Source organism: Malus sylvestris, chromosome 16, assembly GCF_916048215.2.
Source record: "Malus sylvestris chromosome 16, drMalSylv7.2, whole genome shotgun sequence".
In the NCBI taxonomy this organism is placed as follows: domain Eukaryota; kingdom Viridiplantae; phylum Streptophyta; class Magnoliopsida; order Rosales; family Rosaceae; genus Malus; species Malus sylvestris.
In genome coordinates this window covers 16,066,278-16,210,456 of record NC_062275.1, presented here as the reverse complement: position 1 = coordinate 16,210,456, position 144,179 = coordinate 16,066,278, and the positions used below count along the sequence as shown (strand labels likewise).

At 35.9% G+C, this 144,179-nt stretch overlaps 8 protein-coding genes and 2 long non-coding RNA genes across 23 annotated transcripts in view; 5 read left to right on the top strand and 5 right to left on the bottom strand.

Moving 5' to 3' along the window:
• The window catches only part of LOC126607837 (uncharacterized), a 3,793-nt gene extending 1,031 nt beyond the window's left edge, over nucleotides 1-2,762 (top strand). Inside the window, exons 3-7 of the mRNA XM_050275549.1 lie at nucleotides 1-4; nucleotides 101-147; nucleotides 273-361; nucleotides 851-984; nucleotides 1,830-2,762. The exon at nucleotides 1-4 is cut by the window's left edge and continues 85 nt beyond it. Coding sequence (XP_050131506.1) covers nucleotides 1-4; nucleotides 101-147; nucleotides 273-361; nucleotides 851-984; nucleotides 1,830-2,540 — 985 coding nt within the window. The 3' untranslated portion in view covers nucleotides 2,541-2,762. The remainder of the gene's footprint in view (nucleotides 5-100; nucleotides 148-272; nucleotides 362-850; nucleotides 985-1,829) is intronic.
• Nucleotides 2,763-19,441: 16,679 nt separating this feature from the next.
• LOC126607836 (heat shock 70 kDa protein 8-like) lies at nucleotides 19,442-22,345 on the bottom strand. Its single transcript, XM_050275548.1, has 2 exons — nucleotides 22,169-22,345; nucleotides 19,442-21,331 (listed from the first exon to the last, which is right to left on the bottom strand). Exon 2 carries the CDS (start codon nucleotides 21,327-21,329, stop codon nucleotides 19,620-19,622), a length of 1,710 nt encoding a protein of 569 aa, XP_050131505.1. The 5' UTR covers nucleotides 21,330-21,331; nucleotides 22,169-22,345; the 3' UTR covers nucleotides 19,442-19,619.
• Nucleotides 22,346-53,784: 31,439 nt separating this feature from the next.
• On the bottom strand, nucleotides 53,785-63,182 carry LOC126607835 (amine oxidase [copper-containing] alpha 2, peroxisomal-like). Its single transcript, XM_050275547.1, has 6 exons — nucleotides 62,027-63,182; nucleotides 60,969-61,101; nucleotides 55,264-55,648; nucleotides 55,055-55,168; nucleotides 54,242-54,780; nucleotides 53,785-54,122 (listed from the first exon to the last, which is right to left on the bottom strand). Exons 1-6 carry the CDS (start codon nucleotides 62,670-62,672, stop codon nucleotides 53,915-53,917), a joined length of 2,025 nt encoding a protein of 674 aa, XP_050131504.1. The 5' UTR covers nucleotides 62,673-63,182; the 3' UTR covers nucleotides 53,785-53,914.
• Nucleotides 63,183-64,966: 1,784 nt separating this feature from the next.
• On the bottom strand, nucleotides 64,967-74,070 carry LOC126607834 (uncharacterized). Of its 2 annotated transcripts, XR_007617715.1 has the most exons (3): nucleotides 73,715-73,969; nucleotides 73,361-73,426; nucleotides 64,967-65,347 (listed from the first exon to the last, which is right to left on the bottom strand). It is a non-coding gene; the product is annotated as an uncharacterized LOC126607834 (long non-coding RNA). The 2 variants fall into 2 exon arrangements; XR_007617714.1 differs by lacking the exon at nucleotides 64,967-65,347 and having other exon boundaries at nucleotides 73,224-73,426; nucleotides 73,715-74,070.
• A 1,264-nt stretch (nucleotides 74,071-75,334) lies between these two features.
• Nucleotides 75,335-89,364, bottom strand: LOC126606287 (amine oxidase [copper-containing] alpha 2, peroxisomal-like). Its single transcript, XM_050273655.1, has 5 exons — nucleotides 88,484-89,364; nucleotides 85,549-85,933; nucleotides 83,935-84,048; nucleotides 83,180-83,718; nucleotides 75,335-75,693 (listed from the first exon to the last, which is right to left on the bottom strand). Exons 1-5 carry the CDS (start codon nucleotides 89,263-89,265, stop codon nucleotides 75,492-75,494), a joined length of 2,022 nt encoding a protein of 673 aa, XP_050129612.1. The 5' UTR covers nucleotides 89,266-89,364; the 3' UTR covers nucleotides 75,335-75,491.
• LOC126606288 (uncharacterized) lies at nucleotides 76,376-82,509 on the top strand. 5 transcript variants are annotated; one of them, XM_050273659.1, is made up of 4 exons: nucleotides 76,376-77,289; nucleotides 78,140-78,575; nucleotides 78,714-78,798; nucleotides 79,887-82,509. In XM_050273659.1, the coding sequence occupies exons 1-3, from the start codon at nucleotides 77,283-77,285 to the stop codon at nucleotides 78,748-78,750; spliced, it is 480 nt and encodes a 159-aa protein (XP_050129616.1). In that variant the 5' UTR covers nucleotides 76,376-77,282; the 3' UTR covers nucleotides 78,751-78,798; nucleotides 79,887-82,509. The 5 variants fall into 5 exon arrangements, 4 of the variants coding, with proteins under 4 accessions (XP_050129616.1, XP_050129615.1, XP_050129614.1 ...); XM_050273658.1 differs by having other exon boundaries at nucleotides 79,876-82,509; XM_050273657.1 differs by having other exon boundaries at nucleotides 79,094-82,509.
• A 4,590-nt stretch (nucleotides 89,365-93,954) lies between the features above and the next one.
• Nucleotides 93,955-97,839, top strand: LOC126606728 (uncharacterized). Its single transcript, XR_007617346.1, has 5 exons — nucleotides 93,955-94,312; nucleotides 94,887-95,045; nucleotides 95,947-96,014; nucleotides 96,866-97,495; nucleotides 97,672-97,839. It is a non-coding gene; the product is annotated as an uncharacterized LOC126606728 (long non-coding RNA).
• Nucleotides 97,840-101,975: 4,136 nt separating this feature from the next.
• LOC126606362 (exosome complex component RRP41 homolog) lies at nucleotides 101,976-105,857 on the bottom strand. Of its 9 annotated transcripts, none has more exons than XM_050273730.1 (15): nucleotides 105,708-105,824; nucleotides 104,947-105,259; nucleotides 104,801-104,855; nucleotides 104,610-104,672; nucleotides 104,469-104,515; nucleotides 104,324-104,384; nucleotides 104,158-104,196; nucleotides 103,968-104,035; nucleotides 103,756-103,834; nucleotides 103,637-103,673; nucleotides 103,006-103,122; nucleotides 102,818-102,903; nucleotides 102,598-102,687; nucleotides 102,460-102,519; nucleotides 101,976-102,345 (listed from the first exon to the last, which is right to left on the bottom strand). In XM_050273730.1, exons 4-14 carry the CDS (start codon nucleotides 104,661-104,663, stop codon nucleotides 102,472-102,474), a joined length of 726 nt encoding a protein of 241 aa, XP_050129687.1. In that variant the 5' UTR covers nucleotides 104,664-104,672; nucleotides 104,801-104,855; nucleotides 104,947-105,259; nucleotides 105,708-105,824; the 3' UTR covers nucleotides 101,976-102,345; nucleotides 102,460-102,471. The 9 variants fall into 9 exon arrangements, with proteins under 9 accessions (XP_050129687.1, XP_050129692.1, XP_050129691.1 ...); XM_050273735.1 differs by having other exon boundaries at nucleotides 104,610-104,663; XM_050273734.1 differs by having other exon boundaries at nucleotides 104,801-104,845.
• A 16,376-nt stretch (nucleotides 105,858-122,233) lies between these two features.
• LOC126606683 (thermospermine synthase ACAULIS5-like) lies at nucleotides 122,234-125,212 on the top strand. Its single transcript, XM_050274055.1, has 10 exons — nucleotides 122,234-122,608; nucleotides 123,094-123,160; nucleotides 123,259-123,353; nucleotides 123,475-123,577; nucleotides 123,810-123,898; nucleotides 124,038-124,194; nucleotides 124,347-124,422; nucleotides 124,530-124,588; nucleotides 124,704-124,840; nucleotides 124,932-125,212. The coding sequence occupies exons 1-10, from the start codon at nucleotides 122,445-122,447 to the stop codon at nucleotides 125,017-125,019; spliced, it is 1,035 nt and encodes a 344-aa protein (XP_050130012.1). The 5' UTR covers nucleotides 122,234-122,444; the 3' UTR covers nucleotides 125,020-125,212.
• A 14,879-nt stretch (nucleotides 125,213-140,091) lies between these two features.
• On the top strand, nucleotides 140,092-143,592 carry LOC126609069 (uncharacterized protein C24B11.05-like). Its single transcript, XM_050277089.1, has 7 exons — nucleotides 140,092-140,294; nucleotides 140,389-140,454; nucleotides 140,544-140,641; nucleotides 140,726-140,851; nucleotides 141,067-141,276; nucleotides 141,394-141,459; nucleotides 142,973-143,592. Exons 1-7 carry the CDS (start codon nucleotides 140,249-140,251, stop codon nucleotides 143,159-143,161), a joined length of 801 nt encoding a protein of 266 aa, XP_050133046.1. The 5' UTR covers nucleotides 140,092-140,248; the 3' UTR covers nucleotides 143,162-143,592.
• The last annotated feature ends 587 nt before the right edge of the window (nucleotides 143,593-144,179 follow it).

Here is a 144,179-nt window from a genome sequence, read left to right as displayed (position 1 = left end):
TGTGGTACTTGCCATTTCACTCCTCTCTTTTTTTCCTTTTTAATTTTTTGGTTTTGGTGTTTTATTGAACCTAACATTTTTTTTCTTAATTTTTTCACAGATTTTCCGGATTAAACAAGATTACCAGAAGTTCCATTCACAAAAACTGTGAGCAAACAAAACCCAGAAATCCTTTAAATCAATATTTCCATCTTCTATTTTCCTCCAAATTATTAATTTTCAAGCATGTTTTTATTTCTAAAATTAAATTTCCATTTTTGTAAATTTTTAAGGTTCACTCGCTTGTTGGTATTCACGCTGGAGGTGGCGATTGAGTCCATGCTCAAAAACGTCGAGCAGTTCGTCCTCCTTTTCGACGCAAGTAAGCCCCCTACTCCAAAATCCCAATCTTAACCCTCACAAGCCCAACAAACGCACCCTCACCCATAAGGTTAATTTAGTCAATCAACACCGGTGTACTTAGAAACTGCACGATATAGTTGAAACAGCTTAGTTAATGAGAGACCAGGCACGCAGCTATGTCGGAGAAGCTGCACCGTGTTTCTTTCTGGGGACTGAGATATCACCAGAAATTGTCCGGAGTGCCCCTCATGTGTCACGGTCAATCCCTCATTAGTGGTCCAGGAATGTAGGGGCATTATGGGGAATTGGAGTCCTCCCTTGAATTGGTCAATTCTCAATTCCAACACAGCTCTCTTCCTTAAATATTTTTGATCCTGTGGCAGAAGTTCCCAGGATTCTACTTTTCTGCCTTGCCAGACACTAATCAAGTTTTATTCATCTAACCACTAATTAAAATACATAATTTTGAAATTAATTAAATATTTAATGGGATATATATAATTTGCAGGCTTTTTCAGGTCAGCTTCTGCTTTTATGAACTTGTTGGTGGCAGCACTGAAAATTGTGGCAGAGTACTACCCAGGACGGCTCTTCAAGGCGTTTGTAATTGACCCCCCTACGATGTTCTCGTATCTTTGGAAGGTAAAAATTTAATTAAATTTTTAAAATTATCCATCTCGTTGGGTTGGAACTTGGTGGTGAAAAAGTCCAAGGTTACTGTTGAGCTTGCTGGTGCTGGGTGTGTGTTATTGGTGTTACTGTATTTGTTTTGACCACTTATGCATTATGTGTGGTGCTTTTGGGTACAAAACCAAAAACCCACCTATATTTCTTACTTTTCAAGCTTAAGTCACATCCTTGTGCTGGGTTTCCCAGAGTTCAAAATAGCAGGTCAATATTTGGTGGGGATCATGAGCTCTTGATTGGTTGCTTGGGTTCAAATTATGCCACAATTATTGCTTGTTTCGATATAAGATAGCTATCAACAATTAAAAGGCACTCATCTTATTCAATACCTACATTCTTTCCATATCGATATATATTTATTTGTCGAAAATATTTTTTCTCAGGGCGGGCAGATCTTTTCATTGGGTCATCCTTGATCTAATGGCTTAAACTGAGGGAACGTTGAAATCTGTGGAACCATTAAGTGTTCATAGATACTAAAAATGATTTATTTAAACATTGTTACTATGACAAAAGGATCAAACTTTGGGTAAAAAAATATCACCTTAACACACATACACTTTAATATGTAGCTTCAAGAACTAGATATCTCACATTTGACTTCTAAGTTTTTCCTTGCGTTAACATGCGTAACATTGTTTCCTCTTTGGAGTTTATTTATAAAAAATAAAAAATAAAAAATTCCCCAAAGTGTGTATTTAAATTTTTACTGGTTAATTTATGTGACAACAAGGAAGAAGTAAAAACACTCAATGTGTTGAGTGCGACAGGATTGTGTTTAATTGGTTTGTACTTTGTAGGGTGTTCGACCGTTCGTTGAGCTTTCAACGGCTACGATGATGGTATCGTCGCTAGACTTTGAGGAGTCGTTGGATTTCAGTGCCTTCTCAAACTACCCGCGAGCCTCGTCCCTTCGATTCGACCCCTCCTCAATCAAATCAACGGCCAATATCGGCTCCTGCTCATCCTCCCGCTTCTCCTTCACTGTCGCTCAGCATCAGTTCGACTCTCTCAAGCCTTGGTACCTCAGCCTCACAGACACGTCAGCATCCAAAGTAGGCCCCACCACACCCTCCCCGCTGGGACCCGCGCTCATCTCTCCTCTAAACGCCCGGTCCTTCTCCTTCGCATCCCCCGCCGCCAGAACGCCACGTGGAACAATCCACGGCTACGGCAACTCCGCTTCCACGAGAAAGAGCCTGTTCCCGTCGACGCCACTCCCCCAACGGTGCTCAGGCATAGAGGCCAGCAGAACCCCTCATCACCGCCAGCTTCCGCGGACCCCACGTCCCTCGTTCCTCCAATCGCCGGCCACGTTCTTCCGCAGGGAGAGCCACGTTAGCAGGACGGAGAAGTCCCGGGAGTCCTTCGCGCCCTTCTTGAAGTTCTACAGGAGGCCGTACGACGAGATGATCTACAGGTCAAAGATGCGGCCCCCACTGGGCGGACTCATCTCCATCGTCTCTCCCCAACTCAGACGCCGCCACGTGTCGGTATCGCAACGGTTCTGAACCCAGAAAAAGAAAAAGAGAAGTACATAGATTTTGTTAAATTGACAAATGAGTCCTTTGACGAGAGCAGTAATAATTGATTAATTATTTTGCATAGTCCAACTCTCCTCGTGCATTAAATTACTGAGACGACGACGTACTAGGCAAGGTGTGAGAGGCTGTGCACCATTGTCTAATTTTGAAATGTGTAGGGTTTTAATTTTAATTTTAATTTTTCACAAAGTCTAAGTTTTTAGGGTTTCGAAGAGCAACAAAGCTTGGGAAAAAGATACCGTGGTCGACACGGTGAAAATTGCATTGGAACTCATATGCTGTAAAACAAGGAAGGAAAAAAAAGAAGCAGCCATGAAGTGATTAGGGAAAAAAAAAGCACCTTTGTTAATTTCAATTCAACTTTCATATATATATATATATATATATTAATATACATTTATATATTTTATTTAGAGAAATCATATCATAGATGCATGTGACATTCTTGTTTTATATTAGAGAAAAAATCATAACATAGATAATAAGAAACGTGCATTAGCGGAGAAAACCATACCATAGATGCATGTCACATGCGTCTATGCTATGATTTTTGTATTAGTAAAAAAAAAAAACCTTTGTTAATTTTAGTTTAAACTTTGATATATATATATATATGTGTGTGTGTGTGTGTGTGTGTATGTGTGTATTTTCGTGCTGTGGAATCTTTTGAAGGTTGAATTTTGTTGATAATAAAAAGGACCATGGTTTGAAAGCTTGTATTAATTTTGGAGTCTTGTTCTTGTATGATTTGGGTCTAAATATTTATATGCGCTTTGTTTTTGGGGTCTCAACTCTTTGAAAGCTTGTATTAATTTTGGAGTCTTGTTCTTGTATGATTTGGGTCTTAATATTTATATGTTTTTTGTTTTTGGGGTCTCAACTCTTTATATTTAACGTGAGCAGAAATGGTAGGAATATGCGTCGGGTTTTGTGGTTTAAGAAGTCAAAGTGTGGGTACATACCAACATTTGTTTTTTATTTTTGTTCAAGCAAAGTCGTACCCTTTTTTCATCATATATGTTTGTATGCAAGTGGTGATGTGAGTGCAAAGTGAGTGAAGTTTTGAAGAAATTCTTGGATGTATTGGAAATTTCACGTGATTTGTGCATTATACCATTCAAAAAATGTCATATGTGTTGTAGGCCTATTTAATTGAGCGATCTAAGGTTTAAAGAGAGAGGGAGGCCGGCCACTTTAGAGAGAAGAGAGATTGATTTAATTGTGAGGTGCGTTTGATTCATCCCATTGTGCTTTTATTTATAGTAATTGGAAGGGTAAATACCTTTCCCTTTATGATTACAACATTTAATAGGTAATCTAATCTTAATAGGAATATATAATATTTTCCCATATTCTCTAGGATTTACACAATCACATTCCTATTCTAAATAGAACTGCAACACTCCCCCTTGAGTGTGTAAATACTCAACAAACCATCGCATCAGATCTTCAACAGAGAAGGTAGAATAGTTGATGAAGTCATTGGCATAACGGGTCATCGCGAGTCTCAAATTTAATTTGAAGTATGCATTTGTAAAAACTCACAAAACCTCGCTATGGTAAAACCCAAGGAATGGGGAAAACCCATAGACTAAGGAGAAAAGTAAGAAAATATGCATAATGTCTAAAACAATTGTCAAACTGGACGAATGTAGTGAACTCAACGGAGTATGATAATCCCAGAATGGGTGCCTCGTTAAAACCTAGTTAGGTAGCAAAAACCCAGTGGGAAAAATGCTCCTAATCGTAGGGAAAAAGAGTACATTAAGATCATGTGAGTATGCTTCTAGATACTCCCCCTGAGTTAGACATAACTTCTTAAATAAGAGAACTACAAGCGATTTAATTCTGATAATTTACGCATACCGATTCCTTGGATGAGCTTCTGAAATGTAGACTTGGGCAATGACTTGGTGAAGAGATCGGCCAGGTTGTCCTGGAAACGGATTTGCTTGACTTCAATGTTCTGATGCTGCTGCTGCTAGTGTGAGTAAAGGAACTTTGGCGCTATGTGCTTGGTGTTATCTCCCTTGATGTATCCCTTCTTTAACTACTCGATACATGCTGCATTGTCTTCAAAGATTGTCGTAGTAAGGTCAACGACTGATGTAAGACCACTAGTGCTTCGAATGTGTCCCATCACTTCTCTCAGCCAAAAGCATTCACGCGATGCTTCATGTAGGGCGAGAGTCTCAGCATGGTTAGACGAAGTGGCAACTAGCGTTTGCTTGGTAGACCTCCAAGAAATAGCGGTGTTTCCAACAGTAAAGACATAACCCGTTTGAGAACGTGCTCTATGTAGGTCAGACAGATATCCAGCATCTGCGTAACCAACAAGGCAAGAATCAATCCTAGATCCATAGGGGGCGGCAACACTAGGAGATTTGTGGGTATAGAACAAGCCCAAATCCGTAGTACCTTTGAGGTAGCGGAAAATGTCTTTGACATCATTCCAGTGCCTACGTGTAGGCGCATTGCTGTAACTAGCCAATAGATTCACAGTGAATGAGATGTCGGGTCTAGTGCACTGAGCCAAGTACAATAAAGCACCAATTGCACTTAGGTAAGGAACTTCGGGTTCCAAAATCTCTTCCTCATCCTCCTTTGGACGGAAGGGATCTCGTTTAGCATCTAGAGTCCGAATGATCATGGGTGTGCTCGAAGGCTTAGCTTTATCCTCATTAAAGCGACGTAACACCTTTTGGGTGTAGTTCGATTGATGTACTAAGATTCCATCTGAACAATGCTCGATCTCCAGGCCGAGGCAATATCGAGTTTTCCCAAGATCCTTCATCTCAAATTCTGATTTCAAGTGTGCAACAATTTCCTCAAGCTCTTCGGGAGTACCAATGGGGTTCATGTCATCGACATAAACTGCAACAATTACAAATCTGGAATGTGACTTCTTTATGAACACGCATAGGCATAGTTCGTTGTTCACATAGCCTGACTTGTCAAATATTCACTTAAACGGTTATACCACATCCGCCCGGATTGTTTCAATCCGTAAAGTGACCTCCTCAACCTAATTGAGAGAGTGTTCCGTGGTCTAGAACTATTTGAGCCATTCAATGGAAGTCATTCTGGAACTTTCATGTATATTTCCGTATCTAGATCCCCATAGAGATACGTGGTTACCACGTCTATAAGCTGCATATTCAATTTTTCAGAAACTACCAAACTCATAAGGTAACGGAACGTTATAACGTCCATTACGGGGGAATATGTCTCCTCGTAATCAATTCTAGGGTGTTGGGAGAAGCCTTGCGCTACGAGGCATGCTTTGTATCGCACTATTTCATTCTTTTCATTACGCTTCCTCATGAAAACCCACTTGTAGCCAACAGGCTTCACGCGTGGTGGTGTAAGGACGACAGGTCCAAACACTTTACGTTTCGCGAGCGAATCAAGTTCAACTTGGATTGCTTGTTTCCAGTTTGACCAATCGGTTTTACGTCGGCATTCATCGACGGAACGTGGTTTAATGTCATCGCTAAGCATGATGTTAGTAGCTACTGAGTACGAGAATGCGTCGTCGACGATCATCTCATTCCTATTCCAAACCTCATCCAATACTGTGTAATGGACCGAAATCTCACGATTCTTGGGAGGCCGGCATGTTTCATCTGAAGCATCACCGTAATCTAGAATAACCTCATGCGTTCGAACGGATGAGTCAATGATGGTCATATTCAAACTAGGGTCACTAGTTGGTGCCATTTTCCTCTTCCGGGGTTGTGAATCCTTTGAACCAGGGGGTCTGCCACGCTTCAGGGTCGGAGAAGATGATTGGCTAGCCGCCAATGTACCATGCCGTGTGAAGGGTGCGGCCTCCCCACCTTCGGGGACAGCTCGGCCTTCCCAGACGGGCTGTTGATGTACACGGGGTACATCTATCATTGCAGGTGTGTTTGCAGCGGGTATTTGTGATCTTGTCACCTTTGCTAGATCATTAAAAGCATCCGGCATGCTTTGAGTAATGCTCTGAAGATCTATAATTCGTCGCACCTCAGTTTCAGAATGGGCAGTGCGGGGATCTAAATGAGACATAGTGGGAGCATACCACGACAATTCGCGGTGTTCTACAGGAACGTTAGCATGCTTATCTCCCCCCCAACGACGGGAAGACTGTCTCATCAAAGTGACAATCCGTAAAATGTGTGGTAAAGAGATCTCCTATCAAGGATTCTAAGTATCGAACAATTGATGGCGAATCATAACTGACATAGATTCCCATTTTGCTCTGAGGACCCATTTTGGTACGTAGCGGCGGTGCTATTGGCACATAAATGGCGCACCCAAACACCCCTAAATGCGAGACGTCAGGCTCGTATCCAGTGACCAACTGTAACGGTGAATGTGGTTGGGTAACGATGGGCCTCAGGTGGACCAACATAGTTGCGTGCAATATTGCATAACCCCAGGCAGATACCGGCAGTTTGGTTATCATAACCAAAGGCCGAGCTATCAATTGAAGGCGCTTTATGAAAGCTTTTGCCAGGCCGTTCTGGGTGTGAACATGGGGCACAAGATGTTCCACATTAATCCCTACTGACATGCAATAATCGTCAAAATTCTGTGACGTAAACTCTCCAACATTATCCAGTTGAATCGACTTAATCGGATAATTAGGGTGGTGAGCCTTTAGCTTAATAATTTGAGCTAGGAGTTTAGCAAACGCGGTATTGCGTGTGGACAACAAGCAAACATGTGACCATCTTGTCGATGCATCAACCAACACCATAAAGTATCTAAATGGTCCACAGGTTGGTTGGATAGGTCCACAAATGTCCCCTTGAATCCTTTGAAGAAATTTAGGAGGGTCTTGATTAATCTTTGTATGAGAGGGTTGAGTATTCAACTTCCCTAAAGAACACGCTATGCATGGCGGGACTCCAACGTGTGGATGTAACTTATGCCCGTGTGAATATTTGAGATACGTCGCATCATGTCACGTCCAGGATGTCCCAAACGGTCATGCCAAAGCAAAAAACTGTCCTGGAACTCAGGCATAGAGCCGGCCACACTGTGGGCCTCTACGCTGCGAATGGTTATGATGTACAACCCACTCGGCAGACGTTCCAACTTCTCGTGAATATGCTTCTAGCCATATTCGTATGAAGTGATACAAAGAAATTCAGAACCATGATCTTCAGTGGTTTCAAGATGATATTTATTATCTCGAATATCTCTAAAACTCAACAACGTTCTTCCGGAACGTGGAGAATAGAGTGCCTCTTTAATGGTCAAGATTGTACCATTAGACAACATGATACGTGCCTTTCCGTATCCTTCAATCAGGTTGGATGAGCCTGAGAGAGTTGTCAAAGGAGCTTTCTTGGGTATGAAGTTAGTAAAATAGTGTCGTTCACGCAAAATGGTGTGCGTAGTTGCACTATCTGCTAGACAACTAACTTCCCCACTAGACATACCTAGAAATAAATTGATTGAATTGGTCACATGCATAAATATAAGTCCATTCATTCAATTAAGCAATTCGAGAAAATAATATCCATTCCAATTATCCATAATTCAAAACAAACCAAAACCAAACAAATGATTCCAAATACATAGAAAAATTGTTCAAAATTAAACCATAAACCTAGCAAAATAGGGGGTAGGGGCCGGCCACTCCTAGTGGGTTTGGCCACTAAGGGCTAATGCCCTAAAACATGTCTAATTTAGTCTTCCATAGGTGCTGATGCCTCCTGGAAGTCTGATATCTCAATTGATATGGTTGCATCGTCCAGATGATCCACATGTGCAAAGTTAGACTCACGACGGGAAAAAAATGATTAGTCATATGGTAAGCCATAGACATATATCGTAGAACATACAAGTTCTATAGACATGTATTAGTTTAATTTATGCATGAAAACTTCAGGTTTCATGTGTTATGTTTTGAATGAAAACTTCAGGTTTCAAATGCACTAATTTTGAAACTACAGGTTCAAATTAGTTTTATGAACGATTAGTTCATAATGAGAGGTTCCTGCAAGAAACACAGAATGCAAGATACTAACTAAGTGTAGTGGATTTGAGTTGGCTTCGGGAACTCAAGTGTGAGAGCTTCGGTACTACGAAAGTATATGACGGTTCAAAGTATAAAAATAAATTATTGAATCGTTAATGTCCAAAAGTGATCTTCAGGTCAATAATTTTGGATTCATTATCATATTAGTGGACTCCAGGTCACTTTTAATTACTTCAATAAATCGGGCCATACATGGTCGATTGTAGAAGCAAATAATATTAACATACTGGTTAAATTATTTAAAATGCTAAAATAATAGCTTGTGGGTGGAAAAATGCCCCAAAATAATTTGGGCATGGGTGCCGTGGGTAAGGGAAGGCACGGGGTGCCTTGAGTAAAAACGGCAGGGCCTAGGGTATGGCTGCAGGCCACGGGAGGGACAAAACCCCCAGCCGTAGCTGGTTTAGGTGTTTTGGTCCAAGGGGTCACGGGGGCAAGCCCAAGGCTTGCAGGTTGGTTACGCAGGGAGCCCAGCGAAGCTGGGGCCTTGATTTTGTGGCGCAAGAGGCCCAACCCGAGGGCTGGCTTTGTGTGCCTTGTGTGCATAAGGCGCCTAACCGAGGGTTGGCAGGTTTTTGATGCAGGCCGAGAGAGGCCATGGGCTGCAGGCCCAGCAAAGAAACCAAAATCAGGCCGAAGCCTGTTTTCCTTTTTGGCATAGGGATGGTGCGATGCACCAAATCCCATTCCCCCCCTTCTTTTTTCCAATTCCCTTTAGGTTTTAGGAAAAACCTAATATGCTTCTAATTTAATTTTATACATTGACTCACAAATTCCACATAACAATTTAATTGTGCGATGCATGAAACAAATATATATAGTGACAAGTATATGAACATGTACAATATATATATATATATATATATATATATATATATCGGAAGGAAAATATAAACATAGGGGGTTCATGCATCATGGGGAATATTTTCATGCTTCATGGGTCGTTTCAAATATCTTCCTTTATTTTAAGCGTACCTGAGCAGTAGAAAACGAATAAGCCTTTGAATGTGGTGGATGATGGCCTCCTCCTACGATGCTTCAATTCCTCAGCTTCTGGCAAGAGCGTGCTGATAACATGTTGTAGGCCTATTTAATTGAGCGATCTAAGGTTTAGAGAGAGAGAGAGAGAGGCCGGCCACTTTAGAGAGAAGAGAGATTGATTTAATTGTGAGGTGTGTTTGATTCACCCCATTGTGCCTTTATTTATAATAGGTGGAAGGGTAAATACCTTTCTCTTTATAATTACAACATTTAATAGGTAATCTATTCCTAATAGGAATATATAATACTTTCCCATATTCTCTAGGATTTACACAATTACATTCCTATTCTAACTAGAACTGCTACAATATGTCAATTTTAGCTTGAATTTAGGGTGTTTTTAAATAAATATGAAATGAACTATAAAAAATGCTAAATTGTAGCAAAGGCTCCTGATCTATGCCACGAGTTTAGTTTCATCACTAAACTCCATTAATTGTTTCTCTTGTCCTCGAATTATGTCATTTGTTGCATCAGTAGTCAGTTTGCTAACTCCGTCAACTTTTCCGTTAAGTTGAGAGACGTCCAAAACATAAGAATATGAATCTAAAGAGAAATACTTGGCTCCTAAGGATTGAGGAGGAACTCTTTCTTAAAATACCTCTTGACCTATCCACAGAACTTCACACTTATGATCGAAATTCCTTAAGGATTGACTAGAATGGCCTCATTTAGGGTAAATAACATTTGTTTTTTACAAAGAAGCAAATCGTGTAGAGATCTGAAAGTTTAGGATAGTAAAGTGTTAAGTTTAAAATAGGGACTAAGTTGTTACTAACTCCATACTAGAGAGAGGTGCAAATTCTTAACACATGATATGCCTCTTGTTAAGAGGATATATTTTTTTCTACTAATTTTTCGGTTACAATAAAAGGAATTATTGTAGTAAATAACAAAATGAAAAAGTAGGGAGTGGGGAGAGAAAATGAGATAAAATTAAGAGTAAACTTGATGTAAGTTCAACTTTGTATGTGGGTTTAGTCAATTTTATTGGGTTAGGTCTATTCACTGAATATTCACATCGTTTTTTTTTTTTTCAATTTTTATTAAGTTGTGATTAAATTTTTTTTTTCTCATAGATACCTCTATCCTAGGTTAGATGTATTTTATCAACCTATGGTATAAGTATCATATATGATGATATATAAATTTTCTTTTATCTATTTTCCATAAAAGTGGTTAGATTTTCATATTTAAATATTCAAATTGAACTAAAAAATAATATTCAAAATAAAAAATTTGAGTAACGATGCATAAATGTAGAAATGTAATTAAAGGAAACAATAGGAACACTAGATTGAATCCAACAACTCAAATTTTTGAATCTGGATGAAAATACCCCTAAAATTAAAGTAACGTTACTATATTAGCCATGACTTTTGAAACAAATATTAAAATCATTTAGTATTTAAACACTATAATCAGTATTTTTTTTATTTTAAACTTCAGCAGCACTAGAAAATTTTATTAATATGATAAAAAAAAGTTACACCTGGTTTGATTTGTATGTTTGGTTTGGGGGTGCGGTTTTGTCGCGTACCAATTGTCTGGAGGGTGTACCGGGTTCAGTTCCGCAGGAGCTGACGTACAGAGTCGGAGTCCATCTGTTTGGAACTTGTGGCTTTTTCCAGTTCTCTCTGATCCGTGCTCTGTACTTACTTTTGCTGAGATCGGTTTCCCACGATTGAGATTTGCTGGTTTATTCACACTTGATTTCATATGGATTTACTTCTATAGCTACAAGTACAACATGTGAATAATATAAACTAAAGGGGTTGGGTTTTGAATGAGGATCTTGATCTTCTTTGTGAGGAACCAGATGATCTTTTAATTGCATCCGTTTATCGTAAATCGTGCGATGAATTTTCATCAAGTACTATTTATGTTTAATTTTAAATAAAAACTTTAAAATGATTTCTGACTGCATGTACTATAAATGAACATAATTAAAGGATTCTAGTAATCCTCACAAAGAGTATCTGCAGAGGATCTTCATTCAGTTTTTTGGTGAATTATTTTCTTACATTTTTTAGGAGTTTGACATCTGGCAATCATTGTTTTATATTTGAATTTATTATGCGAAGACAAATTGGTACTGCTACTTGAAGGTTTGGAGTTTATTCTATGCAGTTTTTTTGGAGTTTGAGTTTGTCCCTTTCATTTGTTTTTGTGAGAATTTTGGATGAATGTGGCCATACTCGTCATGTGCAGTTTGTCACACTCACCTTCTTTAGGGCAATTTGAGTTTAGATGTTAAGTGCTGGCATTATTTGATCCAAGCGATAACCTACTATTAATTAGCTTGAATTACGAGGAGATGGAATCGAAGCTAGGTGCAGACGGGAGGGCGCAATGCTATCTAATTTGGTTAAATCCATCGAAGTTGTTTTTAACGAAGGTGTGACTTGATCTAAAATGTTTGTGACCTAAATAAAACCATCGGTAGGACCAGGTAGTTTAAGTGAAAAGGAAAAATCATATTGGCTTATGATTGATGTACTGTCCCCATCCACACAAGTTCAATTTCTTTTTCTGCAATTTATATTAGTTATTAATTCATAATATTCCTTGCTTACAAAAAACAATTGATCGCGTGAAAGTGAAGGAAGTGACAGAACGTGAGTAGACGCTCATTTCCATCCATATTCAATCCCCTTGCCATTTCGCAAAATGCTGCTTGTTCTTTGTTTTTTTTCTTGCTACTTAGTATGACGGTCTAAATATTTTCGTTTTCATTTGTAATTGAGAGGTCTCAGGTTCGATTCTTGACAAAGGTGAATTTAAACCACATTATTGTACGCCTATTGTGAGACTTAGGTATGGTTTAGGGTTGAGGTGATTTTAAAAAAAAACTGGTATAAAAAAAAGCTAGGGGCATTTTTGTGTTTGGTAAACTTCCAACTTCAGTTTTTTTTCACAGTTTTTTGTGAAAAAAAGCCAAAGAACAAAAACAGCAAAAGACAGCTTTGAAAAACTGGCTTTTCAGCTTCTGTGCAAACCTCTAAAACACAGGTGAACAGTGACCCTTTAATGAAAGTTTTTGGCAATCCTACCCTCCCTTCATCTCTTCATCCCCTTTCTACTCTTCCCAGCTTCATCTCTACCAAAGATCTTTGAAGATTTATGTCACCCTCACTGTGAATCTACCTTGTCCTTCCCCGTGAAGATCCAAATCGTCACCACCAGAGACCCACAAGGGTCGGCAGGAGGAGAGCCCTAGACTGCTATCATCACAAATTAACGAAAGTTGTTATACTTAAATGTGCTTGAAACTAAATCAGAATTAGCAGAGGAAGCTTGCGTGTTCTGAGAAACCACGAATTCGCAGAGGAAGATTGCGGAGGGGAGGTCTTTCCTACAACCTTGCAGTGAGTGAGGGAGGAGAGGAATCGGGTTTCTGGGTTGCGGGGAGCAGAGTGAGGGAAGAGTGGAATCGGGTTTCTGGGTTTTCTTCTTCCTGATCTTCTTTAGGGTCCCATGGATAAGCTTGGTTTTGGGGAACAAAGAAAAGAAATATGATAGAGAAGCAGCAGAGGAAACGAAGAGGGAAAGGAAGACACGGGGATAAGGGAAAGTGCAGAGAGAGAGAGAGAGAGAGAGCTGAGTGTGGGGTTGTCTCGATGGAGAAGAGAGTGCAACGAGAGAGATAGGTGAGAGTTTTCGAGATAGTTTTGCAGTGTAGGCCCCACGGCCACACAAAATCCTCACATAAAAATAGTAATATTAAATAAAATATCATAATAATAATATAGTATTATACATTTTTTGGTCATTTCACACAGTCACAGCCGTTTTACATAAAAATTTACCAAACACTATCAAACTACTTTTTTTTTCCAAAATCACTTTTACAAAAAAGTTTACCAAACACTCTGTTGCTTTATTTTACAGCTGCTTATTCTCACAGCACGGCAGAAACAACTTTTTTTTCAAAGCACAACAATTCCAAACCAAGCCTTAGCCTACTCCCCCATCCCCTAAGTGTAGATAATATCGTTTGGTGAAAAAAAAAAAACTGTTTTCTCTTTTTCAATTGATTTTGTAAAAACATTAATTGTTTTAAATAATGTGGCAAACATATAAGCAGGCAAGTGGACCCAATAATGCCATGTCAAAGTGCTTAACTGATTTATAAACGAAGATTGGATCCCAAAGAGTAAAGCGCAATTCGAGTCTTAGAAGACAAAGTGAAATTATAATAGAGTTTCAAGGGACTTAGCAAAGTATTAGCTGAAACAAAACTGTAGATTTATTGGGCGTGCTTTGTTGGTTGTGTATGAGTCATTGTACAACTTCGACCCAGTACACCTGAATGTTGGGCCAATAAATGTGAAACGTCGGCATGACAAGAAGCCCAATTTCTAAGTTGATGGGCCAAGCAAATTGCTGGATGAAACCCTAGGGGCTAGCCTTCATTCACCGTAAGGTATTTATAATGGAAAACTAATGAAAATTGTTTGAAAACTTTGAGTTTTAACGATAAGGACAAAATAAATGGTAAAATGAATAGTACCATGATTGTCTTTTTAGTGTAAAACTATGGTTTTTCGTTAAAGTGAACAGTACCAGAAGTTTTTCGTTAAAGTTCCCTATTTATAAAGGAAAGGGATCATCTCCGAATCTCTCCACCTAATCCTCCTCATCAAACAATCTCGGCCTTTGAAATTTGATCCAACAACTAAAGGTATTTTAACTTTTAGAGTGGGCCCCTGTTTTTAGCCGTTTGATCAAATTTCAAGGGTCCAGATTGTTTGATGAGAAGGATTAGGTGGAAGGGATCCAGAGAAGATCCCTTTCCATTTATAGAGTACAAGTTGAATACAGAAACGAGAATGAAACAAGAGAAAAAGCATAGAAGAAGCAATGACGAAAATTAAAGGTCAACCAGGAGGTCAAGTTAGTTCTGTTGGAGTTTTCAGCTCCTTTAAGTCCCACATCGGGGAACTCAAGGGAACTTGAGGTCCTTATATTAATTTAGTCTCCTTTATTAGTGATTAGGTGTTGGACCATTTGGAATGGGGATTGAGGCTTGGGCCACTAATTGTGTGGATTAGGCTTGATAATCATACCATAATATTAATTTAAATTAATATTAATTAATCAAGACAAGGGCCTAAGAATTAAAATTAATCTGATCAATTAGTTTTAATTTCGAATTAAGTTTTTAATTAAATTAATTAAAAATGTTTTGATTAATAGACACAACTCTTTGGAAAGAGTTGTATAGCTTTAGATACATCCAAAAGGTATTTGAAGAGGTATGAAAGAGCCTATATATCTGGAGTCCTCAATTCCACTGTAAATAATCTTTTCTTCCTCCTTTTCTTCTGTACAAAATTCTCAGAGAGTAAACACACAAAGCAATTTGCTAGAATTCCATAATCCAATGCGGGTTGTAGAATTAGGTAGTTGTATCCTGATCGAGCAAACGTTGTAGAACCACAAGCACAAGAGTGTGACGGAAATACTGTTCGAAGGACATAACTTTTGCGCTAGCCTCTACTTTTGATTCATTCAAGTTAGTATCATTTTAATTTATGTATTTATTGTGTAATTTCATTCTGTATTGCAAGTATTTTTTAATAATAAAGTATAAGTATTTTACTTTTATTTTTTGTTTCTAAATTGTTCTCCAACAAGTTCTTGTGGGGGAAGCGGGATTGGCGCATCTACAAGTTGAGAGTGTGCTCGGGCAAGTGGGCTAACCAGAACTACTAGTAACGGGATTTGCCTGCAATACTGGATTAGTGATTTACCTGACGAGTTCTTTGTCACTACTTTCATTGCACCGAACCAATATGTTGTGCGGACCACTGTCTTATCTAAGGGATGGAAAACCTTGTGGACTTGTGTTCTCAACCTAGACATAGACGATGCAGATAGTTGTCAACCTTGGAAAGAAGGACGTCAAAGACTTACGATGGGGCTGTTGATAGTGTACTTTCACTATGTGACTCTTTCGACATTAAAAAATTTCAACTTAATTGTACGCGTTTTATCTTTCAAAGCGGATGATTTCTCTCGTATTGAGTTGGATATGCAATGCCATGAGAAGCAATGTTGTTGAAATTGATTTCTGGTTTTATGTGATGCATATACTTACAATGGGATGTTAGAGTTTAAAATGTCTAAATGCGTTTTCACGAGAAAAGCATTGGTGATTTTGAAGGTGAAGTTTTCGTTTCAAATCCAAAAAACACCAAAAAAATGGTGTAAAAAAAAAAAAAACTTTTGGTCATCGAAATGCACTTTTGTTCCAATCATACTCGTCTTTTTTCAGATGGGTATGAAGAATTTCCAATTACATAAGCAAATGAACGTGGAGTCGATTGTCGCTTTTTTTTAAGATTGTTGTTGCGCCCCTATCTCTAAAAGGCAAGGGTCGTGTTCTTAATTTGGTGTCCTAATATCCTCCAATAAATGTGAGTTACAGGGAATTTAAGACACGAAATTAATATAAATGTTATTTTTGTATCATCATTCTAATAGAGATGAGACTCACATTGTTGGTGGACCTTATCTCTATTAGAGAGATGATACAAATAACATTACTCCCAAATTAATTGATTTGTCAATGAAAAGGCCCAAAATGGGAAATATACACAACTCATTTTTAGTCTTAGGGCTGTCACTATCTAAGAAATAAATGCCATGGGTTACTGACTAATATTACAATCTAATGATATTCCTCCTCACAAGAGGTCTTATGACACACCCCGATCGAGATTAAGACATGCTGGCCGTCACGTTAGAGTGACGTAGCTATGTGCACAGTGCGGAAGCGATAAAGATAAGAAATATACGAATAATAAAAAACCAAATTACTAGAGTGCACTACTAAACAGGTAGTGATAGGATTTAGTTACAACAGTAAACACTCTTAATCAGAGCATAAGTCAAGGTATAGTCTAGTAGGACAAGTACTAGTTATACAGTACCAGGAATGTCCTACTATTATTTAGATAAGTCAGAACATCCGACGTCCTTGAGCCACCTTGAGCCACCAACATCAAGCTTACTTAAAACTTGGAGGGGTGCAAAACAGAAAACGTGAGTGGGCAAAAACAAATGTTTTATAAAACCATGTCATTTAACAACATATATAACCCATCGCTGTAAAACATGTATAATTTTTCCCAGAACCAAGATATAAGCATATACATAAATATATATGAAATCATATCAATTCAATTCATGCATCACATAATCATAATCATATGTATGTCATGCCAAGATATAACAGAGTAAGCAATTCAGGTAAGAATAAATTCATAAAAATATGATATGTTAGCCGGAACCCCTATGGTAGTCTGTATGGCTGAATTCATAGCTCAAAAGTCAATCTAGCCGGAGTCGCTACAATGACCTATACGGCAATATACTGCACATAAGTCGAAACCATTAAAAAGGGGTATGTACGACAAGATTGGATGTAATATAATTATGCTCAATTTTACTCTCTCATAATAGCCGGACAATAAATCGCTAGCCACCTACGAGTCGGAGCCATTAATAAGATCTGTACGACAAGACCGTGCACTGAAGTTGGATCCAATATGAACATATAGTGTGGAAGGTGACGTAAATAAACAAGCATGTACTTCATATCTCTGGCTAAATCACAATCACCCTAGGTGCAGTTTTATGAGCTCAACATTATTCAATCACATATCACATCATCGATGATTCACATAACCAAACATAACTTACTTGAACTTACATGTGCCTCCACAGCACCACATTTATATATTATAAGCAACCATGAATTGCATATTCAGAATATAAAAGCATTTGACATATTATTTCAAAGCATACTTTCCTTAAAAAATGCATTTCTGGGAAATTTAACAAGTATATAAGTATATACTAAAAACAAAAGCCCACTCACTGGTATGTCGACAGGTCGTAACCCCCGAGTCGCCCGTGGATACGCTCGTCCTCGGGATAAGTCTCACCCATATGCGAATTAACTATAAAAATGTTATTTTAAAGCATATAAGCAAAACTAGCTAATAACTTCTCATGCAAAGCTCAAAATGGGTATATGAATATACCACAGTGACCTACACAACCTCAGGATCATCCCCAAATTTTCAAAATAATTTTTTGATCCCGCACACGCCGGCCAAGGCACGGCAATACGCGCAGCCACGCGCAGGGGATCCTGACGGATTCTACAAACGGCATCAAGAATATTCCTCGGAATATTCCGTTAAATCCTAACGGTAACCGTCAATTCTAACTGACGGCATGAGAATATTCCGTCATACTTGACAGAATATTCCTTCATCTCCTACCTCCAGCTTCGGCAACTGTTGCCGGCACCGGAAACTGGGCAATTTTTTAAACTCTTTAATCTTGCTCATTTCTTCACCATTTTTCATGAAATTTCCACCAAAATGAAGTTTAGGAGGTAAAGAATTGCGTTATACCTCTTTCGTGCCTCGAATCACGTGAAATCACTTCGGAGAAGTCCTCAAACTCTGGTGACTTTTGCAAAACTTCGTTTTAGAGCTTTCCGTGACCCAAATCCTACCAACGATGCACTCTGAGCATCGTGAGGACCTCATCGAGCTCACTGTGGTCCTAAAATTCACAAAAACTCAAGGGTTTAAAAGTTGATGAATAGTACCCAAGTCGAAGGTCCATTTTCCGGGGTTCTCTGATGCCCAAAATCGTTCCAACTTATGCCAAAACAAACAAGAGGTCTAGGAGATTACCTTTTGAGCCTTAGAACAGCTTGAAACCTCTACGAATTGGTTCAGTGTACTGTACACCCACGACTCCCTTTCAAACTAGGGTCTCTCAAAGGTTCCTTTGCTGGAAATGGGTACCACTCGACTCGTAAGGATCCTAGGAACACACTGGAGGCCTCAGAACCTTTGATCCGTGTTGTTTTGGGTTTGCTTGTGTGTGTCCGTACGAGTTTGAAGAGAGAGAGAGTTTGAGAGATAGAGAGAGTACGAGAGAGAGAAGGTAGGTGGGTATGTGTGGTCCAAAAGCCACCAATCACAACTAAGAGAACACTTAGTTCTAATTAAGTCCAATAATAGAGGAATATAGCCAATTGGTCCACAATCTTAAGTCCAAACCACCACATCCCATACTAAATCACAACGTCCAAGGGTATTTAGGTAATTTCACACCGTCGATAACATAATTAACGTACATGTCCGGGGCGGGCTGTGACATCTTAGGTTCAAATTACATAGATGATAATGACGTATTATAGTTGTTTTGAGTTCATATAAATGTTGGACCCAGATTCACGCCATATGTGGTGGAAGATGCACAAATCCGTTTACCTATAAAAAAACACAAGCGTAAGAAATTTAAAGTTGAAAACGCCAGAAGGCCTTTTCTTGTGCAAATCATTCCTGAGTTTAAGGGTGTTTTCAGATTGTATTACTTAGAAAGATGCTCCAACTACATTGCGTTGTTGTTTCCCAAGTCTCGAGTTGATTCATGTTACAGATCTTGTAGTTGGTGATACCTCATTGAAAAAGCGTTTCCGTAACTGCCCTGTTCTTCAAGATTTGGATATACACATCCATTTTTTCGGAAGAGATGCAATGAATTTCAAAGCATTTGCTCCTGAATTAAAGACTTTAAGAACAACTGTGAAGGATAGAGAGTTGTCAAACCACCTTTTTGTCAAGCTTTTTATGGCATTTGTGTTGAATTCCCCGGATATGTGTCGAAATATAATTTGCAGAATATAAGAACATGTATTGCGTCGCGTCCTAGGCTACAACTTATATGTCATAAGACAATATTTTGGGTGCCATCTAAATCACTTAGAAAACGTCGATCCGATAATTTATCAAACTATATGAGCAGGAGCTGCTCAAATTTATTTTATTACACTAAAAATCAACACTCAACAAAGTATGCATACGAAAACAGAGTATCATCCTTACATTTCACCAGTTGATGCTAAAACACGACCATGCATTCCTGTTAAGTAGTGACTATATCTTCTTCTGCACTGTAACCAAGTCTAGAGACGAGCCATAAGCTCTGTGTAGGGCTTCAGCGCACCAACCGTGACCATCATCAACTGTTGGCATCCTTACTCCCATGACTGGATTTATTGGCTGATGAGACCCCGGCATTAAAACCCCGGCCAAAACTCTCAGCACGCTTGATGCATCGATGTCCAGAATTACTCTTATTTCCGGAACTCCTTTCGGGGACGGTGGAATTCCAGTGATCTTGAAATACCCCAGCAAATGGTTCTCTTCCACCTTCTTCCCCTCGCCTTCGTAGACGATTATTAGTGCTTCAGTTTGATTATCATGGGCAGTTGTGAAGATCAGATCTTTCTGTGTTGGCATTGCTGTGTTTCTAGGTATGATAGGCACAAAGTTGTTTCCATCAGCTCGGATCCCAAGGGCAAGAGGGGTGGCTTGAATGGTAAGCAAGTCCAAACTCCCAAAGGGATCGCTAAGACCTGATGCCACCGCTCCTTCTAGTGCCGCTCCAATGACAGCAGCTTCCAATGGTTTCATCCCTTTGTACAGCTCCTCCTTTTTACAAATGCTCATGACAAGACTTTTTATCTTTGGAATATATGAGCATCCGCCAACAACTATTACATCGCTCACATCCTCGGTATCAACCTTTGCATCATGCAAGCACTGGCTTATGAGGCTCGCACACTTATCAAACACTGCTAGGTTAACTTCCTCAAATTCCTCCCGATCCACAACCTTACATATTTTTGTCCCATTTCCCAAGTCAACATCAATCTGCACGCTAGTTTGGGAGGAGAGAGTGTGGATTGCCTCCTGTGTTGCAACTCGAAGTATGCCAACTGACTTTATGTCATCAAGTCCGTGGCTAGTTAAAAGAGTCTCGGAATCTGGCAACAGATGACGCATCATACTCAGAAGCAAGTCTTCCCCTCCAATGGCAGATCCTGCTAAGGCTTTTATTTGGGAAACTCCTCCATCTGTAGCAGTAATAGCTACATCACAGTATCCAGCACCCATGTTGAAGATTAGAGCAATCTTCTCAGATCCGGTGTTTACGTTCTGATTTGAAATCTGTTGCGCGTATAACAGCGCGACAGCAGTTGGTTCAGGCATAAGTCTGAGTACATGAAGGCTAGCCATGGCACAAGCTCTTTCAATACGAGTCAGCTGGAATCGGCTGAATGAAGCTGGAATGGTGAGAACAACATTCTTTATGGGCCGCTTTAGCTGGATTTCTGCCATTGCCTTGAGTTCCACCAAAAATATTGCCAGAACTTCTTCAGGAGTGGTGGATCTCCATACATTGTTCACCAAGGCTGCGATCAGTGGGCGCACCCCAATGCCCAATGTTTGAACCAAAAAGGGGAGGCTTTTGCTTGACTGAACAACTGGATCGGTGTCAACCCTGCCAATTAATCGTTTCATGTTGAAGATTGAAGCTCCAGATAACATGTCGTGCTCACTGGAGAGTTGATCGCTTACTCCCGCTGAAGGGTTTTCATCCTTGAATGTGACATACGACCGCATCATTTTCTGGTTTCTAATGTTCCTCAAGAGCTCAACCTGGGAGCCATTCCAGACAGCAACACTGCAATGTGAAGTGCCGATGTCAATCCCAATAGCGGTTTCAGGAAAAGGAGACGACGATTTTTCCTCTCCAGCGGTTTCACTATCAGATGCGACTGTGTATGCTGGCTCAGCCATTCCTGCATTTCAAAAATTGCAAATGGATGAAGAGCAGGTAGTTTACCCCAAGCAACACCTACGAATCTCGTGGTCTCATGCACAATCGCGATATCTAGTATCTACCAAACTCTATCTTCCTATATTAGCATTCTCGATACTCTTTTATTACGATTTAATACGGCGAAAAAAATGATTCTGGTTTTCAATTTGAGGATGCGTTGAGATAATTCCTGGCTGGAACATGTTCTGAAAAAGTTAAAAACTAAGTAATAACAGAGGGACCAACAAATCAAAGCTAGAAACATCAAATCCTCAAAAACCTGCTGATACCCTTCGGCTTTCGTAGCATGCAGACATAATTCGCAAAAATATACTTCATGCAGGCCTTCTCACAAAGGCCTCTTGGGCAACCTAGCCATCTCACATTTGTTGGTAGAAACATCAAAGGGAAAAAAAACCCACAACCCCACATATTTTACTTGAATATTACATAAATATGAAGACAGAAAATTTCAGGTGATCCTTACCAAACCCAGTAGCAACAATTATGTCATAAAATTATTGAAAATTTGATAGGAAAAAAATAAACCCAACAAAATATGTAAAAAACTAGGCAAGAAAAGAAAATTTTCAGAAGAATAAAGATCCAAAACAGAGAGAAGAAGCTCTTCCAATTTCCAGAGAGCAAAAACTAGTTGTTGGGTACTAATAAATTTGTTTAATTCAATAGAAAACAGCAAAAACAAGTGCATGCATTGGTAATTACAGGTACACAGGGACACAGCTAGGTAGCATGGTTATTAATTAAGGAAAATAAAAGGAAGCTAAACTGTGTAGAGAGAAGATGAGGGACTTACAGTAGAGAGAGATAGAAGAGCACCAACGATCAGTGAGAGATTCAGTTACAGAGAGAGAGAGAGAGAGAGAGAGAGAGAGAGAGAGAGAGAGAGCGTCTTAATACAACGGTGCTGGTGGGTGCTGGTGCTGCCCAACTTCTAGAGCTTCCTAGAGTGCAAAGGTGGTCATCACCTTTCTTTTGTACTGGAAAGGTATAGAATATGACAACGGTTAGCGAGAAGGGTCCAGAACTTCTGCCAATTTACATGGGTTGGATCATCTACCAATTCTTGGATCGGGTTTTGAGCCCAAGCCCAACCCGAGAGACAAACTGTTTTAAAAAACGAAATGCGCGCGAAATGTGGAGGGAACTCTATAATAAGAGCAAGTTCACCCTTATGGATTGCGGGGGGACAGGCTCCAGCAAAGGGCCCGAGGGCCGGTTGGTTCTTCTCCAGCCTTGGAGAGCCCGAGTGAGGGCGGGAGCCCGAGGGCCGGGGGGGGGGTGGGGAATTGACAGGCCTGTGGCCCGAGGCCCGTGACGTCAGGCCTGGGTCCGAGCCTTTTTTTTATTTATTTTTGTGTCAGGCGCGTGCCCCTCACTCGCGAGTGGGGGCGCGTCGCTCGATCGGATTTCAGAGCACGGGCCCGCACGCCTCAGAAATTTCAGTGACCGTTGGGAAGCCACGTGGCTTCCCACGATCCGTTCGATCCCAACGGCTCTTTAATACGAGCCGTCCGATTTTCAACGGTAATAAAAAAAAAGCTGATTTTATATCAACCGTTTGATCTGAGATCAACGGTTGATATTAATCTGCATTATAAATTAAAAAAAAAAGAAAAATAGTTTTAAAATTAATAAAAGTTACCGTTGTGACACGTGGCACAATCTGGAGTGTTGGAATTCAAATTTTTTAAAATCCAAAGGTAGAGATTAATTATTTGAATAAAAATTAAAAAAAATTGTAAAAAATCCGAAAAAATTGTAAAAAATCTGAAAAAAATTTGTAAAAAATTGTTTTTACTTTTCTATAAATACCACTTCTTCTCCATCTACCTTACACTACAATTTCATATTTTCTCAACTACTTTCAATCAAATTCCTATCTTTCTCTCAAAGTTTCAATCCAATTTTTTTTTCCACAAAATGACTACTGATGCAGGTACGAATTGGTCGCTTCTTGAAGATGTTGCGTTGTGCACTAGCTGGGTTGAAGTTACTCATAATTTCCTTACGGGTAATGAGATGCAGTTGCGAGAAATGTGGAGTTTAATTCATACCAAATTTCTTGAGCAAATGAGTGGGAAAAGAACCAAAGAATCGATGTCCAGTCGTTGGAAAATACTTAGCCATTCCTTTAGTACGTGGAGAGATGCCTTGACACAAGCTAGTAGTAATGTTCGAAGTGGGGCAAATTATGCGGATGAGGTAAGAATATATTATAATTATTTGTTGTGAAGGTTTATTTTGTTACCTAATTTGATTATAATTATTTGTTTGTTTTATTTATTTGTTACCTAATTTCATTATTATTATTTGTTTGCATTATTTATTTGTGTCCTAATTTCATTATTATTATTTGTTTGTATTATTTATTTGTTACCTAATAATTTCATTATTATTATTTGTTTGTATTATTTATTTGTGACCTAATTTCATTATTATTATTTGTTTGTATTATTTATTTGTTACCTAATAATTTCATTATTATTATTTGTTTGTATTATTTATTTGTGACCTAATTTCATTATTATTATTTGTGACCTAATTTCATTATTTATTATTTGTTTGTATTATTTATTTGTTACCTAATAATTTCATTATTATTATTTGTTTGTATTATTCATTTGTAGCAACTTCAAGCACAAGCATGGTATGCTGCCAAAATCAAATCAAGAAACAAATCATTCAACCAGTGGGAATGTTGGAATATTGTTAAAGATTGTCCTAAATTCAAAGTTGTGCCTGTTGGTCTAGAAGTATGCATGAACAACACCCATCTACACAACACCCATCTACACAGCACCCCTCCACACTCTACACCCGATCATGTCTCCCATGTTGATGAAGAAGAAGGAGAAGATGTGCCTGAAACGCCCATTCCTGAACAAGCGTCGGGGTCGACCCGTTATCCAATTAGGCCTCAAGGTAAGAAGGCTTCAAAGAGGAAAGGGATTGCTTCTAAGAATGATTATGGAAAGTACATGCATGAACTTGCTCGTCAAGGTGAATTGACGTTGGCACGGGAATTGGCGAAATATGAGGCTGAAAAGGCTAGAGATGAGGCAAAAGCTGTAGCTATTCAACAAGCATTTCAAGCTGAACAGAGGGAAAAAGAGCTACTTAGGCAAGAAAGGGAGTTGCTTAGAGAAGAAAGAATTGCACAACGAGATCGTGACATTATGAACACACGTTTAGAAGGGATGTCTCCAAATTCTAAATATTTTTGGCAGTCGGAGAAAGCGGATGTGGTGCAAAGGAGGCGTGCAAGAGAAGCGAGATCAAGACAAGATGGTCCTAACACAACAAGACAAGATGATCCTAGCACCACAGATTGGTTAAGTGATGATGAATATGGTACTTTTTGTAATCGGAGCCCATAGTTTTCCAATCACTTTGGGTTGTAATTTATTATTTATGTTGTTTCAAATTTATTGAAGTTAGTACTTTATTTAAAGTAAGAGTACATTTATTTAATTTCGTAATATATTTATCCTAATAATAGAATCTTTATTCATCAAATTGTTCACGTATAATGAAATTATAAAACACACCAAATAAAACTAAAAAACTCACCAAATGGAATTACATAAACACACCAAATAAATTACATAAACATAGCAAATAATAAAAAACTCACTACAAAAAACACACCAAATAAAATTACATAAACATACCAAATAATTCACACCAAATAAAATTACATAAACATAGCAAATAATAAAAAAACTCACTACAAAAAACACACCAAATAAAATTAAATAAACACACCAAATACAAACAAACATACTAAATAAACACACCAAATAAAATTAAATAAACACACCAAATACAAACAAACATACTAAATAAACACACCAAATAAAATTAAATAAACACACCAAATACAAACAAACATACTAAATAAACTTAAGTATCTTCAGCTTGTTTCAATGCCCACTGGTGCTCTATCAAGTCAATTTGCCGATCATTGTGTATAGATGACCTTTGAAGTGCAGTATATCGTTGAATGACCCTTTCATTGTAACGTCCATCCCTTTCTAATGGCTCGTGTTGCACGGGTTCTTCGGTGGCATCATGCGCACAATATATCCGTGTTCTTGAATTGTTCATCGTGTCTGGCTCTGGCTCATATTCATCAACCACATCATAATCGAACTCATCTTCCACAATCATGTTGTGAAGAATGATGCACGTCATCATGATGGATCGAAGTGACTCTACATCGAACTTTCTGGCAGCACCCATGACGATCGCCCAACGAGCTTAAAGGATACCAAAACAATAATCCACATCATTCATGTACCCCTCTTGACAGCTTGCAAAGTGTTTTTCCTTTGGACTTCGCGGACGTGGCATTGTTTTGACAAATGTTTCCCATCGTGGGTAAATGCCGTCAGCTAGGTAGTATGGCCCTTCGTACCTACGTCCGTTGACGACGTACGTGACTTTTGGTGCATTTCCTTGCAGGACGTCGTTGAACACTGGGGATTGGGCAAGGACGTTGAGATAATTTTGAGCTCTCGGAACCCCGAAAAAGGCGTGCCATATCCATGTATCAAAAGATGCCACTGCCTCCAAAATGATAGATTTTGCTCATTTTCTGTCCCCATATGCGCCTTGCCATGCACTTGGATAGTTTTTCCACGTCTAGTGCATACAATCGATGCTTCCTATCATCCTAGGAAAACCTCGCATCTCGCCCTTCTTCAGAAGCCTTTGCAAGTCCTAGGTTTTCGGAGGTACTTTACGGTGTAAAAAGATTCGACTGCTCTGCAAAACCTCATCAGGGCCTTAAGAATGGTTGATTTCCCCATCCTCGTTATCTCATCCACTTGGTCTGCAGATGCTCCATACGCAAGCATCCGCAACGCAGCATTGATTTTTTGCTGAGGCAGGAGACCCATAACACCACAAACATCCTTCTTTTGCACAAAGTAAGAATCATGGTTGCAAACATCAGTCATGATTCTGTTGAACAAATGTTGTTCCATTCTAAAACGGCGTCTAAAGTACGTATCAGGAAATGCACTATTATGGACAAAGTAATCGTCCAACAGCTCTTCACCCCGTCGTTGCCTGCTTCTATCAAGGTTTCTTGAACGGTTGGGCCTGCATATCTGAGCAACAGTCTGGATGACTTGACGGGAATGTGAGGCTCTGGCCATTCTTGTTTTGTTATCTCTCCTTCTACCCTCCTCATCCTCTTCCATCTCATTTTCGGCTATCTGAAGGTTGAACATTCCTTCAGATTGGTTAAACAATTCTTCCTCTTACTGATCGATTTCCCACATCATCCTTGATGAAGAAGAAGACATTGTAAGGATGGATGGTGAAGAAGAAGTAGAAACTGTGAATAATGAGATAGAGATGTTGAGAAAATTGATGTGAGATTTGTGAGGATGGATGGTGGATTATATGGACGATTCAGAAATGATTGGATTGTAGATAAGGCCACGTGTCATGCCGTCATTCGTTAAAAATCTAATCGAAATCTATCCTCAAAGATTCTGAAAAGATAATGACACGTGGCACGATCGTATTGGATAAAAATCTTATCGAAATCGATCTCCAATAATTATCTTTTCGGATAATGACACGTGGCGCAATTTTGAACGAGTTAAAATCTGATCGAAATCTATCGTCAACGATTCTCAAAAGATAACGACACGTGGCACGATGACATTGGATAAAAATCTTATCGAAATCCATCGCTAAATAATTGTTTTTTTAATAAAATAACACGTGGCCCAACGAGAACTATTTAAAAAATCTTATCCGAAATTACAAATAATTTTATTTTGTATTATTTAAACAAACAAAAAAAACTAATATTTTATTGCCTATTGCCAGGGGGGAGGGCTCCAAGGGTGGAGATGCAAATGGCAATTACTGTTCATTAATGGAAGTTACTATTCATTCAAGGCAGTTACTGTTCAATATGGTGGATTCAATAGTGGATTGCCAGGGGGAGGGCTCCATGGGTGGAGTTGCTCTAATGGTTCAAGTGTTAACTGGTTAAGTTTTACAACTATCAAGCGACCATGCACACTCCAAAATCTATCATTTGATGGTCATCTCCTCCAGTCTAATTGAAATCATTTTGTATATGATCAAATAAATAGACTAACACAATGTCTTGATAAACAACTAAATATAAATACACACGATGCCTCGATAACTAAAATGATTGAATTTTTGCAAGTGCGTTATTATTTAACGAGAATTTAAGAAATAAATGGTTCATGTAGTTTAGTTAGATTGTTTTGTTAGTCAGAACAAATAATCAACACTGTATAAGCTTACCAACTGGATAGCGCGAAAGTCCGATATAGAATTTCAACATTGGCAAAATAGATAATACCAGACTAGTAACTATTAATTTTGTTGTTAGAGAAAGAATATTTGTTGCTCCTTATATTACTGATTGGATTTTTATTAGAAAATGTATTATTCTTTTCATCAATCACAATAAGATTACATTTGAGTATATATACATGTAAGCCAAGTCTAACAAACTGTCCTAACTAAGTCCAACAATGACTAACTGTCCTAACAAAACTGTAACAATTACTTAGTCTTTAAGTTTTATCTATTGAGGAGATATTTACACTTTCATCCTTAATAGCCCCCCTCAAACAAAACTGAGGTACCCGAAGAGAGAGTTTATGCCTGAGAAGGGTAAATCTGGACTTGGAAAGACTTGGTACAAATATATACAACTTGATCTTGTGTACACACAAATCGGACATCAAGTTGTTTGGCTAACACTTTCTCCTTTATGTAATGATAATCTATTTCAACATGCTTCGTGCGGGCATGAATCGCCAGAGAAATGGCAGAGATATTATCACACCACAATTGAGGAGAACAAGGAGGAGAATAACCAATATCAACTAAAAGCTTGGAAATCCAGGACAACTCTGCGACAGTATTAGCAAGGGACCTGTATTCTGCTTCAGTGGATGATCTTGCCATTGTTGGTTGCTTTTTAACACTCCAACTAATAATGGAACTGCCAAGGAAAATACAGAAACCACCAGTGGATCGCCTGTCTAAAGAGCACCTTGCCCAGTCAACATCAGAGAATGCTTGAAGTGCCAAAGGAACATGGCTTTTAGAGAACCATAAACCCATATCAATAGAACATTTTAAGTACCGAAGGATTCTTTTAACAACTTGAAAATGAGAGAATTGGGGACTATGCATGTATTGACAAACAAGATTAACAACAAAACTCAAATAAGGTCGAGTCTGGGTGAGATATTGTAAGACACCTACCAAGGACCTGTATTCAGTAACATTGTTAAGAAGTGGAGACTCATGATCAAGCTTTTCTGTACTGAGAGGTGTTGAACATGGTTTTGCTCCATCCATGTGAGACTTTTGTAGAAGATCAAGAATGCATTTGGTGTGATTAATAAAGATCCCAGATGATGATTGCTTAACCTCAATGCTTAGGAAATAATGCAAATGGCCAAGATCTTTAACAGGGAACAAACTACTCAATTGTGTAATCACCTTTTGACATTCTGCAGAAGAGGGTCCAGTGATTAAAATGTCATCCACATAGACTAGTATGAATACCAAATGCGGATCCTTTTTGATAAACATAGAATGATCATTTTGGGAACCAATAAACCCCAAAGAAATTAGAGCACCATTTAATTTTTCATACCAAGCTCGATGAGCTTGTTTCAAACCATATAGAGACCTGTGAAGATGACAAACATGATTTGGCTTGGTTGAATCCTCAAAACCAGGAGGTTGTTGCATAAACACAGATTTTGTAAGTGTACCATGTAGAAAAGCATTGCTAACATCAAGTTGGTTAAGAAACTAATCAAATTGACAAGAAAGAGTGAGAAGTATTCGAATGGTAACTGGTTTTGCCACTGGACTAAAAGTCTCAAAATAGTCCAAGCCCTCTTGTTGATTGAAACCTTTAGCAACTAATCGGGCCTTGTATATGTCAATAGACCTATCTGACTTTCTTTTGATTCTGAATACCCACTTGCAACCGACAATATTATGAGATGATGTGAAGGGAACTAAAGACCATGTACCTGTGCTGAGAAGAACATTATATTCCTCATGCATTGCTTGGCACCAATGAGGATGTTTTGATGCTTGCAGATAGGTGTGAGGAGTATAATTTGAAGAAATATGAGTTGAAAGTGGATGCTTTGTGGCTGTGAAAGCCTTGGGTTTGAATATCCCAAACTTTGATCTTGTCTACATTGGGTGATGATTAGAGGAAGGTAAGAGAGGTGGTAAGGTTAGATTAGAGGGTGATGAAGCCTGTAATTCTATGGAGAGGGAAGTAGGTTGCAGAAAACTGGATAAGGCAGAGGTTGTAGGTGGATGTGATGATATAGCAGGAATGAGTAAAGAAGAATAAGGTGAAGTGTGAGTGGTAAATGTGAGAGATGATGGGATTTGCTGTGGAGGAGAATTGAGAGATGTGGAAGGGACAGGGACTGAAAGATTATGAAAAGAGAAATTTGTTTCATAAAAAAGAACATGCCGGGATGTGTAAACTTTCTTGTTCACAAGGTCAAAACATTTATAACCTTTATGATGCAAGCTATATCCCATGAAAACACATAACTTGATTTTCGGATGTAGCTTGGAAGGAGAATATGGTTGTAACCAATGGAAGCAAGCACATCCAAAAACTTGAAGAGTACTGTAATTTGGCAACCTTTGAAATAATAACTCCCAAGGTGAAGATTTATAGGCAGTAGGTAATCGATTGATCATATAAATTGCAGTTGCAAATGTATCAACCCAATAGAAATGAGGAACACTAGATGCTGCCAACAAAGTCCTTGGAGTTTCAACTAAGTGCCTATGTTTCCGTTATGCACACCTATTTTGCTCAGGTGTATGAGGACAACTAATTTGATGTTGAATGCCATTGGCAATAAAAATTTGAAAGAAAGAACTACTTATGAACTTACCACCAGAATCAGATTTGAGGGCAATTATTTTAGTACAGAGAGAGTTTTCAACAAGATTCTTGAATTGAACAAATATAGAGAAGACCTCAGATTTGTATCTCAAAGGGAAAAACCAAGTATACTTGGTGTAATCATCCACAAAAAGTACATAATATCTAGAGCCATTGAGAGAACACGCGGGTGCGGGCCCCTAAACATCTGTGTGAATAAACTCTAGAGGTTTACTTGTAGTGCAAGTATCAGATACAAAAGGAAGTCTAGAACACTTGCCTAATGCACAATTTGAGCAAAAAGACTTATTTTTACTATGAGAAACTGAGATACATGATGTTGCAGCCAATTTATGGGTGGCCCAACCTTTGATGCCACACTTTATTGGAAGCTTTAATAGGTGCAGTCAAAGTTTTAGGATTCATAGCATGAGATGAAGAGGGATGAAAATGATAGAAACCTTTTCTGACAAGGCTTTTAAAAAGCATCCTCCCTGAAGAAAGATCATTCACAGTGAAGTGAAAAGGATAAAGATGCATTGAGCACCAGTTATCAATCAAAAATTGATTTGCAGAAAGTAGATTTTGCTTAAGAGCAGGGACATGAAGCACATTATTTAATTGAAAATTATAATGTGCAGTAGGCAAAATAGAAGATCTAGAATGAGAGATGGATAAACCTTTTCCATCGCCAATGTAAACTTGTTCAGGTCCTCTATAGGCTTATGGATTCTAAAGATTGCCATATGAGTTGGTCATGTGAGAAGTAGTACCTGAGTCTACAATCTAAGTAGGAGCAGAATTGAAGGTGTTTGCCACCATTGCAGAGTGAGAGGATGTAGCACTGTAATTAGCATTCAAGCGATGAGGACAGTCCCAAGCTTCATGATCAAATTGTTTGCAGATTTGACAAGAAACTTTCTTGCCAGAAAGTTGAAAAGTGTTTCGACCTCCACGATTATTATTGTAGTTTTGCCTTTGATTGTTGTTGCGATATGAATTCTGTCGCTGATTGTGATTGTTGTTTGAAAGAAAATTGCCTCGATTTTGAGAATAATTCATGGAATTGCGATCTATGCCACGACTGTTGTTTGTGGAATTTGAGAAATTTTGAGTAGTGAAGGCTTGAGAATTAGGGTTTGGGTGTGGCGGTGTAGGAGAATACCAACGGACGATGAATAAGCCTAAAAAGGTGTCGCAGATGACGATTTCTTGCGATGATTGAGTTGAATATGTTTGCTTATCAATAGGCCATGAAGTTCATTAATCGATGTAGATCCAAGTCGAAATTGTATCGCATCAACAAATGAATCAAATTCAGGAGGCAAGCCATGGAGAGTGACGGAGATGAGATCAGAATCATCAACCAGTGCACCAGCAATTTCTTCAATTTTCTGGAGATATTGAGCAGCAGTGGATTCACCTTTGGAAAGATTGCGAAGGCAAGATCGAAGCTCATGAATATGCGACTAAGAGGCAGTGGCAAGACGTGATTCCAATTTAGCCCAAAGTTCATGAGCAGATGTAACGCCAACGGTGTAGGGAATAAGAGACTCCGAGAGCATTGAATTTAACCAGATGAGAATGTTCTGATCATTCTCGAACCATGTCACAAATTCTGGATTCAAGGTGGTAATATGATTTCTCGAGGCATCAAGAATAAATTTAGGCGGTGCCGCCATGGATCCATCGATCAAACCAGTGAGATTATACCGACGGAAGATCGGAGCGAAAAAGGCACTCCAAGTCAGATAATTCGTAGTAGTGAGCTTAATCGGAACCAGAGATCCAATATTCTGAATCGTGATTGAGGTAATTGCAAAAAAGGGAGATGAATTATGGCTTGGAATCGCCAGAGGAGAGAGATGAACATGAGAATCCACATCAAATGACGAAGATGCACCGTTCACCATGGTTAAGGTTTGAAGTCAGCAAGCAGAAAGGAGGCAAATTGGAGAAGAAGATTAGAGCGGGAAGCTAAAATGTTGGGATCGAGAAAGAAAGGCGGTCGAGAAAGAAAAACGGTCGTTAGACCAAAAAAGACAGTGATACCATATTAGAAAATGTATTATTCATTTCATCAATCACAATAAGATTACATTTGAGTATATATACATGCAAGCCAAGTCTAAGAAACTGTCCTAACTAAGTCCAACAATGACTAACTATCCTAACAAAACTGTAACAATTACTTAGTCTCTAAGTTTTATCTATTGAGGAGATATTGACACTTTCATCCTTAATAATTTTACGATAAAACGTCGACTTTTTTATTTGTTCCAACTTAGTTTTATACATAATCGAAGAACGAGTATTTGATCTCTAAGCTTCATGATCCCATTGAAAACCATAAACCATTGACACAATGAAACTCCATGTTCTTTTAGTGTTGGCACGTTAACTGATACTTGAAACTTGTCATGTTTGGCTACTTGACAACAACAGCATCATGCATGCAACATACTCACGAACAATCCAAAAAAATAAAAATAAATTCAGGATCAGTCACCACTTCAGGTCTCAGAATCACAACCATGGCCTCCCCCAAACTCCTTTTCTGTGTTATCCTTCCTATTTCATTCTTCATTCTCTCTGCACACCCAGAAAATCTCCACCTAGTAGACCCTCTAACCCCTTCAGAGCTACAACTAGTCCAAACCCTAATCATAGCCCAGTACATCTCCAATTCCTTTTAACTTCAACATCACGTTTCACTACATGTTAGAGATTTCAATAATAAATATATAAAGCTATAAAAGGTTGCTGTGGTGCGCAGAAACTATACGGGCGGCAACCTTTACAAAAGGTTGGGCTTCATTCAACCTTTTACAGTTGTATATTTTGTTGAATGGTTGCAATTTTTGGTTAAAAGACATGATGCTTACTTAAATTGTATGAGTAGAATTAAAAGATGTAATTAATTAATATTTATTTTCTGAAAATTCTAAATAGAAGACATGTCTTTTAGATCAACACTATTAAGAAGGGTTGTATATCTTCAACTAAAATGAAAGGGCTCGATGAACGGGTGCTTTAATGCCTATAAATACCTATTGTGGCATAATGTTTCATACAAAATTTTTCAGAAATTTGTTTCTACATTCCTTGCTCTCTTTTCTCTCCATCATATTCATACAATTTCTTTCTAGTTATTTCTAAGGGAATATAACGATTTTACTAATCGAATATTCCATACTTTGTTGTATCCTGAAAGTGATTTGCCAAAAACCCTTTAGCAAACTCATTCAAGTAGGGGCAAATAACACTTTAAGGAAACTATTCAAGTCGTACCTCAAAGTTATCATTTAGATTATTCTCTATATTTCTACATTTTCTCTAACAATCTCAAAGCGTTATTTTCGTCATGGAGAACAAATCTGATACTATGGCTTTGAATATTATAAATCAAGATGTCTACAAGCTAGACAAATTTAATGGATCAAATTTCACCTGATGGAAGGACAAGATGCGTTTCATGCTTACTGTTCTAAATGTCATATATGTGTTGGACAAAAAATTAGAGCCTATTTATGAACCAAGTGACAAAGATTCGAACAAAATAGTTGCCGATCGAAAGAAATGTGAAGAAGATGAATTGGTATGTCGAGGACACATCTTGGGCACATTATCTGATCACTTATATGACCTGTATGCACACATTCAATCTCCAAAGGAAATTTGGGAAGCACTTGAACACAAGTACATAATGGAGAAAAGAGGTATCGATAAATTTTTAATGTTCAAATATTATGAATTCACTATGTTTGATAACAAACCCATCCTAGACTAAGTTCATGAATTATTGGTCTTGGTCTCAAAGCTTCGTGAACTTAAAATAGTTATTCCGGATCCTATGATAGTTGGGGCTATTATGGCAAAATTACCCCAAACATGGAATAACTATAGAAAGAAACTTCTACACATGGTGGAAGATATTAGTTTGGAGGATTTGCAAAACGGTATTCAAATTGAAGAGGAAACTCGAAATCATGATAAGAATTTTGTAAATCAAGATTCCTCTAAAGTTCACATTGTCGAAGGAAACAAATACAAAAAGAACTTCAAAGTCAAAATTGACAAAGGGAAGTTTAAGAATACCAATTCCAACAATAATCAAAAGAATGCTAATGATGTCTGTTACCATTGTGGAAAGAAAGGCCATTACATTCGTGATTGTAGACTCATAAAAGCGAGGAATATGCCAATAAGACCAATAGCGCAAATATGGTGGAAAATTTTAGAATTTATAACATTGTTGCAATGGTATCAATGATGCATATTGGCATGATTACTGAACTAAATATGGCAGCGACAATAAATCATCTGATTGGTGGCTCGACTTAGGGGCTACTATACATGTGTGCAATGATAAGGCATAAATCAAGACATATGAAGCATCAACGGACAATCAAGAGGTTTTAATGGGGAATCATAATTCCGCCAAAGTTCTAGGAAAAGGAACCGTTGAACTTCAGTTTACTTCTGGGAAGAAATTGACGTTGCTTAATGTCCTACATGTTCCAAAAATTAGAAAGAATGTTGTGTCTGCAAATTTATTATGTAAGAACGGTATAAAGACTGTTCTAGAGTCCGACAAGTTAATATTGTCGAAAAATGGGATGTTTGTTGGGAAGGGGTATTCTTGTGATAGGATGTTTAAACTAAGTATTAATAATAAAGTGAATTATTCTACTTATATTGTTGAATCTTCCTCTTATTTATGGCATTTATATTTAGCTCATGTAAATTTTAGATCTTTAAAATACATGTGCACACTTGTTTAATTGCTTGCAATAATGATTACCATGATAAATTTGTATGTCTTTTGGCAATTGGAAAAGGTTCTTAAAAAATACCCATATTGTTGAATGTTGAGGATAATCTTAAAAGTCTAAGCGGAACAATGACTTCAAGAGATGCAGCCTTTTGGAAAGAGGTTATAGATGATGAATTTGAATCATTAATATCTAATCAGACATGGATTTTAGTAGACTTGCCCCAAGGATCAAAAGCAATAGGTTGTAAGTGGGTATTTAGAAGAAAATACAATACAGATGGGTCTATTAAGACATTTAAAGTCAGGTTGGTTGCCAAGGGTTTTAAGCAGAAAAAAGGAATATATTATTTCGATACATATGCACCAGTTGCTAGGCTCACAACAATTAGAATATTGTTTGCATTGGCATCTTTATATAATTTGCATGTGCATCAAATGGATGTGAAAACAACATCTTTAAATGGTGATTTGGATGAAGAAGTCTACATGGAACAACCAGAAGGGTTTGTTCTCATTGGGAATGAAAAGAAGGTTTGTAAATTAGTAAAGTCGTTATATGGATTGAAGCAAGCACCAAAACAATGACATGAAAAATTTGATTTTGTCATGTTATCATATGGATTTAGACATAATAGTGTTGATAAATGCACATACTCTAAATTCACAAATGATTATGGTGTTGTTATATATTTAATATGTCGACGACTTGCTAATTTTTTTGTACAAACATAAAAGGTGTATTTGAAACTAAAGAGTATCTAAATTCAAAATTCAAAATGAAGGACTTGAATAAAGTATATATTATCTTGGGAATTAAAGTAAAGAGGTATAATAGGGGTTATGCTTTGTGTCAGTCACATTATATAGAAAAATTACTTCTTAAGTTTAAGCATCTACAAATAAAAGAAGCAAATACCCCTTATGACCCTAGTGAGACTTTGCTTAATAATTTTGGTAGGTCTGACACAGTTTGAGTATGCTAGTGTAATCGGAAGTTTAATGTATGCCATGCATTGTACCAGGCCAGATATTACATTTGCAGTAATCAAACTTTCTAGATACACTAGTCATCCAGGTACTGCTCATTGGAAATCAATAAATAGACTTTTTGGTTATCTTAAAAGAACTATTAACCTGAGTTTAAGTTACTCTGAGTTCCCAGTAGTACTTGAAGGATATCCAAATGCAAGTTGGACAACAAGTGCTAAAGATAATAAGTCTACATCAGGGTGGATTTTTACAATTGTCGGAGGAGCAATTTCTTGGGCTTTGAAGAAGTAAACATGTATAGCACATTCAACTATGGAATCTGAATTTATAGCATTAGCGGTACTAGGTAAAGAAGCAGAATGAATTAGAAATTTGTTATTGGAAATAGAGTTGTGGCCACAACCAATGCCATACATTTCTTTATACTGTGATAGTGAGGCTACTTTGTCTAGAGCATACAATAAGGTATACAATGGAAAGTCTAGACATATTAGCGTAAGACATGAATATGTCAAGCAATTAATAACTGATGGAGTTATTAATATTATTTATGTTAAATCTAGTAATAACTTGGCTGATCCATTAACGAAAACTCTTTCAAGAGCCTTGGTAGTTAGTACATCTAGTGGAATGGGTAGCCACCAATAATGGTAACCCAACTTTGTCTAGAACATAACTAGTTTAAAAGTTTAATGGGTAATAACAAGTTATTGATAAGTGGTTGTGAAAACACTGAAAATTAATATATAGCTCATTCCAAGATGATCAGTGCAAGACTGCTACGTTTAGGAGGTTGAGTTTGATCTCTTAATGAGGTTATATGTAGTTAGGTCTATAGTAGTAGGGACATGAGAATGAACCTCACCTATATAAACATAAGAAGTGGTGTCGCTTCTACCAAGAGTTGAGTTTTCTTTTGTAAATGTTCATGAAACCAGGATGAAGCACAAGGCCATAATAGTGCTGAATTAGTTCAGAAGTTTCTTTAAGGAAATAAGACATAGTCTTGTGTGTAGTGATTCCGGTTTTAACATAAGAATAGTTGGTTTAAACTTAGGTCACCATCGCATTCGTTATAATTGTGAATTACTTACACTAATTAAATGTTTAATTCAAAAGACACATTTATTATATGCATGATTATATCAGTATGTTTGTGGTTAATTATAAAGAGAGAAATGTTATTATATTATTTATCATATTATTGAAATTGGGAAGGATTGTTAGAGATTTCAATAATAAATATATAAATTATTATATATATATATGTGTGTGTGTGTGTATGTATGTATATATATATATATATATATATATATATATATATGACTTGGTACTCCATTGTGCAACATGTGTGTGTGTGTATATATGTATTTATATATGACTTGGTACTACATTGTGCAGCATGTGTGTGTGTAATCTATAAAAGGTTGTTGCGGTGCGCAAAAACTATATGGGCGGCAACCTTTACAAAAGATTGGGCTTCATTCAACATTTTACAGTTGTATATTTTGTTGAATGGTTGCAACTTTTGGTGAAAAGACATGATTCTTACTTAAATTGTATGAGTAGAATTAAAAGATGTAATTAATCAATATTTATTTTCTAAAAATTCTAAATAGAAGACATGTCTTTTGGATCAACACTATTAAGAAGGGTTGTATATCTTCAACTAAAATGAAAGGGTTCGATGAATGGGTGCTTTAATGCCTATAAATGCCTATTGTGGCATAATGTTTCATACACAATTTTTTAGAAATTTGTTTCTACATTCCTTCCTCTCCTTTCTCTCCATCACATTCATACAATTTCTTTCTAGTTATTTCTAAGGGAATATAATTCGGTTTTGCTAATCGAATATTCCATACTTTGTTGTATCCTGGAAGTGATTTGCCAAGAACCCTTTAGCAAACTCATTTGAGTGGAGATAAATAACACTTTAAGGAAACGATTCAAGTTGTACCTCAAAGTCATCATTCGGATTATTCTCTATATTTCTACATTTTCTCTAACACTACATAAGCCTTGAAGATCTCCACAAGCCAACCCTCCTACCATTCCTCTCAACCCAAAACTCTAAAACCCTAACCCCACCCCTTCGCCGAGCCTTTGTCATTGGTCGAATCAACCAAACCACCCACGAAATCACTGTCGATTTGTCAACCGACTCCGTCATCTCCGACTGCATTCACACCGGCCACGGCTACCCCATTATCATGGCCGAAGAGCAAGAGGCCGAAGAACAAGAGGCCGCTCGAGCATTGGCACTCCAATACGCACCTTTTTTGGCTGCGATAAGGAAGCGGGGATTGAACGTCGAGGAGGCTCTGTATGACGTTTTTCTTGTGGGGTGGTATGGTGAGGACAGGGTTAAGAACAAGAGAATGGTCTATCTCCATTGTTTTTATTTGGATGGGACTGTTAATTTTGAGACGAGGCTCACGATGACCGTTGATCTTGACGAGATGAAGATCGTGGAGTTTAGGGATAGACTTATGGTTCCGATGCCAAAGGCTGCCGGGACGGACTATAGAGAGTCGGTTCAAAAGCCTCCATTTGGGGCAAGGTTGAATGCGGTCACGGTGGAGCAACCTGATGGCCCAAGTTTTGAAATTCATGGACACTCCAAGTTTTGAAATTCATGGACACTCCGTCATGTAATTGAAATGCATTACATTTTATTTATTTTCAGCTATGCCGTACGTGTTAGTGTTTATAGTAACTTGCAGGTGATTTTGGTGTGGTTTTTGCATGAATTTCTACAAGAAATTGAAGAGCTTTATGAGCTGGTATGCATAGAGCTTTATGAGCTGATATAGCCGTTGCTCACACGAGCACCGTGAATGTGATCACGTGCAAAACACACAGGCAACTTAAAACTATAACAAATAAGTACACATGGCAAGATATACACCTAGATGTTATAATCTTGACCGTTAATTACAAACTTAAACAACTCAAACATTTAGACAAAATCCTGCAATCCGAGCTTCATCTTCATGCATTCTGGGACATTTGATCCTGCAGCAATGCATATTCATCAGCACTATGCTCTACACTAAATTTCACTTTACTTGGCCTCTATACTATGTTCTATCTCACTTTTAATTAACTCCTATCACATAAAAAAAAAACTTAACACCTCTCAATCTAATTGATGGAATTGGCTAACGTTAGACACGGAGAATGAGTGGATAGGGTCAAAGTGAGACAGAAAAATGTAAAGGTAACGTGGAAAGTGAGACAAAATAAAATAAGAAACTAAAATGCAAATTGGTGTAAAGTGCAGCGAGCGTAACAGAAAAAACCTTTTAAATAAAATGTCTTATATCAAACAATAAATAAATAAAATGCCTTTATAACATGTTAAATTTGTTATCGTTATTTTGCACTTTTGTAGTCATAGAATACCTAGGTGATACTACATATGTGGATTAAAGGAAAGATCATTACTTACTGTTTGGAGCAATTTCAGAAAATATGAAGATAATGTTAGAGAAATTTTATAACAATTATTATATAAAATCACAACACCAAATGGGTACAGCGTAACATGAAAGTAGAAAGATGAAAGAAATGCTAACAAACTTGAAAATTGAGATTTACATAAATACAATGTTCTAAAAATAGAATTACGCTCCTGCTCTTATGCTTGCAGTTTTGTAGGCGTCATTTTCTAGGATTTAACAATATATAATATAAATTCGAAGCACTACGTACAATCTTCGGACTCTGGCAAACCTAATATATTCCGAACTCTTAAGACACGACTCGGAATTGAACAGCACCCAAAAAATTAGATTGGAATTAACTCTCTATTTTCTCCCTTTTACATGACTGTGATTAGGGGTTATAAAGAACTCAAGCGACTTCTAGGAATGATTGATGGGAATTTTAACGAAAAGCCAGCGGTACTGTTCACTTTAACGAAAAATCACATTTTTACACTAAAAAGTCAAACTTGGTACTATTCATTTTATCCTTTATTTTGTCTTTATCGTTAAAACTCAAAGTTTTCAAGCCATTTTCATTAGTTTTCCTATGATTGGGGAGTTTTAACGAAAAGCCCGTGGTACTGTTCACTTTAACGAAAAACCACATTTTTACACCAAAAAGACACCTTTCTCATCTCATTCATAAACCATTACAAAAGACATGTCTTTTACATAATGGTACTGCTACACTGTCTGGTTTTATTAAGAAACCTAATAACATGCACTTGGCGTCTCTACTGACATATATTTTGCATTCAATCTTTTAAATTAAATATTATAATATAAATTTCAACACGTACAATAAATAATATATCTCTTTGCGTCTACTTTCAGTCACGTGACGATGGTTTTAGACTCATAGGTGTACAATCAGTCATAAACTCATTGACTAACATGGAAGAATCTCTTGCTTCTACTCTCTCTCATTTCACATTCCACTATCAACTAAACTGATTTTATTTTTAATTTCACACAAAGGCAGGTGGGCAAACTGGGATTTTCATATGGGTTTCGATATGAGAGCTGGTCCAAGCATATCCTTAGCATCCATTTACGACATAGAGCAGCAGAAATTTCGTCGCGTGCTATACAGAGCCTTGATCTCAAAGCTGTCTGTGCCGTACATGGACCTAACCGAAGAATGGTACTCCAGGACATTTCTTGATGCAGGTGAATTTGGTTTTGGCCAATCTGCAGTGTCACTTGAGCCACTTAGGGACTGCCCAGCAAATGCAAAATTCATGGACGCTTATGTTGCTGGACTAGATGGAAAACCAAATAAAAAGTCCAATGTTATTTGCATTTTTGAGCGACATGATGGAGACATAATGTGGCGCCACACCAAGACTACCATATCAAAGAAAGGGGTAAGTGTTATTCCCTAGCTCAAATTTTTGAACTCAAGTGCAAGAGGGATATGGCTTGGTAAGTGCAAGATCGGGAGCATGAATTGCCCTCGTAAATAGCTTAACCCATGGTTGCAATAGTGGTACGTGTTTGATTTAGAAAGTTGAGGTTAGGCCAGAATTGAGCTTAGTGGTAAGGATGGTGTCAACAGTGAGCAATTATGACTACATTGTTGACTGGGAGTTCAAGCAAAGTGGCTCAATTATATTTGAGCTAAGTTGAAATAGTCAAGCAAAGTGGCTCAATTATATTTGAGGTAAGTTGATTTTTTTTTTTTTGGGGGGGGGGGGGGGGGGGGGAAGGTCTGATTAGGTTTTATTCATTTCAAAATGAATGAAATTCGTGTTTTAAGGCATTCTCTATTACTGGTGTATACTCTCATTTGTGATCAACTGTCAGATCATGGACGGAGGCAGCTAAGATCTATAACTGGGGCAACTGCCCATGCTCAATTTTTTAGTTGAAATAATATGTGCACACTTATAAATTTATTTGTGAAGAAGTGATCGTCAACATTATTCACATCTATACATCAAACGTATATAAGTTAATTATAAGCAAACTAGAGTAGATATGTAACACTAAAATAAGATATATCATGTTTTTAACTATGTAACGTGCCATTTGTAATGTGTCTTCAACAAGAAGCATAAAATTCCTTGTCTAGCTATATTAAAAGTAATAAGGATAAAACTGTCAATAGCTAAGTTGGTTAGAGTTTGTTATAAGGTGGTTATAGCAGTTTGTAATTAGTGAATGATTGGTTGGGTAAAATTGTAATTAGCTAGTTGGCTAAGACTAGTGAATTACTAGTATATATATGTATACCATTGTGTAATTTTATGAGATGATGAAACAAAAAGATAGCATTTCTATTATGTTATCAACCGCCTAAAAGTTTCACGACAACTTTCGATCCCAATTTTCCCGCTTCTCTCTGCACCGTCTCTGCACCGCCTTATCTTTTCTGATCATCGCCTCCGCTTTTTCTTATCCGATCAATCGATCACTTCAAAGCGCTTGATAGCAATTTCTGCTTCTTCTTCCAGCTATGGCGACCTTTGCATCTCAATCTTCAGGATCAGGTTCCCCATTCAACCAATTTTTGCTGCAATTTCTAACCCTAATTCTGTAATTTCTGCTTCCATTACGATCTAGAACATTGGATCTATGGTTCCAATTAAGCTTACAACTACGAACTACTTGATTTGGAGTGCCTTGTTCGCTCCGATTTTTCGCCGGTACAATCTCACCGAATTCATTGATGGCACGATGGCTGTTCCATCGAAATTTCTTCTTGACGCATCTGGAAATCGCATCGCCACTCTGAATCCACAGTATGTTGTATGGTATGAGAATGATCAGAACATCTTGATTTGGATCAACTCTACGTTCTCGGATGCTCTCATTTCTTACATTATTGGTGTTAATTTGGCTCATGAGCTATGGTCAAAACTGGAATCGCGTTTGGCTATTGCATCGCAATCGCACATACATGAGCTTCACTCTCGTCTTTGTACAATCACAAAGGGCGATTCTACGACTGTGATCTATCTTGAACATATTGAAGAAATTGATGATGCCCTAGCAAATGCCGGCGTTCTAATTGAAGACTCTGAGTTGATTTATGTAATTCTACATGGTCTGCCCTCTGAGTATGAATCATTCATTGATGTTGTTCAATTTAGACTTGGTTCCACTACTATTGGTGAACTTCATGGCCTCTTCTTAAGTAAGGAATTGCAGTTAAATGCTCGCAAACAAGCATATCATCCAGCACTGGTTCAAGCCTTTAATTCTTCTGCTGGTATTTTTCCCGCACCAACTGGTGATTTTGGTTCTCAGGCATTCTTTACTCATAATGGTTCCAACTCGAATTCCTACAATTCTCAGCATCATGGCAATTTCTCTAATTCTAGAAATTTCAACAATCATGGCACTCAGAGGAATTACTTAAGATCTCAGGGTAATCAAAGGTTCAATTGTGGTAATTAAGGCAATCACCGATACAATCGTGGTTATTATTCTCACTACAACAATTCTAACAGAAAGATCTCTTGCCAAATTTGCCGTCAGATGGATCATGAAGCTGCAGAGTGTCCCCAACACATGAATCCACATTTTGGTAACAAGAATTCTCAAAATGCATACAATGCAACTACTTCTCCTACATGGTTGCTTGATTCTGGTGCTAGCTCGCACATGACCAACTCTTACACCAATCTGTAAAATCCTGAGCCCTACAATGGACCTGAACAAGTTTATGTTGGTGATGGAAAAGGTTTACCCATCCTTAACTCTGGCTCTTCTGAAATTAACATTGCTTCTCATTGTTTTGCTCTTAAGAATGTTCTGCATGTTCCTCATATTAAGCAAGATTTGATTTCTGCAAATCAATTCATACTTGATAATTGGTGTTCCATTCATTTGTATCATTTTCACTACATTGTGAATGATTATCTTTTTTCGGAGAAAACGCTATTTAAAGGTCCTGTGAGAGCTGGATTCTATCATTTTCATGCATCTTCAATTGCTTGTAATCAACAAACATTTGCAGTACATGCTAAAGCTTCCCAGCATACATGGCATCAAAGATTGGGTCACCCTGGCTTCAAGATAATAAATAAGTTAGCATCTAAGTCTTGTATTTCACTTTCCAGTGCCTTCAATAAATCTGTCTGCTCTAGTTGTGCTCTAGGCAAGTCTTCAAATTTGCCTTTTGCTTCTGTTTCTTGTACTTCTAGTAAGCCTTTGGAACTGTTGCACACTGATGTATGGGCTGCATCACCTCTTCTTTCTATCAATGGATATCACTATTACATCATCTTTGTTGATGATTATACAAAATGTACTTAGTTATTTCCTCTTACATCCAAGTCTGATATCTTTGACATATTTCTCAAATTTAAATCTATAGTGGAAAATTTGCTCAGTTTTAAAATAGTTACTATAGGGTCTGATTCTGGTGGAGAGTTTCTCAGTCTCAAGTTCATCGATTATCTGCAATTGCATGGTATTTCACATCAATTGAATTATCCTCACATGCCTGAACAGAATGGCTGTGTTGAGCGCAAACATATGCATCTAGTTGAAACTGCTAGAACTCTTCTAGCAGCCTTTAAAGTTCCTAAGCTCTATTGGGATGATGCATTTGCTATAGCAATCTATTTGATAAACAGAATGCCAACAGCTACAAAACCTTCTCCTTGGGAATTATTATTTCACAGATCTTCAGATTATACATCTCTGAAAGTATTTGGTTGCAGATGTTTTCAATGGTTGGAGCCTTACACATCCTCCAAACTTGATCCCAAAAGCAAAGAATGTGTCTTCTTGGGTTATAGTTTGAATCACAAAGGTTACAAGTGTCTATATCTTTATACTGGTAGAATATACATTTCAAGGCATGTCATTTTTTATGAAGTCACTTTTCCCTTTGCTCAACAGGCTTTATCTTCGCATTTACAATCCAGTTCTAGTTCTCCATTATTACAGCATCACAACACTATTGCCACCACCTTAATTTTTCCCACCATACCTCCACCCTCTCTATCTCCTTCTAATATGTTACAAATTCCTATATCCTCTCTCTTATCTGTTCCTCCTTCTTCATCACCCTCTATCTCTAATCCCATAGCTGCCCCTAGTACACTTGCAGCACCTTCATTTCCTTTAAATACTCATGCAATGCAAATTTAATCTAAATCCTGTATTGTCAAACCAAAGGCACTTTTAGCAACCAAACATCCCATTTCTTCTGAGATATCCCTGGATTATATACCATCCACTTATCTTCAAGCATCTAAACACTCTTACTGGAGGAAAGCAATGCAGGAAGAATTTAATGTTTTTATTCAAACCGGAACTTGGTCTTTAGTTCCCTCTAATTCTTCTCAGAATCTGGTTAGTGCAAAATGGGTATTCAGAATTGTTGATGTACAAAACCGGAGGGGTCTTGGAACAACGTAAATCTGATCGTTAATATGCAAAAAAGTAAATAACACAAGATGTATCGTGGTTCACCCCAATGTTTGGGCTACGTCCACACTGATTATTGTATTTCTCTGAGATGTTGAAGAGGGAGAGAGAGAGCTCTCTGTGAGGATGAGAGCTCTGAGAGGGTAAGGATATGGCCTAAGAATTGGCCTTTTCCAATTGTGAGGGTGATGAGTCCCTTTTATAGAATAAGGGCTCCTCACTTATTACATATTTTCCTATTCCTTTATTACATAATTACATCTAAGTCCCCTGAGTATTTATACGAGATTTAAATACGAAGACCCTAAGTATGGTATAAACAGTAGTCCCCCAAGTCTTCAGTCAATAGAGTCTTTTAGCTAGAGACTTGAAATTCAGTCCATGTGTGGGCCGAAGTAACTAGATGTCGTCTAGGACTGATACTGGATATGAGGCAGTGTTCAATCTGAAATAATGCTTAACTAGAAGTAGCATATGTTGCAAAGCTGCTTAGCTTGTGGCTTATGTTGCCTTGGTTGGCTTGGCTTGTGGCGTTGAAGGTGAGGGAGTCCCTTTTATAGAATAATGGCTCGCTCCTCAATACATAAATGATGGGCTAGAGTTGATACTCGCGGTGAGGCGGGTGCTCCGTAGGCGGCGATACTCTCTAATGAAGGTGAGGGAGTTCATTTTATAGAATAAGGGCTCGCTCATCAATACATAAGTGATGGGCTAGAGTTGATGCTCGCGGCGAGGCGGTTGCTCTCTAATGAAGGTGAGGGAGTCCCTTTTATAGAATAAGGGCTGGCTTCTCAATACATAAGTGATGGGTTAGAAGTGGTGCTCGCGGCGAGGTGGTTGCTCAGTAGGCAGCGATGCTATCTAATGATGGTGAGGGAGTCCCTTTTATAAAATAAGGGATCGCTCCTCAGTACATGAATAATGGGTGCTCTCTAATGAAAGTGAGGGAGTCCCTTTTATAGAATAAGGGTTTGCTCCTCAATACATAAATAATGGGCTAAGTCCCCCAAGTATTTTTCATGAGGCCCAGTTGAGGCCCAATATATGGTACATAGTGTAGTCCCCCAAGTCTTCGGTCAATAGAGTCTGTTGGCTGGAGACTTCAAATTGAATCCATGTATGGGCCGAAATGACGATTGTTCGGAGGCGGTATTTGTATACCCTGCACTGAAGCTTTGTAGGTGAAGCTTTTGAAGCTAGAGCTTTTGTAAATGAAGCTTTTGAAGTTGGAGCTCTCAAAGTTAGAGCTCTGTAAATGAAGCTTTTGAAGCTAGAGCTCCGTAAATGAAGCTTCTGAAGCTGATTGACATGAGTGATGCTCATGAATGTTTATGTTGATTAACATGAGTGATGCTCATGGATGTTGACATGAGTGATGCTCATGAATGTTGACATGAATGATGGTCATGAATGTTTATGTATGATTGACATGAGTGATGCTCATGAAATGTTTATGTATGATTGGCATGAGTGATGCTCATGTATAATTTTGGAGTACTGGACGTACTTTTGATCACCTGGTTGATGGTAATAGCGGCAGGCTGCCGAATAATTTTGGAGTACTGGGCGTACTTTTGATCACCTGGTTAGTGGTAATAGCGGCAGGCTGCCGAATAATTTTGAGAGTATTGGGCGTACTTTTGATCACCTGGTTGGTGATAATAGCGGCAAGGTGCCGAATAAATTTGGAGCCATAGGGCTTGGCTCTTTTGGGCATATGAGCCATCGCCCTCCACACGACATTGCAGCCCATTATTTTGGGCTTGCCTTTTTTTTATTTTATTTATTTTATTATTACCCTCTGATGGGGTTTATACAGATGTCTTCGAAAGATATAAAAAATAAATTACATCATTCAAAAATAAATCCGACTCTCTGCTCAATGGGTCACGCCCATAATTCTTTTTTTTTTTGCATGCCATCACCACCACAATTATATATGCTTCTTTTTATTTTCTTTTGCTTTCTACTTTTCTTGATCTCCCCACTCCTTCTCTGTCCACCAATGTTGCTTTGTAAGGTATCTTTTGCTTGCAAACCCACTTGCTTTTCTTGGACAGCCTGGTCGTGCCCATCCATTCTTACTCCTTTTTCTTTTCTGTAAAGGAAAAGAGACTTTGGGGAATCTGTGAAAGAAAAAGAGAGAGCTTTTCTTAGACAGCCTGGTCATGCCTATCCATTCTTACTCCTCCTTTTTATGCTGCATTGCTGGCAAAACCTTTGGTGGAGGCCAGAGACAAGCACAAACCTTATGCTTTCTATGATACTGCTTTTCTTAACTTAGTTCAGTTGTGCACCTGTCCGCCTGACACTGTCTCATTGCGCCACCTTCTCCTCCGCTGGATGACAAGGACGACGACGATCTCTTCACGCCTTTTTTTTTCTGTCTACTTGCAGCTCATCATCAAATTCATCCTCCTCCCTCTTCACGGCTTTCTCAATCGCAGCCGTTCCCTGACGAACACAGGCTCCAGAACACTATGCAGAGGTTGAGGGAGGGGAGGGAAAGAGAGACGACGCGGGCTTCATTGGTGGAGCATCGGACTCCGGTCCCCCATCCCTGTCTGCTTTGGCTCGGCTGGCAGTGTCAGCGAGGATTTCCCAATTGTTTTGCAGCGTCGCTTGGATCTTTTATAAGTTGGGTTTCACAGGTAAGACTCGCTGTCGATGTCTCCGCCATCGTGGACCATGGCTGAATCCAGAGAAGAATGTATGGCCCTGTTCGAAGTCGAAATGGAGGGGACGACGACTCGGGAGAGTCACTGAGTTGGTGATGCTGCTGCTGCAGCGGCGACTGCGGCTTTGAAGGGAGATAAAGCTTGGCAAGGTGGGATCTCATGTGACCCCTCATCGTTTTTCCATTGGAGAACCGCTTGTTGCAGATCTTGCAGATTCTCTGCTTCTTCATCCCTGTTTTCGTGCATTTTCGAGATTCTTCAGCCTTGTAGCACGAAAAGTTAACAAGGTACACCGGGCGAGGGCGGGTGACAAAGTACACAGTGGATAGGAAAACAAGGGGAGTCGAGCAGATAATCACTGAAATCAGGTTGTACTGGAGATGCTCCCAAAGATCATAAAGATCCTTAAGAGAAAATGTTGAAATCTGGGCAACAATAACAACAGCAAGAGGGGAAAGAAAGAGGTACATTCCATGGGTGATGAGAATATGGTACCCAAGCTTCACATGTTTTAGTTTAACTGAATTTTTGAAGTTGGGGAGGTTTCTTGACGAGGATGGTGATGACGACGATGGTGGGATCAAGGGTGTGTCGGGTTTCGGGTCTGCCATTTTCCCTCTGATCGTCGGATCCCACCACCAAATCTCAGAATGCCACCACAGAAGCCAAACAGAAGTGGAAAGAGAGAGAGAGAGAGAGAGAGAGAACAAGACATTGAGATGAGAGAGAAGAAACTGTGGTTGAGTTTAGGAGTTTTCATTTCTACATTTTTGAGAGATGGGTTTTGCAGTGACTCTACAGGTGGTTATTGGATTTCTACAGATTCACGGCGGAGGTGAAAATTTGAGAGAGAACCGACATAACTTTTCTTGTCGATTCCCACAGACGGCGCCAAATGTTGATGCACAAAATCGGAGGGGTCTTGGAACAACGTAAATCTGACTGTGAATATGCAAGAAAGTAAATAACACAAGATGTATTGTGGTTCACCCCAATGTTTGGGCTACGTCCACACTGATTATTGTATTTCTCTAAGATGTTGAATAGGGAGAGAGAGAGCTTCTCTGTGAGGATGAGAGCTCTGAGAGAATGAGGATATAGCCTAAGAATTGGCCTTTTCCAATTGTGCGGGTGAGGAGTCCCTTTTATAGAATAATGACTCCTCACTTATTACATATTTGCCCCTTCCTTTATTACATAATTACATTTAAGTCCTCCGAGTATTTATACGAGATCTAAATACGGAGGCCCTAAGTATGGTACAAACAAGAATTAAACGAAAACCTGATGGTACCATTGATAGGTACAAAGCAAGGCTTGTTGCCAAAGGATTTCATCAGCAACAAGGTTTGGGCTATACTGAGGTATTTTGTCCAGTTGCAAAGCCTGTTATTATTAGGCTTCTTCTCACTTTGGCTGCCAAGTTTGATTGGTTTCTAAATCAACTTGATATCAGCAATGCTTTCTTGCATGCTAATTTCACAGAATATATGTTTATGATACAACCACCAGGATTTGAAGATCCTACAAAGCCAACTCATGTATGTCATCTGCATAAGTCTCTATATGGTTTGAAGCAAGCCCCCAGGCCTTAGTATGAGAAATTAACAAATGCATTAAAGTCTCTAGGTTTCTCAAGTTCTCATAATGACTATTCTCGATTTGTAAAAAGGGATCCAACTCTGGTCTTCATTTTGGTTTATGTTGATGACATTATTGTCACTGGTCCAAATTCTCAACTTTGTCAAGACATCATTTCCCAACTCAGTGTCTTATTCCCTGTCAAAGATCTTGGTCCTCTTCATTACTTTCTTGGTATTGAATCCAAAAGATCATCCTCTGGCATATTGCTTTCTCAGAACAAATATATCTTAGACATACTCACTAAAGCTCATATGAAGGGTTCCAAGCCTTGTGTTACACCCCTTACCACAACAAAATTGGATCATGAATCTTCTCTGCTTGATAACCCTGAAGAATATAGGTCTTTGGTTGGTTGATTGCAATATTTAACATGGACCAGGCCAAACTTATCTTATGCTGTGAATTTGGTCTATCAATTCATGCACAAACCTAGGCAAGCACATTTCCAAGTAGTCAAACGCATTCTTTGATATCTCAAGGGCTCATTATCTCTTGGTCTATGGTTTCCTAAGTGTTCAAAGTCTCTCAACCTCACTGCCTTCTCGGATGCAGATTGGGCAGGATGTAGCATTGATAGAAGATCCACTGGTGGATTTTCTATCTTTATGGGAGACTCTCTTATCAGATGGAGTGCAAAGAAACAACCTACTGTGGCTAGATCCTCCACTGAGGCTAAATATAGGTCCCTTGCAAACATTGTAGCAGAACTCACATGGATTTGCAAGTTGTTGACTGATGTTGGTCTAGCTTTTTCTTCTTCCCTGCAGCTTTGGTGTGATAACATTTCTGCAATTTCTTTGGCTAAAAATCTCATCTTTCATGCAAGAACCAAACATGTGGAGATTGATTATCACTATATCCAGGAAAAAGTGCTAGCATATCAAGTGAAAGTTCTCTTTGTCTGCACTGAGGATCAAATTGTAGACATCTGTACTAAAGCTCTGTCCAAGCCCAGATTCATCTTCATTCAGAACAAACTCTCCCTTCGGTTACCTCAGTTTGGTTTGAGGGGGGATAATAGGATAAAACTGTCAATAGCTAAGTTGGTTAGAGTTTGTTATAAGGTGGTTATAGCAGTTTGTAATTAGTGAATGATTGGTTGGGTAAAACTGTAATTAGCTAGTTGGCTAAGACTAGTGAATTACTAGTATATATATGTATACCATTGTGTAATTTTATGAGATGAAATGAAAAGATAGCATTTCTATTAAAAAGTGTACTTCTGCTGTTAATGTGATCGCTAGTATAAGAAAATTTTGGATATGCTACCATTATTCTTTGCGAAACCATATTTTATTTTTCAAAGTGGCCCCTCACTTGGAAATCTTTTACTCCGCTCCATGTCTCATCCTGTGACTAGATACACAAACAAATAGTTACAATCTGTAAAACAACTGGTTACACCTAAAATTTCATCCTTCTTGCAGGTTGGGCTAACTGGTTGTTTGGAAGTGAAGCGAACAGAGTACACTCACACAGAACAAATAGAGGAGGAAGTGTACGGTACTCTTGTAACATAAAATATAGTGGCTGTCAACCATGATCACTTTCTTACCTATCACCTAGATCTTGATGTTGATGGTGAAGTCAACTCCTTTGTCAAGTTGCAAACAACCAGAGCGAGTGACCCAAAGTCACCCACGAAGGGTTACTGGAAGGTAGTCGGTGATACGGCTAAAACGGAGTCTGATGCAAAGATCAAGCTTGGTTCCTTTGGTGCTGATCTGGTGGTTGTGAACCCCAACAAGAGGACTAAAGTGGGTAATCATGTCGGATATCGTCTGATTCCGGGATCAGTAGCAGGTTCACTTCTATCCGACGAGGATTATACACAAATCTGAGGAGGCTTCACTAAGTACAATGTGTGGGTTACACAATATAATAAGTCTGAAAAATGGGCAGGGGGACTATATGCTGATCAAAGCAGGGGGGATGATACCTTGGCTACATGGAGCAGTAGGTAGCTACTAATTAGCCGTTTACCCTAATTTATTTAATTATTATAGGTTAAGTAGTGAAATTTACCATGATGTTTTGATTAATTTCATTGTTTCAGGGATAGGGACGTTGAAAATAAAGACATTGTGTTATGGTACACCATGAGTTTTCATCATGTGCCATTCCAAGAAGATTTTCCCATAATGCCAACGATCAGCGGCCAGTTTGAGCTCCGACAGAGCAATTTCTTCGAAAGCAATCCAGTGTCAAAAAACAAGCCACCCCAATATGTGAGGGGTTCAAATTGCTCATCCAGCTTCAGCATTGTCACAGGAAGAAACTCTGCTTGAAGGAAAATGAACATCCAAGTGTTTCACTCTGTTTATACTCCTTGTACATTTCCTAATGTAGGAGGTACCACTTTGAACAAAATTCCATAAATTTGTAATAATGACTGCATGTCATGCTGTACTGATAATCATACAATTTCTTAATTATTGAGTAAACTCAATTAATTTTCCTTGCTCTTAATGCAAGAAAAATACCAAAAAACAAAAAAATATTGGGAGAGGCTGAGAATGGAAGGCTAAGAAATTGTTAATTAAGCCGTTGAAGACAGCCATGTATAGTTCATTTGGTATTCTAGGCTAGAAATTCTATAAGAAATTTCTTTCAAGGGTTTGCCTTGTGAAAGAAATTTCCCAGTGCTGGACTAACGTCTTGTAAGAAGCACTTTTGCTCGTAAGCACTTATCCTAATAGCATTTTTATTAGAAGCACGTTGAAATTTAATTACGAGAAATGATAATCACACTCCTTTTCTCCTCGCACACACTCTAAGTCAGTTGTTGGCATTTGGTTTATTCAATCAAATGACTAGAAATAAGGAGGGGTGCGTAAGAGGAGAAAAAACGTGTGTGATTCTAGTTACAATACCGAACATGAGTATGTAAATGGTGTGGAGCAAAAAATAATCAAGAAAAATATGGAGGCGACACATGGATTTTTGGGTTAAAAAGACAAGATTACCCTCGAGGCACATCGAGATTTGTACGCCCAAGCAGTGGGCAATCATCCCTCAATCAAGTCAAAAGTGCCCAAAATAGGTATTTATTCAAAACCTATTTCATTCATCCTCATCAAATCTTCTCCACAAGGTAACCCCCAAATCATTCCTTCTAAATTATATTAATTAGCTAATTAATTGATTAATTACCCAATTAATCTATTAATTAGCTAACAAATCATGAATCTCATCCAAAACACCATCCAAATGGCCGGTCCATCTCCTCCCAAAGGGGCTGGCCACACCCCTATATAAACCACCTCATTTTCTCCAAAACTGGATGCCAACCCTCTTGCAAAATTCTCTAAATTCTCCAAACACTTTTTCTCTCAAATTCTAACTTTGGCATCGGAGGTTCTTCGGCCAAAGCCCCCCCCCCGCCCAAAAAAAAAATTATCGTAGGCGCTCTTGGCCTTGACCAAATGTGTTATTTGTTTTGTAGGTGCAATTTTGTCTAAAAACAAGGAGGAAGAAATTTGCATTCACAAAGGACTTCTTGTTCAAGTGCTAATTAAGAACGTTTATCTCTGCATAATTTTTCCTTCCTCGTGGTTTAAGTAATTTAAATATAATCGTCTATTATTGTTAAATCTTTATAGGCATCGAGACACTTATTATTAAACTTGTAACATGTAACTTATTTAAGAGAAAACAGTTGCAAAGACAAATGTGTAAAATGACGATTCATTGTGCCTCCTCACTTTAATAAACAAAGACTCAGAAGCAAGGCAAAGCAGCTGCAATTAAATATGAGGGCAAGGCGAAGGACTAGTGAAATGCAAGGACCTGCAAAATTAAAGTCCAGGAAGATTCAGTTGTCCCATTGAAGTCAGGAAAACCGACGAGTTCGTCGTAGACTTGGCCGCCGGCTCTATCATATCCGATCACGTCCACACAGGTCCAGGACACCCTCCTCTCACCTTTACCGAGCTTTTCCTAACTAGTAAGCTTCCTCTCAGTCACCCCAAATTCAACTCAATTTCAGTCAGGGGATTGAATTTATCTGAAGTTTCATGCCTACCCTTTTCAATTGGATGGTAGGGAGAAGATATTACCAAGTGAGCTGTAAAATTTCAATGCTTCTATTGAGGGTGATCAGTCACATGATCACAAAGGGCTTAGTTAAGGCTGATTTGGTATTGCTGTGCTTTGAAAACTGCTCCTGCTGTATTGTGAAAATAAGCTCATTTATGCAATTTCACGTTTTCAGATTTTTTTCACCCAAAACTATGAAAATAAGCTGTTTTTAAGTGTTTACCAAACATCTTTTTGAGGTCAGCTTTTTTTTTATACCCACTTTTTATAAAAAGCACTTCAATACCAAACCAGTACTTAGTAGAGTGATTCTTTTTAAGTTTTTTTAACAACCAAGATCTCAGTTTGCTAACTAGCCATGTCTGGGAGTATTATAAATTCTCTTAACCTTATAGACTACGAACCCCACCAAGATGTTGATTTCCTAAGTAATAACTATCGTTTGTTCATGGTGACATGGATTGGAATGGGACTAGATATGTAATTTGTAACTAAAACTTGCAATAAATTACAACTGCAATGAGATGAAAACATCACTTATTAAGCTCTTAGGATTATTAATCACTCATGATAAATAAAAAGTCCCCAGCTAGTTTTTGGCGGTGCAATTGGGCGAGTGGTGCTTAGAAGGTATGGTTCTAACTTTAAGAACAGGACTGCTCTCAAAGAAATTGGTTGGCCTGAGCTCAAATCCACCACTCAATGTTGGCATCATTGGAAAATCCTCTTGGCAAGGATTGTGGTGAAACCCAATTGTGTACCACAACACTATATCTTTGTTCTCAATTTTCCTATTCCTGCACACATAAAACAATCACAATTCACACCAGTCAACCAAAATGAACAAGAGAAATCACAAACGTTTTGTAAAATCTTTTGCTGCATTAACCAAATTTAATCACAGTTTAATTAATACCTGTTGCTCCACACATCTAATGTGTCCTCTCCTCTACTTTTATCAACATATCTTCCTCCTGCCCATTTTTCGGACTTGTTGTATGGTGTAACCCACACATTGTACTTAGTGAAAGCGCCGCGTATTTGCGGGTAATCATCCTCTAACAATAGGGTTCCTGCGACTGCCCCCGGGATCAAACGATAGCCAAATGGGTTCCCGGGTTTGGTCTTCTTATTAGGGTTTACCACAACCAAGTCAGCTGGCTTCAAACCAAGGCGAATTCTTGCATCTAACTCAGTTTTAGCCGTCTCGCTTACAATATTCCAATAACTCTTCCTGGGTGTGTTGTGGCCTGTTGCTTGTTTCGTCACAAAATTATTCTTGACAAAGGAGTTGGTTTCACCATCGACATCAAGGTCAAGATGGTATGTCAAGAAATGATCATGGTTCACAGCAATGCTATTATCTGCCACCAATGTGCCAAAAACTTCCTCCTCTATTTGGTCTATGTGGGTGTAATTAACTGCTCCAATTTCTAGCACACCTGTTAGCCCCACCTGTTTAAGAAATTGAAGATCAACAAACCATAATTGTCAAGCGCAACATCAAGCGTAACATCTGTTGACACATACTCATTTTGTCAGAATATGAATACAGGAAGAACGTTTTGATCGTATAATAAACTAACATGACCAATCATTCAAATTCACCGACAGATATATATTGTTTAGTTGGCAAATAGTTATCCAGATTATCAATCTATAAGTTTACTTAAAATTTAAACCAGTACATATGTACACACTATAAGACCCTAGCTATCATATAACATACCTCCATTTTGATGGAGCCACTTGGCTTGAACTCCCAATCAATTATGTAGTCATAGTTGCCTATAGTTGAAACCGTCCTCACAACCAGAGTGACCTCAGCCCTAACCTCTGTGATCTGCAATTCCGTTATCCCTCGATTACACCACATTTACATCAAAAAACAAATCAATCAAACACATTTGAAAAATAAGAAGAAAACTTTATCATCACCACTATATCTGGGATGGTGACTTCAGTGTGGCGCCACAAGATGTTGCCTGCATGTCTCTCAAAGATGCAATAAGCATTCGATATCTTCACCGGCGTGCCGTCCTGGGCAGCATAGTAGGCGTCCATGAACTGGGCATTGGCTGGGCAGTCAGTCAACGGTTTGAGTGAGACTGTGGATAGACCAAACCCAAATTCTCCACAGTCGAAGAAGGTTTTGTAGTACCATTCTTCTGTGGGGTCCATGTACGGGACAAAGAACTCGGATACAAAGCCTCTGTACAAAACCCTCCTGTACTTGTGCATTTCAAGATCATATATTGATGCTTGAGATATAATCACACCCGTTCGAACATCAAATCCGAGATGGAAGATCCAATTGGCCCACCTGATGATGATTACAAATATGAATATTAGTAAATTGTTAAGGCTTATTATATTAACATACCACAAATTGTTGAATAAACTCTACATACTTAATACACCATACATTTACTTTTTCACTTAAAAATTATCTTAACACACCCCACATACTTTCCTATAATACCCCACACCTCACATTCTCAATATACATTTTATATTGTGTACATACACGCCACATTTTCTATACACACCATATTTCTCAAATCTTATAACACTCATTTTTTATTTTCAGGGACTGAGTCTAACCATTTGAACGTTTAGTTTGCCGAAAGATTTCAAATCATCTGAACGTTTAGTTTGCCGAATGATTTCAAAATGATGATTTGAAATCATCTTAGTATAGTTTGCATCGATAGATGTCTACCTTCATTAAGTAGGGTAACATCAGCAGTAGCTTATTAATAAGTTTAACTTCGTGGTATGCAATTTTTGTTTTGACTTTCATGAACTTCATTTCTGCAGTGTAGGAATTTTATTTTGATTATTGCGTGGCTGGTTTTAAGACATATACTCATGGAAATATTTGAATTGTTGTGTGGCTGGTTTTAAGACGTATACTCTTGGAAATATTTGAAATATTTGAAGCTTCACTTCCAAACGAATTTGAGATATTTGAAGCTGCATTTTACATTGATGGATATAAATGGAGGTACAAGTACAAATGGTTAGTTGTGCGATTCCACATTTTGATGGTTGAGAAGATAAATAATGCGATAAAAGTGATTTGGAGTGTATTTAGAAATTTTTATTTTTATAAACCTAATAAGGTCAAAATTGTTATTGTATGGTGAGGTAAATAAGTCATTTAATATTAAATTTTAATGTGGGGTGCATTCAACATTTTATGGGGTACTAATATAAAAAGCCAATTGTTAAACGGAAAAATTTATGGCTACCAGATTGAATAGTCAAATAGACGGCTATAATTAAGGGAATCTTAATGAAGCACTGTTTACTTTTAATGAAAAGGATAATTTTTATTTTGAAAAGTCACTCCTATTACTATTCACTTACACCTTTATTTTGTCATTTTCATTAAAACTAAAGTTTTTGAGGATTTTTCGTTAGTTTTTCTTATAATTAAACAAGATGTGTACGAGAGTAAAAAAAATGCAAGAAAATCACTTCCCATATAAATATTAGGGTTAATCTCAGTTTACTACTCTGAAGTTTCTTGGTTTTCAATATTTGGTACATAAAAGTTTTTTTCATCCCAGTCTGATACCTAAAGTTATAATTCTGGAACACTTTCATATATTTGTTAATTTTTTCGTTTGAACTTTTGTTAACTGGTGATGTGGCACCCATGTGGACAATAATTAAGCGCCACATGTCAATATGGGCCCACTTGAATATTAAAAAATTAAAAATTAAAAAACAAACCATCTGTCTCCTACCTCATCCCTCGCACCCTCTCCCTCCCTTCTCTTTTCTGCAACCCACACCCTTTCCTTCCCTTCTCTCTTCTGCAACCTGCACCACCCTCCCTTCTCTCCTCTGCAACCTGCACCACCGTTCCTTCTCTCCTCTGCAACCCGTATCCACCCTCCCCACACACCCACCCCAACAAATCCCACCCAAAAGAATTCCAATTCAACAAGAAACCCATCCAATTTATGAAATTTATCAAAAACCCAGTTGACCCAAATCCCTAATTTGGATAAATTCCCAAATCCTAATCGATTCTTGAGCATTCCTAGCCCCTGCCGCCACCTCACTGGACTCTGACAACAGCCCGTGGTAGCTCCCTTACTTCGGTTCTTCTCTCTCCTCGAGTGGCTCGTGAACCGTAGCTGCTCCGAATCGAATTTCGAATTTGCAAAGGGTGAAGGTGAAGAGGATGGAGGAGAGAGAAGGGAGGGGAGATGAAAAGGGTGGAGGTGGGTTGGGTATAGAGTGTTGGGTAGGCGTAGAGGAAAGAAGGGAGGGAGAGAGAGTGAAGTGAGGTAGGAGAGGAGGGTGTGGGTTGCAGAGGAGATGAGGGAGGGTGGTGCGGGTTGCAAAAGAGAGAAATGAGGGAGGGTGGGTGGGAGTTGCAAAGGAGAGAAGGAAGGGATCGGGTTGCAGAGGAAAGAAGGGAGGTAGGGGGTTGGGGGGAGGTAGAAGACAAGTGGGTATTTTTTATTTTTTTTTTAGAGTTTTTGTGTTTTTGCATTTTTAATTTTTTTTAATATTCAAGTGAGCCCATATTGACATGCGGCGCCCAATTATTATCCACGTGGGCACTACGTCATCAGTTAACGGAGGTTGTAACGGAAAACTTAACGGATGTATGAAAGTGTCCTAGAATTATAACTTTAGGTACTAGACTGTAACGAAAAAAACTTTATGTGCCAAATTTGAAAATCAAGAAACTTCAGGGTAGTAAACTGAGATTAACTCTAAATATTATATGATACAAATTAAAGTATGTAGAAAAAGAAAGAAAAAGGACACAATGATCACTTTGATTTAGAGTCAATGAAACAAACAATGGGAAAGGGATCATCTCCGGATCAAATTTCAACGGCACGGATTTCCTGATTTGGTGGATTAGGAGGAAGGGATTCGGAGAGGATCCCTTTCCCAAACAATGAATTAAAACAATCATAAAACAATATAAAGAATACAAGTAGTGGTTTATGTATTGTGAGGATCTTGGGGATCCTCAAATCACATATGTTCATCGTACATCGTACGGTTAGAAATCATTGTAAATTTTCTTATTTAAAATTAAATATAAACAGTACCTGACAAAAACTCGCCCACGATGTACGATGAACAAATGTGATTGGAGGATCCCCGGGATCCTCACAAAGAGAATCCGGCGAGGATCCTCTCTCGTTTATGTAACCAAAACACTTCTGTTAAGTGTTCAATATAAAATTAACATTGCCACTCAGTACTACTGTCAAAGAGTATTCCTCTTCACTTGTAAGTGAGAGGTCTTAGATTCAAATCTCATAGATGGTAAATTCGATACTAAATTAGGTTGCCCATTATGTGTGGCTTAGCCGAACTCCTCCTCCTCTTAGTGTAAAATATATCGTTGTATTAAAAAAAATTAACATTACATTAACTTTTGTGATTGGATTTATTTAATGATATTGTAACCTACAATACAGTCTATATATATCACTCAAATTTGCAGACTTAGACCATCTTCGATTTATGGAATAAAGATTAAAATATAAGCTTTAATACCCCCAAACCATCTCCAACCATGGGCTAAAATAAGCCCTAGGGATAAAATATATCTTTGGGCTAGATTCCTCTCAGGATTTAAGTCTGGCTTAAATTATTTTGGACCCACCAAACTGTCATATTTCAAAACATTTTTTTTTGCTTTTTACTTATAATCTAACGGCTAGGATCAAATGAGATCAAATCTAATAGTAAAAAAAAAATATTGGATGGCCCAAAATTAAATATAATGTCTAAAATAATTTAAAAAATATATTTAAATCAAACTTAACTTAAAACTTATAAATACCTATGTATTTGTATGATTTTTAATTACTTATCAGAATTTAAATGTTTTCAGACTAAAATGTTCATAAAAGTAAATTAAGATAATCTACATAAATTTTATTTAAAAAAAAAAGTTACCGAAAACAAAAAGTTAGGCTAAAATCATGATTTAATTATCACAGGCTAAAATTTTAAGCCACAAGAATTAGAGCGGAAAAATTGTTTATGGCATATGGCTTAAAATTGTTTTACTTAAATTTTTAAGCTTTATCCCCAAGGGTTGGAGATGACCTATATTACAATTCTTAATTATAAGCCCTAAATATTAACGCATCCCAACCGACTCTAGCTAGTAACAAAATCAAAACATGTGCAATAGAAAACAGAATACTCCAACCCCAACCAAAATTTCTTCTCAGAAAAACGTTAGGGAAATCACATATTTTGTACCATATTTGTGTATCATTTGATAGTAAATAATGTGCATATATATCACGTCAATTAATGAACTTATCTCATTGAATATTGATTGTATACTTTACTTACCACATGAGATAATATACCAAATATGATATAGATATGTGGTCCCCCTAATGTTACTATTTTTTTTTAAATTGCACGAATATTAATCTATGACATATGTATGGGCAGGGGGCCACGCCTTGATTTAAGGAAACCGTACTCCGACTCGTCAGCTGTACAATTTTGTGAAATTCGTGTGACGATACTATCAAGTGGACTGAAAATATGAGTACACCCCTTGAAATTCAATTTTCTTTAACTAAAATCATCATGGTAAATTTCTCTAACAATAACCTAATGACTAAGCTCCAACTAAACAATATCCATAATTATAACAAAATGTGTCTAGTATAAACATGCAAAATAATCTACCCATAATGGTTGTCAAACAAATAAAAGAAATGGAACATATGATGGTAAGACAAGTATAAGGTAGATACTTTTGTAATAATAAGGCACTTATTTCCCATAATTGTGATGGATAATTAAATTCATTAACATAATTAGGGTGTTGTGGCACAAACAATTGTAAATATTTTGAAAATAATAGGTATTTACTTGTTTACATGGCAGTCTATTTCAAATTTAGATTTTATTTGGATGTTTAAAATGAGATGGGTTTTTGTCAAGGAAATAATTGTTGCATGGGCTTATATCTAAACCCAAAAATTAATGGTGTCTATCAATTCATTTGTTGGAGAATACTTAGGTACTTACTAGTATGTACTTTATATATTCGCTTTTTAGATTTGGCTCAATGACATTTTAATGCATGTTTTATCTTAATTTTTTATATGTTATAATGTTTCTTGAAGTTTTAAAAACAAGAAACATATGTGATCTTTTAATTGAGTCAAATCACAAAATTGAGTATATATGATACTCACTAGCAAGTATCTAAGTATTATCTAAACATGTGTATCTGTTTATTAATAATATATCTAGATCTATAAACTTCATTATATAACACCTAAATTAGAAACATAATATGTGAGTATAATCGTCACACCCAAAAAAGCTTCCTACAATTTCCACAAACAACAGTGTTGACTTCTAAGCATAGCAATAATATTATAACCATATATTAAATACTCAAATCCACTAAGAATTCATTCAAGTACAATACTAATTATAGTTAATTAGTACAATGATTTAGTAGAACATCATTGGATTAAAAAAAATACTAAATACAGCCAAAATTAAGGAATAACTACTACATGTGGTTGAGGAAAAAGAGTACGTACGTGAGACACAGTTATCTTTAAGATATGCTGGAAGTTAATTATAATATAATTAATTAACTTATGACTAACCTGACAGTGTTGCCGTCGAGCTTGAACCCTTTGTCCCCAGACATAACTGGAGCACCATTTAGCCTTGGACCGAATGGAGGCTTCTGATTGGACGCTCGGTACTCGGTTCCCTCAGCTTTTGGCACAGGTGCAAGGCGAAGCCAGAAATCGTCAGGGGGAGGGGCGAAACTTAAAAGGGTAAAATATCTCAAAAATGTAGACAACCAAATTGAAGTAGACAATATTAACACCGTTCATAATTTATCAATACAAACCAAGGTTTTAAAAAACACTAAACACTAGCAGGGCGGCGGGCTGGAACCTAGTATAGACTTAAGCGGATTTACGTAAATTTATTATGTATCATATAAATAAGTACATATTACACTTGATAAATGTACTATAATCTATAAATAAACAGTGAACCATACTTATGTTTTTTTTTTTAAAAAAGGATAACAGAATGTTTACACGTTATTTGGGAGTTTTTTATTTATTAACAAACAATATTATTTATCATAATAAAATGGTTTAGATTCGTTTTTTATGATAATCGAACCTAAGACCTGCTATTTAGGAGTTTTAGGTAAATATTTTTATATGGAATACAATTGAGAAAGAGGAAGATGGTGGAATAGAGAAAATGATGAGGAAATTAAAACGTTAAAAAAATATATAATACAAACAAAAAGTCAGCAAAATAGAATATGGTGGAGTTAAAACCGAAATGTGGCGGGCCCAAATTAAAAGGGAAAAGAGGGGATACGAGTGATGACTGGTCCCCGTTTAAATAATTTATTTTTTCTTTAACTCAATAACAGAACGACGTCGTCCCACTAAAGGAAGGATTTTTTAATTTTTTTCAAGCAGGACCAAAACGCCTTTGCTTCCTGGCCTGGTTTTTTTAAAAAAGAATTAGAACCATGCGCACAACAGCAGGGAAAACCCAGAAACAGACAGCATTTCATCATTTCCGGCAGGACCAGAGGGGCGAAACCATCGCTCCAAGGCTAGATTTCCGGCGAGGGGAGGGGCGGACGCCCCTCCTTGCGCCTCTGTAGCTTCGCCCTTGGGTGCAACAAACCTATCGATGTATTCAACGATCTTCAGCTCATCCAGATCAACCGCGACTGTTATTCCCTCCACTGGCCTAACGTACAAGTTTACACTATCTTTTTTGTAAAAACAATTAATCTTTATTGTTCTTTTAGTATTGGCCTCCCCAAACCACCCAACTGAAAAAGTACTACACACAACTTCGGACATATTAAGCCCTCTCTTTTTAATGGACTGGATAAAGGGTTTATATTTGAACGGGAGTTCAGTCGCAACAGATTGTTCTTCATTGTTAAGCAAGGGGTATCCATGTTTGTTATCAAATTCAGTTTTGGAAACTATGGAACGGGTTGATATGTCGACTATGAGCTCTAGGGTTTTCATTTTGAGTCGTAAAACGACCAAGGCACGGCGAGGAAGAGGTGGCGGGGTTTTGGTGGGTTTTGATTGCCATGAGAGGACGGTGGACTTTTCGGGTTCATCTAGGCCTACGTATTGGAAGCTCAGGTTTTGAGAAGGGTAGGATTTTTGGACTATGGTTTTGACATGGATGAACTCGGATGGTGTTAGAGGGTCTAGAGGATGGCATGAGGTTAGTGATGACAAGGTGATGAAAATGGAGAGGATTACTAAGAGACTTGGTGCCAATCTTGATGCCATGGCATGCATATTACAATGTAAGTTTTAAGCTTCTTTGGTCCCATTAAATAAGAATTTGATCAGCAAGCTAGTATAGCAAAAGTGCTAGATGGAGTTTCGACCACTTTAAGATTTTGAAAACTTAAAAGCATAAACTTTAGTCATGATTTAGCCTTAGGGTCAGTTTGGGATTACTGTGTTTTTTTTTTTTTTTAAACTGCTTCTGCTGATCTTAAGAAGAATCAGCTGCAAAATAAAGCAATTGAGTGTTTGATAAATCTGTGATAAATTTTAATGCAAAAATGATATAATTGTATTTAACAACAAAAATAGACATAATAGTGTGGGCGATGACGATGATAACGGTTGTAAGGCAATGGTTGTGATGGTGGTGGTGGGGGTGCCAATAAAGGGGTGTGGTGATTGGGCTATAGAGGTAACAATGTAGTAGGGGCGACGACAATGGCAGTTGTGGTGCCAGTGGTGGCGGTTGTGTTTATAGTGGCGGTGGTGGCTACTGTGGCGGCAACGATGGTAGTGGCAGTTGTGGTTGTAGTGGTAGTGGTGGCGAATATGGTTATGGCGGTGGTTGTAGTGGTGGTGGTGGTGCGCGGCTATGGTGTGGTAGTGGTGGCAACAATGATAGTGTAATGGCAGGTGGCGGTGCTCACTTTGTTCTCCAAGGATAAAATGTGTCTTGAAGGATAAATAATGTTATTTTTTAAAATTAATGAGCTTTTTATAGGAATTAAAAATATTCATTAATGCAGCTTTAAAAAGCAACCTACAAACTACTTTTAAAAGTTGCTGGCGGATGTCATTGCTATTAAAATAAACAGGATATTTTATTTTTACCAAACACTTTTTTATTGATTGACTTTAACATAAAGCAGTTTTTGGTAAATAAAATACCAAATTAAACCTTAATCTAATTAACACGTAGGGTGTGAGTAAAACTATTTGATAATTATGCTCTCTTTTTGTCATGTCTCTCAGAAAAAGTATTATGAATATATATGATTTTGTTAAAAGGAATTAACTTGGAGTTCACATCTCATCAACCAAGTCATATGGTTTAAAGCATTTTTCAATAAATTTGTAACATTCTAATTCTAACTTGAGAAAACATAAGGTTTTATTTATTGTAGGGTCGTGGCGTTAATTAGGTAGATTTTGTTTTCCTGTAGACACTAATGGACAGTACTAACATGATATATAGGGGCAATGTAACACCGAAGATCGAATGGAGGATACATCTATCCCTAGGACGTGTTTAATGGAAGGGATTCCGGCCCTTTTTTATTTATCTTTTATTTTTTTTATTTATATACAAATAAGGATTAGTTGTTGGGCTCACACCACATCGAACTTTAACGATCCGAACCGTTTATTTTTCAAGTTGCACCACATAGATCATCCTTACAAAATATTAGCCAAATTGGAAAATATTTAAAACATCTAATTGAGTTCAAAGAAATTAAAGAATACTTTGTTCTCTAAAAAATGATGCAATTTCAACGTGATAATTAAATAGATAAATAGTTTCAGATTAAATAGAATTTTGTAAGAATGATATATATATGAATCGAGACTTACAAAATCGGTGATTCGGATTACTACAATTTGATATAAAGTAAGTCCTACAACTAGTCCCAACTTTTACCAAAAAATAGGAGTGTAGATCGTAAATATATGCTCAAAGTTCACTTCAAATGCATGTGAACAAATACACACACTGCTGGATTGTACTCACATTCTATTTCTTATCCTCTCACATGATACGTATGGTAGAGCAAGACAATCTTATCCCTCATTAAGTGTGAGTGTGATTAGAGCAACTCCAGCGTATCAAATATCTCTTAGGGCAACTTCCTATTGAATCCCTTCCGGTGAACAATAACTGCCTTTACTAAACTGTAATTGTCTTTTGCATCTTCACTTCTAACTGAATAACCATGACAATGAGTAATAAAATATTAGTATTTTTATTTTATAAAATAATACAAAATAATTTTATTTGTAATTTTGAATAAAATTTTTAATCGTTCTCGTTGCGCCATGTATTATTATCCGAAAATACAATTTTTGGTGATAGATTTTGATAAGATTTTTATCCAATATCGTCGTGCCACGTGTCGTTACCTTTTTAGAATCGTTAATGATAGATTTCTGATAAAATTTTTAACCAATCACGTCACGCCACGTATCATAATCTGTTTACAATCTTTGTGGATAGATTTCGATTAGATTTTTAACGAATAATAACATGCCACGTGTCATCCTTTCTTTTTCCTTTATATAATCCACCATCTATCCACGTGGCATTACCTTTATGAAGTGTTGGCTGGTATTAGGGAATTTGTCCATATAAGAAATTTTTGCTTTCCGTAATTCCTCCAAAAACACATCAAGTGGAGACAAATTAACAGAAAAGTCAAAGCTGCAAGAGAAGCTAAATGCCACAGAATCAAAAGCTAATTGTCCACATTGATGGGATGGAACCGATCGATATGTCAGTATCGACCTGGTAAAGTAGGACCTTGAAGGGATGGAGCCTGTCGATATGTCACAGTATAGGTACGAGCCCTACTCAAATCTACTCCCTATGCATAGCTGTTATATTTAACCTTTAGCATAAAGTGAGAGTATGAATTTGAATTAAATTCGCGATCACTGTGAATGGTGGAAACATAAATCTGAATAACCTGTAAAACAACAAAAACTTGTGAGCAAGCCTAAAACCGAGAAATGTGCCGATCAAAGGCTCTCCGCCGATCAAATTAATAAGCAAATATAAGACTTAAGTAGTGAGCAAGAGAATTAGAGCGTGATGAATGCATTACCAGAGGTGAATTCTAGAAGGATGTAGGAAAGAGACATTTTAAAGATAGAATCCTTGTTCTAAGCCGGAAGATTCCTAGATGATATCTTGAAGTAGATATTTCATCATCTATAGAAGTGTGATTAATTGTAGTTGCTAGGGATTTTGCTACACATGTTAACGGGCTAAAAACTCCTATAATACTTTCAAGAATTACAAAGTTGTTGTAGTATAAATGGATTTCGCAAGGTCGTTCTCCACATGGATTATTAAATAATTCAAAACTGTTGATGCACAAAACCGGAGGTGGAACAACGTAAATCCAACCATGAATCTGCAAGAAATGTAAATAACACAAGATGTATCGTGGTTCACCCCAATGTTTGGGCTACGTCCACACTGATATTGTATTTCTCTATTTGTGAAAGGATTAAGAGGAAGAGGGTGAGGGTATGACCTTAGAATTGGCTTTTCTGAATGAGGAGAATGAGGGGTCCTTTTATAAAATAAGGACTCCTCACTTATTACATATTTGCCCATTCCTTTATTACATAATTACATTTAAGTTCCCCGAGTATTTATACGAGATCTAAATACGGAGGCCCTAAGTATGGTATAAACAGTAGTCCCCCAAGTCTTCAGTCAAGAGAGTCTTTTGGCTGGAGACTTGAAATTCAGTCCATGTTTGGGCCAAAGTAACTAGATGTCATTTAGAACTAATACTCGATATGAGGCGGTGCCCAATCTGAAATGATGCTCAACCAGAAGTAGCACATGTTGCGAGGCTGCTCTACTTGTGGCTTATGTTGCCTTGGTTGGCTCGGCTTGTAGCGTTGAAGGTGAGGGAGTCATTTTTATAGAATAAGGGCTCACTCCTCAATACAAAAAACGATGGGCTAGAGTTGGTGCTCGCGGCAAGGCGGTTGCTCAGCAAGCGGCAATGCTCTCTAATGATGGTAAGGGAGTCCCTTTTATAGAATAAGGGCTTGCTCCTCAATACATTCCAGGCTATTATTTTGGGTTTGCCGTTTTATTTATTTATTTTGTATTACCCTCTAATGGAGTTTATACAGATGTCTGCAAAAGATAAGAAAAGTAAATTACATCATTCAAAAAATAAATCCGACCATCTGCTCAATGGGTCACGCCCATAATTCCCTTGCCATCCTCACCACAATTATGTCTTTTTCTTTTTCTATTCTTTTCCTTCTCCTTTTTCTTTTTCTTTAACATCATGGTGTCGTCTGTGAAGAATGGGAACATGATGAAAGTTGGTGGGCATCTTCTGTGCTGTCATCGTGCCAAGTTGATTCCCTTAATCAACTTGGAGCTTGGGCTGCTGTGCATTAGTGGGTAGCCATGTTTTCTGTTTTTTTTCTCTTTTGGCAGCCTGGTCATTGCTTTTACTTTTCTCTTTTGGCAGACTTAGCAGTGCATCTCTCAACTCATTTGCATCAATGAACCCACTTCTGTCCCGGTTGAACCTCTCAAATATTCCCTTAATCAACTTGGAAGACTGTAAAACAGTGCAGCGAATTCCTTAGGCCAGATCTTCCTCGCGTTGGAGGAACCTTTGACCTCTGCTTCAGGATCCTCTTCTCCCTCTGAATCTGAACCACCTTAGGTCATTTCACGAACCGGGTCGGATTATTTTCACGGGCCGTCAGGCACAGGCAGGTGACTTGGACGGAGCTCCGTGATTTGGGGAGGAGATCTACGGCGGGGAAGTGAGAGGCGGTGCGGTCTAAGAGGCTGCTGGTGGTGTTGCGCGCTGAATGGTCTGGGGGACTATAACCTGGATGAGCACCCATTGTTGGGTTAGGAGACAGGCCGGGAGCATGAGAAGGAACGGGAGCAGAATGTTGGGCAGATATTGGGGCCGAATGCGTGTCGACACGGTCTCTGTTGGAAAGAGAGAACGCCGGACCTGAATCGTGTGCGCTCTCCTTTATCACATTTAATCGATTTGGGAACATTTGGGATGGTAATCCCACCGGGAAGAATAATCTCGCGACCTCCATCGTCATCGATTTCAATCAATCGAGCAGTGTGAGACTCCCCTTTACAGTACTTGAGCCGTAAATCAGTGGACATATTGTATCCACGCCCAATGGATGCAATTACAATCTCGACAGCTTCCGGAGCTGGAGCCTTAAGCGCCATCGCTCAGCACATCGCTCTCATTCACCAAATCAAGATTTAAATGTCAAAATTTGAATTGAATTTGTGAAAGTTGACGAGGATTCAATACACTTTTCTGAGGTGAAACAGAAAGGGAATCGAGCTGCAACGCCGTCGTTGGATTGTGCAAAAACTTGGCTGTGAGACGCCAGGATGTCGACGGAGATAGTATTGTTCCACCTCGAAAAGGAAAAGTGAAATCTTATGACAAGAAAACGCATCTTGGAGGTCTGCCCGTAAGTGTCATCGTCCCTTGGTGGACGATCCCTTGGTGGGCTGTCGTCGACGGAGATAGTATTGTTCCACCTCGAAAAGGAAAAGTGAAATCTTATGACAAGAAGACGCATCTTGGAGCGCTGCTCGTAAGTGTCATCGTCCTTTGGTGGACGGTCCCTTGGTGGGCTGTCGGAGCCTACGACAAGGCAGAATCGAGCTGCAACGTCGTCGTTGGATTGTGCAAAAACTTGGCTCGAATAGTGGACTAACTGGGTTTCCGAATGAAAGAGAAACCCTAGTCACACAGACAGAGAAGAGAGATGAGTCAAACGAATGAGTGAAAAGCAAGGGAGTGATGAGAGAGAGTGAGAGAGTGAGAGAGAGACCTTGTTTTTTTTTTTTTTTTTTTTGCAATGACTGTGCAGGTGTTTGTTTCTTGGTTTCTGCAGATTCATGGCAGATGTGAGAAAATGAAAGAGAACCGACATAACTTTTCGTATCTATTCCCACAGATGACGCCAAATGTTGATGCACAAAACCGGAAGTCTTGGAACAACGTAAATCCGACCGTGAATCTACAAGAAATGTAAATAACATAAGATATATCATGGTTCACCCCAATGTTTGGGCTAGGTCCACACTGATATTGTATTTCTCTGTTTGTGAGAGGATTGAGAGGGTAAGGGTATGGCCTTAGAATTGGCCTCTCTGAATGAGGAGAGTGAGAGGTCCTTTTATAGAATAAGGACTCTTCACTTATTACATATTTGCCCCTTCCTTTATTACATAATTACATTTGAGTCCTCTGAGTATTTATACAAGATCTAAATACGGAGGCCCTAAGTTGGTATAAACAGAAACAAACCAAATTCCAATTAATGATTGTAAAGTATAACTTGATGAGTGATTTTTATGGACTAATTTAATAAAACAAATTTAACTAATAAAAATAAGACAATCTGCAATATTAAAACTAGAGGGAAAAGAAAACAGTTTTGGGAGAAATCAAATTAAAAAAACACTAAAGTTCCACCATCACCTAGCAATCATATAAACTTTTACCAATTACTTATGATCTATACATGCCACTTTGAAGGTTAGATTTTCCTAATTCATATTCTACTTGGAACCTCCAACATAGAACGTATATCTAACATGCAACCCGTCTGGACGTTCGGATCAAATCTAAACATGAAAGACTCATTATGCTTTATGAAAACCCTTTGAAAAATCATGCAACCCTTAAGACGTGATGTTCATCCTAAGTGAAATTACAATTATTAATCACAAGAAGTCAGCGTTAATTTCAAGGAACATTCCGACCAAAATTGTATCAAATTACTTTTCTAAAGATCCTAATGGTGATCAGGCATTAAGACAATTAGATAGTTTTAATCCCGATGATTAATAATTCAAAGTATGCATGCAATCAATCATAAACAATTAAATAAAAATCACATATTCATGCTAAGGCTCAAGGCTTCGCCCTAGCAAAAGAAATTAGTTACGCATATTTACAATTAAAATTAGAGAAAATATTATTAAGAAAATGATTGAAAGCACCTTCAAGTAGAAAAACTCCAAAAATCCTAGCAATTCTCTATGTCTCCAAAATTGCATAAAAGAAAGCGTAAAGAAAAACGGTAGACATCAAAGCAATATATATGCTAAGCCCCCCCCCCCCCCCCACCAAACCCTAAAAACAGGTCCTTTATTCCCACTAGGAAACTAAAAATAATAATAAAATAAAATATGAAACATAACCCTAAATTAAATGATAAAATTTGCCTAAAATATGAACAGCCACGTTTTGGACCCATAAGCTGCTCCAAAACTGGCCCAATATAGCTAGATTTAATGTTTGGAATATTCTGAACACTTCTCCAGAAGGCCACGAAACCATCCGAGATCATCTTGGGCTCCAAAAACGCAATTTAAGCCCAAAAACATCATTTTCCAACACCGCGCATCGCTCCTTTATTTTATCTCTAGAAAATAACCGCTTGGTGGAAAAATCCTAAATTTTGATACGATCAAGTTAAGTGACTCACGAACGTCATCCAATTGGAATTACTCCAAAATTCGTCCATTTGGTTCTGTTTTGCTCCAGAGAAAGTCGAAAATCCTATATTGAAAATACAATTCAAAGTATCAAAATTCTTCCAAAATATTAACCAAAATATACTAAAAATAGAGTAAAATATATAATATAAAATCTACTCATCAGCAGTGCCCGCTAATTCCTAGATTGTAGGAACTCCAAGACATAGAGGATTTGGCTAATTCTAACCCAGATCAGATGTCCGTATCTTGCGAAACAAGCATGGTCGCTTGGACTTCACCTGTTGCCCGATGACACCATTGCTCCATTAATCCAGCTCTGCTCGGAGCTGTTGAGTCCATGATGGACTTCTGAGGTAGCTGTATTCCGATCCACTTAAGGCTGATTTGGTATTGTTGTGCTTTGAAAAAAAATTGATTTTGCTGTGCTGTGAGAATAATCAGTTGTGAAATAAAGCAGCAGAATGTTTGGTAAATTTTTTTGTGAAAGTGATTTTGGAGAAAAAGTAATATTATAGTATTTGGTAAACTTTTATATAAAACAGATGTAACTGTGTGAAATGACCAAAAAGGGTATAATACTGGATGTGCCATTAATTTAATTTTCTTAACAAATAAAGGTGAATTAATAAATATACTTTATTTTTAAAAGAAAAATATTTATAAATATTATCTTAAATATTAATTAGTATGAAAAACTACTTCTATTGAAATATTTTAGACTAAATAGCTAGGATTCAATAATACAATATTGTTAATGTACTTGAAAGTAGTCTAATTAGATGCATTCATCAAACTTGCCGCTATTCTATTTCTTAATGCTTCTATCTCATGTGATCCTTCAACTTGATATCGCTCTCTTCACAATAGTCCCAAGGGTTATCAAAATGAAGATCACGTTCAGAATACCTCCATATGTAGTTATGAAGAGCCATTGTAGCAATGACAATCTTCACTTGTTTATTGAACATGTATTAGACATATCCCTTAAAATTGCCCATCTTTTCTTCCATACCCCAAAAGTTCGTTCAATGACGCTCCTAAGAGAAGAATGCATGTGATTGAATACCTCTTTATGACCCGTTGGTTCGAGACCCCTACGAAAATCCAGGAGATGATATCTTTCACCTTTATATGGTCCCAAATAACCTCTCATTTGTGAGTCCCTCACATCTACCAAGTAATATTTTCTTGAAAATTTTGTTTTATATTGTAATAATTATACAAAGCAAGTATGTAAAATGTTATAATAAGTATAAAGATTACCATTTGGAGGCTTCGAAAAGTTTAAATTTGGATTCCGTAGTACGGATAGAAAAAGTCTTGTATCATGTGCAATGCCTTCCCATCCTGGATTGTCTATAAGGGCCATGGCTAACTTAATAAGATAAAATGTTCATTTAATAAGAAATAAAGCAGGGCATGGCATTGTTATGTACCCACACGCACAAATATATACGTGACATTGTTTTATTTGAGGGATAAACATTGTGGATCTATCCCTGAGGAAATGACACACAAGGTAAAATGATGCCCATTGAGGGAATGACACACAAGCTAAACATCAGTACAAATGCACAATACTCTACAGGGACTCAATAGTTTAGTTAGACCCCAGATCATAGGATACATGGATGTAAGCTATCCACAGTGGTGAAGCCAGGAATTTTTAGGGGGAGGGGCGAATGTAAAAGAGTGCAAGGTTAAAACACATGCCGACAACTAAATACTTTTAGATAGTAAATGACATTAATATCGTCCATAGTTTACCAATACAAATAAGTTACAACTGTTGCCGGACAAGTTTCATATTTTGAATATGTCGCATAATAGGTGTCATTATCAGTAAAAACAAAAACACCGTTAATTTATTTAATACAATATGAATAACTAAATAATTTTCAATTCAAAAGATTTTTTTTGTAGAAATGATCTTCAAATGAAGAATAAGACGTTTGAACGGTTTTGATTATAAAATTTTCACGATAAAAATTCGTTATTTGCAAGTATTCCCAAAATAAAAAGCAATTAATTCTCTTATTTACTTGGAGCAAAAAACATGTCATTCAAGAAAGTGCAAATACATCTTTCAACGCAGTTAATAGTAATGCGGATAAAGGCCACGTATCATATACATGGGTGAAGGCCAAGCTGCCATGTGTACGTGGTAATTATGAATCAGGACGGGCCAAGCAATGAAGCAAACTCATTTTGAAACTTTAGTTCCAGAATTTCAATCCCAAGAACTCGATTTAATTAGAGCAAGAAGAAGAACAACTTAAGAAAGAAGTAGGAGGAATAACATCTGAAACTTGAGCATGTAAATTTGGAGGAAGACAAGGAAACCCAACTCTATCAGAGTCTCATCAATCCCTCCCTCTCTCTATCACTATCTCCAACTTAGTTGTTCATCAGATTCATCCTCAAGGATTCATCTTAGCCCGTCCCTCCTATCCCCCAACCTGGTGAGTTGTGACTAATTCATCTTCCGTCTGTTATGGTTATTTTTCTCATAAGGCGGAACGACGTTGTCCCATTAAAGGGAATTACTTTTTTTTTTTAACCAGGACCAAAAAACGATGTCGTTTTGGCCTGGCTTTTTTGAAAAAAATTTAGAACTCTTGCGCGTAGAGTTGCGCCGCAGCCGGAAATCCAAAACAACACAGATCGAATTTCATCACTTTCGATGGGACCAGAGGGGCGGAACCACCGCTCCAGGGCTTGATTTCCGACGAGGGGAGGGGCGATCGCCCCTCCTTGTCCCTATGTAGCTTCGCCCTTGGCTATCCACAGCCACTTATATGCTTTATTTTCCTTTTTGGATAATTAAGAAACCTTCTAATCTCTACAGAAGCCAACTTAAAAATTCAAATATATCAACCCGCACTTAAACCCAATAAAAGTAGAAGCATAAAATTTCAAAAGCAGAATTATAATGCAGCAACTTTGAAGCCTTGTGGTCATGCAAATCGACATCACCACCAGAATCAAGCTGGCACGAGTCATCGTAATCACGCAGACCTGCAACCTTACCTTCCCCTCTGCCCAATTTGCTGTGCAGCTCTTAGAAACTTATGCCCTATGACAGACGATAGGCCTTATAAATCTAAGGAACCTACCTTATTTCGTTAGGGTCATTGACTAAATCAATGAACAAATTGCAGGTAGCTCTGCAGCTTATTCTAAACAATTCGACATTACATAAACAACCATTACGTTTTAACGTCCTCTGATTTCCACTAAAATAGCAATTGTCATGTCATTTGCAGTTGCAGTTGTTATTTAAGAACCCATCATTCATGTTAATTAATCTAAAAATCCACTCTAACTAATTGCCAATATCCAATACATGACATATAATATGATAGATAATAAGAAAATCAAACAAACAATAACCATCCAAAACACCATTGAAGAAAAACACAAAGCAAGAACTCACCAGTAAAGTAGGATGTGATTCAAAGTCTTCCAATTTCCAAACTTTCCCAGTAAGGAGCTCCGGAATCTAAAACCAATTCCCAAACAATCAAAATAAAGAACAAATCTTGAACATAATTCAAAACAAAATTTAAAAAGAACAAGTATATATGTGGTGCCCCAAAATTAGGAGCTCGGAACCCCAGAGAGACCCCTTTAAATCTATCCTAAACTGCTCCTACATGGTATTCACTCGAGAATCATCAAGTTAATTTCTAACCCTAATTTTTCCCCAATTAATTTTTTCACTCTGCCATCCCTAAATTTAAAAATTCCATACAAATAAATAAAGAAATTTTAGACAAGAAAAGCTTACCAGATGAAGGATGTTGAGCCAGAGAACGTGACCTGGAGAACGAGAGATATCGTTGAGAGGAAGGAAGAAGTTTCAGGTTGGCGGCTGCTGGGAGTGAATGAGGGAAGACTGGAGGGAGAGAAGTGAGATGCAAGAGAAAGGAGAAGTGAGACGCGAGGGGTGAGGGGTGAGGGTACGATCGTCATTTGAAAATTTTCATTAAAGGTTACTGTTCACCTGTGCTGCTGTGATAAGCAAATAGCTGCTTCCCATTTTCAGCTGTTTCTCACATTAACTTTGGAAATAAGCTGAGTTACCAAACACAATATTAAACTCAACTTTTTTTCATCTTAACTTTAAAAAAAATCTAAGCAGTACCAAACACATAAAAAAAAAAAGCTTGCATATAATTATAAGAAGTTGAACTATTCTAGATATTGTCAATTATTTTATAAGGGTATTAAAGTTTGAAAGACTTGTAGGCGAAAGTATAAACGTTTAAAATTTTCTAAAATACAATTTAAGTGCATTTTCCATCCTCCTTGTACAAGATTAACATGGTCTTATCGCTCAAAATGCGTAATCAGGTGGAAGTGTTCTTACAATTAAAAATATAAAATAAAATAAATACACTTTGTGCAAAGTTTTCATAAAATAATAAAAATCGAAGAAAATAATTTTCGTTTACAATTTCAAACATAAAATGAAATAAAAAAAGAAAGTAAATTTACTTTGCACGACCAAATATTTGGATTCGTTGCCCAAAGTTAAAAAAAAAAGTAATTTCTTTTACAATCAAACATATAAAATTAAACAAATCTTTGTGCGACAAAATTGGGATTTAGAGATGCAGAGTTAAAAAAAAATTATTTACCAATTAAAAATACAAAATAAAATAAATTTACTTTGAGTGACAAAACATCACTTTCGTTGCGCAAAGTTAAAAAAAAATTCTTTTACAATTAAAACTAACAAAAATAAATTTATTTATTTGGGCGACAATATATCAACCTCGTCGGACAAAAAAAATAAAGAAAATACTTTTTTTTTACAATTTACAATGTAAAATTAAATAAAAATGAAACTAAATAGACTTTGTTCGACGAAATATTGGAATTTCATCACGCAAAATAAAATAAAAGAAATTTTCCTTTTACAATTTAAAATATAAAAAAAGAAAAATACATTGTCTCTATGAGAAGAAATATATAGCTTTCGTCGAGCAAAGTTTTTATTCTATTTATTTTTTTATATACTTTGCGTGATGAGTTTTAAAATTTCTTTGCACAAATACCTTTGCGTCACGATTCGTATTTTGTCGAGCACGGGTTTATTTTTACTATTGAGTATATTATGGGTTTGAGACTTTTAGTATAATATTGAAGACTCCTACTTTTTTATGGCATCTCTATTATAGAAGTTTCTCTATTATAGAAGTTTCTACTATATTGAAGACTCTTACTTTTTTATGGCATCTCTAGGGTACGAAATTAGATGTCGATTATATAGGGTCTGATCAACCATTTCTCTATAAGTTGCATGCTAGTGATACCATCTCTTCTTACCATTCTCTATAGTTGGATGCTTTGAATGTATTGTCCTTGAAGTATTTGACTTCCTAGAAGCTATCCAAAGAAAAGATCATGAATCCACTTGATGGTATATAAAATAAAGATTTCTTTTAGTTATACAAAATAATTAAAAAAAGGGTAAATTACAGTAAATTTAACATCTTTATTGGGTACTGACATATTACAAAAGTCTCAGTAGGGGAAAAAGAAAAAGAAAACTAATGAAATTAGGGTTGTATTGTGGAGTTAACATGCTTAGAACTTGGAGGTTTCGTTTTAAGCACAGGATTGCTCTCAAAGAAATTTGTAGGCCGAAGCTCAAATCCACCGCTTAATGTTGGCATAATTGGAAAATCTTCTTGGCAAGGAACATGATGAAACCCCACGGTGTACCATAACACTATGTCCTTATTTTCAATCTCTCGGTTCCTGCACATTTTCACATAATTTAGAACAAAAGAAATGTACACAAACATACGTCTAAAATTGTTATACTCACACATACATATCGTATGGTTTACAAATTTGATTTAAAAGTTTGGTCTGTAAGAATTTGAGTAGACATAATCATTATGTTGATAGAAGTGTATTGATTAAGTTAATAGAGTTTTGTAAATGGTAGGTTATATGAAACATTCAAAATAATAATGTAAGGGATTTATTTCAGTTAATGATGAGTTATTGAGAGCCCTATTGTTTTCCTAATAGGTGGAATCAATAGGCTTTATGTGACTATAAAAAGGTTGGTCCCTGCTCTCCAAATATAAGCTTAGTAGTGTGCTGACCTCCTATTGAAAGCATAAGCATCCAGTTTTGTGATAGTAGAAGACTATCTTTATTTCGAGCATCATGTCTTCTTCATCCTCAAGTGTGTGTCTAATTTTTGTGTGTTAGTGACTCTGGTTAATTATGATTCTATGTGTTAGTTGATAATCATCTATGTAAGCTATTCTTACATGTGGTATCAGAGCATCAACGCACTTAGAGTTCACTTTTTGTCAATACTACTATAAGAGAGTATAGATTGAAAAGGAATTATTAAAAAGTACAAAAGCTACCATGTTTGTGATTTGTTTGACACACATATATATATATATATATATATATATATATATATATATATATATATATATATATATATCAGTGTTCTAAAACGTGGCCTAGGCGGTGGGCGGTGGTTCGCCGCTGCGATTAAACCAAAATCGTCGAAGAAATCGGAAAGGGTATTAGGCAACGCTGGAAGGGGCTAGGCAGCATCGGCGACTGCTAGGCGGCTTTGATGGTAAGTCGATTATAACATCGTTCTTCTGCTATGGTAATGAGGTTGGACGATTGGGCGACCATCCCAACGGGTTTCGATCTGTAATTGCAGAGAAAGAAAGAAGAGGGACAGGACGGGTTTTGATCTACAATTGCAAAGAAAGAAAGAAGATGGACAGGACAGGTTTCGATAGGGACGGCTTGGCTAAGGAGAGAGGGAGGGAGGGAGGGATGGAGGTATATGCAATTGCAGAGAAATGGGGTGGCTGCTTAGGTAATTAGAGTTAGGGTTTGGTAAAGAAGAAAGAAGATGGACGACTTGGCTTGGTGGAGAGAGAGAGAGAGGTAGAGGTATCTGTAGAGAAATGGGGTGGCTGTGCTTTAGATAATTAGAGTTAGGGTTTTTTTGGCTAGGAATGGCATTCCTTTAAAACATGGCCGAATTTGTTTTTAATGAAAAACAAAGGCCCAGTTCATTTTTAATGAAAAACAAAGGTCCAACAAATGATTAAAATAAATGGGATGACTAAATGTTACAAAATTAACATAAAAAGTTCTAAAATTTTACACATATACTTAAATCTGCCTTTACCGCCTAGGCGCCTAGGAGCTAGGCGCTAGCTGACCGCCCGACTAGCGTTTTTTAGAACCTTAATATATATATATATATATATATATAACGGCATGCTTTTTGCTTTAAAGACTTGATGTTTTGGTTCTTATCCTAAGCTATTCAGCCTATTCGAAAACCTTATGCTATGGAAGGTAGAAATCTATCTTCTTCCTTCTTAATTTTTTCGTTCCCTGTCCTGGCTTTCTGTTTTTCTTGCTTCCGCATCATGATCATGTTTATACTATGGATTTCTTATCGCAATTTCTCATAAATAAATCAGATAAGGTATGCTACAACGTCTCAATTGCTTGTATATATACTTCTTTTGTTCCCCAAATTCAATTAATTTTAATTTTTCTTGGTTTATTGATGATGCTGGGATGAAATTTTTTTTTTCTGGAATAATTTGAAGTAACAAGTTCATATCATTTAATTGAAGAAATTATAAAATTAGGGATTTTGTACGGTTTTATTCTATTAAATACAAGAAACATGTTGATTATTTTGTTTGAATCAACAATTATGCAATTCATCAATTTTTCTTATGATGAATTTTGTCTCTTAGGACAACAACCTGGACTTGGATTTAATCTTTTAAGAAACAATGAGATTTTCTACTAAAGTGGATTATTTATTTGTTTTCTTATTAGATTGCTAAGAAATTCAACTTGTGGTTTGTATGTTATTCGATAGATTCATTTTTCCACAAAGGAATTATTTGTCTAGCCCAACTATGAATCAGTGTATAATGAAGCATGAAATATTTAGATTGTATATTTTTCATCTACCACAAAGGTGTTGAATTTTATATATGTTTAAGTGTTCTCTGTTTTGGTTATGCAACTTTTGATTATATCCTCAGTCTCTGCCCAAAGGTGTTACTAATGATATAAGCTTTTGTTTTTAAACCAGCTAAACATGTTATTAATAGTTTTCTGGTTTAACATTATTGTTGTTAGAAATTCTTGAACCTATTAATCACAAACTTTTGTTTTTCCGCAGTTGTAAACACTACTTCCATGAACTTCTCTAGCATAGAGACTTTGAATGGAAGTAATTACAAGAAATGGAAACAGGACATTGAGATCCTCTTAGGTCTCATGGATTATGATCTGGCAATTAGGGAGGAAGAGCCTGCAGCTCTTACCGTGGAAAGCACTGCTGAGCAAAAGGCCAAGTTTGAAAAATGGGAGAAGTCCAACATGATGGGTCTTTTAATCATGAAAAAGGCGATGACTGAGACTGTAAGGGGAGGAATTCCAACATGTAACAAGGCCAAGGACTTTCTTGAAGCCATTGGCGAAAAATTCAAAGAATCAGAGAAGGATAAAACTGGAAACTTCCTGACCTCACTCACCACCATGAAGTTCGATGGCACTACCGGTGTTAGAGAGCACATTCTGAAGATGGCGGACACTGCTGGAAAACTCAAAGAGAGGTACCAATATCTGATCAATTTTTAGTTCATATGGCACTGAATTCTTTACCTGCCAAGTTTGGACAACTTAAGGTCTTCTACAATACTCAAAAGGAGAAATGGGACATTAATGATCTGATATCTATCTGTGCTCAAGAGGAGGAAAGACAGAAAAATGAGAAGTCTGAAGAAGTGAATTTGGTTCATGCTACAAAGGGTAAAAAGGTTGCATCTTCTTTCTCTGGTAAGGCTATTAAAGATTCTTCTTATGCCGCTTCAAATGTGCCTTCTAAGAATGCTAACCCCCTTAGAGGAGGACATAATCTTAATGTAAAGAAAATAGAAATGAAGCTTTTTTTTTTTTTTTTTGCAAAAAGACTAATCACTTAAGGAAAAATTGTGAGGGTTTCAAAGAATGGCTTGTTAAAAAAGGTACAATAAATGTTTTTGTTTGCTTAGAGTCAAATTTGATTTTAGTCCCTCAAAACTCTTGGTGGTTTGACCCTGGTTGTTTTGTACACATTACAAATTCTTTGCAGAGCTTCACAAAACAGGAGGGAAGAAATAAGGAATTCTACAATGTTTTCGTTGAGAATGGATCAAAGCTAGCAATCGAGTTTGTTGGGATTGTCAAACTAAAGTTTTCTTTAGGTTTCGTTTTAGAACTCAATAATGTCCTTTATGTACCTTCCATGCGAAGGAATTTAGTTTCTGCTTCAAAATTAGTCAAGTCAGGTCATTCTTTTGTTGGAGACGATGAGAGTGTCAAATTTTATCATAAAAATAAATTTGAGTGTTTGTTTTGCACTGCTTTTCTTAGAGATGATTTATGGCAACTAGATTGCAGTTATATGGATGAATGCCTTAATGTTGAATGCAGTGGTTCGAAGAGAATGCTCATTAACGCAAAATCTTATATGCTTTGGCATAAAAGATTAGGACATATCTCAAAAGAAATGATTACGCAATTGATAAAGCATGACATGTTATCAAAAATAGATTTAAATGCTTATTCTGAATGTGTGGACTGTTTTAAGGGAAAATTAACAAATGTTCGAAAAATTGGTTCTACAAGGAGTCTAAGTCTCTTAGAAATAATCCATACAGACGTTTGTGGTCCATTCCCGACTAAAACAATATGTGGAAATTCTTATTTTGTCACCTTTATTGATGACTTTTTGAGATACTCTTATGTTTATTTAATATTTGAAAAATCTGCTGTGTTAGAATGTTTTAAAAATTTTCAAAATGAAGTTGAAAAACAGCTTGATAAACATATTAAGATTGTGTGATCCGATAAGGGTGATGAGTATTTTGTTAGGTACACTAAAGCTGGACAAAAAAAAGGAGCATTTTCCCTGTTTCTGGAGAAATATGGAATTGTGGCTCAGTACACAACTCCCGGCATACCTCAACAAAACGATGTTGCTGAAAGACGAAATAGGACGCTGAAAGAAATGATCAGAAGCATGTTTCTCAGTCCAAATTACCCATTTTTCTATGGGTAGAAGCATTGAAGACAGCCAACTACATTTTGAACCGAGTCCCAAGTAAGTCAGTGAGTAAAGTTCCCTTTGAAATTTGGACTGGTAGAAAGCCTAGCTTTAATCATTTTAGAATATGGGGTTGCATGGCTGAAGCTATAATCTATAATCCAAGCGAAAAGAAGTTGGATCCAAGAATAATTAGTTGTCGATTTATTGGCTATGCCAAAAGATCCAAAGGCTTTAAACTTTATCGTCCCAATATGCACACCAGAATCCATGAAACGCATAATGCCAAGTTTATAGAAGATGCATGTACATAAGATGTTGCTGAGCAATGCACTTTTGAAGAGATTAATGATAGTGATCATACATTTGTTGCTAATACTGAAATTATTAGTTTGCCACTAGTAGTTTCAAATCCACAGGTGCAAGTCCACGAACAACATGCTAATCATGATACAGTTGATCCCCGAACTGTCAATCATGAACATCAGCCCAATGAAATTGATATGGCAGATCATAATGAAGTGATTTCAATCAGAAAATCTCAGAGACAAAAGAAGTCTGCAATTCCTTCTGATTATGTGGTATACTTACAGGAGACAAAATATGATTTTGGTGATGTGAGTGATCTAATTACATTTAATCAAGCTATGAACAGTGAGCATCATGCATTGTGAAAATCCGCTATGGAGGAAGAACTTAACTCTATGCAAAAGAATTTAGTTTGGACACTAGTTGAAAGAACTTCAGACATCAAGCCCATTGGATGTAAGTGGGTCTTTAAAACCACTTAAGGAAGAGTTGAAAGGCACAAAGCAAGACTCGTGCCAAAAGGTTTTACTCAAATAGAAGGTATCGACTACACTGATACCTTTTCTCCGGTTTCTTCCAAGGATTCTATGAGAGTCATTATGGCTCTTACTACTCACTTTGATTTTGAACTTCACCAGATGGACGTCAAAACTGCTTTTCTTAATGGGGATTTTGATGAAAATATATATATGCAACAACCTCCATGATTTGTTGAAAGGGGGAAAGAATCTATGGTTTGTAAGCTCAACAAATCAATTTATGGTTTGAAACAAGCTTCCAGACAATGGTTTATCAAATTTGATCAGATCGTTACATCTTTTGGCTTTGTGGAAAACAAGCTAGATGATTGTGTTTATCTCAAGGTCAGTGGTTCTAAATTCATTTTTCTTGTACTTTATGTTGACGATATCTTATTGGCAAGTTCAGATTTGCAATTACTAATGAATACCAAGAAGATGTTGTCTAGTAGCTTCGAAATGAAGGACTTAGAGGAAGCTCATTTTGTCCTGGGAATTGAAATAACCAGAGACATAACGAGACGACTCCTGGGATTATCACAAAAGAATTACATTGATAGAATTCTCAAGAGGGCCGGAACGGGACTAGAGGACTCTGTGAGACCCCATTCATGGAGAAATGTTCAAATGGTGAGTTGCCCATGGGAAAAGGAGATAAACTAAACAAGGATCAATGTCCTGCAAATGATCTGGAGAAGGAAAAGATGAAAGATAAACCATATGCTTCACTTGTGGGAAGCCTAATGTATGCTCAAGTTTGTACTAGACCGGACTTGGCGTTTGCTGTTAGCGTACTTGGCAGATTTCAATCAAATCCTAGAGAGCCTCATTGGATAGCTGCTAAAAAGGTGCTCATGTATATGAAAAGAACAAAGGCCTACATGTTGGTGTATAGCGAAGTGGAAAATCTTGAAATGGTTGCATACTCGGACTCAAAACTTGCTGGTTGTACAGATGATAGAAAGTCGACTAGTGGCTTTATTTTTCTTTTGGCTGGAGGAGCAATTTCTTGGAAAAGTGCTAAGTAAGGATGTGTTGCTAATTCGATAATGCAAGCAGAGTTCATTGCTTGTCATGAAACATCTAAACAAGCATTCAGGCTCAGAAATCTTGTGACTGTTATGAAGGTTGTTGATTCGATTCAAAAGCCTTTGAAGATTTATTGTGACAACAAGGCAGCTGTGTTCTTTTCAAAGAACAATAAGAAAACCTCAGCTGCAAGGTTGATGGATACAAAGTATTTGTTGCTAAGAGATGAAGTGAGGAAAAAGGTTGTTGAAGTTGAGCACATTGACACTCATTCAATGGTGGCCGATCCATTAACAAAGCCTTTGCCTGTGGGAGTATTCAAGAATCATGTGTCGAAGATGGGAGTAGTTGAATCTTTTGATGATCTTCATTAGTGGGAGCAAGTTATTATTTTTATTTACATTTGATAAACTTATCTTGTCCACTTCTTTGTTGATATCCTCTCAATTATGTTTCATGTTGTGATTCAATGTTTGCTCATTCTGTAATGAGCTATATTTGTTGATACTGCAATACACAAGTTTTTTTTTTAAAACTTGAAGTCTGGACCAATTATGTGGGAGTATTAAGATTTGTCACTTCCAATACTACATTTTTTGGCATGTAGCTTTGTGATCGGTTTAGTTAAGCTTCGGTGATTATAGAGTAATGATGCAGCTGATATGCATCAACATTTTATAGTTCTAGGTTTGATTTAGTTGATCACATCTATGTTTAAGTTGATAATCTTGTTATATAAACTCAGCAATCACTGTTAACTTAATTCTATACAGTTAAATACTATGTGATTATGTATACTCAAGTGGGAGAATGTAAGAATTTGAGTAGACATCATCATTATTTTGATAGAAGTGTATTGATTAAGTTAATAGAGTTTTGTAAACGGTAGGTTATATGAAACATTCAAAATAATAATGTAAGGGACTTATTGCAGTTAATGATGAGTTATTGAGAGACCTATTGTTTTCCTAATAGGTGGAATCGATAGGCCTTATGTGACTATAAAAAGGTTGGTCCCTGCTCTCCAAATATAGGTTTAATAGTGTGCTGAGTCTTATTGAAAGCATAAGCATAGTTTTGTGAGAGTAGAAGACTATCTTTATTTCAAGCATCATGTCTTCTTCATCCTCAGGTGTGTGTCTAATTTTTGCGTGTTAGTATTGACTCTGGTTAATTGTGATTGTATGTGTTAGTTGATAATCATCTATGTAAGCTATTCTTACATGGTCTCCTTAACAGTATCTATAATTAAATAATATTAATTGTTTAAATATACCTGAGGCTCCAAGTAGCCAGTGTGTCTTCTCCATGGCTCCGATCAGCATATAGTCCTCCAGCCCATTTTTCAGACTTGTTATAAGGTGTGACCCATACATTGTAATTGGTAAATGCACCTCGGATTTGTGAGTAATCATCGTCGCTTAAAAGTGCTTGTGATATTGACCCTGGAATTAGACGATAACCAATGCTGTTTCCAGGTTTGGTCTTCTTGTTAGGGTTTACCACAACCAGCTCCGATGCCTTCAAACCCAACTGAATTTTTGCATCCAATTCGGTTTTTGCTGTCTCACTTTCAACTGTCCAGTAGCTCTTTCTAGGTGAGTTCTTGTTTGTCACTCTTTTGGTCACCAAATTGTTTTTAATAAAGGAGTTGGCTTCACCATCCACATCAAGATCCAGGTAATAGGTCAAGAAATGGTCGTGGTACACCCCAATTGTATAATCTGCTAGCAATGTACCATAAGCATCCTCCTTTATTTGACTAGTGTGAGTGTAATCTGCAGCCTTCACTTCTAGTATTCCTGTTAAGCCAACCTGTTTGAAAAAGAAAATGGTTTAGCTGCAACGCAGAAACACCTAATGACAATTTATTCACTCCTCCATGTCTACTTTTTCTCTGAATTATTATAAAAAATGAATGCAAGATCACAGTTTTAGAGCGCTCGAGTCAGCTCCCTTTCTTATATATAATCTTATGCCGATCGATGGTAAACAAATTAAAATAGTATCCATCTTTATCAATTATCATACCCCAATTTTGATGGAGCCGCTTGGCTTAAATTCCCAGTCGAGTATGTAATCGTAGTTGCCAACAGTTGCGACCATCCTCACTATCAAGCTTAGTTCTGGCCTAACCTCCGTTATCTGTAAAACCAAGATCTGTCATGTTAGAATACAACACAGTGGCAAACAACGTCGGTTGAAAATTCAGGCATGAAATGTGTAAGATAATTTGAATCAGAATTAAGAACTTGTAAGAAATATTATATTTTAACTAGATAGTGTGTGTCATCTAGGGATGGGTAAAATACCCATGAGTTTGGGTAACCGCGGATATTCGTCCATTTAAAGTTCATGGTTACGGTTATGGGTAACCGTTTAGATGAACAAACGGTTATGGGTATAACCGTTTATCCATGAAATTTAAATGGGCGGTTATGGGTATTACCCACGGTTATAATGGGTATCCATCGGTTATGGGTATTACTTGCGGTTATAACGGGTATCCATTTACCCACACTTTTGCAACAACCAATCAAATACTTCCCTCACTCTTTAAGACAAAGGACATTTTGGAGGAGGGAAAATTTTAAACCTCGATGGCAAAAGTAAACGCTTTTAGTTACCGATGGGCACTTGAAATCAAAAATTGAAACATAATGGACTAAATTAGACCCCACTAAATGGTTTATTTTTTGCGGTTTTGAAACCGAACCGCAAACTAAATGACTTTAGTTCCTAATAAGAACTGAACAACAAACTAAATGATTTAATTTCCTCCTCTCTCACATCCTCGACTCCCCAGTCCTCTTCGTCGCTTTCGTTCTTTCATTCTGCCCTCTCATATGGTCACACTGCAAATCGCGACCAATTCCAAACAACCTCCAAACGAATCGCTCCTCGTCCTCAGTATGGTGATCATGTATTAATGCTATAATTAAAGATTTGCTTGGGTGTAGCAGAAAAATATCGTTTGTAATTTATTATTTCAATTATTGGAATTGTACGAGGACTTAAATGATTAAAATAGGGAAATGCATGATAAAATGTACCTGTAACAGTGTTTAATTGTTAGAAAACGAAAATGATGACAAATTTTTATTTTGTAATTTTCAAGTTGTTAAAAAAAAAACATGTAGACGGGTGAAAAAATGGGTAAATGGGTAAAAAAATGATAAACGGGTTCAAAAGTGGGTAAATTGTTATGATTAAATGGGTAAACGGTTATGGTTAAATGGGTACACGGTCATGGGTATGGTTAACCGTTTATAAACGGTTATGGGTATGGGTATAACCATTTATGCAATTACCCAACGGGTAAACGGTTATGCGGGTATGAACATAAACGGTTATGGGTAAATAACCACGGTTATCCGTCCGCCATAACCATTGTCCATCCCTAGTGTCACCCAACCTGCAACGTGGTAGGAAAAGTTTTCACCCAAATTTTTTCTCCACATGTTGTTAAGAAAATGCTAGAATGGACCACACATTCAAACCATGCATGTTGCATCGGCTAATGGCATGACGTAACGCGACAATTGATATGTTTAATTAACAATCAACCATAATAAATGAACAACTACAAGAAATACAAGAAGGGACTTGTTCAACTTGAAGTTAAAAATCAATTTGATGCCTTACCAGTTCTCCAGGAATAGCTGATTCAGTGTGACGCCACATGACACTCCCAGACTGTTGCTCAAATATGCATAAAGCATTAGATATTTTAACAGGAGTACCATCCTCCCCGGCATAGTATGCATCCAAGAACTCAGCATTGGCAGGGCAATCAGTCAAGGGCTCAAGTGGCATGGCCAGTTGACCAAAACCAAATTCACCGGCATCAAAGAAGGTCTTGTAGTACCATTCTTCAGTTGGGTCCATGTACGGCACAAAAAGCTCGGATACGAATGCTCTGTATAATACTTGACGATATGTAGCCTTTTCTAGATCGTAGATTGATGCCAACGAAATTATTGGACCAGCTCGAACATCAAATCCCAAATGGAAATCCCAATTGGCCCAGCTGAATGAATATTGGATTTATAAATCAGAAAATTAATGAGTGATTGTAGACAAACAACATAATGAATAGAAAGTAAGTTAAAGCTAAGCCTTAAACCAACATGGATTTTGGCTCCAAAACTAAAAATTAAGAGGTATTTATCAATTCTCCCCCTAAACTTGTGATCATTGGCCAATTTCCCCCCTCAACTTTAATTTTGGCCAATTTCCCCCCTCAACTCTCATAATTAGTCAATTTCCTCCCTCAACTTTAATTTGGCCAATTTCCCCCCTCAACTCTCATAATTAGTCAATTTGCACCCTACTGTTATTTTTTTTAAATTTTCCATCTATTTTTTTTTTCTTTCAATCTTTCTAATAACTTCCAACAAAGTACTAAAATTAACATAAACTCACCTGCATAATATAGGGTAAAATGTACAAAAACATAATACAATTAGTATGTGATATGGGTTGATTATAAGAAAAAGTTATGAATCGGATTTAAAGCATGTAGAAGAAGAAATAATAATCCTAAACTCATGGATCAGACCTATTTCAATAAAATGGGTTATTCTTAATAAGGAGTCGAAAATTATGAATTGACTAGCCATTTTTGCACTAAAGCTCGATTCTCCGCAATTTACTTGAACTTAGCTTTCACTTTTATAAAGAAAATTGTATTCACATACAAAAATGTACACATCAATCCTTTTCATTATCAATTTTGTATAGTAAAAAATCAAATAAAATTACTCCATACTGATTTATTATGAGTAATAATACTATCTATGATAAATTGTAAAATTCTAAATTTTAATCTATTTGTAATAGGATAAAGACATAGGAAAATGATTAACATACATCTTATTTAGTTTCTTACACACACTTGTTTAATTATGATCAAATTAAAAAATTAACAGTAGGGTGCAAATTGACTAATTATGAGAGTTGGGGGGGAAATTGGCCAAATTAAAGTTGAGGGGGGAAATTGGCCAATAGTCACAAGTTCAGGGGGGAAATTGATGAATACCTCAAAAATTAATAGTATAGTCTCGACCTCCATGTTCTTTGTTTTTTGTTTTACTTCTTATGTTTTAAAATACGAAAAAATTATTGTTAGTGTTGGTTATCACGATCACATATTCTGATGAGAAAAAATGGAGTATTGGCTTCTGAATTTTGATTCAATTAGAGTTTTGGTTTATAAACTAAAAATTTGTGAGTCATGGTCTCTGAGCTTGTCACAATATAGATCAATGATCTGTCTTTTGTAACTTAGTTAAAATTTTCATCTCTTATTTTTTTTCCTTGTAATCCTTTATTTTAGACAAAAATTTGAACAATGTTATGCAAAAGAACTATAACTCCACATTGTGACGAATTTAGAGACGTTTAATTATAAAATTTTAAATTATGAACCAAAATTTCAGTTGGGTCAAGTTCAGATCAATACTCCAATTTCTAAATTTTAAGCCTTGCATTGGAGGAAGGGGGAAAATCAAACACTGGTGAAGCTTAACTTAGCGGCACAATAATGGTCCAGATGGATTCATACTTTATGCATTAATATAGAGTAATGATAGGAAGACTAAATTTTTTAAATCAAAATGCAAATCAAATGATGTGTCATAAATAAGAAACAAGCACGTTAATCGACACTTAATTAATAATCCAATCATCTTCAACCACATCATTTAGTTTGCAAATTTGGTTTAAAAAATTTGATCTCCCTAGCATTACTCATTAATATATGACCATAGTACTCCAGATGGATCCATCGTTTTCCTTATTTTCGAGTCAGTAATTCCATATTTTAAAATCAACAATTCAATACCATGCGGCACCTAACAAGACAATGAGCTTCAATCTTCAAGTCCATTAGGTCAAGGACTCACCAGTTGACAAAGATGTACAACACACGTATACATTAGCCAGGTTATTGCCGGCATTTGTCTTGTGATTACATAGTCAAGACTCAAGGTTGCAAATTTTAATTTGTAATGTCTAATGACAATTCTACGCCTAATTTGTGGAATATTTATCGTTCAAGTTTGTTGTCATATGAAAATTCTGGGGGACAAACCAACTAGTCAACTAAAGTCAAGAATAATGCTTTTAAAATTGTTGAAAGCGTTTTTGGTGAAAATATTTTTGGTATCAATCCTTTACAAAAATGCAAGTAAATCTTGAAAAAATACTTGAAAACTGTTCTTTTTGGAGACGGTTCTTTTTGTTGGTTTTATGAAAGCAAACCTAACACTTAATTAATTGAGGCTAACTGACCCATACTCATTTTCCGGTTCACCTTCATTATCATAAGTTGGGGTGTTTTATTTTATTTTTATGGAAATCATTTATGCAAGGTTTTTCTCTTTTATATACCTTTTTTTAGTCTTTATAAGTTGGGGTTTCTTTGCAGTCACAAGTCTGAATTGAACAAGTACTAACAGAATTAAGAGGATGTGTTAAACGTAAAAATGGTTTGTTGAAATGAAGATAATAATCAACCTCTGTGCGGAATTTCTTGTGATCACACATTTCTCTTAAAGTAAATTCACGTAAAGCTAACCTTATTTTGTGCCCGTCGATTTTGAACCCGGGTCCGTTCGGTTGCTCGATGACAAAACCATTCAGCGGAGGACCAAATGGCGGCTTCTGCTTTGACAGCCGATACTCCGTTCCTTCAGCCTTCGGCATCGGAAGCCTAGACCTGTCATAATACTCCACTATTTTCATTTCATCAAGATCAACCAACAAAGATACTCCCTCCAAGGGCCTCATGTACACATTAGCCGTGCCCTCTTTATAAAAACACAGAATTTTAATTGCTCTTCTACTATGCTTCTCCCCAAACCACCCAACTGTAAACGTGGTACAAACAACCTCGGACAAGTTAAGCTCCCTCTTCTTAATCGAATCGATAAATGGTTGATAGGAAAACGGAAGTGCACTTGCCGCTGTTTGTTCGTCGTTGGTGAGCATAGGGTAACCATCATTTCCACCGTAAACTTTATCGGAAATTATGTAACGATTGGATAAATCGACCACGAGCTCGTGGGTTTCTTTGTGGAGGCGTGCGATGACAAAGGCTCGTCGAGGAGGGGGGTTTGATTTGGTTTTTGATGAAAGCCATGATTGGAGGACTGGTTTGTCTGGCTCGTCTAAACCTATGTATTGAAAGGTTAGGTTGTGTTTGAGGCCAGATGGGTATGATTTTTTTACTATGGTTCGGACCTTTTTGAATTCAGATGGGGTTAAAGGATCTAGTGGGTGGTGGCTTGAGATTATTAGGGAGAAGGTGAAGAACAAAGGGAGTAAGAAGAGCGTTAGTTTCATAGTTGAAGCCGCCATGGCTTTCCTTGTGCATGTCGAATAAGCGAAAGTATCAAGCCTCCATAAATAGTCCGTTTCTGGTCAAATTTTAAAAGGAAACTGCTAGTGGTATCACATATTTTTTTACCACATTCATGTATTATATGATGTGAATAAGTGAGAAATGAAAAACGCACACCCTTTTTAGCCTATTAGTACCCACTTATATTTAATCTTGACTATGAATCTATTTGTCTTATTCAAACCAATGACTAGAAAGAAAAAGTGGAGGGCATTTTTGCTCACCACCATTTAGTGTGATGTATGCTCACCACCCTTTAGATGAGTTTGAATTTTGAAATTTGTGTTTATCCACTACACGAATCTCGAAATTCAAACTCATCTAACGGTACTAAATAAGGTGGTGAGCATACACCACGTTGAATGGTGGTGAGCAAAAATGCTCCCGAAAAAGTGTGTGTGAAAATCATTCTATTAATAAGTTTATCTCATTAAATGTTGGTTACATGTGTCAAATGTCATTTTATGTGTACATGAATATGGTCAAACAAGGATAATACTTGGATACTCATAGGGAAGTACTACATCATTGGGAAAAGACGCCGGTAACCTTTGGGCTTCTAAGCGTGAACGATGTTTGGTTCTTTTTTGAAAAAAATTACATGTGTTAAATTCTTATTGATCCATGTCATTTGGTTGGTATTTTGGCTACTCCCTTGTGAGTGCAGGAGGATTATCTCCCCTCCTAATCTTTCTTTCCTTCTCTTCCCTCCTATTTGAACGGTTACGATTTAGTCACGTCAACATCTTATATTGATTTTTTTTATAGAGACTATAAGACAAAAAAACAATATGTGAGAGGAGGGGAGGTAAGGGGATGGGAATATGAGGGGAGAGAATCATCCTCCCTTGTGAGTACCCAAGTATTATCCTTCAAACAATGTGGTCTCTCTTGTTTATAGTCCATGCATTTAATGTCTTAAAAGTAAACAAATAATTGATTAATTATGCAATAAGACATCTTAATTTCTCATTAAATGACTAATTGCAATCGATTGGTTCAACTTCAATGCAAGGATGTAAAACTGAAGATATAAAATTAGAAACTCTAGTGTCATCTTTATTGGAAATTTTTGGAATATTTCAAGATGTAAAATTGTTTGCTTTAGTCTTGAATTCTCACTTTTTTTAAGAACATTATATATTTTGAAAAACTGAGCTAGCTAGAATTACGGTGGAAAGCTAATCTCCCTGGTAGTTAGGGCGAAAATGTCCATTTGGACGGCTTGCCTCAACATTCTACCTATTCGCACTAATTTGGAGAAAAAGGGGTGGCGGTGGACAATATTTGTATTCTTTGTAGTTCCTCTTCTGAATTGGTGCTACATGTGTTTAGTGATTGCCCATTTGCCCGAGCGGCATATTTCTCCTCTCATTTGAATTTGGGTCCAAGGCCTCTGGTGTATTCCTCTGTGTGTGATTGGGTGTCTTTGTGTGTTTCTTCCCTACTAGTTAGCTGGATTTATTCCTAATACTCATTCATTCGATTTGGCGTGCAAGAAACTCTCTGCTATGGGATGCCAAAGTTGAGAATCCGGCTTTGGTAAGTCATTTAACCAAACTGCACCTTGATGAATTCACCAAGGATAAGCCTACATTCCAATCTCGACCTATACAAGCATCGTCCTTCTGGTGTCCCCCTCCACCTGGGTGGATAAAGATTAATGTGGATGGTTCTTTAATTGTTGCTACGAATCTGGGAGGCGTAGGTGGGGTATTTCGAGCCGAAGCAGGTAACTATGCTGGAGGTTTTGTTCGTCAAATATCCCCTGCATCAAATCCCACAATGGTATAATTGATTGCTGTTCGTAATGGTGTTTGTTGGGCTATGCAATGGAATTTGCCAAGGATTATTTTGAGAGTGATACTTTGCAAGTTGTTCAAGCTATTGTAGTCTTAAGCAGGGGTCTTCTCCCATGGATTTATTAGTGGAGGACATCAGAGTTAGCTTGCAGGGATTTGAAGCTTCGCAAATTTGCTATGTTGGTCGATCCGCCAATGTAGCGGCACACCGTATGGTCAAGTTGGCTACTTATTCGAACTTTGTTTTTTGTTGGTTTGAGGAATCTTTGAATTTGATTCTAGACGCCCTTTTAGAAACTGTATGAGCTTTTTCCAATTCTAATAAAACCACTATCATTTCTCTTCTCAAAAGAAAAAAAAAAAAAAAGTTAGTAATTATCGGTAAAAATAAATTTCAATAGCTAACTATGGGGATATTTCAAAATATATATACGTTACGAAAATCATATTATTAAAGTTGTGATGATCTGAGTATTGAAATATATTATTTGGGCTTGAAAACATTGTATGTGCCAATTGCTGGAAGGGTATAACTCTTTGTGCGGAAGGAAGAAGTACAACTACTCTTCAAGCCGGAAGAAAGATGTATATCTTTGTGCTAAAAAAGGGAATAGATATAAGTCTTCGCTTAACAGCTACATAAAGAAAGACGTGAATTCTTTAGAAACTACTGGAAGAAAGATGTCTTTTAATAAACTACATCAGTTTCTATCTAACGAACAGATATGGAAATTTGGATGAATACTTTCATCCAAATTGAATGGCTTTTTGGATGCACGCTTTCATCCACGTGAAGAAAGACATGATTTCTTTAATAGCTACTGGAAGAAAGATCTCTTCTGATCCACGCGGATTTGAAGAGATTCCAAACCTAGGGGAGGAATTACTTTAGTCTAAAGAAGGCTTTGAAATTGCACTGTACAAATGAACAGTGTTTTGTAAGACATTTCAGTTTATTTACAAAATTGCCACTAGGGTGAAGGTGGCTGGGTTAGTTCCGTTTGGGCTGTGTTTGCTGGGCTTACCTCAATTTAATGATGGGAATGCCCATCTAGGGTTAAGATCGGACGGCCCGGATTAAAAGTTTGGAAAGAGAAAAGAGAAAACAAAAGGAAAAATTCAAAAACATCAACCAGTCAATCGCCTTGGCACTGTCCAAAAAGTTGATTTTTCGGCTTTTTTTTTCCGATTCATATCAGTTTAAATTCATCCGCCATGTCATTGTGCATACGAACGTTGCTCAAGGTTATCGTTCTCGACGACAGTGGGTAATGTTCTGCACCCCTAGGGTTTCTGATTCCACAACCACCTATTGTTTTTATTTGGATTTTGTGTTTATTTTAGGGATTAACTTTGTGTTTCTTCAATTTTGATGCCAATAGAAATAGAATAATCCAAGTAATAAGATAAGTAACTGCATTTAGGCCGAGACAGAATCAAAAGTTTCAGAGTCTATTAAGGCATGGGGAACGAGGACCATGCCACTGATTTGGGTTCTTTTTCTAATTTTCTAATTTTGGGGTTTTGCAGGGAGTACTGATGTACTGATTTTCTCGGATTTTTTTTTGTCCTTGCAGGATTTTTGGTCTTTGAAATGGGTACATGTTGTTTTTAATGTTTCAATTCTAGCGTGCTCCGTTCTTCGTTGCTTCGTGATTCTCATTTTTCAGTGTTGAGTGATGGAAATTTGTTAAAATAGTTGTAGCTTTATGAGAAAATTGGCATTTTTAGTTATATTTTCTGTTTATTCCCAAATGTAAGACGGCAAAATAATTGAAATGATGGTTTTTTTAAAAACTCCTCATAATTTTTTTTTCTGGGATTTAAAAGCATCTTTTCCGGATTGGTTACAAGGGTTATGTTCTCTTCAATTGGTTCACCTAATTTTAATTAGTTTTAAGTTTTGTCTTTTAAGTTATGTATTACGTCCTGTAATGAGAGATTTCTGTTGGCCTTTCGGATTTTGGCATGGGAAAGTTCACTTATTTGTCTAATTAGATTGCATATGCCTTCGATTCTTTGTTTAATTCTTCTGTTTGCGTTCAGGCGTATGATCTAAATTTCAAAAGTATGGAATTATTCACTTACCACCAATTTGTTACATTCAGGTATCCACCCCACATTTCACAAGTTCAAATTCCATAGAAGTCGATTCTTCAGATTGCGTCTGCAATTAGATCAGAGATCAACCGCTCTTTTGTTATCCTGCCGAAGATTACTTTTGGGAAGGATCTGAAGCAGTTCCTCTCTGTATGTTTATTGCCATGTAGCTTTGTCTCTTCTAATTGATGGTGTTGATATTACATTGTAATTCATGATGATGATTTAATTGTTTCTTGATTTGTAATTGTTTGTAAATAATGTGGCGTATATGAATTGCAATCTGTGTTTATATGAAGGGGATGACATATCATGTTGCTGACTTAATTGTTTATGTTTTTCATATTTGTGAATGGTGTTATGATCGATTAGGTGATTGCTGACCTGTGACTTTGTTTGGAGCTCAAATTTTGTGATCATTAAATTGGATTGTATTGCACTTCGTTTGATGTTTTTTTTTGTTGACAATCCAGGGATAGGAGAAACAAAAAGGATGACACTTATAACTGCCCCTCCCAATGGGCCGTCTTCAAATTTAGATCACAAGAATGGAGCAACATAGGTGTTGTCCTTCTTCATTTAAATACGGTTAGAGTAAATAATTGGACAAAAGAGCCAAACAAACTCTTTTCTCTCAAATGGAGGCGATGATGTGGTCAACGGCCACCAACCCCAACTCAAGAGTTTGGCCTTCATATAATGGGATTATAGTATAATTTTATTTTGGTTCATTTCTTTTTTTCTTTATATAATTGCAATATGAAAGGGATGGCATATCATGTTGCTGACTTAATTGTTTATGTTTGTCATATTTGCAAATGGTGTTATGATCGATTAGGTGACTGCAAAACTGGAACTTGAAAAACTAACACATGCATATAATTTTTGTGAAGGAACTGCGATCGAGTGGCTGGATAGAAGAAAAAGACAACGCATGCTCTCTCTCTCTCACAGTGGCTCTGTGTTCCTCTCCCCCCAAACCTAATGGCTTCGGCTTTGATCTGATCAAACCCACCTCTAAAACCCTTCCTTGATCACCATCTTCAGCAACCCAATTCGGAGCCTGCTCGGATCGGGACCTCTTGGAGATTCGGAGCTCCAGGTGAGATAATTTTCCCCAAAATTTCCCCAAATTGTATTCAATTTATGTTGCTCCGTTTCATTTTCCATTTTAATTTGGAATTGGTTGATATTTAGGCGGGTATCGTATGTATAACCAGAACAATTTTTGTGTTGGATTAGGGACAAATTGTCTAGCATTATTAGCTATATGGTCCCTGTGTATTTGTAATCTGAATAATATGAATTAGAGTTTTTTCTGTTAGTGTCCGATTAGTGAATAAAGATAAGCCTCTTTGCCTTTTTTTTATCTTCTGGTTTTCAAATTTGGGAATTTACGGGGATTTATCATCTGTATCCTTTAAATTTGTTGGGTTTTTGAGAAAATTAGTGGGTTTTTTTTTATTAAGTGGTTTACTTGGTTATAGTTCTAAATTGGTTCGAATTAGGGTTTTCGAAGTTTGTTGCTTGCTTGCTTGGTTGTTTGGAAAATGGAGACACTGACTTTTGTTTTATTGCATTTATGGAATACAAGGAAAATTTCTGGGTTATGTTCATCAAGGGTCATTTGAATTTTATACTTCCCATTTTTTTCTTTTTTTGTTTGCTTTTTTTAGGCAAGCAGAATGATGTAAATCCATGGCGATTTACAGTGGCTTTAAAGGGTTGGACTTGCTCTTATAAAGTTTTGGAAGACAAACTGCTTTGGAGCCAGCAGCACTCAGCAGCCAGAGCAACATCGCTTCTCTTCCTCACGCAAAATGGGTGTTTTCAGGGTGAGCCGCAATGCTCTTAATTTCAAGTAATGGGTTTGTGTTACTGTGCAGATCTGGCTAACTTTGCATTTAGTTTCTTGGAATTGTTATTTTTTTTTTTGCAATTATATATTTTTAATGCTTTTATGTTTGTCGTTCCGTGCTGGGAAATTGGAAACCTCTGGAAATAATATAGTTTTTGAGCTAATGTGAAGATTTTGTGTTGAATATTTTGATTCCTTTTTTCTATTTGCACTTAGAAAAACAGAGGATTGTGGTTAATTATTGTGCTATGAAGCTTCTATTTTTTCTTTTTATGCCCAAGCTTGAATTTGTTCTCTCCGCTGTTGAAAAGTAGAACTCTCTCTATCTCTAAAAAATATGATCCAGTGTGAAGTTTGGTTGTCTCTCTCTCCAAAAACTTATATTCCATATTGCATCCATCAACTCTAATCATGCCTTGATCCAGTGTAATTTTTACCATATGTTTAACCTTAGACTTCGTGCCTGTCCCTAAGTCAATTGAGGATTCAAATCCAGTGGGTCAAGCTCAACATATAGATAAAACAATTACAACTCTTAAAAAGGTATAATTTGTTAATCCCCTTTCCTTGGAGTTAATTTTTAGTGATGTGTTTTTAATAGAATTGCAGATTTAAGTAGTGAGTTTTTTTAATGGTGTTATTTTTTTAACAATTTATAATACTATTTGTAAAATTTAGTCAGAATTAACTATAGTATCGTTTGATTTCAATTTGTAATTACTTCTTTTGTTAAATTTAAGCTTAATTATGTTAGTAAATCTTTATACCTTATGTCCAAATACGTATACAATATAGTATATGATACATATGCAGTACTATATATTTATAGTTTTTATAATGTTACTAGGCATTTTCAATGTATGCTATTTTGTGTGTAGGGAGTGCAAAGTGCATTCTTCACAAAGGCAAAATAGAGAACAGATTATACTTCATATGAAAAGAAGAGGTTAGTTTGATTGTCATTGCTTTTTTCATATGGTTAACTTCTAAGTTACTTGGCTTACATCTAATTTAATTGTTTTATTAATGCTGGTGAACAAAATCAACCTGAGTTAATGTTAAAACAATATCAAAATTTCCATTAGTTTTGATTGTCTTAACCCTTTGCTTTTCCGTTTTTAATTGTGGATAAAAAAAGGTTGATCACGTTAGAGGGGAATTTCAAGTTCAATTACTACTATGACAAAATGATTAATAAGCTTGCTTACCTTGGAGCGAGTTGAATCCATTTTTGTTAAATTTATTGATTATCCAATGGTGTACTTTGTGACATACTGTGATATGATTTGAGCTATTTTATTAATTTTAATTTTTCATTATCATAGCGGGAACTTGGATCAGTCTGGTTGTGTCTAATTGTTGTACTGTTCTCCAAGAACACAAGGTTGGTCTCCCTCTTTGTTGCAAGAAATTGGGGGATGAATTTGGTTTCAGGGGAATGTTATCCTTTTTTATTCTTATACTGCACAGAAAGAAAAAAAACATTGCATTGGGTGCAAGTATGTGTTTTTTTATTATTTATTTTTGTAGTGTGAAAGTCAATTGTGTTTTTGTTGCTGCAGTTGGGTTGTACTTACTCTTGGTCTACCGCCGACATTGTTCTCCTTTATTGGGAGACTTATTTACTCTTTAAAATTGGTTACATTCTCTTATAGTTGCCCCTTTTGTTGGTTCTGAAAAAACAAAGTGACATGTGGATTTCTGTCTTTCTATATCATGCTTATGTTGAAATGTTATACCTGCCAAAACCATGTGTTGAAATGTTGGATTGGTAAACGTTTTTTGTTCTGTTTTTAGGACTTCATTAATCATTTAGAAGTGGAGCCGACGATGCGAGAGCAGAAGGGGAGCAAGCATGTGATGTAATTTTTTTATGTTGAATTAAGTGGTTCTGAATTCAGTCAAACATTTGTGTGCAAGTTTGGTTTCTATATCTATCGCGATTCATGTTTGCAATGATATTATTGTAACATCAATCCTAAAATGTATTTTGTCAAGAACCAATAAAAGGAATGTAATGTGTAAGTGCATTTGATTATTCAAATGCAAAATTTTAAAATTTTAGAATGAGAGTTGCAATTAAAATTAACGGACTGCTGAGCAGAAGTTTAATTAATTCAGTTTTGATAAATGATTGAAAGTTTCTCTATGATTCTATTGTTGTTTTGATAATTATAAGTTTAGATAACAAAAGAGATAGAACGAAAATGAAAGCTTAGAATATGATGAATAATATGTTGGTATGTGTGTGCGTTTTCTTCGGGAGAATCAGTTGCTGTTTTGATAAATTGTAAAATTTATTTTGCTTGGTCTGACTGCTCGTCCGATTGCTTGCCTTCCCATATATGGATTAGGTTGGACATCTAGAAGAATTTGTTTGCATAGGAACTTTTTTTTTTCTTATCAATATTGTTTGTTCGGAGTTAGGTGTGATGGCAAGTGCCTTCGCCCATGAGCGGTAGATCTCGGGTTCAAGACTTGGGAGCAGCCTCTCCATAAATGGGGGTACGGCTAGCCGACATTCACCTCTCCCAGACCCTGCATAAAGCGGGAGTCTTGTGCACTGGGTACAACCTTTATCAATATTGTTTGTTCGGAGTTAGGTGGAAATTGTAAGGGAGTAAATTGTGATTGTTTATGCAGCATTTGATAAAATTGGGAAATAAAATTGGGGAAATAATGTTAATGGTTTGTAGATGCTTTGGAGACTGTTTGAGGCTGATTAAATTTTATATATTAAGTTGCATAGAGTAGACATGACATGCACAACGATGGTCAAATTGCCACTGAGAAATATACTTCATATAATAGCAATGTGATGATGTGTGGCATGCTTTAACTAAGGGATATTTTTGTGTAGTAAGAAAGCCATATAGAGAGTCACATTTTTTTTTTGATTTGGTAACTAAAATTTTATTTGTGAACTACAAGTTTGTTTGTTTCTTAAGGAAACAAAACTTTTTTGGAAACCATCTCTTTCTAATCAAATACGTTCAGTTTCTTCTCACTTATTGTACAATGTGTTTATATATCAGCTCACTTGAATGTATATACAAAAAAATCTGCTTATCTTATCGACCCCATTCATTCATGTATCCCTCTATTTGTTTATAATTGTGTTGAATTTATTCAACTTAAATGTGTTTATTCATCCGATTACACTTGAAACAACAGGTTCCTGCAGCAACGCGTATGCATATTTTCTCGTAAAACCTAAAAAATAGTATTTAGCTCAGGGTTGGGTTTGGTCTTACACGTAATATTGGTCAGCCAAATTAATATGATTAACTATGGTGTTCCCAAGAAACAAAAATCTCTTGATCCTTTCCACAATGTATAAGGTCTTTTTTAAAATGATTTGAAATATTCAAAAGCATTTTTAACAACTTTTGGAAGAAAACCTAAAAAATAGTATTTAGTCTAGGTTGGGTTTGGTCTTACACATAATATTGGTTAAACAAATTAATATGATTAACTATGGTGTTCCCAAAAAACAAAAATCTCTTGATCCTTTCCACAAAGGTCTTTTTTAAAATGATTTGAAATATTCAAACGCATTTTTAACAACTTTTGGAATAAAATCTAAAAAATAGTATTTAGCCCAGGATTGGGTTTGGTCTTTCACATAATATTGGTCAGCCAAATTAATATGACTATGGTGTTCCCAAAAAACAAAAATCTCTTGATCCTTTCCACAATGTATAAGGTCTTTTTAAAAATGATTTGAAATATTCAAAAGCATTTTTAACAACTTTTGGAAGAAAACCTAAAAAATAGTATTTAGCCCAAGGTTAGGTTTGGTCTTACATGTAATATTGGTCATCCAAATTAATATGACTAACTATGGTGTTCCCAAAATACAAAAATCTCTTGATCCTTTCCACAATGTATAAGGTCTGTTTTTAAAATGATTTGAAATATTCAAAAGCATTTTGACAACTTTTGGAAGAAAACGTAGAATTGTTAAGGGTTATCATCTGCAAGGTTTTTATTATTTCATGAAGCTCTTTTAAGTTCTTGAGGAGGCATTTCTAAATATTTTTCAAAAAAGTACTTGAGATTTAACTTCTAAATATTTGACATGAAGCATTTTCGTCTAAGTGTTTATGACCAAATTGCGTATCTTTCTAAAAATATTTTCAAGCAAGCCAAAAATACCATACCTGAGGGTCCAAATGCTTGTACTTGGTAAAAGCACCTCGAATTTGTGGGTATTTATCCTCTAACAAAAGGGGTCCTGCAATTAACCGTGGAATCAAACAATAAGCAGTTGGATTCCTAGGTTTGGTCACTTTATTAGGATTTAAATTTTGAAATAATAGAAGTTTAATCTTTTTCCTTCTTTTTTTTTCGGCTCATCAATCAACTTGAGGACACAAGATGCCCAAAGCGTTAAAAAAAAAAAAGGAAAAATTAGTATCCGGTCCCTAGTTCTTACTGTTCATTGACTAAGACCTTATTAGTTCTCAAATTTTGATTCAAGTCCCTAGCATTAATGTGATAATGAATTTACATGTTTATTATATAATTTTTTAATATAAAAATTAGTAATTAATTTAGGGTTTAATACTCACACCTCTATTAAACTTCTAATTAATTTTCAATTCAAACATTTTCAAAATAATAAAAAATTAAATTAAATTAAGTTTGTACCTATTAGTTATATATATATATATATATATATATATATATATATATATATATATATATATATATATATATATATAAAGATTCTCAATTTTTTAATCTTAAATGTACCCATTCATATAATTTTTCAATTTTTTTAATCATCAATGTACCCATTCTCATATATATCAATTTGTTATATGTAAAATGTACCCTTTTTTAATATAAAATCCATTCAAATTTTTTAATCCATGTTTAAACTTATATGGGTACATTCTTTTTCATTGATTTGAGAATGTATCCATGTTTTGGTACAATAACTTTTTTTGTTAATTTTGGTTAATGTACCCATACATATATGTATACACACACAATATAATAGAGAGTATAATTTATATTTTATTATTTTTAATCCCATAAATTATGGGTTTTATTTAAAATCTCATTAATATAAACAATTACAATTTTCAATTTTTAATTTTTAATTTAAAAAATATAGTAACTTACATTATTACATTAATGTCAGAGACCTCAATCAAAAACTAAAAACTAACAAGGTTTCAATCAAAGAATATTGATAGTTAGGGACCGTATCCAAAGTATCCCAAAAAAAAAACACCATTTACATACTTAGTTACAGTAATTAACATCTTTATAGGGTAGCAAGTGGTGAATTGTTAGTGGATGGAATTTTCATTTTCAACTTATTACGTCTCGAGTTCAAATCTTTTTCTCCTCTTAATTAGGTTAAAAGTATCAATATCATTGCCAACGAAAATTGGTTGAGTTGCTAAAGAACGTTCTCTTCACTAGAAAAAGACCTAGGTTCAAGTCCCCTTGTTGACAATCCATTTTGGTGAGCAATTTGTAGACCTCCTCTATAAATCCTCAAAGAAATTTGTTGTATGCTCTGGCACTGGGTTGAGGTAGCATCTCTTCCCCTTAAATTTTCGGAAAATTTAATTTGAACCCAAATAACCTCTTTTTATACTCAACTTACTTTAAATGTGAAATGTCTTTGTTACCCTGTTACATAATTACCATCAAGTACATGATAAAATTACAAGAAAAATAACCGTTACATAATTTTTCTCCCACGTTCTGTTCTGGCAAAAACCCTAAGACACTTTCATATAGAAGTGATCATTGAAATTTGAAATTAATAGAAGTGGTCCATAATCAATTTTTGTCAAATCATTTCGGCCCATTGTTTATTAAATTGAGGGTATTTTTGTCATTTGGTCCTTAATTTTTTAGGGAATGACCAAAATAATTGATGATAGACAAACTAAGAGACCACTAATATTGATTTTAAATCTTAGGGACCAAAGTGATGAGTTATACAAATCTTAGGGATCATTTTGGCTAAAAAAACCTTTCTTGTTCTTTTTGAACACCATTACCAAGTCTTCTACTTCTTAATTACATAACACGACCGTAACATTGTGCTTCATTTTTATTGAATTACATATCCAACTGCTACTACCTAATGAGAGTTGAAGATTATAATAGTTAGATAATAGACAACATTGATTAATTATTTTTTTCATGTGTGCGTCTGTATAATATCATACTGATAATATTGGTCTTTGCTCTGCAATCTAAATTCTAATTAGCCAAACTAACAACAGCTACTTACTTTGTGTCATTGTTTTCGCATGCCAGCTCTTTTCATTTGATTTTGATCTTTTATATTTTAAATGGGTGTAAAAATAAATTTAACATTTTTGAATTGGATTTGTGAGGGTGGTTAGGTAGTAAATTTGGGTTTAAATAAATATTAACAATTTAATTACAAATAATATTGGTGTAAAGAGTGAGATTGAATCCCATCTAGAGATCCTCACATCTTAGTCATTCATCATGTATCGTAATGTCGGAAGTCATTTGACCTTTTTTATTTAAAATTAAACACAAATAATATCTGATAAAAACTAACCACACAATGTACGATGAACAGCTAGGACGTGGGGATCCCTAAGATCCCCACAAAGTGGATCCAGAAAAGATCTTCTTCCGTAAAGAGTAAGCTGGATGTGGAAAGATGTTACATGGGTTCAAATGAAAATTCCCTAAATTAGGAAAAAATAAAAAGCTAGGGAAGCACAGTGGTAACGGTAGCTTATTTTATGCAAGTAGCATAATAAATCGTTGAAATTAAAATATTAAAAATCATATCTATTCGTTCTCCACTTTAATATCCAATCTGATTGTGAGTGATCATGTATTTTTTCGAGAACAGGAGAACATTTTCTGAATGAGGGTCACCCTAGTTATAGACTTCCTTGGTTACATGTATCTTCTTTGATATAAAATCTTTTAGTCAGGATATTCATTTACAATAAGAGCCCATATTGTGGATGTTACAAATACAATTTTTAGAATCTAAAAACAGCTCGAGTATGCTTAATTTTAAAGAAAAACTAATGAAAAGAGCTTGAAAACTTTGAGTTTTAATAATAAGGACAAAATAAAGGGTAAAGTAAATAGTAATAGGATTGACTTTTTAGTGTAAAAATGTGGTTTTTCGTTAAAGTGAACAGTACCAGGTGCTTTTCGTTAAAGTTCCCATTAATTTTAAGCCTTGTTCCTCCATCAAACACCGTCTTCATGTTACAGCCGCCTCGAACTCCATACGAACAACCACAAATCTACAGGTGGATAGAAAATAAAACCTTGAAACCGGAGTAAGTGGGTGACTGTCCGTGACTGTTAAAACGTATCAAATTTCCAAAACAATTAGCAAACGATGTACATGGCCTTACCATGATTTGAAACTAGGTGCCTCGTCGATACTCCAATTGCTTTGTATTCTCTAGTAATACCTGTCATTCAAACAGAGGCCTCATGACACGGCAGAACTTATCACTGGAGGGGCGGAAAATAAGCAAAAAGATGCTTACTTCTCGAATATATGTTGCAACCGCCTTGCAGCCTTCAATTGCAAGTTGCATTACATTTTCAAAAATATCCAATGGTAATTTAGCATCCATCTGCATCAAAGATCACCACGAATAAGTGGTTTACAAAACGCGCTAGAGAAGACATTGTAGATGCCAACTACCACAATAATTGTAACTTAAGCTTGTGAGAATATATTGCGAAACGCATACGACAGATTACCTGAAGAAGAGTCACTTTGTCCAACTTCGGCATAATACCTAAAGTGACATCAGCACCTCCAGCACTATCTTCTACATAGTTTAAATCTGACAAGCCAGCGACAATAAGCTCACATGAGAATTACAATATCATATTAGTACAATGGCATTGTAGGAGCTGTACAAGCATAAAGTAACGTAAAAATTTACCAAGTAGAGGTGTGCTATTAAGGTAACCGGCACTACAAGAAGTAACAAGATCGCGCATTGGAATTCCAGCATCTGAAAGGGCCAGGGTTGCAGCATTGATACATGCAGATCTAGTTCCTGCCAAATATAAAATAAAATAAAATAAAAATCAAACACGAGGATAGATCTTTCTATTCTTTAAGTAAAACAGTGAAGTAACCTGTTGAAATCCAGTAGTCTTTGCAAAATAGTTAACATAATGACCGAAGCACAGATAACAGGGACAACCATGGTGCTTTGTGAACACTATCGATCACATATTCTATTAAAACAAGATGCAACAAAAGCAATAACTATTAACGTACTGCCTGCAGCGTAGTTTGACCCTCAAACATGACCTACCTCAATAGTAGTTAAAAAACTAACAACTTTAAATTCAAATAAAAGTGGTTCATAGTACCCTGTACATGAAATGAATAGAGGAGGCTTCAGTTTTTCAGAAAATAAGCCTGGATCTACAAATACCTTGAATGAAACAGGACCAAATATGCACACACACATAGAAGGAAACAGGGCAGCATTGATTTATTACATAATCCAAAAGTACATTATCATATAGGACCTATGACTGCAACGAGGCACCGGGATTTACCTCCATCTGCTTGGAGAACTTGCACAAAAATATCAATCTGCAACAAACGGATACAAGGCTCAATAAAGAACAAACTAGACATTCATGGAAGAAAAGTTCCCAAGATGCATCAGTGGAACCTGAGTCCGAGGCATTAAATGTGTCATAATGCATGCTTCCATGGTTTGCCGAATAACAAGAGAAATCTCTGTGGATCGTCTGAGAGCATAAAAATGTACATTTTAGTTATATAGTTTAATTTAGTTATGGATACAACACTCTTATGTTAAATTTTAAATTGAAGATGATCCAACATGTATGTATGAAAATGAAAGAGAATAGAATATATCACCTATCACCCTTTGGTTTCCTCATGCGATCTCCAGTACTAAAATTTGCCATGGTGTACTCACACCGCACCTAAACTTATTAACAATGGCTAATGACATTACATTTACGAATATAATACATGCCTGTTCCGTTTATCATATTCACCACAACACAGATAAATTTAATACACAGAGAATTAGATGAACTATTACCAGTGCCTTGTCATTCATCTGCTGGCTCCTATTTTGGACCTAGAAAACAAAAGTATATTTAAATTGAAAATCGGACAAGACATTTTAAATAATAATGAGTACCACGCACAAGTTCATTAAAATTTTAGCTCGAAATAATAGAATGAAGAAAAAAGAATTAGCTAACCTCTCGAGGGCCATACACTGCAGCAATGACTTTGGTGTTCCCCATCTCAAACACAGCAGAACTGAAATTTGATATGAAAGATCAACTTTAAAAAAAAAAATTACAAAGATTAGAAAAGAAGAATCAAGGTTTTAGTAATTAGAACCCATCGGCTTTTTCCACAACACCAATCTCTCCTCGGATTTGTCTCATCTGGGATCACAGAAAAAAAATATTTTATAAACTAATTGAAACTTTATACTGGTGATGATTCAACACAATGGAAAATTGAGAGATGGAAAAATACTTCCATGGGCCGCCGACCATCTAAGCGAAGACCTTCTGGGCTCACGTACTCCATCTGTTAGAACTTCACAATAACCAACTTAGGAAACGCCATAGATAACAAGAAACAAATAGTAGCTAAAGTAATCACTGTCTAAAATTTAAACGTGATAACAACCAAACTGCAAAGTTCCATAAATTATTGCATAATACCTTTGTTTCAGCAACAAAATGGCTATTCTATATCATTGCTCATGCCTACAGTTCACTAACCAAACGGAAGTAAATTTAAAAAAAAAAAAAAAAAAAACACTTCACTAACCAAAAGGAAGTAATTCAAATAAAGAACATTAACTCACGGAGAAGAAGCTAAGTTTGTTTTCACCATCCAATCAACACCCTCAACAACTATTACACTTGTACGAAAACATCAGTAACGAAAGGACCATCTTTTATCTTCGTTTTAATCTCGAAAACCCATTACAGCAGAAACCTTCCTCCATGAAGATTACAATGAACAGGTACGGTGGAATAACCAAATCATTGGAACCCACTTCCTAATGACTCTCAAATGCAGAATATATCCCACAATAATGTTAATCTGTTACGGGAATTTCCATTCGAGGCTTATCTCGATTGTCTCAAGTCTGTGACACATACTTGCCAACCAACCTTCAATGCAAAGATTAAAAATTTAAAAATCCAGATAAAATCAATCAATAACCTTCACTTCCGGTATATTTGATCTAAACCCTACTCAAAACCCACAACTCCAATTCCTCTGAATTTAACTCAACATTTTACTACGTCGGCCTCAAAGACATACACAAACACCCCAAAACCCCAAAAGAAAAATCAACAGATGAAACAAGGTTTTAGACTTCCTTAAAAAAATTAAAGCTAGAAATTAGTAAAATTTACAAAAAATTAAGCGAGTTTAGGCAGACAGTAAAGAGGGTAAGAGAAAATTGCAATGGGTTTCAGAAAAAAAAAAAAACAAAACAAAACAAAAGAGCGATTTTTCCATTAAAAAAGGAGAAATTTCTCAATATTATAAGCTTAGTTAAATCCCAAGTAGTAAAATAAAAATAGACAAAGAAATTAAAGGAAGATGGAATACCTGGATGAGAAGAAGAAGAACAAGTGCAGATTTTACAAGGAGAAGAGAAGTTGAGATTCAGAATACAGTAGAGGGTTTAGAGAATGCCGCCTGGGGCTTTACAGGGTTGGAAGCATTGAGCTGCAACCTGGGCCTATTGGGCTCTGTTTTATTCGGGTCAAACAATGTCTTAAGCTCTATTTACTTACTTAGAATCACCAATACGAATGAAAACATGAATGTCCATGAATCTGGTCTAGAGGTGATTTTCTGAAGGATTGGATTGAAAATGATGTTTCTAATTTTCATTTTAAAATTTAGGAACCGAATCGGATTGGATCACAATTTTCAAATTATAAACTTTAATTTTGAGTAATTTCGAAAATTTTGGAACGTAATTATGAAATTCTATATATTTTATAGATTTTTTAATCTTCTTGAACTTCTTCGTACATAAAGTTTATTGTTCTTTCATAATATATATTACAAACTCATGTATAAATTCAATTAATTTCCAATGCTGATATTCCCACCCCTAAGTCTTATTTCCCTACCCACCATTTAATGAAATGTTAATATTCTTAAACTCTTATTTAATTAACTACTAAACTTTTGAAAAAAAAATTTAAATAATAAATAAATAACGATGGGTTGGGTGTGGTATCTTTGGTGGAGAGAGGCCGGGAAAGATTTAGGCTAGAATTGACGGAAAGGTTGGAGTAAGGAATGGGTGTGTGCAAGACAAGGGCGAGAAACTTCAATGGAGGCAAAAGAGACTAGAGGGTGAGATCTGCGGCTTTGATAGAAAAGGAGGAAGAGGAGTGGTTTGGGGAAACGAGTCTCTGTGGGGCGGCGATAGGTGTGAGTACTAGGGTTTGCCGGGAATATTGGGCCATAGTTATGGAACTCGGTGAAAATAGAGGGTGGGGATCTAGAGAGAGATCGGGCTGGCAGATTTGGGATTAGTAGGAAGAGATATTAGGAAATGGATGCCATGATTTGAAGGACACGTGTGGTTTGAAGAAGATGATGAATGTCCAGGTCTTAGGTCTTACATGATGAATGTCTAGGTCTTAGGTCTTGCATTTGCTTTCATTTTTTTGTTTTTATTTATTTATTTATAAATATTATTCAAAGATGTATTAAAGTTATTTTTAAAAAAAAATACTAGGGTTATTTTGGAAACAATGGTGAGTGGGAAAATAACATTTCACTTTTTTAATTTTTTATTGTGGGTGAGATTATCATGTGGATGGAAAAATAAGACACTGAGGTGGTGGGTCTAATAACACTATTAATTTTGTGGTATATTAAAAATAAGAGAATTTTTATTTGGACAAGTTTTCCTCTCTCGAAACCCAACTTTAATATTTTGTTAACTAAACTCTTTAGGCTTCGTTTGGCAGCTCGGACTGTACTGACTATTTCAGTCGGATAGGATAATCTGTCATCGGACTGTACTGACTAAATTAGTCGGGCGTTTGGTGTAGTATCGTATTAATAACCGTATTATTTATAATGTGTTTGGTACTGTACTGGATAAGAGATCGGATTATATTATTTCTACTAAAAAAATTTGATGACTAATGAAAAAATAAATATCACAACAACCGAATGCATCAAAATAAAAAATAAAATAAAAATATCTTGTTTGTGATTTTGAACTTTGATAGTATTTTCTATTTTCTATTTGTCCTTTATTTAAACCAAATTTTAACAAATAAAAATAAAAAATCTCCCCATATCTTCTCCACCGCATAGCCCCCAGACACCAGACACCCTCACTTCCTTCTCCAGTTCTCCTTACCAGTTCAAGCAAATCTTCCCCCTCTATACAGAAGAAGCGGATTGTCGGTGCTGGCATCAATGGCCAGTGAGAACGGCAGTTACCCATAGCAAACTGCAGATTATCAACACTTCCCAAATTTAACGTACTGGAGATTCCCAGTGAGAACGACATTTACCTGAAGTAATGATATGAACTGGAGATTCCCAGTGACTATATGATACCTGATTTCCCAAATTTAATCCATAATTTGATTTTCAATTTATCGAGAGGTTGCATTAGATTGTCGATATTGTTGAACGGTGTTGTAGCGATGTTGGGCAGTAGGTGAATGCAGGCAATTCTTGTGCTCCGACGACGTGGGTTTCAGTCGGATCTAGTTCAAATCCAGGATCGATGGCACGTGAACCCGTGCGGGTCCCGCGACGAGGAACTGAAGAGGAGGGAGAAAGGCAGAGAAGAAGAAAGGAGAAAGGGAAGAAGAAAGGAGGAGGAAGAAGAACCTGAGATTGACGACTGAGCGATTTGGTGAGTGGGTTTGAGGAGAGAGAGGAGAAGAAAGGAGAAGAAGGAAGAAGAACGATGGCAACGGAAGTGAGAAGAGAACGATGCGCCAGACCGATGGAGCGAGGACGCGGACCCGACTAAATAATACGGAGATTTCTGGAAGGATAAATAACCGGGCAGACATCGGATAAAAGATGTGGGCCTAGTTTAAGTAATACGGGTACTATTTAGTACATAGTTGCACCAAACACCCGGATCCGTATTACTTATCCTATCCGATTCCTTATACGGGCTGCCAAACGAGGCCTTAGTTTACCCTCATAAATTATAAACATATATAAACTGGAAAAAGAAAAACTAATCATACCCATTTCCTCGACTGTTCTCTTGCCTTCGGCTGGCTCCTCCCTGTATTTGTTGGGTCTATCTCCATGCCGACTATTTTTTCCTGATATTCTCGGTGTGTTCCCCCCACCTCTCCCACACCCACCAATTCTTTGCGGTGGCTACTCCACCAAATGTCCAGTGAATCTTTCTATTTTTCTTCTCTTGCGCATGATAGGGCCTTGCTGTTAAGAGGCAAAACTAAGTGGCATCATTGGCTCCGTAAGCGACTTGTTGCAGAAGTCCAAAATGGAGTCAAATGGATTTTGTATTGGGTCGGGTTGTTGAAGGCGATGGTTGATTTAGCAATCCCGCCTAACTTCCACATGCAGGAGAAGGAAGAGGGAGGTCTGAAGTGGTGGTTGAGTGGTGGCGCTGCATCATGCATGTGGGTGCTATCTTAGTTGAATGGGTGTAGAAAGATATTTAATTTTCATTTTCTTATTTTATTTTGTATAAGGGGTAATATAGAAATTACAGAGAAAGTTTTTTTTTTAGCTAGATGTAGAAAGAGTATTGTTGGGTCTAAATAAAATTACCCTAAAAATAATTAACAAATGTATCTAAAATTAACAATAAAATACTGCAAAATACATAAATTTGAGTAAGTAACTATAAAAAAATCATCTTGCTCTTCTTGGTTCTCCTAAAATATTTGGTAGCGTAGGTTTCTTCATCTTGCTCTTCTTGGTTTTCCTAAAAGGACAATTCTTAAGTTTATATACTTACTGCGAGGTTTGACTTGCTCTTCTCTTCCATTCCCATTTGGAAGAGTTATAGGGTATATATTCTACTTCTAATTAATTAACCTAATGATGACAGACACATATAACTATGAATGCATTAGGAAGTTGTGTAGATTTATCAATAACACGAGGTGGCTTTGTAGATTTATGATTCGCATAGGAAAGAGACCCATCTAGCTTTATGGTTTCCAAATTTCTCTCCTATCTTCATCTAGCTGCGAATCTGATGAGTAGTAGAAGCATACTTCTAAATCAATTCCCAGACTTTACAATTCCCTAAAGAACAAGTTCTTCAAAAACCCCAACCTCATTTTAAGCAATAACAAACGACACTACTACAAAAGGCCCTTATAGTGTCAGTTGTTGCGTCGGTTTAATATAATATAGTGGCGCACAAGAGAGTTGCGACACCCACTGAACATGACGTCGGATTTACAAGGCCTGCGTCGCTTTGAAACCGACGTAAATAATTAATGTTGCTTATAACCGACACACATTTTAATAATTTTAAATCCTAGCGTCGCTTTAAATAAAACAGTGTCGCTTTTAAGCGACATAAACTATGGGTGTCGCATATAGAAGCGACACTAGTTGTTGTTTTTATATAATTTAAATCCTGCGTCGGTTCTGAGCGACATATATTTTATTTTTTTAAATATTTTGAAACCCGGTGTCGATTGTAAGCGACAAATTAATATTCTTTATATACCCCCCCTCCCCCCCCCCCCCCCCCCCCGGTGTTTTCTTCTTCTCTCTTGCATTTATTTCATTCTCACGATTTACAAAGCCTTCTTCTCTCTTTCACCATTGCAATTTCTTCTTCTCTTTCACCTACCCGAGTTCATTCTTCACAAAGGTAAGTTTTTCTTGGTTGTAATATTTTTATTTTCTCCTCTTATGTTTAATTTTTAGATACAATTTATTTTTATAGGGAATTTATTTGAGCTGGTTAAGTACATAAAGAATTGATCGACGACAGAATTCTTCTATAATTCAGGTTTCTATCACTAAATTCTTTAATTTTTAAATTGTATAATACACAAGTTTATTTATTTAAAAATTGTAATTTAAGTAGTTAGATAAATTTATACTATTTTTGTTAAATTAATTAATATTTAGGCGAATTAATTAATTTTGTCACTTGAATTGTTATGAGAAAATGGAATGAATATTATTTATAACCATTTATGTTAAATTAACAACATTAAATATAACATAAACTTATAATATTCAGTAATTTAAGAATATATTATGTTAAATTAAATTTTTTTGCACTCTAATTGTTATTTTAATTTGTTGTTATTTTGATAATTTTTTGTTGTTATTTACTAGAATGGATTAGATGAGAATAATTTGAATTGTTATGAGAAAATTGAATGAATAATATTTATAAGCATTTATAAACGAAATTAACAATATTAAATATAGCATAAACTTATAATATTGAGTAATATAAGAATATATTATGTTAAATTAATTTTTTTTGCACTCTAATTGTTATTTTAATTTGTTGTTATTTTGATAATTTTTTATTGTTATTTACTAGAATGGATTAGATGAGAATAATTTGAATTGTTATGAGAAAATGGAATGAATAATATTTATAAGCATTTATGTTAAATTAAAATTATTAAATATAATATAAACTTATAATATTTTGTAATATAAGAATATATTATGTTAAATAATTTTTTTTTTTTGCAATTTGAATTTTTATGAGAAAATGGAATGAATAATATTTATAAGCATTTATGTTAAATTAACAATATTAAATATAACATAAACTTATAATATTTGGTAATATAAAAATATATTATGTTAAATTAATTTTTTTTGCAATTTGAATGGTTATGAGAAAATGGAATGAATAATATTTATAAGCATTTATGTTAAATTAAAATTATTAAATATAATATAAACTTATAATATTTAGTAATATAAGAATATATTATGTTAAATATTTTTTTTTTTTGCAATTTGAATTTTTATGAGAAAATGGAATGAATAATATTTATAAGCATTTATGTTAAATTAACAATATTAAATATAACATAAACTTATAATATTTAGTAATATAAAAATATATTATGTTAAATTAATTTTTTTTTGCAATTTGAATGGTTATGAGAAAATGAAATGAATAATATTTAGAGTAAATTGTACAAATGGTCCCTCAACTTTAATCAAATTGGAGCAATGGTCCCTCAACTAAAAATCCATTACCATTGGTCCCTCAACTTATCAAAATGTGTAGCTATAGTCATTTTCATCAATTTTGTCAAAATTTTGTCAAAATAAGCTATGTTGGAATGACCATTTATATAATTAGGGTCCATTAACTCATCAAAGTGCATAATTATGGTTATTTTCGTCAACTATGTCAAAAAATTTGTCAAAACGAGTTATATTGGAAGGACCATTACTATAATTAGGTTAAAGTTAAAGGACCATTTCTCCACTTGAATTAAAGTTCAGGGACCAATGGTAATGGATTTTTAGTTGAGGGACCATAGCTGTACGTTTTGATAAGTTGAGGGACCAAAGGTAATGGATTTTTAGTTGAGGGATCATTGCTCCAATTTGATTAAAGTTGAGGGACTATTTGTACAATTTACTCTAATATTTATAAGCATTTATGTTAAATTAACAATATTAAATATAACATAAACTTATAATATTTAGTAATATAAAAATATATTATGTTAAATAATTTTTTTTTGCAATTTGAATGGTTATGAGAAAATGAAATGATTAATATTTATAAGCATTTATGTTAAATTAACAATATTAATATAACATAAACTTATGATTTTTAGTAATATAAGAATATATTATGTTAAATTAAATTTTTTTACAATTTGAATTGTTATGAGACAATGGAATGAATAATTTAAATAAGCATTTATGTTAAATTAACAATATTAAATATAACTTTTGCACTATAATTGTTATTTTAATTTATTGTTATTTTGATAACTTTTGGTTGTTATTTACTAGAATGGATTAGATGAGCATAATTTTGATAACTTTTTGTTGTTATTTTAATTTGTTTTTACTATAATAGGTGTTGAAAATTAAAAGATTGCAATCGTGATAGAGTTCGAGGGTTGAAAGATAGAAATTGAAAATTCTAATAGTTATGCCTACATGATAGGGAGTGCAAGATTGTAGGCATCTTAGTGTCAGCGTAATACTTTACCCTCGTAAACTGGTAAAATATGGACAAGAGTTGGTTGACGATACCCCAAAATTTTGAAGCGTATACAGCTGGAATTAATTTGTTTTTGGATCAAGCAGTTGCAAATGGTGTTGGTCCTGACAAGTTTAGATGTCCTTGCAAAAGATGTTGTAATCGATATTCTTTTGTTAGGAACACTATTATTGAACATCTCATATTGTATGATATGGATAAAGATTATAAAAATGCTTGTTGGCGACATCATGGCGAGCAAAACATTGGAGAGCAAAATGTGGCAATTGGAGAAGAAGAAACAGGAGATGAGGTGATTGGCATGCATGACTTTCTTAATGATGTATTTGTCCAACCATTAACAGAAGAATGTGTTGGGCCGTCTACTGAACCGTCTATTGGGGAAGGGCGTCCAGAAGAGGTGGAGACTTTTTTTAGGTTGCTTGAAGAGGCAGATCAAGATTTGTGGCCAGGGTGTAAAGAGTTTAAGAAATTAGAAGCAGTTGTCAGACTGTATCAGATCAAGTGTTTGGCGGGAATGCCAGACGAGATCTTCACAACTTTACTGGAATTAATTAAAAGAATGTTGCCTGAAGGGGATTGTTTGCCTGAATCTTGTTATAAGGCAAAAAAGCTTATAAATGACTTGGGTCTGACGTATGTGAAAATTGATGCATGTCCCAATGATTGCATGATCTATTGGAAAGATACTTCGGAATTGACCGTGTGCTCGGTTTGTGGTGAATCAAGATATAAAAGTACCAACGCAGCAGATAGGTCGAGAAAAAAGATCGCAGCTAAGGTTATGTTGCTGTCGCTTTTAGTTTGTTTCAAGGATTTTTTTAGCTTGTTTCTTGTCGCTTTTAACCGACGTCGGTTTAATTGAAATATTTTGGGCGGCACTTTTCCCGGTTTTTTTCATTCACTTGGCGTCGGTTTTAACCGACGCAATGAATGCTTATTTCGACACAGACTGTCATCTTGGCGTCGGTTTTAACCGACGCAACCTAAGATTATTTCGACGCAATGAAAGCTTATTTCGACACAGACTGTCATGTTACGTCGGTTTTATCCGACGCAATGTTAGCCTATTTCTGTTTTTTATTAAGTATTATATATAAGTTAAACCTTTTTTTTTTAATATTGGGTTATATTTTAACTCCGATTTTGATGATTTTTTATATGTACACTCCTTCACCCTATATGAATGCAGTGAATGAATGCGATCTTCAATTTGAAATATTTACACTAGCGGATATCATAAAATCTTGTGTTGTATTTAATGAATGTATGATTAAACTCTTTAAGTGTTAGTGAATCTATTATTTTGATGGAATACGAATTGTACGAAACTAATTTCGACGATCGAACCGTCAAACATGTTTGTATATAATTCGAGATCGCATACGCCAAAAATTGCAAAAAAAAAACCTTCTGAGACAAAGTAACGGGAAAAACTTATTCGACGGTTATTAACGAAAAATCACAATCTAACGGTTATTTTAACTCCGATTTTGATGATTTTTTTATATGTACACTCCTTCACCCTATATGAATGCAATGAATGAATGCGATCTTCAATTTGAAATATTTACACTAGTGGATATCACAAAATCTTGTGTTGCACTTAATGAATGTATGAATAAACTCTTTAAGTGTTAGTGAATCTATCGTTTTGATGGAATACGAATTCTACGAAACTAATTTCGACGATCGAACCGTCAAATATGTTTGTATATAATTCGAGATCGCATAATTTTGTATGTTAATATGATGTTTATATGTGTATATAATTCGAGATCGAAACAACAAATTCTAGTTTTGCAAATTTAGGCCCCAAACTCCAAATTCGAGATCGAACCGTCAAACATGTTATATTTCATAATTGTATGTTAATATGATGTTTATATGTTTTTATAATTTAATACAACAAATTATTTGCATAAGAAAAATTCATTTTGAACGAATTATGATAAGATAAGATAGGATGTTTGTGGTGATTTGAGAATATTTATCATATTATTTTATGAACTAGTTGGTCAATTATTTACAATAAAAATCAAAATTTTAATTAAAAATTAACAGAAGAATGTTTTATCAAAAGTTTCAAAGTTATAGATGTTTGATTAAAAAAATTCAAATTTAAGGCATCTATATCAAAATGATCCTAAAATTATATTTCTGTTTTTTATTAAGTATTATGTATAAGTTAAATTTTATATATTAAAATATTATATGAAATAACATAATTGCTCTTTTTTTTTTCTGGGTTAAATTTTTTTTTTTCTCCTGCGTTTCAATTTTTTTTTTTAGTTAAACTCTTTTTCTTTTTATGTTGGGCAGGAATTTTCCCGCTTTTTTTTGCACGGGGAAATGAATTGGAATAATAAATGGACGTGCGAATGAACCGAGGCATCGAAATAATAAATGGTTGCATAGCGTCGGTTTAAACCGACGCAACTACTTATTATTTCGACGCAACCACTTATTATTTCGACGCCACATTTTACGCGTCGGTTTAAACCGACGCAATAACTTATTATTTCGACGCAAGCATTTATTAATTCGATGCCTTGGTTCATTCGCACGTCCAATTCCGAGGCCACTGCAATTACTGTGTGTCAGAATAACGTCGGTTCAAACCGACGCAATTGTCTTCTATTTCGACGCTAGCCAAATCTGTCAGACTAGCGTCGGTTTAAAGCAACGCAATACGACCTTATTTCGACGCAATACGCAAATCTGTCAGACTAGCGTCGGTTTAAAGCGACGCAATACGACCCTATTTCGACGTCAGTATCGTTGCAGTCAAAACTGTGTCAGATGTTGTGTCGGTTTGAAGCGACATAAGGTTTGTATATTTCGACGCTAATTTTTTTAGCATATTTAAGCTTGTACGACCTATTTCATTTGCTCTCTCTCATTTCACTCTCTCATTTCAGTCCGCTCACTCCCTCATTACACTCCCTCTCCTTCTCCATCTTCTTTAATCCGCATTTCTTCCATATTATTAACGCTATGGATGGTGGTAGTGATCATGAACGCTATGAGGAACTTCATGTGGAAGCGGAGGAGGTCGAAGCTGGTTATTTTTCTATTTTTTTTATTATTGTCGTTTTTTTTTTGGGTGTTTAATCTTCTATTATTCTGATAAACTGAAAATTTACATTTGTTTCCTACTTTTTTGGTGTGTTTTAATCGTGGTTTTTGTATGAACAAGGAACATCTCAACAGAGGCAAGGACCCTCAGTTCCAAAATGGACGAAACAACTTTGTTCGTTTGATATGTCCGGAAAATGCATTAGTGATAATTCTAGTGCATTTTCAAAATATGTGGCATCGGAGGTTAGAGACCACAGAAATCTCCCATTGGCGAAGCATTGGCGTAAGATTAAGGATGTAGATAAGGAAGCTTTCTGGAATAGAATTAAGGTAGAGATATTTTTATTTTTATTAGAATATAAAAGAATAATTCAATGATTGTTATAATATTTGACTTGGTTGATATTTTTTTTTTTTATGGATGTAGGGAAATATTGTTTTTGAAGATGCAGATATACCAAAAATGCTTTTGATCCGGTTTATGACGCTTAAGGTTGCTGAGCATGCACATAAAGAGTTTAGAAATAAGTTTAAAAAAAAGTATTATACCGAGAGAGCAGCAGAGGAGCGTCGCGAGCCTCCTCCTGATGTGAATCCTACCCAGTGGGGTAATTTGTTGGCATACTGGAGTGGAGATAAAACAAAGGTAATTGATGTAGTTTATTTCATTATAATTATAAATTTGTGTAATAATTTTTTTATTATTATTTTCAGGAGGTTGCTGAAAAAAAACAAGATTAATCGGCAAAGGAAAACAATGAACCATACTACTGGTACAAAATCTTTTGCAAGAAAGCGGCAAGAATATGTATGGATTTTACAATTTGAAGAAATGTTATTTAAAATATTCTATAGTTATAAATTTTAATTTTAATGACGTTTGCCTAAAATTGCTTGTGTGAAATTTTATTTTTTGTAAAGCGGAAAAAGCATGGGAAAGAAGCCGATCCTGTAACCTTTTTTCGTGAATGTCATACACGAAAAAATGAAACTTGGATTGATGAAGCATCGGAGCGTACAGTGGTAATTTATTTTACTGTGTTAGTATTTCTGTTTTACGATTGAATTTTTATTATCTATAGCTTATTTTACTGTTTTATAAACTTTTATTATCTATGGCTTATTTTTCTGTTTTACAAATGAATTTTTATTTTTAAAAATTGTAATGCAAGGCAACAATGGAGACCAATCTGCAAACTTTGATTCAGTCGGGGCAAGAGGATAATGAAGATCTTAGGACCCAAGTGTATGTTGATACAATGGGACCTGAGAGGTATAATAGAGTCAGAGGATACGGCCATGGTGTGACTCCTGATATGGTGTCCTATGCGTCTTCTTCGTCTTCTACATCAACTTCCTCCAAGAGGTCATCTAACAATGCAATGGCATTGCTGATGACTCAAAATAATGAGTTGAAATTGGGGGATGAAAATAACAATAAACGGATTTCGGACCTAGAGAACAAGCAAAGTCAGATGTTTGCGTGGCTTTTCCAGAGATTTCAGCCACAACCACAACCACCGTATAGCCCGGGAACCCAGCAGTCAAGCCAGAGTCAGCCTCCTTCTCAACAGTCAGGTCAAAGTCAGCCACCCCCTGCATATCTGTATGCTGGCCATAATCAGCAACCTCCGTATCCTATGTATCTGATGCCTATGCAGCCCACGACATACATGCAGCAGCCGCCTATGCCATACATGCAGCAGCCTCCCATGCCTTACATGCAGGAGCCGCCTTATCAAGTGCCAGTATATCGACCCGAGATGGCTGCTCATTGTCCTGAATTTCCAGTTGGGGTGTTTGCTGAAATGCTTGCGGGTGTTGGATCTGATGTGGACTTGTCGAGGATGTTGGCATCAAATATAGGACCTCAAGGACGAGAAGGATTTGTGCCACGTTCAGGCGCAGATTCGGTTCAGTAGTTTAGTTGGTTCTTTTTCTTGTCGGTTAAATATGACACTTTAATCGTTCTATCTTTTTTGTTTTTTTATGTTATGTTTGTAATGTCGGATTTAGTAGTTGTTGTGACGGACGAGTTTTTATATATTAAGTGGAACGTTAGATGTACAATATTTGTGTATTTTGGCACTATTTTAATTGTTAATTATTTTCATTAATGTATGTACGATATTTGTGTATTTTGGCATTATTTTAATTGTTAATTATTTTTATTAATGTTTATTTTGGCCTCGGAATTTATTAATATAATTATATAAATTTTTTGTGTCACAAAGAATCGAAGACGAATGCAGTTTGTGGGGTTTTTTTTATTATTATTAACAAAGGTGGTGTCGGTTAAGACCGTTATTAGTTTGTATATTTTATTAATTTAATTGTTATTTGACGTCGGTTTATGGGATATTAAATTGATTTAATATTATTTCAGTGTCGTTTAAAAGCGACAGTAGGATGGATATTTTACAATTAAATTGCTAATGAACGTCGCCTTAAAGCGACGTAACGTGGACGTGTACGTCGCTATAAAGCGACGCTGTTTAGTGGCGGTTTAAGCTACGAAACCGACGCTAAAGCCCTTTCGTGACGCTAGCAATAGTGTCGCTTTGAAAATGCGACATTACATTGTTTTATGTCGGATTTTTTCCAAAATTGCGACATAAATGGGATTTCTCGTCGGTTTTTGCTCCGACGGTGATAGCATATATTGTAGTAGTGCGAATCAATATTAGATTTTTGAAATTACCAAACAATACCTGGTTTAACTCTGAATTGTTAGAAAAATGTAGTCATTCATACAGAACCATTCCTGAGATCTTCTTTAATTAAAAAAAAATCATAAATATTTCAAAAAGTGCATCTTTCTTGTTTTATTTTTCTCCATAATGAAATGATCAAATGCTAGAGTTGAAATCATTACACTATATTTTTTATATTTGAGTTCAAATGGGGTGGTACATGGGTTTGAGTTTTCTTATTTTTCTCCTCATGCACTTGATTACAAATTTTAAATTTTACATGTGACTCAAATGTTTTTTTTTTTTTTTGGTTGGAATGAAGTTTTTCTCTTTGCATGACATTCACCTTTACACTCAAATAATTTTTGGAAATTTTAAATATAACTCTAATTACTTAAAAAACAGATATATAACTTTTAGTTTAACTCAAAAGTTATATATGAGTTTTAACTTTCCGATGCAAATCTGATCCAATCGTCGACATTTAAGTTCAAACTTGGCTAGAAATGAAGAAGATACGCATAATATAACAAAGCAAAGTCATGGCATGAATCATTATGGGAAATGAAGATGAGACATCATTTTATGTGCAGCAAGGCAAGCAAATAAGAAATCTATAAAATCATGTCATATGATTTGTTGGGTGACAAAGCTTAGGCCAGTGCAATGATTTTTACAGGTCTTGAAGAGGGAGAAGGAAGCAAGTAAAAGATTAGGGGAACAAAATATTATCCCGGGGACCTCTGAGTTGGAGCTTGAGGCCTTTGAGGTCATCATAACCTTTCTAAAACAAGAGTTTGGCCGAATCCATCGTCACCCCCAAACCAAAACACACTGCAAGTAACAAGAATGATTTCCTTAGTATTCATAGCTGGCCTGCATCAAATAGAACGCCACCACTTCTCAATATAGAGCCTCTCTCCTATGGCACATAGGCTTTTATCTTGTTCTTTTTATTTTGTTACTTTTTATTTGGTCTTTCACACATCATTCTATTGCCAACCTTACGACACTGGTGGACTCTCTTGGACCCCCTTAACTAAGAGTTCAAATCTTTTGCAATTAAAACTCTTTGTGGCCTTTCAGTGACCTATTTATTTAACTATTAAAATAAAGTTTAAATGAATGGTCAAGTGTCAACATTGAAATAGATTACAAAAATATCACAAAGAATTTATAGTTTGTTGACGTACCATTTTCACTAAGCTTGGAAATCTCAAATAAACTATTTGCAACAAGAAGAGGGATTATCAAAATAATGACTTTCTCATTCTACAACAAGACTAGTTTTGGCAAACTATTAGCACAATTTTTTATTTTCTTCTGTAAACATGTCATAGCTCATATTGCCATGGTCTTACAAACAACTCTTAAAATAATATAACCTAACAAATAATTTCCATATAAATTACAGACATCTTCTAATATTCAAATAACATGTCAGAAAGTAAAGGGTAATGCTAGGTAGGCCAAAATTTTAAACTCACAAATCAAATGATGTGTCACCAATAAGAAATAAGTAATGCTAGGAAGACTAAATTTGTATACTGAGTTTTGTAAACTAAATGACATGGTGATTACATTATTACTTAAACGTTGATAAACATGCTCATTTCTTATTGGTGACACATCATTTAGTTTATAATTTTAGTCTCTATAGCATTACTCATAGAAAATAAGTACGTTAATCAACACTTAAGTAATAATCTAATCATCAACAACCACATCATTTGGTTTACAAAATTTGATTTAAAAATTAGGTCTCCCTAACATTATCCAAAGTAAAAACTAAATAGCAAGTTGGTAGGTAGCTAGGGCCAGAACTTCTTCCATTTATAATTTTGGGTTTTTATTGCAAATGTTCCTGAAATTGACACACACCATCACGATGGTCTCTAAAATCGAAGGTCAAACAATGTAGTCTCTAAAAATAGGTGTTGCAAATCAATGTGGTCGTTCCCTTACAATTTTGTCAAAAATTCTATTATGTGCTGATGTGGCACATAAGTGGGCCCATAAGTCTTTTTTTTTTAATCACAAATGGTCCCTGAAAATTAACTCACACTATGAAGATGGTCCTTGAAATTGAAAATCAATCAATGTAGATCTAGAAATAGGTGTCTCGAATCAATGTGGTCCTTCTGTCACAGTTTTGTCAAAAAAAATTGTTATGTGCTAATGCGGTACATAAATGGAATCCACAAGTCTAATTAAATTAGAAATAGGTTCAATAGTTTAATAATTAATTAAAAAAATTGTCAATCCAAAAACTCAAGCCCGTGATCACCTCTGATCCCATCCCACACTCTTCTACCTCCATCTATGGTAGCCTTCAATGGTATCTTCTCTGAAGAAATAAAAAATAAAAAAAAATTCTTAGGACGTCCATCTTAACGGCCTTCAACACTCTTCACCGAATTTACCAGGATCGAGACCACATTTAATGACAGTTTGGATTGCCGATGACTTCTATGAAATTACCGTAACATTTTGGCGATCAACATCCTCATAACCTTAATCTTGGAGAGCTTATTGGGTGCTTCCCCGGTGGTCTTAGTGATGCGGAGAACAACGAGCTCTGCATTGACATAATTCCATTGTGCAAAAAGTTATTTTGACAACTTTTTTTAATTGATCATTAAATTATTAAACCCACATGAGCACATAATAAAATTTTGACAGAATTGTGATGGAAAGACCATATTGATTTATGACACCTATTTTTAAGAACTATATTGATCGATTTTCAGTTTCAGTGACCATCTGTGATAAAATATCGTAAATTTTATAGGATACATTTATGTGCCACACCAGCACATAATAGAACTTTTTACAAAATTATGACATAATGACCACATTAATTTGCGACACCTATTTTTAGGAACTACAATTTTCAATTTTAGGGATTATCTTAATGGTGTGTGTCAAATTCAAGGATCATTTGTGATAAAAACTCTATAATCTTTTATTTCCTACGTATGTGTTTTACGGAGGGTTTGGGGTTGAACTTTAACACTTCCTGTTTGGGGGAGAGAATTGATGTGTAAATGGTGAGGGTTATGATGAGTGCACCTGCCATAGCACGCCCTCCAAATCTTTTGAAGCAAAGAGAATGTTATGATGGTTTCCAGTGCACGCTCCTCTCTCCCTTCTTCAACCAAGATTTGCACACATTCTCGAAGAAAAAGAGTATAACCAGAATTTTCGCTTGTTGTCACCCCCTCATCATCATCTTTTATCCTTTTCCCCCTTTCCTCCATCCTCCAATACCCTATTTTTAACTTCTAAAATTAATATCATCAAAAGTATACAAGTAAAACCAATTATTTAAAACAGTGCGTCCATCCTGTTTCACATGAGTTCAAGTTTTCTGATTGTAGATTGCACTGTTTTGAATAACACTGGGTAAAGAAACAAAAATTACCAAACATGCATACATAGTATGACCATGACACGTGCATATATAACAGCATCGGTATGTTTGCGTATTTCTTTTTTTTTTTTTTTTTTTTGTTGTTGATAAAAACGATAGATTTTCATTTCATGGATGAAAGAGAAAGACATACAAAAAGAAGCAAATGCTCAGTCCATTATAGAGAGGACATCCTCGAGAAGGACATCGGCTAAAAAGCCCAGAGGGGAATCTAACCAAACAAAAGGACTAGCATTTCTATGTGCATAGCGGGCTAGGCGATGAGCAGTATCGTTGGCTTGACGACAAACGTGGGTATAAGAAGCCTTAGTGATCGATTTCAACAGGATTTTAGAGTCATCAATAACATGATCAACATATGACATGTTAATGGCAGAATCCCGTAAAACTGAGATAATTTGAAGCAAGTTGCTTGTGAAAATAACATTGTGAAAACCCCTAGTTGACGCCAAAACCAAACCATCCCCCAATTACAAAAAATCCCATACGGTATGTTTGCGTATTTCTAAGGGAACTACTTGCATGCCTACAATTTCAATCACGTATATTGAAGAATTTGATGATACTGTTTTACGAATAAAGAACAAGATATTAAATCCACGCAACCAAATCCTAAGAATAGTCCCAGTCTTCCCTTACTTTACGAATTCCAATGAAGATATGTTGGGGCTGCATGCTTTTGTGTCGTTCTCAGGCACAAACACTTCAACAGATTTCCCTTTCCTTCTTTTCTCTGGTTTTTAATCCAACCCTCAATAATGGTACCTTTCGATTTGGCTGCCACCTTTTTCCTTCTTATATTGTGAAATCCCTCCTGACTTCTCCATCACTTACCTCTCTCTCTATATCTCTCTCTCTCACACACACACACTCATCCTGTTTTGCGAAGTACTTTTTGGGATATCTAAGTTAGAAAAATGGGCGATATTCCTTATTCCAATGGAACCAATAACGGGAATGGGAATGCGAATGGAAATGGAGTGAATGGCAAGGGACATTCAGTGCTGAATGGATACAGGAAGAGTTGTTGGTATGAGGAAGAAATTGAAGAAAATTTGAGATGGAGCTTTGCTCTTAATAGGTACATTAACTGTCACCATCTTTTACTACCTGAAGTTCACTCAATTTTCAAAAAATGTTTTCAATCCTTATTGCTTAACCTTTTTTACTACCTATGTTTTTTTGGTTCTTTTATTTAGTCGTTTCTCATGCTAACAAGCTCGACTTAGTGGTTTTTTATTTTGACTGTAAATTTATGAGATGTCCATAGGCAAAATCATTAGGAATTTTTCACCATGTCTACAATAGACAAAACTACTATGTAGATAATACCTTTTATGACATTTTTCATTCTTAGTGTCAAAACTCCTACTATAGAAAAATGAAAAAATTCTTAAAAGTGAAACACTCTTTCTACCCCCAATCCAAATACCATGGTCATGAAAAGGTTAGACAAGACATAATAATGTTAGAATAGTGTTAGTGTTCTAACCACAAAGTTTGTTTTCCTCATTAATATATTTAACCAAACTTTCTTTGGTTAATTAATTATTTTTTTGCTTGCAGTATATTGCATACAGGAGCTACTCCATTCCAAGACATTGCATTGCTGGACACGAAACCCTTTGGAAAGGTTTTGATCAATCCTACTCTTAATTAAGTAAAATGATCAATGATAACAAATTAAATTGCAGCAAATTACCCATTCCATTTTCTCTTCTGTATTTGCAGGCCTTAGTGATTGATGGAAAGCTTCAAAGTGCTGAGACGGATGAATTTATCTACCATGAATGTCTTGTGCACCCGCCACTTCTTCATCATCCCAAGTACCTAAATTCTCTGTTCCATATCAATAAAATTTATGTCGTTTCGCCAAGGTTTATATATATATATACTGGATTTTGAGAGCAACAATGGTAATATCTCCGTAATTGATGTCAACTTCAGTCCAAAGAGCATCTTCATCATGGGAGGAGGTGAAGGCTCCACTGCAAGAGAGATTCTGAGACACAGGACTGTGGAGAAGGTTGTCATGTGTGACATTGATGAGGTAAAATAAAACTTCCCCCTATAAGTCGCACTGTGTCCGGTTTTGAGCTGCTTTTCATTTGTCTCGTTGTTTGAAAAAGACAAAAGGGAGGATTAGCTGTGTAAGCACAAAAATGAATTTTAATTTTTCGAAAATACTGCTTTGGGATTTGTCTGGCTCACAACTTACAAGTGACAACATATTGTGAATGATAGGACAGAATTATTCACCATAAGCTGCAATACTAATGCAGGAGGTGGTAGGGTTCTGCAAGTCATATTTGATTGTAAACAGTGAAGCTTTCTGTGATCCAAGATTGGAGCTCATCATCAATGATGCCAGGTTTATTCTCAGTATATACATTTATATCAATGCAGCCGGCTTTATAACTTTATCGATACAACACTTAACTATTGTTAAAGGAAAAACGTCGTACACAGAGAGCTTATGTGTCACATTAATATTATTGGGGGTGTTGCAGGGCTGAGCTAGAACACAGAGAAGAGCAGTATGATGTGATCATTGGTGACCTTGCAGACCCAATAGAAGGAGGTCCATGTTATAAACTCTACACCAAATCCTTCTATGAATTAATTGTCAAGCCTAGACTCAGCAAGGAAGGCATTTTTGTCACACAGGTAACTTAAACACACTCATGCATGCGATATCCTAGTTAGTAAGGGCAGCGTGTTCACCTGTATGTACTGTCTTGTCAACAAACAAAAAAATTATCACCCACAGAAACAGAACCCTAATCACAGAATTAATCACTTTTCTTTTTCATATGCAGGCAGGTCCTGCTGGAATTTTCAGCCATACAGAAGTTTTCTCCTGCATTTACAATACTTTGAGGCAGGTCTTCAGATGTAAGTTATACTGACTAAGAAAATGAGTTCCCTATCTCTTTTTTTTTTTTTTTTCTTTTTAAATCAATTTTATCTCTTCTCTTTTCTTATAATTCATCTGTCTGCAGATGTTGTGCCTTATTCAGCTCATATTCCTTCTTATGCCGATATATGGGGATGGATCATGGTACAAAAACTAGCACCTTCACTATAAAACCAATCTTCTTATTTACTTCTTTAAGCGACGCCATTTTGTATTTTAAGTGACATTAGGGACCCTAAGTAATTGTTTAAAATGGCAGGCTTCAGACACCCCTATTGAGCTGAGTGATGATGAATTAGACCTCAGAATTAAACAGAGGATCACAGGGGAGAATAGATACCTAGATGGAAAAACATTTTCATCAGCCTCTACCTTGAGCAAAGCTGTTCGGAAATCGTAAGTCGGGTGCCTAATATGTTGATTTTCCTCTTAATAATAATTAATTAAGCAGCTACTGATTGAAGCTAGTATTATGGGTTGTTGGCAGGATGGTCAATGAGACTCATGTGTATACAGAAGGAACGGCAAGGTTCATATATGGCCATGGCCATGGCAGTGCCTACAAACTCGATTAAGCTTCAAGAAATGGAAGAGTGAAGAACCACGACCAAAAGCTAGCAGTTAGAAACATAAGAGTGCAAGTGGAAGACAATCTTTGGGTCTTCCTTTTTTTCAGCTGTATTTCTTTTTTCTTTTTCTGTTTTTTTTTCTTTTTTTTTTTTTGTGTAGTAACTTATAAAAACTATGATATAAATCTTTATTTGTGCCTCTCTTAAGATGTCTATGGAATATGGGAATTATAGGAGTATGAAATGGTGATGCAATACTACTTTTTAAGACCGTTAAAACTCCGTAGGATATATGGTTCTTTTGAGCTTTAAGTTTTATCAGTTTGAAGAGTAATGTTCTCTTGTCAGACTGTGGATACAATAAATACAGACTAATTTATATATATATATATATATATATATTTAGATTAACAATTTGACATGATAACTTCTTATGTAGTTTATAGTCTGCCATGGGACCATTTTATACAATTTGAAACGTTAATGTACCAAGATAATTTCAAATTTTACCTAGGAAATAAAAGTGAGAAATCTTACTTACCCTTATTTCTGCTCAAATTAAACTTTATTCAAATTGGGTGTCAAGCCCATTTGTGTTTTGGGTCTGAAGCCCATTTGTCCTCCTCCCTTTTTCATATGCGAAAAACAAAAAATTCAGGAGGAGATAAGAGGAGTGAATTGAGAGAGATGGAGAGAGGAATGGGATGTGGAGGAGAGGGATTAGGATTCTCTCCCTTTCTCTTTCCATCCCCTCCTCTCATATTCTCTATTTTATCTTTTTCCTTCTATAAAAAATTAATATAAGATGTTGACATGACTTAACTGTAACCGTTCAAATGAGAGAGGAGGAAAGGGAAGGGAAAAAAAGAGGGGAGAGAATCCTACTCCGGAGGAGAGAGACGATAACGGAAGAAGACGAAAGGTTTCACGTGAGAAACTTTTTTTTATTAATAACTTTACAAAATTATTGTGTTTTGGTGTAACATGGTTATTATAATTGAATACTTAATGAATCTGATGACTCATATAAAAAATGACTTACAAACCTTCAAAATGAAAAACTTAGAAGAGCAGAAAAAGAATCTTTGATAGTACCCCAACGAGCGTTGCTCAATGCATTAACGCTCAAAATCAGGTCTCATTAACAATCCGAATCAGCTTTTGCACATCCTTGTGATTCAATTGGATGATCTAGACAAAACGTAAAACTCAACATATATATTGTCTCTCGTCTTGTTACAACTCAAGAGAGAGACGATGTGAACAGCATCATCATCATGTTTGCATTTTGTTGGCCTGTGAGGAGTCAGATGTCATTTTCCCTTTTCTCCAACCAATTATCGAATTAAATGTTGAGCTGAGTCTTTGTTTATCTTTTGTATTGTGTTAATTAATGGAAATTATGAAAGCAATAATGGAATTTAGATGAGGTAATCATCCATGTTGCATCATGCACTGTGGGCGCTTCCACAACTCATCACCCTCATGAATCACAAGGTTCATGACTTGTGACACAGACCGCGTTGTCGTTTCCCTATTAAACTAATTAATTGTCTTCTTTTTTAGTTGTCAATTATTTGTGTTTGGTGAGCAAATATCTGACACTTTTATTTTTTTTTCCCTCCTTAATGAATTTTCCTGATTACGATCGTTTTTTGTCAACTCATAATTTTCTTTTTCTTGATTCGAAGATGTGAATTGCAGAACATACTTAACTACTGGAGTTTTCAATGTGAATTTGCACCTTAAATGATTAAGAACGCTTATTTATGCACTTAAAGAGGGGTGTTCGATTCTTTCCTTCAAAAGTAGCATGTCAAAATAAAAATATGAGTTTGCTTTTGTTGAGAGTATTAATCTCACATCGAAAAAAAGAGAAACCATGCAAGTATTTAAAGTAATTTGAACTACTATACTTTTTATATTAATGATGAAACCTCAACTTTCTTAAAGCTTTCTTTGATAGCGTTGTACATTAGTCTTTTTAAGAAAGGAAAAGTGCAAAGTTTTTGAGGTATCACCCATTCTTTTAAGGGTTTTTATCACAAATGGTCATTGAAATTGACCCACGTCATCAAGATAGTCTCTGAAATTGAAAATCGATTAATGTAGTCCTTGAAAATGATCATCGCAAATCAATGTAGTCATTCCGTCACAATTCTGTCAAAAATTATGTTATGTACTAATGTGGCACATAATTAGGCCCACAAATCTAATTAATTATTGTCATGCTGATTAAAAAATTTAAATAATAATAAAATATTTTTGTCAAAATATTTTTTTTTTGTGCTTTAGATTTTGGTCCTTACAATTCATAATTCCTAGATAAAAACTCATTTACATATAAACGTCCAATAAAAGCTCAAATTTAAAATCTAGAGCCACATCGGAAAACTATTAACCTACTAATACAATTTATTTACACCCATGTCACTTTTCCAAATCCCTAAATTTATTCCTAATTAAAAGTTGTAGAAAAGTTGAAATAAAATATTTAAACTGTTGTATTGCAATAATTGTATCCATATCATACCAAAAATTTACTTTTTTGTGATATATATATATATATATATATATATATATATATATATATATATTGTGCATTAATTGGGAAGTAAATTAATTTGTTCCAATTATTAAAAAAAATTATACTAAATCCGTATTATATATTTTGAATCAAATAACACTTCTCTAACTTGTAGGTAAATTATTTTTCATGTATTGTTACATATATTAGGCACGTTTTATTGTTGTATAAATATAGGTATGACATAATATTTTTCAATATAATACATCAAATTATATTTGTTCTTGTTATGGGTAAATTATTCTCCATGTATTAGTGAAAAGAAGATATTATATTTGTCAGATCCCGGCCCGAACCCCTACCACATTCTGGGCTCGACTCCACCGTAGCATGATATTGTCCGCTTTGGGCCTCGACCATGCCCTCACGGTTTTGTTTCTGGGAACTCATGGGATTGCTCTCGCGTGAACTCACTTAACTTCGGAGTTCCTACGGAACCCGAAGCCAGTGAGCTCCCAAAAAGCCTCGTGCTAGGTAGAGATGGGAATATACATATAAGGCTTATAGGATCCACTCCTCTGGGCGATATGGGATGTCACAATATTACACACGGGGTATAATTTTTTGTAGGTAAATTATTGGAAATTAATTTGTAGGTAGGTAAATTAATTTGTTCCAATTATATAAAAAATATACACACACGCACACTACACCTAGATTATATATATATATATATATATATATATATTTATTTTTTTATTTTTTTTTATTTTGTTTTTTTGAGAAAACCTAGATTATATATTTTGAATCAAATAACATTTTTGTACACATGGTAAGTAAATTATTTTTCATGTATTATTACATATATTAGCCTATTAGGGACCTTTTTGGTAAAAATATATAAAGTGATATGTATATGATTGTTTGTAGGTAAAAGATAAAATCAAAAGCATGATTCAATTCCTAAGGTTATGCAATATTTTGTTTTTGGTATACAATATTTTGCATAATTGGAAATGAACATTTCAAATACTAGGTAGGTAAATGAATATGGTCTAATTATATAAATACACACACACACACACACACACACACACACGCACATATATATATATACACATTTTGAATCAAATAACATTTTTGCACATGGTAGGTAAATTACTTTTTCTTTTATGTATTATTACATATATTAGGTTTTTTTTTCTTTTTTTTTTTTGTAAAAATATATATATGAACTCATAATGTCAGATACATAGAATTAATCCAACAATTCTCATATTTGATATTAATATGCAATGAATTTTTTAACATTAATTTCTTATTTTTTCTTTTTGCAAAATCATTAACTCTCTCCTTACAATCTGCATAGAATTAATTGTGCACATCAAATATGCAATAGGAGTATTTTAGGCATCTAAAAATGTAAAATGTGTAAAGTAATATGTAATTAATGAATTCACTTAGGTGGATCCTAGTCACTGGGTTTTTTTGAGTAAAAAATTTATGTCCGGTTTTGTATGGAAAAAATTGAATTTGAGGGGTTAAAGTCATATTTTCAGTTTTTTATTATTTTTTTTTTCGTGGACTTCTTCGCGTAAGCTTGCTGCCATGGCAGCCCTCCCCACCAAAAGAAAAATGAACCCATCGGGAGAAGGTGGGTTTTTCCGAAATCTTCTGCTACTCGTCAGAATTATTGGTGTGGGGTCGTCGATCTAGGCCTCAGGTGCGGCGGTAGATCGGAGGATACGGTGGGAGAAGGTGGTGTACGTTGGAGAAGATGGTTTGGTTCGATTGAGTGGTGAGGTGGTGCCGATCAAAGACCAAAATATCGAAAATATCGACGAAATATCGCCGATATTATCGTTTTTTTGAGATAACGATATTTCGTGACTTATCCCCTTAATTATCGTTAATAATATTGCGATATTATCGCGATATGAAATAAAAAAATATTTGAAAATTTCTTAAAAATCTCAACTTTGAGCATAGAGGGATTCGAACCCCTCCCATTTCACTCCTTCAACGCCTTAACCACTATTTCACTTATGTTTTTGTGTTGATATGCTAAAATAGTTATATATATGGTTTTGTTTTGAATTCTTTTTACAAGAAACAAATTTGCACATATTCCAAATTTTTTGTGGTATTATATTTTAAATTATGTCAATTAATTACTTAGTCAATGGTATGTGGTTTTTAATTTTTCTATTTTTTATTTGGTCACTTACATGGTAGTGCTAGAAAAAATTCCCGAAAATCCCAAACCAAACCGAAAAAGTCCCAAACCCAAACCGAAAAAGTCCCAAACCCAAACCGAAAAATCCCAAACCAAAACCATCCCGAAAAATACTGAAATTTTTTATATGGGATGGTTTCCAAATCCCATTTGTTTGGTAATCCCGAAATCCCGAAAAATACCAAAGTATTCAGTTTCCTATTGACTTTTGGGTTTTGGTTCTTGAAAGCCATTGCCATGGTTGCTGACTACTCTTCACAATACACTTACTCTACACATAGAGATGATGAAGATAGTGAAAATTTTGAACATCATAGGAACTCTATGTAGTACTAAGTCACTCATGTATCTTACCATGCAATGTATAAAGTGTAAAATATTGTACTAATTCATTATATATAAATGATTATGGTGTGTTTAAACTTCTTTCATTAATTACTACATATTTTCTACACTCACAATGCTTGCTAGCTCGCAATATAATCAACTTAAATCAGTTAAATCCATCATGCAATGCATTTCCTTCCAATTTTTTTGTGATAAACTAATAAATAATTGACTAAACAAACATCCTGCAAAGTTTCAATAAAAATTTCCAAGTTTTTTTTACAATTTTCGTGGTTTTTATTCATTTTTTATCGATATCGATAATATCCCGATATTTCCATCGATATTTCCGTGTTTTTGTACTACCGATATTTTCGATATCATCGATATTTTATACCTTGGTGCCGATTATGTTCCAATGAGTGATGGTGCTGATGGTCGAGTAGTGAGGTGGTGCCAATTATGTTTTAATTAGATTTGTGGGATCTAATTATGTGTCATATCAGTATATAACAAATTTTTTTTATAGATTTGCGACGTAATGACCACATTGATTTATGACACCCAATTTCTGAGACTATATTGATCAATTTTCAATTTCAATAACCACCTTAATGAATTGGGTTAATTTCAAGGATACTTTGTGACAAAAACTCTTCTTTTAAATTTCTATTCAAAACTTGGGAGAGAGCATCAAAACTTTTGAATACGTGGCAACGAATATTTTATCATGCGAGTTAGAAGCCCTACCACTAGTTTATTATGGTATGAACACTGCTACCGTATCTTCGACAAAATCACTTCACATTATTAAAGAATTAATCATTCGTGTTAATTTAATTTGACACATCTTACAATTTTCACTAGTCCATATCAATTAAATATAAAGAAATCAAGGAAAAAGTCTCCACTGTCTATTGTTTAATATTAATACGTCATCTAAGCTTTTTTTCACGAGGGTCCAAAACATGAACAATGTCCTTTAGTGTAGGAACCTTGAAAGGCATAAGATCAAATGTATGCCTTAAGTTTTTGGAATATAGGTTTTCAATGTCTAGTAATTAATTCATTAGCAAAATCTCTAATTTGATCACGATCAAATTCTGCATTGAATCCCTTAAACTAATGGATGTAAACAAAAGAAACTTTTAAATGAAAAATAAATTATATGTTAAATTGGGGTCAGTGTTGTGGTCTATTTTATCTGACAAGTTTAGGTTGGCCGGCGGCAAGGAGAAGAAGAGAGAGATGTGTTTGTAAAATTGTAGGGGAATGTGTGTGTTGTTATACCTTCAACATTGTGCCTTTATTTATAGTATTAAAGGGAGAGAAGATATTCTTTCATCTCCAAGGAATACAAGATACAATAAGAAATGATAACTAAAATCAAATCTAATCTAGAATTTACACAATTACATTTAAACTATGAATGTTTACAACAGTCAGTAATTTATAGTGTATTTTCGTAATATCTCCGTAGCCATGCAAACCAAACCCTACCCAAAGTGAATGGCTTGGAAGTTAGGAAGCAGAGCGCCACTGAAATTCAAATTTATATTATGACAAAATTAAATTGTTCTGCTTTTTGGTTAGGGAAAGTTATAGTACTCTGCTAAAAGTTATTTTTCTCAAGATAGTCATCGGAAAGAGTTTGAGTTATGATAGCTTAAAGGGTGGTTTGGGAGTGAGGTGCTTAAAAAAAAACATTTATGAAAAAAAGTTGTGAGGGTTTTAGGTGTTTGGTAAACTAAAAAAATAGAGCTTATTTTGAAAGCTGCTGTGAGAATAAGCTGAAATCAAAGGAAAAAGCCAAAGCTGCTATTTGCAGCTTTGGAAAACTGACTTTTTTTCAAAGCACATGGAGTTACAGTGCTCCTTTAATGAAAAGACCCACTATCAAACTGTTTTTTTTTTTTCAAAAGCACTTTTACAAAAACGTTTATCAAACACTCTGCTGATTTATTTCATAGCCGCTTATTCTCACAGAAGTTTTTTTTCAAAATACAGCAATACCAAATCATACTTAAATAAGATGTAGCCAGCTTGTCTTGTCCAAAATTATTTATACAAAAGTCAACAATAATATTTTAGGATGTGAAAATAACCTAACCCATATTTTATACAAAAACGGGTTATTCTTGTGCAAAAGACAACTCATTTAGGACCCTAATTAGTCTTGAGAAAAAAAAAACTAATGAAAAGAGTTTGAAAGCTTTGAGTTTTAACGATAAGGACAAAATAAAAAGTAAAGTGAATAGTATCAGAATTGATTTTTTAGCGTAAAAATATGATTTTTCGTTAAAGTAAACAGTACCACGGACTTTTCGTTAAAACTCCCCCCCCCCAAAAAAATGAACAGTACACATATATATTTACCTTCAGCATATTTTTTTTTTAAATAGTTTCAATTTCACGACGTTAAATTTTTATTATCTATATGTGTAAAATGAAGAATAACGAAAAGGAATGTGTTTAGGAAAACTCTTTCAAACTTTACCAAGAAAAAACATGCATATGGATCACAAGGAATTTGAACAATTCTACCTTATACCTAAAGTTGCACCCAATTACTGGATGCTTACACTACTAAAAAAAACAAAACATGCATGGATCACATGGGAATTGGGCAAAACAGTACTGTGTGTAAAAGTGCTTACCCAACTATGCCTCTTACACTGGCTTTTGATAAGACTGATTTGACTCTCGCCATTGGGTTCTGCAATATTAAACCTGCCACATTTTTCACATGCAGTTGGATCAAGTTTCCAAGCGAGGTGTACATAGACGCGTATACAGTCTTATCCAAAGTTAGACCATCTACAACCCCGAAGGGTCCAGAGGGCTGAAAAATGTTAAAAAATCATCTCCAATTGAGGGCTAGACCAAAGGGCTCGTGGGCCCTATGGAATATAAAAGGGCCAAAGGGTTGGTTAGAAATCTCACCAATCCTATTGGATATAACCGACATGAATTTTAAGCCAAATTTCAAATGCAACGGCTAGCTGACGTCAACTAGTCGTTAGTTACCGTTGAATTTTTTTTTTTGGGCCAAATTTTTTTTTTAATTCTTAAAAATTCTCTTTTTTTTTCCTATAAAAACCTAAATCATTCATTCACCATTCTTCACAAAATTTTCATCATTCCTACACTATTTCAATTCTCATATTTTCTTACCTCTTTCAAAAATATTTCCTTCAATTCTTTTAATAATTTTCAAATGGTCTCGTCTGCAATGAAAGGTAGGGCTTGGACCCGAAAAGAAGATGAAGCTCTTTGCAAGGCTTATAGATGAGTGTCAGAAAATAGTGTGAGGGGGAGTTCTCAAACAAGTAAAGGTGTTTGGACTCGTGTGTCCAAAAAATATTTAGATTTCTATGAAGACACCACTCCACTGAATATCCGAAATCAAGAGAGTTGTTCTTCAAGATGGAAGAAATATCTTCACCCAAGTTTGAACAAATGACATCAAGCAGTGTTAGCAGCCACAAGTAGACATGAAAGCGGCGCTAACTACTACGACGAAATAATTGTTTTCACAATTTATTTTAAATATTTAATTATATTACATGTAATTTCATGAATTACTTTCCTTTAATTTTTGTAAATACATTTAATTATATGACATTTAATTTCATAAATTAATTTCCTTTAATTTTTGTAATTTTCTTTTCTAGGTACACCAAGCGGAGGAATTGTATATGGAGGGCAGCTCGAAACCCTTTCAGTTTCACGGTTGTTGGGAAATTTGTAAAGATTGGGTGTTATTTGAAGATCCACCTCAACATAGAGTAGCTCCTACGCCGGTGTTCGGAACTGCATCATCAGTTGCAGATATGGATGAAAATTGATCTCCTACCATTCAACAAACAAGGACAGAAAATCCGTCTTCGGGTGAAGGTTCCATACCTTGGGCTATGGGACGAAACAAGGCCTGAATGTTGAAGTAAAAGGATTAGGCAAATGATGATTATGCCGCTCAACAGGAAGTGGCAGCCTCATTGCGATTAATGGCGAAGCAAAATGCCATTGTCGAGGAAGAAAGGAACCGTAGGCATGAAGAACGGGCCAAACAAATACAAGAAGAGATGGATGATAAGAATATGGAAATGAACACTTCAAATTACACTCCAATGAGTAAGGCCTATTTTGATAAGGAAAAAAAAAGATATTATGACCCGGCGGCAGTTGTTTACCTTTGACTATACTCCTACAATGGTGGATGATGAAGATGATGTTGATTATGGATATTAAATTTAAGCTGTTGTAGTTTTAAATTTAAGTTAATGTTGTTTTTTAATTTAATTTGTAGTTTTTAAATATAAGTTGTTGTTGTTTTTAAATTTAAGGTGTTGTAGTTTTTAAATTTAAATAATAAATTATATTTGGCTCTATGACCTTTTGGTTCTCGATTGGAAATGATTTTTTGTGATATGGCTAAAACGAGCCATATGGCCCTCGGTTGGAGATGGAGACAAATATGACCCTGTACTGTTCATTAAAATATTAATATCTTGGAGGGTCGTAGGGCTAAAACGAGCCATCTGGCCCTTGTTCAGTTGGAGATGGTCTTACTATAAGTCCTTCTTTTCATATTGTTAACAAAATCCTTAATTTCTAGATGAGGAAATGTCAGATCAACATTAAAGATATGTTTGGAAAAAAATTAACTAAATTCAAAATTGTTTAGTCATCTAATGATTATTTAATAAATAGATCAATTATATTTCTCACTTAAATATTGAAATTTTAACAACATAATTGAATGGTTAAACAATTTAAATTTTTTTTTTTTGCAAGTTGATAATTAAAGTAAGGGTGGGCAAATAGGTCATGGACCTATAGGTCGAGGCGAGGCGGGGCATGTTCTTATAAATTGCGGGGCAGGTCCAATATTTAAGGACACAAACACGCACAAACACAACACATTGACTTTACGACTTTATTTGAACTAAGAGTTTCTCGATCTCTCTTTCCTAATCTAACTCTCTCGACTCTCGACTGTCAGACCTCACGACTTCGTCCATTTGTCTTTTGTCGGTTCTTTGTTGCTCCATTCTCGTCTCTGTCTGTTCTTCGTCGATCAAGTTTGTCACGTCTCCGTCGATCGAGGTCTCTCCCACCTAGGGGTGGAATTTTTTGCCAAATTACCATACCAAAGTTGTGCCAAAAAAATTGTACCACTGGTAATGGTACGGTATTTGTACCGTATCATACATTTTCGGTACGATAATGGTATTCAAAACAATTACCAATGGTATACCGTACCGTACCACTACTATTAATATTAGATCATTTAGTTATTCTGTTTGTACCATACTTGACTAATCCCAAAATTATTGAGCACCGGTCAACGTTATACCATCAAAGACCCAGAAGAGTTTCCTTCCAACCAGGAGGCCAATCACAGCGCGACACGTGTCGACATCAGAAGCCAATCATAGCGCGACACTTGTCAACATCAGAAGCCAATCACAACACGACACGTGTCAATGTCAGAATGAAACTAGAAACTCTCTTCTATAAATAGAGATCATTCTCTCACAATATTTCCTAATGTCATTTGACTAAATCATTCATTTGTACTCACTAAAGGAGAGCTTGAACCTATGTACTTGTGTAAACCCTTCACAATTAATGAGAACTCCTCTACTCCGTGGACGTAACCAATCTGGGTGAACCACGTACATCTTGTGTTTGCTTCCCTATCTCTATCCATTTACATACTTATCCATACTAGTGATCGGAGCAATCTAGCGAATGTCACAAACTTAACACTTTTTGTTGTACCAAAATTCTCACTGATTTTGTGCATCAACATATTCATTTATATATATAATTATGTATTATTATCATTATATATGCACTTTATATTTTTTTCCTAGTCATTTATCCAATCATCTCACCCTCTATCTACTTTCCTAATAAAAAAACCTAAGTCTTCTTGCGCTGCGACTCTTCACCTTTTCACTCATCTAGCCATCAACTTCATCTCTGTTGCTTCCGTTCCGGCGACTCTCTATCTCTCTCTTCGCAATCCATCTCATCTTCTCCTTCATCAAATTGGGATGTCTTTCTCCCTGGCTTCGTCTATCAAGTTAATTTTTGTACAATTTTAAAGAATGTAGAGATGGAATTTAGGAATCTTTGTACTATTTTTTCTTTTAGGGATTTTGGGTTCTTTCAGCAATTCTTCCATATATTTACTTTTTGTTTCTTAAATGAAACTCTATAAAATTCTCATAATTAAATAAAAAACTTTTAGAAAGCCAAAGAGAGTGGCCAAAACACGTTTAGGCCTTGAATTGGGTTCGAAAAAAAAAAATCAAATGTTGGCCCAAAACAAAGTGGTAATTACCATTACTATACCATGCCAACCAAACTATTTGGCATGCCGAAATTCAGTATACCAAAAGTTTGGCACGGTAATGTTAATAGATTTTGTCATACCAAAAGTTTGGTATGGTAATTGGTACATGGGTTTTGGTATGATAATTGTACCAATACCATCCCTACTCGATCGAGGTCCCTCCCATCTCCATCGATTGTGATCTCTCCCACCATCCAAAAGTTGCAAAGAATCAGAGACGCATGAGCAACACAAACATTGATGGAGAAGACGATGCAGTGGTACAAGGCATTTAAGTATGACGAGACCCGATTTGACCTGGTCAATTTGCGTTTTCAGGTTTTGGGATTTTGTGGGCGTTGTTGGGTTTTATGGTTCTGATTTTATATTGGTTGGATGGGTTTTACGGTTCTAAATTGATGAAGATGACAACGAAGAAAGACGACTTGAACAGTCCGAGTTGCATCTGGGTTTTCTAGTGCCATCTAGCCATTGCTGCATCTGGGTTTTTCGGCGCCATCCGATTTGAGCATCTGGTTGTCACGAAGAAAACGGTTGCTTGACGACTGAGGAAGACAACTTGAACAACGTCGTCTTTTCTGTGCTGAAGAAAAAAATAAATGTAATAAGAACTGTGGACCCGTCATGAATCGGCCGTTTGAAACGGGCCAGTTTAGGCCCAGTTTCAAGACTCAAAATCCCTTTACTTAGCCCAGCCAACCCGGTTATAGACTAAAACTGGTAGGGTCTGGTTCCTCGAAATTTAGGCATGGCCCAGCCCATGCTCACCTTAATTTAAACTGGTGATCTAGAAAGTAGGTTGTTTGATCATTAAGCATGTAACCCCCCGGCCCCAAAATATTTATTTCGGGAAATAATATCGGTGATAGGCAGTTTAGTTAACTACCATTAATCACGATTCCTTACTTTAATTCCTTAATTCCTCACAAAACTATATCCATATTTCAATTATCAAAACATACGATTAGATTATCAATTAAATCCCCAAATTCCTTCTATTAAAACAACTTCTAAAAAAAAAAAAAAAATTTAATTCTCGATTATTTAGGGTTGCATCTAACCCTTGTTAGACTGCTTACGTACCCTTGAACGGGATCAAGCCCTTCGTAGTTCACCATTCAACCTTTTATCCATTTCCGAAAATATTCTAGAAATGAAATATTCACCATTATGCTTCCACAATTGAATCACATCGCATAGGTACAAATACAAATTTAAAAATATCAAAATTCGCATGAAAAGGCAGCGTCGGCCCACTGGCCACACATCGCCGCATGTGGTAGTTTCCAACGAACATAAACCCAATTTTCCAACTAACTCTAAAAATTACCAAATTTTACAGGTAACTAGAGTTTAATGAGAGGAATAACTTTCATACCTAGGCTGAAGTCCAATTCGACTGGAAAACACCTGAAATGATCCTTGGACCGCCGGAAACCCTAGAAATAGGTGTTCTCAATTCAACCTCAAAACGAACTTCAACGCCCCAACCATTACTTGGGCCTTGTTCCAAACATTGAGGGGAGACTATTGGTGGTGGTAATGGCCGGAGTTAGCTTCAGGTTTTGGCGAATCGAGCCCAAACCCGCGCACCCACCGTGCAGTTCCTCTTAAAATCAACCATTTTCTTCAGTTTCTTGGGTGTAAATGGGAGGGAAACATTGAGTTCGAAGTAAGGATCATTTTGGCACCGGTCCAGTCGTCAACAGTTACCAGAATCTGGAGATCCAACTGGGTCGGGTCGGCGGGTCAATAAAGGATCCGGTTCTCTCCTCTACTTCTCCCTCCTTTCCCCTCCTTTCTTTCCCTCCTCATTGGCCAGTCTCCCTCCTTTCCCCTCCTTCCTCTTTCTCTTCATTGGCCGGTCTCCCCCCCATCCTTTCCCTCATTTCTCTCATTTCTCTCATTCCCTCTTCATCACAACCACACATGTGGCATGCTCCAGATTTCCTGGAGCATTCCAGATTATAGGAAAATTACCAAAGTGTCCCTAACTTTAAACGTTAATAACTCTTTCATTATAATTCTGTTTCACGAACAGTTTGCGCCTACACGCTCGTGAGGTCGAGCTCTATCCAAATATATCAAGAAATCTGAAAAAATATATGAGGATACAATACATCCTCGTATAATTACGTTAAGCCAACTAGGGTATTTTTGTCTTTTTATTTCTTATTGATACAAATATCCGTCGTAATTATAAATACGTCGTAATTACGAATACGACTTTAAAATACTTATTTTAATATTCAAATCACGGAACGGATTTTCACATTTTTCCTAGTGAAATTTCCTTAACCATTTATTGATTTATTTTCCTATTACCTTCACATATTCATAAACATAGATAATTAATTTGTATATTAAAAATTTTCACGGTATTACAAAGCAACAGTGCAGGATGACAAGAAAAGAGATGAAAAGTAGAACGAGAAAGTTCTAGGCATCCCTCTTTCTAGATTGTTGAAAAGAATTGTACCTATATATTCAGACAAATGTAAATGTATTAATACAAAATTTATTCACTGATGATACAATTATAGTAACTCATTAGTCTAGTTCGATGACACCGAAAATATATACATGCTCAAGTGATTCATTGGCACGACATGGTCTTATAAGTTTCTTTTAACTTTACAATAGTAGAAGTAATTTAACTTGACGCTAGATTTGTGTCTCAAGACTATGATACGAATCAAGATAGGCAACAATTGCAAAGAAAAAGAATAAACTTTATCAAATACAAAAGAACCCCTCTCAGATTAGTAAGTTTTGTTTAATGTTTTGTGTTGTGTCACTTCGGCAAGTGTTGTTACCTCGCTATGGACAAGGATTGTCTACCCTCCTAGTTGTGGTGCCCTTCCATGCCCTCCTATTTTGTGTGGTCACGGTTAAGCCACGTCAATATTTTATATTTTTATTATTTTTTGTCTTATTATCTCATTAAAAAATTAATATAAAATATTGACGTGGCTTAATCGTGACCGCACAAAATAGGAGGGCATGGAAGGGCACCACAACTAGGAGGGCAGACAATCCTTATCCCCTCGCTATTCCCTCCGTGGTGCAATGTGGCCTTGCTGTTTAGCGTTGACTAATGTGTGCATCCGGTGCCTAATTTGTCGACTTTATCGTCTTTATCGTCTTTTTGTGACAGATTTATATCGTTTGCAATTAGTTCTTATGTGTGGTAGTCATGTAAGAGTTTTATATCATTTGTTGATTATGCGAATTTTACTCCAGATCAAAAATTGATCATAAGAAAATATGTAGCCATTTAACTACTCTTGTAAATTTAGTTTGTATTAATGAAATCTCTCTATCTATAGTTGCTTGTAAAAAAAAAAAAAAAAAAAAAGGAAATTACTAGTCTCTTTGCATCGTGATGGATCACGAGGGCAATGTCGTCAAAAAAGTTTCCCCGACTCTCCTGGAACCTTCGACCAGACGCGGTGGCCTGAGTCAGCAACAGTCTTTCATCCATCTCATCCTTTCTATCCACATCCATATTAATATTCATTTTTAAGTAAAAAAATAATTAAATTTATCCTATGAGCAGAACCCACCTGTCCTTGCCGCACCTTTCCCTCCCACTCTGCCCCTATAAATACGACCTTTCCCTCCCTCTTCTTCCAAGCGCTCTCACTTTTCCCCATTGTATTTCGTGATTTGAAGAAGCAAAATAAACCTTAATTTTCACGGCTTTCTTAACCGATTGAGTTACAAGTTTTTTACATTTTTGAAATTCGATATCAGCTCTCGTCTCTCTTAGCTTCCCATGGATTCCCGCAGTTCCTCTTCTCCTTTTGATTCCATCATTTTCGGTATGCATTACTTGATGATTATCTCGTTTCTCAAGCTCGTAATCAATCTTTGATGACAATAATCACTATCGCTTAATTTGTTTAATTTCCACAGATTTGGATGACACTCTGTACTCTTCCAACCTTGGACTCGGTGAAGCTTGCAAGAAGAACATCGATGGTGCGAAAACAAAAATAACAAAATCAATAAATCAAATTTAATTAAACTCGTAATTTAATATTTAATTTAGTTTTTATCTTTGATTGCAGATTTTCTCGTTGAAAAATGCGGATTCCCGGAGAGCAAGGCGTCCAGCCTCCGCGTTGAGCTTTTCAAAAAATACGGCAGCTCCCTCGCTGGCTTACGAGTAATTCATCATTAATTTTCTTTTTAATTTTACGCACAATTAAAAATAAAAGAATCTTCTGTAATTTGTTGCTTTCTTTTGTAGGCGTTGGGGTACGACATCGATTCCGAAGATTACCACGACGTCGTGCATGGAAGGCTGCCGTACGATCGGATCAAACCCGACCCTCAGCTCCGAGACCTCCTCCGCAGCATCGCGCAAAGAAAAATCGTAAGCTCAAAGTTCACAGAATCGTAGTTTAGTATAATTATTTTATTGCTTGTGAAAATTTAAAAATAAAAAATAAAAAACCCCCACAAAACTGTAAAATTTATGAAAGTTAGAAAGAAGTAAATGATGAAAAAAGAAAGGAAGCCCTTGGGATACCCTTGACTAAGTCAAAAAAAAGAAAGAAGTAAATGATGAAACATGAACCAATGTTGCAGATATTTACGAATTCGGACCGGAAGCACGCGATGAAGGTGTTGGAACGTCTGGGAGTGGAGGAGTGCTTCGATCGGATCATATGCTTCGAGACAATGAACCCAAACCTGCCAAGTTCGACTCAGCCGGACGAGTTCCCGGTGGTCCTGAAGCCGTCCATAGAGGCCATGGAGATCGCGCTCCGGGCTGCGGAGGTCGATCCTCGCCGCACGGTACGGCCGAGATGTACATTTAATTATAATTTCGTTTGGTTGGTCAGTTTGTTGTGTGATAATGTGAACGATGAAGTTGTTGGGAGATTTTGACAACGCGTTTTTGTTTTCTTGCAGCTGTTTCTCGATGACAACGTGCGTAACGTCGCTGCGGGGAAAGCTGTTGGTCTACGCACCGTTTTGGTAATTAACTAATTTTTAAAATTTCTGTTTTTATATTATCTTTTGTTAGTTGTATAAATAAGTATTATATAATATGTGAAACAGTGTTACAATAGTTTGGAATTTTGATCCCCCGCTCATCATTTCTGGTTTTTATGACCAGAATTTTGTTCCACATATAAAAGTACGACCTCCACAAAATTGCTCAAGATAATTATTTTTCAATTTAATTACTAAAATGATCATTTTTTTTAGGAGTAATTAGGTTTTCATCCTTATTTTTACTACTCTATTGATTAAAACCTTATTACTTTTCAATTTTTGATCAAGGTCCTTTGTATTAATAATATCATTAATTATTTCAATAATAAAATATTTTTTATTTCTAAATATATTCATTTAATATTAAAAATGTTACAATTAGTATATTTATATTTATGGCTAAATTTTTTATCATATATTTTTATTTTTAGTTTGTACCCATTTTTAATTTGCAACCCTTTTTTAATTTGTACCAATTTTCCTTTCAGTTTTAATTTGTACCCATATATTAATTTCTTTTTGTGCCCATATTTTTTAAAGTTTTATTTGTATTGTACCCATATTTTTTTATTTATTTGTACCCATTTTTATTTTTGCTAAATGTACCCATTTTGAAGAATGTACCCATGTTTTGATACAATAATTTTTTGGTTATTTTTTATGAATATACCCATGTTTACACACACACACACACACAATAGTATATTTATATTTTAATATTTTTAATCCCACAAATTATGGTTTTTTATTTAAAATCTCATTACTATAAACAATTATAAATTTTAATTTTTAATTTAAAAAATATAGTAACGTACATAGAAATAAATTATCAATTAATTTCAGGAACTTGGATCAAAAATTGAAAACCAACAAGGTTTCAGTCAAAGACTGTTCATAACTAGGGACCGCATCCAAAGTCTCCCTTTTTTTTATCTTAATTGCTGAAATAATAAGTTTTCAATATGTCATCAACATCAGATCGATAAGTCGCATATTTAATGACTTTGTTCAAGTATATTATGAAAGGTTTGACAACTGAGATTTGTACTAATACAAAGAAAATTTTTTATTCGAATTTTTATTTTTCATTAGAAAATTAAATAAAATGATATGCTTGACCTAATTGCCTCATAATCTACTGACCTGTCTCTTTTTTTTTTAATGTTGGAACATGTCACAAGTTTAATTAATTTGTAACTCAAAACATGACGACTCGCACTTTTTAGAACACACTCATAAAACCAATGCCCTTACCAAGCCATCATCTTAGCTAAGAATGCTGTATTTCATAAAATAACATGTGGATTGTTTGGCAAGAAAGAATCCTCCAAAATTGGTGTACTGTAAGGTTTTCTTAAAATGGTCAATTTGGTACTAAGTTATCATGTTGTGTTTGGTCAGATTGTATCTTCTTAGAATAATATTGTAAGGTTTTCTTAAAATGGTCGGTTAGGTACTAATTTATATTGCGTTTTGTTGTTTTGAAATGAAGGTTGGAAAAACCGTGAAAAGCAAGGAAGCAGATTACGTGTTAGAGAATGTGAACAACATGGCACAAGCAATATCAGAAGTATGGGTGGGAGGAAGCGGCGCAAAGGATGGTAGCAACCAAAGGATCAGCCGCACCCGAAGCGACATCGAGCTTGATTCCGTCCTCACCGCCACAGCTGTCGGAGCTTGACGGAGTTCACTCACTCGTCCACCTTTCCAGATGTTTTTGCTGCTGGCTTTGGTTGGATTTGGGTTAGCCTGTTATGCTTGGGATATGCTTTTGTCATATTTTTCTCAATTATGTCTAAATGTGTGCATAATATGTCAATTATTATGGGTGTGCGTATAAGGATATCCTCAAGTGTATATTCCCAAATCCTAAGTGTATCTATGCAATGTACCAGTAAATAATAGTCCTTTAATTTCAGGAAAAAAGGTTTATGTAAGCAGTGGATTGATCTAGTGGATAGAGTCAGTTTCCTCTTCAATAACTGCGTTTAGGATTCTATATCTTTAACATTCTCTTAGTTTAGTTTAGTTAAATTTAAAAAAAAAATGTTTGTGATTTGATCGAGAATTTTGTAGTGGCAATTTTATAAGGTTTATTTTGTTCTGTTCGTATGGTTTGATGTTTTAGTAAAATTAATATTAAAATATTTTAACTTAAGTTAATATAGTTAGAATTGTTGAAAGTAGTGGTTAGCCGAATAAACATTTTAGTCATTTGACTAGCTTAGATAACAAATATTTAACTTTGTCACAATCAACTTTGAGAAAGTTACGACCTTTATTATCACATATTTTATGGTTAGTTCCCCTAACAAAAGCGTCATGACTACATCAAATTCCTCTTATGGATAAAGATTTATGTAAATGTTTGCACACTTTGGGCCTTTCAATATACTTAGTTCCAACATGATACTCACACCGGTGACGTTGGGCGGGTCTCCCTATTTGTTAAATGATAAAAGGAAGAATTTGCCCATGCCCAATTCAATTTTAAACTCGTTCGGGCAGATTAGAATGGAAGTAAAAACTGGCCCAAACTCAACCTGATATCAATTCGATCATTTATTGAGTTAGGTTGGGTTGATGTCTTGGTCAAGTACAAGTTTTGAGATAACTATAATTAAGGTTTGTTGTTGATTTGTATTTGAACAATGAATGATGATGTTGCTTTTATGTTTCTTTAAGTCGAAACTTTGATA

Bases quoted from the DNA above. Each gene is read 5' to 3' on its own strand.
- LOC126606287 (XM_050273655.1), bottom strand. From the start codon at position 89,265: ATGGCGGCTTCAACTATGAAACTAACGCTCTTCTTACTCCCTTTGTTC. The intron at 83,719-83,934 runs GTATGATAATTG...TTTTTCAAACAG, and splicing joins GCGGCTCCATCAAAATTGGG to GTTGGCTTAACAGGAATACT. The intron at 75,694-83,179 runs GTATATTTAAAC...GAAAATGTGCAG, and splicing joins CTGGCTACTTGGAGCCTCAG to GAACCGAGAGATTGAAAATA.
- LOC126606362 (XM_050273733.1), bottom strand. From the start codon at position 104,663: ATGGAGTACGTGAGCCCAGAAGGTCTTCGCTTAGATGGTCGGCGGCCC. The intron at 104,036-104,157 runs GTAATAGTTCAT...TAATAAGTTTAG, and splicing joins AGATGAATGACAAGGCACTG to GTGCGGTGTGAGTACACCAT. The intron at 102,688-102,817 runs GTAATCTGTCGT...TCTTTGATGCAG, and splicing joins ACAAAGTGACTCTTCTTCAG to ATGGATGCTAAATTACCATT.
- LOC126607836 (XM_050275548.1), bottom strand. From the start codon at position 21,329: ATGGCTGAGCCAGCATACACAGTCGCATCTGATAGTGAAACCGCTGGA.
- LOC126607835 (XM_050275547.1), bottom strand. From the start codon at position 62,672: ATGCATGCCATGGCATCAAGATTGGCACCAAGTCTCTTAGTAATCCTC. The intron at 54,781-55,054 runs GTATGTTATATG...TTTCTTAAACAG, and splicing joins GTGGCTCCATCAAAATGGAG to GTGGGGCTAACAGGTGTGCT. The intron at 54,123-54,241 runs GTATTAATTAAA...TTATGTGTGCAG, and splicing joins TTAGATGTGTGGAGCAACAG to GAATAGGAAAATTGAGAACA.
- LOC126606288 (XM_050273659.1), top strand. The intron at 78,576-78,713 runs GTACCAATATCT...TGTGCTCAAGAG, and splicing joins GCTGGAAAACTCAAAGAGAG to GAGGAAAGACAGAAAAATGA.
- LOC126606683 (XM_050274055.1), top strand. From the start codon at position 122,445: ATGGGCGATATTCCTTATTCCAATGGAACCAATAACGGGAATGGGAAT. The intron at 124,195-124,346 runs GTAACTTAAACA...TTTCATATGCAG, and splicing joins AAGGCATTTTTGTCACACAG to GCAGGTCCTGCTGGAATTTT. The intron at 124,589-124,703 runs GTACAAAAACTA...TTAAAATGGCAG, and splicing joins ATATATGGGGATGGATCATG to GCTTCAGACACCCCTATTGA.
- LOC126609069 (XM_050277089.1), top strand. From the start codon at position 140,249: ATGGATTCCCGCAGTTCCTCTTCTCCTTTTGATTCCATCATTTTCG. The intron at 140,642-140,725 runs GTAATTCATCAT...TTTCTTTTGTAG, and splicing joins GCTCCCTCGCTGGCTTACGA to GCGTTGGGGTACGACATCGA. The intron at 141,277-141,393 runs GTACGGCCGAGA...GTTTTCTTGCAG, and splicing joins AGGTCGATCCTCGCCGCACG to CTGTTTCTCGATGACAACGT.